The sequence below is a fragment of the Hippocampus zosterae genome, chromosome 2 (genome assembly GCF_025434085.1).
Source record: "Hippocampus zosterae strain Florida chromosome 2, ASM2543408v3, whole genome shotgun sequence".
NCBI lineage: Eukaryota > Metazoa > Chordata > Actinopteri > Syngnathiformes > Syngnathidae > Hippocampus > Hippocampus zosterae.
The window spans coordinates 18,069,974-18,213,622 of record NC_067452.1 but is presented as its reverse complement, the minus strand read 5'-3'; the positions used below and the strand labels follow the sequence as shown (position 1 = coordinate 18,213,622).

The 143,649-nt window shown below is 43.5% G+C and overlaps 5 protein-coding genes and 3 long non-coding RNA genes across 21 annotated transcripts; 3 read left to right on the top strand and 5 right to left on the bottom strand.

Annotated features, from left to right (window-relative positions):
• Nucleotides 1-20,557: 20,557 nt before the first annotated feature.
• On the bottom strand, nt 20,558-22,543 carry LOC127595857 (uncharacterized). The gene is made up of 3 exons (XR_007961339.1): nt 22,497-22,543; nt 22,350-22,427; nt 20,558-20,667 (listed from the first exon to the last, which is right to left on the bottom strand). It is a non-coding gene; the product is annotated as an uncharacterized LOC127595857 (long non-coding RNA).
• Nucleotides 22,539-25,440, bottom strand: LOC127595854 (uncharacterized). The gene is made up of 6 exons (XR_007961336.1): nt 25,169-25,440; nt 24,911-25,000; nt 23,858-23,950; nt 23,658-23,759; nt 23,478-23,552; nt 22,539-22,612 (listed from the first exon to the last, which is right to left on the bottom strand). It is a non-coding gene; the product is annotated as an uncharacterized LOC127595854 (long non-coding RNA).
• Nucleotides 25,441-44,416: 18,976 nt separating this feature from the next.
• LOC127595839 (cyclic AMP-responsive element-binding protein 1-like) lies at nt 44,417-49,227 on the top strand. 2 transcript variants are annotated; one of them, XM_052057752.1, is made up of 8 exons: nt 44,417-44,584; nt 45,978-46,065; nt 46,157-46,303; nt 46,387-46,487; nt 48,270-48,409; nt 48,497-48,679; nt 48,749-48,884; nt 48,963-49,227. In XM_052057752.1, exons 2-8 carry the CDS (start codon nt 45,985-45,987, stop codon nt 49,105-49,107), a joined length of 933 nt encoding a protein of 310 aa, XP_051913712.1. In that variant the 5' UTR covers nt 44,417-44,584; nt 45,978-45,984; the 3' UTR covers nt 49,108-49,227. The 2 variants fall into 2 exon arrangements, with proteins under 2 accessions (XP_051913712.1, XP_051913711.1); XM_052057751.1 differs by having other exon boundaries at nt 48,497-48,884.
• A 765-nt stretch (nt 49,228-49,992) lies between these two features.
• Nucleotides 49,993-52,056, bottom strand: mettl21a (methyltransferase 21A, HSPA lysine). The gene is made up of 3 exons (XM_052057767.1): nt 51,790-52,056; nt 51,604-51,715; nt 49,993-51,520 (listed from the first exon to the last, which is right to left on the bottom strand). Exons 1-3 carry the CDS (start codon nt 51,934-51,936, stop codon nt 51,123-51,125), a joined length of 657 nt encoding a protein of 218 aa, XP_051913727.1. The 5' UTR covers nt 51,937-52,056; the 3' UTR covers nt 49,993-51,122.
• A 368-nt stretch (nt 52,057-52,424) lies between these two features.
• LOC127595838 (cyclin-Y-like protein 1) lies at nt 52,425-57,524 on the top strand. Of its 4 annotated transcripts, none has more exons than XM_052057747.1 (10): nt 52,425-53,191; nt 53,273-53,347; nt 53,429-53,463; nt 54,300-54,400; nt 54,644-54,679; nt 54,936-54,987; nt 55,063-55,182; nt 56,093-56,259; nt 56,938-57,100; nt 57,173-57,524. In XM_052057747.1, the coding sequence occupies exons 1-10, from the start codon at nt 53,038-53,040 to the stop codon at nt 57,287-57,289; spliced, it is 1,020 nt and encodes a 339-aa protein (XP_051913707.1). In that variant the 5' UTR covers nt 52,425-53,037; the 3' UTR covers nt 57,290-57,524. The 4 variants fall into 4 exon arrangements, with proteins under 4 accessions (XP_051913707.1, XP_051913706.1, XP_051913709.1 ...); XM_052057746.1 differs by having other exon boundaries at nt 54,276-54,400; XM_052057749.1 differs by lacking the exon at nt 52,425-53,191 and adding an exon at nt 54,491-54,548.
• Nucleotides 57,525-74,245: 16,721 nt separating this feature from the next.
• On the top strand, nt 74,246-132,021 carry tns1a (tensin 1a). 9 transcript variants are annotated; one of them, XM_052057664.1, is made up of 37 exons: nt 74,246-74,856; nt 75,291-75,449; nt 93,716-93,830; nt 95,897-95,934; nt 103,882-103,920; nt 105,223-105,264; nt 106,436-106,495; nt 107,779-107,828; nt 108,047-108,218; nt 108,298-108,348; nt 108,416-108,538; nt 108,619-108,683; nt 108,993-109,076; nt 110,309-110,421; nt 110,514-110,574; nt 110,657-110,732; nt 110,826-110,955; nt 112,098-112,163; nt 112,252-112,377; nt 120,022-121,686; nt 122,329-122,409; nt 122,579-122,742; nt 122,864-122,948; nt 125,341-125,403; nt 125,580-125,606; nt 125,743-125,824; nt 126,577-127,112; nt 127,205-127,291; nt 127,399-127,527; nt 128,117-128,212; nt 128,280-128,357; nt 128,432-128,503; nt 128,598-128,624; nt 128,753-128,921; nt 129,258-129,326; nt 129,636-129,665; nt 129,743-132,021. In XM_052057664.1, exons 2-37 carry the CDS (start codon nt 75,354-75,356, stop codon nt 129,870-129,872), a joined length of 5,097 nt encoding a protein of 1,698 aa, XP_051913624.1. In that variant the 5' UTR covers nt 74,246-74,856; nt 75,291-75,353; the 3' UTR covers nt 129,873-132,021. The 9 variants fall into 9 exon arrangements, with proteins under 9 accessions (XP_051913624.1, XP_051913627.1, XP_051913623.1 ...); XM_052057667.1 differs by lacking the exon at nt 106,436-106,495 and having other exon boundaries at nt 74,247-74,856; XM_052057663.1 differs by lacking the exons at nt 74,246-74,856; nt 75,291-75,449 and adding an exon at nt 82,535-83,340.
• Nucleotides 97,318-98,754, bottom strand: LOC127595855 (uncharacterized). Its single transcript, XR_007961337.1, has 2 exons — nt 98,347-98,754; nt 97,318-97,597 (listed from the first exon to the last, which is right to left on the bottom strand). It is a non-coding gene; the product is annotated as an uncharacterized LOC127595855 (long non-coding RNA).
• Nucleotides 132,022-135,629: 3,608 nt separating the features above from the next.
• LOC127595829 (homeodomain-interacting protein kinase 2-like) lies at nt 135,630-140,070 on the bottom strand. Of its 2 annotated transcripts, XM_052057721.1 has the most exons (11): nt 139,713-140,070; nt 139,355-139,619; nt 139,091-139,276; nt 137,767-137,948; nt 137,286-137,409; nt 137,111-137,218; nt 136,965-137,033; nt 136,697-136,890; nt 136,388-136,618; nt 136,202-136,311; nt 135,630-136,119 (listed from the first exon to the last, which is right to left on the bottom strand). In XM_052057721.1, exons 2-11 carry the CDS (start codon nt 139,544-139,546, stop codon nt 136,010-136,012), a joined length of 1,506 nt encoding a protein of 501 aa, XP_051913681.1. In that variant the 5' UTR covers nt 139,547-139,619; nt 139,713-140,070; the 3' UTR covers nt 135,630-136,009. The 2 variants fall into 2 exon arrangements, with proteins under 2 accessions (XP_051913681.1, XP_051913682.1); XM_052057722.1 differs by lacking the exon at nt 139,713-140,070 and having other exon boundaries at nt 139,355-139,626.
• Nucleotides 140,071-143,649: the final 3,579 nt, after the last annotated feature.

Below are 143,649 nucleotides of genomic sequence, written 5' to 3'. Positions count from 1 at the left end.
CAGGATTTTGTTCCTCATTTGAAGTAAACACAAAGTGGATGAAGACGTTTTTCGGTGCTCACTCAACTCAAAAACTTTATACCTACACAGCCTCACTTTCGTGATTCACGAGCCCCTTGACTGGCACATTAATCAAATGTGCACTCCACTGTTATGGTCAAGTGCCTCTTTGTGTCAAAAGCATCGATTTTATAGTTTCGTAGGTTGGTTGGGCAAACAAGAAGTCAGCCGGTGTGACGGCCCACATGCAGTACTGCTGCTTCGAATAGGTCGAGAAATTAGAAACACAAGAGAAATAAATCGACAAGAATGTCTTCCCATGTAAATATATTCTCATGGTTGCCATGGTGTTTGACTCAAATACGTTACATTATTCAAACTGCACCACATGAAGCATTATTATTCTTGACTGTTTTATTGTGCTCTGCACAAGAACAAAAAAGCTTGGCTCCCACCTCGAAGAGGAAAACTCGTTGCGCTGTTCCTTCATGATCTGAACATAGGAAGGGCCTCTTTTTGCCCCTCAGATCGGTCAGTCTATAATGCCACACTTGAACACATTCTCTCACACAGGATTGAAAACGTTCTTTCTTTGGCGCTTATTACTGAAACCCTGGCCTCTCTCCGGCATACATGCTGAGCGTGTGCGCTGGATATACATGAGGGAAGAACCACTTTTTGTGTTCATTGCATCCCTAAATCCTTTCCGTTTGTCTCGAGAGACTGCATTTGCCTTTTTAATGCTTGTGAAGTGATGGAGAAGGTGTCGGCTGGTTGGGGGTTTGTATCACCTTTCATCTGGCAGGTGAAAGGAATGAAAGGAAGAAAAGATGTGTGCTCAAAAGTTGTCAAAGCAGGAAAATGTGAACATGATCAACAGGTGCACTTTCACTCAAATCTTCGACTGAGTGTTGCATGTTTGAACACCGAGCGAGTAAAAACACCACCATCATGAAAGCCAGGTCTACAGCTTTATCTTGTAGCTGAACAGGGAAAAAGAAAAGGGCGACAAGCATATTGTCTGGGAGGAGAGGAGAGTAGCCGAAAGTTGCATCTTGAGCAAGAACCACAGCGGATGAATTACTGGAGAGATGCAGAGATTCCCTTGAGTAAGGGAATGTCACTCCAACAATTAAGAGACACAAGACTGTTGGTTTATGGGAATTGGTTTCCACCACCCCCGCTGCATTTTAGGGAGACTTCACTTCTGGCGTTCACGTTCTCTTGTCCGTTGCAGTTTTTGATTTCTTTATACCTGATAATTAAAACCAAGCAAGCCAATCTGTGTCACCAAACTACAGTATAACAACCCCACCCCACCCCCCCAAAAACGAATGTCCTTCGAGGGCATCTTGAACAAGTTATCCATCTTCACCTGAAGAAAAGAACTCTAATCAGAAAACCTGTTAACTGCATCCATCTTTCGAAAAAAGTGTTTAAGATTAAGATTAAGAAAACCTTTATTAGTCTCGCAATGGAGAAATTCCAGATTCACAGCAGCAAAGTTATTAAAGGAAGAAGTAGAACAACAAAAAAATAGGAGCTGCTGGAAAGGCAGCCACTCTCGCGGCGCCATTTTGAAGTCAAAAATAACAAAAATAACACAAGACAACACATAGGACAGAGACAGTCGTGCAATCTTCACCACTTTTCTGCATACACTTTGTTGTCTGAAGCAGTTATAGATGAAAGAGGAGAGGATCAAAGTGTCCTTTCACCAGTGGATCAGAGACATCATGCTGAAAATGTGCACACGTCTGCTACAAGCAAAGTTTTGAAAGCAAACACAAAGCTGTAGCGTCCATTGACGAAAAGAGATTAGTTCACTTCTCCTGTCCCACATAATCCGCTTCAAACTCCAAGCCGCGACTCCCAGCTCCAAATCCGCATCGGCACTCCGCGCCAACGCTCCTTTCTTCTCATCGTCGGCTCCTCAAGACCTCCATCCATCCAGCCGCAGACCGTTCAACAGCACCGATCTCTCCGCTGAACAAAGCGGGGCTGTGAAAAATGCTGCCCATTACAGGCGCAAGACACAAGCGCCCCGGGACTGTCCAGCAACGACAGTCAAATGGCGCCGACATTCCTCCAGTCAAAAACAGTGCTGGTATACCCATGCTGCCGAGAAGGCGCAACCACCAAGCACAGAGTCTCCTCCTTGATGAATGTCATGGCCAAAAAATGCTGAAAAAGGTCCACATCAAGTCCACACGACGTAACAACAAACACAAAGTGACAAAAGAAACACAAGAACAACAAAAAAAAGCAAGGCTCATGAGAGCACTTGCTGACGGCTGCCTACTCGGGCGCCATCTTGACTTCAAAGATTTTCAAAGGTTTTGTATGTGTGTTAGGTGGAGGGTGACTTGTTTGACAAAACCTCACTAATAATTCGAATTTTCACAATCTACAGCATACGCTTTACAAAAAAAAACGTGTAATTTTACCTTGAAATGCATGCTGCTCTGTGAACTGTAATCTGGTGAAAATTGAGATACTGATGAAGGGTTAAGGAGACATTAAGAATGGCCTATTTTCAATTAAAAACAGGTCACCATGGCTGACATTTTTGTCACCATTTATTGTTCTTGTCAAGGTCTAAATAGTGAGAGACAAATAATTTTATTTTAGAGAGGACTTACAAATGTGCATGTACAACGATCACAACCATGTGGCATAACACGTGGCTACTATTTGTCGTGTACGTGCATGAGTGTGTTTGTGTGTGTGTCGTGCAACATGGCAAGCTATTTAATGCTTTTCCTGCAGAGAGCACATATGCTATCAGACACATTACTCACATAGACGGTGAGTAGAATATGAAGAATTCAGTTTTGGATATAACCGAGAGGACAAGCATTTGGTGCACGTGTAAAATATAGGAACAGTGGGCCAGTGTGAATAGGGACAGTTCCCACATCCTCATATGTTGGTAAAACACCAAGAAACAGCAGCTCTTCTTTTACAACACTCACAGGGCTCTGCACTCAACCTTGCTCAAGCTTTATGAAAACAGCACCGCACAGTATTCTTAGTTTTCTGATCTGTGGCTTATGTCTACTGTTTATTGCATCAACGCGGTTATCCATTTGACACGAAGGATCTCGTAATTAACTCACACATCCATTTCTCAAATGAATGGACATGATTAATAATAAGCATTTTGCAAATGAACCACATATGCAAAACTGCTCTTTAAAGCATGGTGACCTCTGCACTTATGGAGCATGCATGTGCATGCATGCTCAACAGGGGGCTCAGTAATGGAGCAGCGTGTCGCACCAGGCTTGCGCAGTGGGGGTGAGCACAAAGTAGTCATGTTGAAAGTGGCCTCACATGTAGATCTGCGCCACTGTGGCATGCTGTATAGCAGTGAATTCCCCCGCATGTGCATGCAAATGTGAAGCCCACTTAGACTCCCTGTTTGGCCATCAAGATTCAAGGTTCCTATACAACTTGTGCAATTCTGAACCATCACTTCTTTTTGGCAGTGAAAAGAACTCCCCCCTCAGAGGTGCTCTAAGCTTGTCATCGGGCACGCATCGGGGCGAGCAGTCAGCAAGTTATTTGTCATAGCTGAGCACACTTGCCGAGCGCCATCACATCATTGGAGGCAGCAGACGCTCACATTGATTTCTTAAATAATGCATATTATGTAACTTTGATCACAAACCGTTCCCAGTTCCCAATTGCTTGGTTAATTTCACACTTGGATGGTGTGCAGGCGCCCCAGAGACCCAACTATCTGTATACAAACCATTAAAAGTGGATCTTTCATCGTACTGTATGTTCCCTTGAAAGCGCAGATTTTCCTTGAGTCACTTTTGGTGATAAATTTGTCCTCCAATATGCAGTATCGTTATGCATGTAAGGAACTTATTAGAAATGGTGAACTCAGATAGTATAACTCATATCGTAAATTGAAGCATGGTGGCCTTGGAGCACTCGAAAGCAGCCGTCGCTCATCATTGCTTACAAAGTTGTCACACACTTCAACACTTTCTCCCACATTGCTTCCCGACATTGGTGGAGATACAACTGCATGCAGACTGAATATTAGGGGGTAATAAAACACTCAAATGTACCCAAACGTCCTTGCCGCAGCATCTTACAAGACACCCCTTGGCTCTAAATATTGGACTGCTGGGAATTTCTGAATCACCAAAGACATTTGGAAACAAGATGGCGTTGCGCTAACTTGTTCACGTGTGCCAAAATTGTCCCTTTACAGCTTTGTCTGCATACGATAGTGCCGATGATCATCGCAAGGTATGTGCTCTGACATGAAATTTATGTTCCTCTATTAAGTGGAATACAGGAAGAGAAACAATAAAAAATTAGTTATAACAGCAATATCATGCCCCTTTTTTTAATCTGCGCTCACGACATACGAGCACGGCTGCTCCGTCCTCGCTCGTATAGCCCGCCTGTGCATGCCGTCTTTCGTGTGCTTTTATGTTTACAAGGACATATACAGCAATTGTGACTTACTGCCACCTTTTGACTCATGCCACATTGTTTATGCTGTTGTTCACCAAAAGTGTTTCGTTGCAGTGGGTGTCCAATGATATGGATGGATTCAAGGTAGCCTGCAAGGACACCTTCCATATCCTGCTAAACTTACAAAGTTTCGGGGACCACACCCAAAGCAGTGCAGCTTTGCCCCACCCGTCGTCCACACCCGATCTGACAGCATCAAGAGGAAAAGTGCTTAAGGTGTCTATCAGCGTTATACATGATATTGTCTTCTATTCAAGACTCTTGTGCGCCTCTGTCGACATGATGGATCATGTTTTAGGGATTATTCTCCTGGGAGTGATCTGCTGTCTGCATCGTCAACTGCAGAGAGGCAAGAACGAGACATGCGGACAGACGTGGAGCAGACGCGTTTCTCATTACAGCGCAATCCGGCAGGGGGTCGACTGGAGTGAGAACAATTTGGAGTTAGTGGCTGAAAGATTAATCTCGGACTACTATTCGAGGAAAAATCACATTCATGCAGCCACATTCAGTCAACGCTTCTCTAGCCTCCGGGAACTCATTATCTCCCCAGACACGCTCGCTTTCTGAACACCGAGTCACTTTGGTGACATTGGGTGCAGAAATGTGTCCCGCAGACATACTCTCGTATGAGAGCAGGCTTGGAGTTACTGTTACATATCATCACTGAAATGTTCAGCTAGTCAGGAAAAAACGAGCAAGAAACTCTTAAGGACAACAGGTGCGGGTTTTCTAGGCATCAAGCAAGGTTTCCCGCTGCATACACGGTCATATGGAAGTAATATGAAAGGAGCAGTTGTGAAAAAATAATAATAATAAAGTGTTCTTAATCCTGTGACACTCAGTAGAGGTCATAGGGTCATCTGCTCACCGCTGCATGACAAACTAGGAACCAGAGAAAAGGTCGAGAACATAAACTAAATCCAATAGAAATATTGCTTTTCATTGATTTTTTTCCTGGCTGGGAATAATGCACACAATTCAGGGGCTGGGGTGTGTGTGTGTGTGTGTGTGTGTGTGTGTGTGTGTGTGTGTGTGTGTGTGTGTGTGTGCATGCGCACGCACATGTGTGTGTAAATGCATAAGCACATTCTGGTGGTGAAAGAAACAATGAATGGTTGTTCCAGTGTATCTTGACTATAATGCCTTCCTCATGAGGCCAAATAGGAACGTAACTCTTTCAAGATGTGTAGAAGAGATGGAACAGTACAAGACAATAACTTGGAAGGAGTGGAGTGTGTTGTTGTCTATGTGCACAGCTACATACATTCACACACACACACACACACACACACACACACACACACACACACACACACACACACACACACACACACACACACACACACACACACACACAAGAAAACACACACTGTACTAATTCAGCAGTCACCACAAAGAGGCCAAGGCCAGTTATTTATTAAATGCCATCACATCTCCGGTGTGCCTAATTGGATTTCCGTTCTCACAAAAACCTGTCTATTGTTAAAGAGAATGACCTCTTCGTCAGTCACCAGCACGGCCCTCACACACATAGAGACACTTTTATACAGCCACAAATACACTCGGTCTCAAACGCCATCAATTGAATTCAAGGCACGTGTCCTTTTAGTTGTATATGAAAACAAATGACATCATAATGATAATAATGCTCTGGTGCAGCCGACACAACCGTGGGCTGAACACGCTCAAGACTGTAGAGATGATCGTGGACTTCAGGAAACATCCTTCTCCACAGTTGCCCCTCTCACTATCCAACTGCCCTGTGTCAACCGTCGAGACCTTCAAGTTCCTGGGAATCACAGTCTCCCAGGACATGAAGTGGGAAATCAACACCATCTCCATCCTGAAAAGGGCCCAGCAGAGGATGTACTTCCTGAGGCTGCTGAGGGAGCATGGCCTGCCACAGGAGGTGCTACGTCAGTTCTACACGGCAGTCATCGAATCAATCCTGTGTTCTTCCATCACATTTGGTTTGGGGCCGCCACAAAAAAGGACAAAATCTGACTTCATTAGACAGTTAGGACGGCGGAAAAAATCATTTGCACGGCACTACCCAGTCTTGAGGACTTGCACACTGGAAGAATGAAGACAAGGGCACGGAAAATCTTCCTGGATCCCCCGCACCCTGCCACCACCTTTTGCAGCTACTCCCCTCAGGCAGGCACTGCAGATCCATGCGCACCAAATCCAGCAGACACTTAAACAGCTTCTTCCCTCTAGCCATTAACTCCCTAAACAGTCACTGACATAGTCACTCTTCTTATACAACAAATACTGCTACTGGTCACTCTAAAATGGTTCAATTATTTTCTGCACCAACTGTACAAACTGTCATAGTATTGTATTCTACCACTGATCACTTTAGCTCTGCTTGATACTTTGCACATTGTCTCACAGTTGTCACTAGGTGGTACCACCGCACTATGGTTCACTTACATTACGAAATGTCCTTCCATACCTATTGTCATATCCTTGTTTACGATGATACTAATGCAGCGTGTTATAAGGGAGACAAATTCCTTGTGTGTTTTACATACTTGGCCAAAAAAGATGATTCTGATTCTTATTCTGATAATTACATGAAAAGTCTGTCCCTATTGGAAGGCTCCTCTCATTGCAGTCAACAAATGAGGTTATAAGAGACTCATCCTAGCCCACCTTCGACCGCTGGTGAGCCCGTCACTGGACCCGCTGCAGTTTGCCTATCAGCCTGGCATCGGCGTGGAAGACGCCATTATCTACCTCCTCCACTCAGTGCTGTCACACTTGGAGAATGCTGGGAGCACTGTGAGAATCATGTTCTTTGATTTCTCCAGTGCCTTCAACACCATCCAGCCCAATTTGCTGGGAGGCAAACTGCAGAATGCAGGAGTGGACCACCATCTCACAGCATGGATCATAGACTACCTCACAAATCGGCCGCAGTACGTGAGATTGCAGAGCTGTGAGTCGGACCGGCTTCTCTGCAGCACTGGAGCGCCGCAGGGGACTGTTCTGGTTCCATTCCTGTTCATCCTCTACACCTCGGACTTCAGACACGACACTCCAAACTGCCACCTTCAGAAGTTCTCCGATGACTCTGCGATTGTTGGCCTCATTACGGAAGGGGACGATCGGGAGTACAGGGGACTGACAAAGGACTTTGTGGACTGGTGCCAGCAGAATCTCCTCCAGATCAACCCTAGAAAAACTAAGGAGTTGGTTGTGGATTTCTGCAGGAAAAAGTCCTCACCAGCACCGATGAACATCCAGGGTATGGACATAGAGAGGGTGACCTCCTACAAGTACCTTGGTGTTCTTCTCAACGACAAACTGGACTGGTCTACAAACACGGACACCCTGATTAGGAAAGGACAGAGCCGACTCTTCCTACTCAGGAAACTGAGGTCTTTTGGGGTTCAGGGGTCACTCCTTAAGACGTTCTATAACTCGGTGGTGGCCTCGGCCATCCATTATGGCATTGTCTGCTGGTCAGGCAGCATCTCAGCCCGGGACAGAAAGAGACTCGAGCGACTGGTCAGGAAGGCCAGTTCTGTCCTGGGTTGCTCCCTTGACACTCTGGAGGAGGTGGGCAACAGAAGGATGCTAACTAAGCTAAAAGCTATGATGGCCAGTCCCTCCCATCCCCTCCAGCCCGCCCTTGACAGCACTTGGTAGCTCCTTCAGCCAGAGACTGTTACACCCGCGCTGCAAGAAGGAGAGATACCGACGCTCGTTCCTACCGACTGCTGTCAGGCTGATGAATAAAAAATAACAATCATAATAATAATAATAATTAAATTATGTGAAGTAAAATTGCAAATAGTACTGCGATTTATCCATTGTGTTCATATTGTATTTAATTGAAAGATGTTTGTTGGGTTTTTTTCTCTTTCTCCTTTCTTCTTTCTACATACATTCTTGCTGCTGGAGGCTGTAAATTTCCCCAGTGTGGGACGAATAAAGGATATCTTATCTTAAGTTAACTGAATTAATGCCTCGATACTGTCTGAACTGTACGGGCATTCGTAAAAGTCTGCTAAGGCTGCGATGCCCAATGTTTAATTCCAATTACATTTTGATCTAATACACACTTTACCAAAAACATAATGTTTTCAGATGAGCCACATACTTTAAGAGATTGTCAAGATGACAGTTGATCACTGGCCCATCTCTCAAGAAGGAAAAGTGACTTGTTGTTCCTTGCTAACTGGTGCAAGACAAGTCATTAAGGCAGGCCTATCACTGATCCTCTGCTTACCAGACATGTGGGAGCATTTTGTATTCTCCTGCAGACCACTGTACTTGTGAATGTTCTTCGCACTCACTGATTATAAAGGGAACACTATTTTTACGGTAAGATCGGTCACAACAAAAGACATGTATCAGTTTTATTCAGTAATTGTCATAAATACAAAGAAAACATTTTCATTGTCTGTAATAATTGTTAATTACAGTTCAAATGTGTGTGTAAAAATGCAGCTTTCATTTTAAAATATATAAGTGGACAGGCAGTTACGCCACCATTTAAAATGTTGATGAGTTAATTTGATCAACGGAAGAGGAATTTGGTTTCCAGTTGAATAGTCTGGGTGGTTGAAAACAACTTTTAACGAACATGGTCAGATGAAGGTGGTTAGGCCTACATGCATTGGAAATGTTTTTGATTTCAATCTATATAAGCGCAGTAGTTCCGGTTTATTTTGTGCATGTAAACCAATTGAATGTCACATTTTTGATATTCACAGGCCGCTTCCTGTCAATCCCCCAGAGTTTTCTGGCACCAGATGACGAGCAGGCTGTCGGGGCGCAGCGAGCAACCTGGTCACTCTCGCCAGTCTGTCCTCTGCGGAAGCAACCTTGTCATCGTTGCACTCTGATCTCACCGCTATTGACGAATATTGCCCAGACCCCTTTTCCCATTCACCTCCCACGAAAGGAAGCCTCCCCGATTCACACAACAGTTTTATGAGGCCCTTCATGAGCGGGTTGTGCATCCAAATCATCCTTGAAGCTAAGTTGTCTGGGGCTTTTTGCCCATGGCAGGGTCACCCATGACAAAAAGTTCTTCGGTGAGGGACCAGACAAAGCACAGCTCAAGAACCTCCGATGATGAGAAAAAAAATGTTGGACTTTTCCCTCACCTGTCACCAGAGCCACCCTCTGGAGTCAGACATGGGAGTGAGCTGGTGCTCATTGGCGAGTACCTGGCAGTCAGGCCTGCACCCACGTGTTCAGGCCGGGAATTGGAGGTCCAATACTTGGATACAGAAGCTGGTTAAAGTGAGATGGAATGTTCCCTCTCTGGCAGGGAAGGAGTCCAAGTTGATGTGCGAGGTTGAGAAGTTCTGACGAGGTAAATAAAGTCGGGGCTTACCTTCACACATGACTTGGATTTCAGGAACAGTCATCTTGGCAGGGGTTGGACTCTGTTCCACTCTGGAGTTGACCACGATAAGAAGCGCTGAGCAGGTGTTGGCATACTTTCCCATACTTCTACGTCAGCATTACACCAGTGGGCGAGAGGGTAGCATACCTCTGCCTTCTCTTCCTGTCTGTTTTTTGCGGCGATGCAACAAACAGCTACTCCGAGTAACCACCCTTCTTGGAGTCCTCGGAGAGGATGCAGGAGAGCGCTCCCTCTGGGAACTCCCTTGTTCTGTTGGGGGACTTCACTGCTCAAGTGGACAATGACAGTGAGACTTCGAAGGCCGTGGATGGGTGAAAGCCACCCGGATCAGAACATGAGCAGTGATCTGGTATTGGACTACCATGCTCGTTATGGATTGTCCATAATGAACACCATGTTCAGACATAATGGTGTCCACATTGGCACTTGGCATCAGGAGCCACTGATACTCTTCATCGAGAGAAGCCTGGTGAGGTGGCTCAGGTATCTTGTTAGGATGTCTCTCTGGTGAGGTGTTCTTCTGGGCACCTCTCATTGTGAGTTGTACGAAATGGTTGTGTAGGGGGATGTCTGGACATCCCTACTTAAGCTGCTGCACCCACGACCCGACCTTGGATAAGTGGAAGACAATGGATGGATGTTTTTTTAATGCCTTAGAGATTTGTCAGCCAGAATCCTCAGGGAGATAAGTCATCCTTGAAATCTATTCTTGCGAGAGGCTATATGTGCATGCTGTTTTTGTTTGTCGTTGTCATTATATGATGTAGTCATGTGTGCATCCATGCTTCTCACCCCCTCACCATTTTGTGTCCATTGTCATTCAAACATGACCCCGCCTTTATTGTTTCCCCACTCCTTAACTCACCATCAACGTGCGAGTGCTTGAAAAGCAGCCTCTTGTGAGCTGCTCTTATCTTCCACTGCTTCCTGCTTTTTGCCTCGCCCACCCTTAGTACACACCCATTACCGACAGACAGCCCACATGCTGCTCCCCTGTCCCTCTCTGCTCTGACGACTGCCAACAATAGGGACTCGAGAATCATAATGGCAGCCCAAGTCTGCCTTGGCCCCAGGGGGGGCCTGACATATCGTCCCAGCCAATCTTAATGCACGTTTTCCGCAACAAATTGGCCAGTTTACTTAAGAGGCGGCTGTGCTCCATGAATATTTTATGGGCTGAAGGCGGCCGGGTGCGGCGATACAATGACAGGGGCTTATCTTATTAAGGCAGACAGAGGGGGTCGGTACCTGGCCTGGTCCAGAACACTCCACTAGTCTTCTGAGATTTGGGATCCAGTCTTAAAAGAAAAAAAAAACACATCCACTTGTCCACACATTTCAAATAGAATCAGAATCTGTCCTCTCACTTGGTAAACACAAAGATCTTTATGTACCCAGTCATACTTGAAATGACAAAGCAGAAATCGCAATATTGAATTGCAATGCCAAGAGCTGTGAGCTGCTTAAGTTACTGTGACGTCCATCACAAATGTCATGTTATTTCTTTGTGTACCAAAGTCTAGCGCATAATACAATGATGACAGAGGAGGAAACAACACAGGGACAGTTTTCCCAACTATCCCTCCCTTCTGCTCTCTTTGTGTGCCTCCTTTCTGTCCCTCTGGGCTTGTGTGATTTACAAAAAAAAAAAAAAAGGCTTCTCATATTGCCTTGGCGGTGATGGCGAGTAATACAGCAGCCTCCAAATCAATGGAGCCTGTCCTAGATTTCGCCGCGGTCTCAACTCTCTCTATAAAGGGATCTGGAGGGCACTCTATATTTTTATTAGCTGCGGAGAAATGGAGAGGCAGGGACCTGGATCTCATTACACACACACACACACACACACACACACACACACACACACACACACACACACACACACACACACACAATAAGTGGACATATGAACACAGAAGTTGCCAACACAAAAAGACATGCAGAAGCATGCATGTGGAATCCACACACCTCACCTGAGACCTGCTGGGGGCTACTCTTCATCAGAGACTGAAAACACACGCACACACACACACACACACACACACACACACACACACACACACACACACACACATACACGCACACACACACGCGCACACACACAAACAAGAATGATGCAAATGTCACAGTGGGTTACACTGCATTGCTGACACTGCACTCGGGAGGCTGTAGCAAGAAAGAATGCATGCAGCATGCAAAGGGATAGCAGACAGAAAGCAGAAATACAGTACGACATGTTCCACTCGCGTCCAGACATTTTCACTTCCTCAGCAGAGATAAAGTCTAACATTTGAGAACAATGAATCTATTTATCCATCTTTCTATTTTCTCCAGCCCTTTTTTTTTTGTTCAGGATCACAGGGAGATTTGATAGCAGGCTACACCATGGATAGATCACAAGTTAATACCAGGACTGACACAATGGTGAGTCTTCATTGAAACTAACAGATGTTTTGGAGTGTGCCATGAAGTCTAAGTACTATATACCTACAGCAAAGCTACACACGCACAGTGTGGAGATACAAACGTTGGGGATCAATTGAATTTTTCCTCAAAAAGGCTGAATTTGTTTGTAACACACACCAAATGTTCAAGTCAACTTCCTCGTGTGCTGACAGAGGTGTGCTGTCATTGAATGCTCCAGCCCGCTGTTACTTTAACATCTACCATTTTTATTGTTTTCTTACAACACACTAAAATAATTTCAGTTTATTCAAGGTTAAAATAAGATTCGGCCTGCTGCAACATGAGGTGTTTGGTTTTAACAGGCATGCTATTGTGATATCATGTGACTTTGATTTGCAAACCAACAGGAGCAGTTTAAAGAAAGCATACCAAAACTATACATTTCTTCCAAGGGGTTGAGACAACCATCAGACTGCAAGTGAGAGCGAGGTTGACAGTCATTGATCGTCATAGTCACGTTAGGAGTGTAATTCCTATTCTGTGGAACAGTCCAACATTTGTCCTGCTGTCTGTCACGTGAAACGTGTTTGAGAGGGAAACATTTTGTTCATAAAATCTTTCCAGCCACTATTTTGAAAGATAAAAGGATTGGACAAACTCACGGAGGGCCCTCTCTTGTTTCTGTCGGCTGGACTGATGTCAGACTTAATTCGTCGCAATGAAGCAGAGCTTGCAAATTGCTTTCTCAGTCGTCCGCCACCCCGTTGACACGGGCGGGTCAGAGGCGACGCAGCCCTGCGAGCATCTTGCGCACCGTCCATCCGCCCGACTGCCAGACAGCCAGGCTTCGTCAGCAGCTAATTAAATCTGCTGCTATTCATTTGCCCTTAATGTGCTTTTAATTGGATTACAGGCCCTGCGCCAGAGTAAGGGGGTTTCCACTATCCAAGAAGGGGCGACGGGTAAGCCAAAGGTGAGGCGACAGGGGAGGATATCAGTCTGAGTGGTGACCTTCTATTCTGACCAAACACCAGGAGGAAGATCAAGAAGAAAGCTTTCACACTGAAGCATTTCTCTCTCTTTTTTTAACACAGTCAGGAGATTTGGGGAACTTGAAGAGAAATGCCATGACCATAATGTATCTTTTTGCCGGAGTGCTGTGAGAGAAAAGTGACTGACTATTCTAACAAATCTAACAAATCCTACTAACAAATCCTTGACGTCACCCCTGTCTGTGCATGGGGCTTGCAAGAAAGAAATACAGTGTGTGGAATTTATTCACCTGTATGTCATCAAATGACTACACAAAATAAAATTATCTGGATCCAATATATTTATTAAGTAACTTGTGTAGTCTATTTAAAACAAATGTACCTGGATCTGGATGGTTTTATTTCATGCAATCAATTGCTGAAATAAAATTGAGTACATTAAACAAACCAAAAAAATCAGTGCAGTAAAATAGCATGCTTAAAATATTAAGATATGTTTTTGTCATTTAAAAATTAAAAAAAAATGGCAAGATCAAAAAAGCGAGAGTCATTGCAGTGAGAAGTGTTAGAGCTGTTTATTGTTCAACATCCTCTTCAAAGGTTTCTGTATTTAATTCAAATTCATGAATGTTTGATATTCAAGTCATTGCCTGATGCAAGATTAGAAGAAGGGGTGTGTTGGAGGTCAATGTTTTAATTTTTAGACGAATTGATAAAACAGTTACAGACAGATCGATGGACTTTTAATGTCTATCTCTTGAAAGGCGGCTCAGTCTGACTCCTATCACACTGCCTGATTATGATTGCAAGTTGTTTTCCCAGCATGCCTAACCTGCCCCGCCGTAGCAGGACTGCCTGCACCGTGTCTCAAGAAGGACCTTAATTACTTTAAAATGGGTAAAATTATCGATATTTCATATCTTTTAATTGAACATAGTGGGCACACTACTCAATTTTAAATGGCATATCTTATTGATTGGCTGGCAACCGATTCAGGGTGTCCCCCGCCTACTGCCCGAAGACGGCTGGGATAGGCTCCAGCACCCCCCGCGACCCTAATGAGGATCAAGCGGCTCGGAAGATGAATGAATGAATGAATGAATGAATGAATGAATGAATATCTTATTGGAGAGGGCAATACATTTATAGTAGATTATTCAAACTGGCAATAGCCAGTGACCCTCCGGCTCAGGATGCAAATGCAATGAAACCTGCGCAAAGTAAATCAATGCTGCAATGATGTATAGATATTTAATATTCCGTACAAGTGTATTTCTTTTTTTTACTTAGCAGTACAGGTCTAAGCCACACTAAATACGTTGGTGTCTTGTTCTATGCTGTTTGGAGTCATAATGGCAACTGATTCATGACTCCTCCACTTCTCTGTATTCATACATAGTTGCATTGAGCCAATGATACAAAATTTAAGGATGTGCATTGATTTCTTCACTTCCAGTTATGGCTGAATGGAGTCACTTCCATCACAAATGAAATGACATTCCTGAGTGGCACAGCCCCGTTTGGCCAAATCAAAAGGGTCATCATCCATCAAGTGTTGAATTGAAGTACGGCACCACGACGCATGCACTGAGCTGGGAGCAGCCCTGTCTCTTGCAACTCTAACACGTCATTTAATGTGAATGTGTAATTGTCTTCTGTCACTCATGGGGAGTTTTATTGAGGTCTGTTTTCACAGTGTGTTGCACGGAGGGGCCATGCACTGCCGTGCACTGTTAAAAAGTGTTGACAGCATGTTCTGCGGATTACCCCCAGTTGCAGAGACGTTCTTGTTGGCATTAGATAACAAAGCAGAAGGTTCCAGCTCATAGCTCTGAGCAGCCAGGAATGAATTTGGTTTAACTCTGGTGTGTCAGCAAGGAAATGTTGGTCAATTGTTTTGGCAAAATGAAAATATCCACAAGTCACAGAAGGCAGACGGCTGATTGTTTCTGCCATTTGATCCAAGAGAGCTCATGTTAGCTACAAAGTCATGTTGATGGGAAAAGGACAACAACAGAGAAAGGTACGTGATGTTCGAAACTGCCTGTGTTGGGCTTCCCAAAAGCTGTCATTTTTAAAGCGACATAGGGAAGGCGTACATGGTGACTTTTTTGGACCTGATTTAATTGAGGAGTTATTTATTTTAAATAACATTTACAAACAAAAGTCTGAGTCAAAGTTTCCGGAATGCTCTACGGGAAGATCACAGCAAGCTTAAAAATGTCCCTGGATTCAGATGATTTTATTTTATGAAACCACTCGACCACGCGATGAAATAAAATTGAGCAAATTCGACCAACATTTTTCAGTGTAGTGTTTTAAAACACTGACTTAAAGTGACTAGATGTTAGCATCCCTGCCTCACTCTTCTGGGTTAACATTCCAGGTGCTCTGGCTACTGCCCGCATTCCTACAATATCAACACTAAAACATTATTAGATGACAGTTACAATACAGAATAGATGAAATATACAGTGTATGAATCAACATTTAATTTCCTCTGAATAAGTGCATTTGCTATTGGAGCAATCCAAAATTAGAAAGTACAAAGACTATAATATGATGGTACTTGGACTACATTGCTGACATTTTTAACAGGTAAATTGTCTTGGGATATTGAGTAAGTAACCTTCCAAAGCCAAGTTGCCCTTTTTTTCAATGGATGGCAATAAGTTAGTTAAGTAAACATGGCGACATTATGGCAGGATGAAACTAAAGGTGTCAATTATCAAGTGAATTGCGAATAATTAATTACAGGGGTGCCCAAACATTTTGGATCGAAGAGATCTACTTTTCGATCAAATACCCTTCCGGGATCTACCTTTACCAGCACGCGCGTGCACACACACACAAACACACACACACACACAAACACACACACACAAACACACACACGAACTCGCACACGCACACCATGATGAGAAACAGCCTTAAACTGAGGCATGCGATGCACTTTTGCAGCCTGTTAACTATCGTAGCTCACACGTACCTTTTTAAAGTGCTTCCCTGGGCCCTCCTAGATTCCTATTCTTTGCCCGTGCCCTCGGTGAATTGTACACAAAGCAAACTCCGAATGAGAATAATGACGATCAAAGATAGAGTGCAACAGTTCTGATCACAAGCTGCAATTGCAGGCTGCTGAGAGCTAACAACTTCCAGTGACGTAATCACGCGCCACCGTAAATTCAAGATTTACCTGCTTTATTTTATTTTTATATTTTTTGGGTGAAAATGAGACTGATAAGATGATTAGGGTGCAGTGTACATTAACACAAAAAATATATTACTAACATGTACAAAGACACACAAATGGTTGTTTGTTTTTTTTCTCCTCGACACTCCTTGGATCTACTTGGGACCTGCCTTAGATCTAGCGGTAGATCAGGATCGACCTAATGGACACCCCTGATTAATTACATGTCAAAATTAGCGTGTTGTTTTTTAATCACGTTAATCTAAATTTTAATCTCTAACTTTATTGTTTCAGTAGCTGGGTTGTCTTTTTATAATACTGTATCCCTTTCCAGGTGTTGGCTTCCTGTGTTTGAGTAGTTGAGGGTGGGGAAACCACTGTCAGTCACAGCCTGAAGCAGACATTGATTGACTGTCATTATGTTTGGGCTTGTTTAGCATAAACTGATTGGCTCCCATTGGACTTGGGCGGGCTAAGCAAGCAGTGGTGAGGAGAGGAGAGGTGAAAATGGAGGAGCATGTGAAAGTTCTCAGGACAATGAATGGAAAATGTACTTTAAAAAAACGCCCTGGTGGCACTATTGATAAAAGTAGAGTGTTGTGCCTAATTTGTAAGGAGTTTGCTGACCACGAAGCAGCTCAAGTTTAACCTCCCACATTAATGCAAAGCACCCGGTCACAAGTGCATCCACAGCTAATGTTAGCGCCGAAAGCATTAGCAATATCGCGAGCTAAGGCAAGGCTCTTCGCCAAACTAAACTCAAAAGAGAACACATACAAGGCATGAGGTCAGCATAGTTGCTGTGTCCTCAGTAGCCTGCCAGAAGTGGTTGATGTTTATTTCAGCACTTTATTTTCTAATGATGAACAGTGTTATTTCTGAAGTGCTAACTTACAGCAGTGTGATTTAAGGGTCTCTGTTTGTATTTATTTTTTTTAATTATCCGAAGCAAGTTCAGTGTTGAGTACTTGTACTGTTCACAAAAATGTTCTTACTGTTTTTGATATGTTAACCTAAGCACTTTTTATGGCCCTGGTGTTCTATTTTCATTTTTATTTTTCAATTATTTGGAGATTTACAAAAACTCACAAAACTGTGATATTCACCCTGGTGGTCGAAACTAAAGGTTGCAAGTAGCACTTGGGACTAGTCTCAACTACGGCAGCAGCATCTGTTCAAGTCTGTTTACAAACAATGAAAGACTATATAATGCCAGTTCTTTTTGTCTTTTGATCTACCTCAATAATGTAATGAATTAAAAATGGAAATAGGGGTTTTCTCAGCACTTTTTAGATGAGATTAAAATATAAATTAATTAGATCAATCAATTACAGATCATAATTAATTATCTCACTTTTTTAATTGCTTGACAGCACTAGATGTAACAACATGTTCTTCTTGGCCAGTGCTGTTTGTTACAAGTAAAAGACAACCTTTTGTATTCTATTCCCATTAACATGTGGCAGAAAAAAAATTACTCGGAATATGCAATAAATTAAAAGAGTGCAGAGTGACTTGTCGTAAATGTCATCTGGTGGAAAACGGTGCCGTGCAGTGAGTCTCTTGACTTCAAACTGCCTTTAATTTTAACCATGTTCTCTCTTTTGAGTGGGTCCTTTGCATGGATTGGGATGGAAAATCCTGACATTGGATTACTTCCTTCACCTCATTGGCCTTTCAGGTCTGCTTCCACAAACAAAGTGACACTTTGGTGGCTCTGTTTTAAGAGCCAGCCGCTAAAGCACATCCCAACCGAATGATGTCAAAATCAATATGGCAATGTCACCAGGTCCGCTGCGGGAGTAATGACGGGGCCCGAGCGTGCTCCCAAGTCACGCACAGGCACGCACTTAAACACACCCACTTCATCATATCATCAACCCCATCAGCGGGCTTAATGGGCGAGTGCTTGATACATCGCAGGGGTCGAGGTGAGCGAGGCCCGTGACGCTCCTGCTAATGGCTGCTGTGTGCCGACGCCGCTTCACCTGTCGCCATCTTTGGGGTGGCCACAGGAAGACCATTGTGCTTATCACAGTATCCCTTGTCTAAACCACCACCGGGGGATGATAACAGGCCGGAGGTCAATCCCTCCTGATGTTATGAAGTCATTAAGTGAGGAACTTCTGTGATCCAGATGAGATCTTTTCGTTGGATTATGTTCAGCCATCCCCCTCACCCTCGCTGAAGTCTGTTTATCATGCCAGGAAGAGAGTGGCAAAAACAAATTAGTCCACAGGAGAGGAAAATAGCCAGGGATATTGATTTCGCCTTTTCATGCCAGAGTGGAGCACAGAAAATATTGGGCTATAAAAAGGAAACAAGGATATAAAGCCATTACAGTGCACACCTAATTGATCCCTCTTCCCATAACAAATTAATTGAGCGGAAAATGGCAGATGGCTTTGATGAATGTCATAAAAAGGCTTGTCAGCAAGGCTAGTGTGTACGACCCCCTTGCCCATATGCATAAGAATGGGGGCTTCTCGGAGTGCAAGTGTATATTTGCTCATGTGTTTAAATCGCAGCGATGCTGATGTTAATCATGTTGACTTTTTGACATAATTGCTAATTGTCTGCTGTTTCATTTTGCTCTTTGACCAGTGCTTCAATGGCTGCTCAACACGCAAACCCTTGGCTGCATGCTACATGTATGTTCGTTTCAGGTTATGCTTACTGACAGGTTGCTGCCCTCGGAGCAGAACAAATGCTAATTTAATCAATTGGCTATAAATCCTACTGGCCGCTGACTCATGCGTCTTCTGCCCAGGGGACGCTGACAAAAATAAATAAATAAATAAAACTACCAGTGCAGTTTGTTCAGCACACTCTTGCCCAAATACACGTACGTACTCGCAAGCACACACACACACACACACACACACACACACACACACACACACACACACACACACACCATTCATCATACTCCTTTTCCATCATGCAACATCAATATTGCCACAATTATATTGGAGAAACCAGAGTGAGAGCATATGTTGACATAGTGGGATATTTTTTTCCATATCTTCTAAATTCCTGCAACTGTGCAGACAGCTTGGAAGCTGTGGTGGGTAAACATAGGCATCCATCTCTCGTTGCGCTCCTGCAACCCTCTTAACCACAGAATTATTTATTGAGAGCACATGGTTACACACACACACACACACACACGCACACGCACACACACACGCACACGCACACACACACGCACACACACACATTCCTGCACTTGCTGCACAGTGAGGACCGAGTAAAAAGGCCTACAAAGCGAGGACCACCCTTTCTGCTTGAAAAAGAAATGAAAAAGACACATTTCTAGACACAGGAGGGCGCCCTTAGGCAATACATTCCTTTAGATTAAATAAAACACCAAAGGTTAAGAAAAAGTTTTTAACTAGATAAGTGAGGACCGGGCACTGGCCATGCGTTCTTAATGATTTTGAAGTAGATTAGGTGCCGTTCACCTTACTAAACATTTAATGATGTAAATTTATAATCAGATATATTATTTTTAAACAGTTTATCACCATTAATTTATGGGTACTGTCATTTATTTAGTTTTATTTAGTTCTGATATTTGTGTGTTCAATACGCCACATGTTTGCACTGTGGCTGAGAGAGGAAAGTATTTTAATCTGTGCTGTACATTACACAGAGAGCATATTTGACAATAAAAGCTGACTTGACTTTATGATTTATTTTTGACAAACAAAAGTACTCTTATTCAAAACTTACAAGAACACCTGAAAAACTTCAACCTTCAAAACGCACACTAAAAAAACTTGCTGCGCCACAACCTGACACATGAACCCACATATACCCTACCAAATAACTGTGCTTTCAAACTCTATTCCTTTTCTCCCCTCTCTCTCATCCCATTCCCTCTCTCCCTTCATCTATCTCCCCCCTATGTCTCTCCCTCTCTCTATCTTTCATCTTCAAGCTTTTTTCCCAATTACATATCTTTTAATAATTTCATTGTGGAATATCTCTCCATGTGCGGTCTTCAAGGTCTGGCGATGCTTGACTACGACACTTAACGCAGTCATCTTTCCTTGGAACTTTCTTTAACGCAGTCATCTTTCCTTGGAACTTTCTTTAATGCTACAAATTTTGAAAGGTGTCGATCAATTGCTGCTCTTTCCTTTGGAGTCCGGGTCTCTTCCTTTTTTTAGTTTCCAATTCTGGAGGGGAAAAAAAGAGGGTTATTAGTGGTTTAGTTGAATATAAACAGATCTGAACACTGCCTTGACTGATAACAGGACCAGAATAAAAACTAGCAAAAATGCATTGATTCAAAACATGTTTTAGGCATCTAGTTTAAAGCAACTTTGTTGACTTAAAAACACCTCAGCAGCAATTTCCCTCAAGGCATGATTCATGAGTGTTATGCTCTTTACATTATTTAATATTTTTCAATATCCTTAAAATTAATGTGGGGTTTTTTGCCTAGTCTCCGCCTTTAATGTCTTGTTTATCTATGTGGGCCCCCCAATTGGGTGGCAACCACTAAAGGGTGTACTCTGACTACAGCCCAATGACGGCTAGGATAGGCTCCAGCATGCCCCAAACTTTTGTTTTCTATTTCTGAAGCCTTCTATTGTGAAGAACATACAGAAAAAAACAGTCTTTGCAAGTACAGTGATCCACTAAGTAGCAAAACCCCCCCACCCTCCATATAGGTATATGAACATGTGTATGAGTATAAATATTTATAAGGCCAAATGTACTGGTATACATGCATGTTTGTAGTAATTAACAGTACTTAATGCTATATACTAATATATTTAAACATGTATAAGTTAGGTTAGGTTAGTGTATAAATAACGAAATACAGTAAACGCAGTCCTGTATATGTTGCTCTATGTGACTCGCTGTTGTTTTGATTATTTTTACTGCCTCTTGAGGACCTTTTGCAGCATTTTCACTTTTTTTTAATGAATATGTTTGAAAAAATCCATGACACACAGAGGCCGCGATAAATGGTAATCCAGCGGCACTGTTGACATTCATGTTTCGAAGCTACAATCAAAGCCTGAACCACTGTGCCGATTTCAGAGCAACATATGTGGTGAATATTATCTAATACGGTATGCATTACCAGTTTTCCTTGTTTGCAGTGAAATGCATTATTTTACAATCCATTCAAATGTCAGATACCAAATATGTAACTTCTGGTTGCTGATGGTGTATTGCAGGAGTGACCAACTCATTTTTGGCACGGGCCACATTGTAGTTATGGTTTCCCTTGGAGGGCCATTATGAATTTTGGGAGACCATATACATATTTAATCACCTCCACATTACATACACAACTCATAACATATTGATGGATAACTACTTTTAAAATCAGAAGTAAAACGATTGTTCTTGTGGACTTCATATGACATTTTGAGATTTTGGTTCAGACTTTAGCAAGCCTCATGGAATTCGACATGCTTTATTTGCTTTTGCAGGCCACATAAAATGATGTGGCAGGCCAAATCCGGCCCCTGGGCCTTGACTTTGACACCTGTGGTGTAGTGGTATACTCGCATGACTTGTGTGGGATCAGTTCCTGCTCAGTGATGGTGTGAATGTGAATATTTCTGGCTGCAAACATGATTTCGTTGTTGAGAGGTTCGACTGTATCTCTCTTTGGTCAGATTTTTTTTTAATTGGATTCAATTACAATCAGTGTGTTACTGTAACCAAATTATATCATAACCCTGTAAGAGAAATTGCTATACAATAGAAATTGAAGACAATTTTACAACTGAGTAGACCACTTCAACGACTCGTCTTTACATCTGCAAGTCACAGTGACTTGTGCTGTTTGAGTTTCTTAAATTGTTATACGGATCTATCCAACAGAAATTCATCTTACCAACTTCACTATGTTCTTTTCGAACTGCTGTCTTCTTCTTCCCAAGAGATCTGTGTCCAGTCTTTTTGTCCTCTTCATCTAAGAAAGTTGGCATGTTAGTATAATGGTAATGAAACTTTGAGTTGTGTTGACGATGCACTGACTCACCGCTGTCTTCAACATCATCGTCGTCATGTGTAAGTGTTGCAATCCTCCAAAAAGTTTGGTGGCGCTCCCTGATGTTGATGGTTGTTCTTGGCCATGTGTGAAAGATGCGTCATAGACTGTAAATAATAATAATAATATACTTTGGGTGAATATGCTTTGATGATACACATTTGTAATTCCTGATATATTGGAATGTACAAAAAACAATCAGGACTTGGAGCGGGGGTGTCAAACATACGGCCGGCGGGCCGTTACCATCCGACAAGCAGGTTTGATCAGGCCCGCAGGATCATTTAAAAGTGAAAAAAATGCAGAAAAGACATGGAACGAAAATTTTGAATAACATGCAATTCATGGAGTATCCGCTAGGGGACACACCGTTTTGATCAGAGTAGAAAGACACATTGTTTTGAGAAGAAGACAACAGCAGTCTAAGTCTGTCACTGAGACGGACGGACCCAAAACAGCAGATGCTATCAAGGACATTTTAATTCATTATTCTTTACACATTTAATGGCACTCTTTAGTTTGTAAGGTATAGGCAGGGATTAAATTTATAATTTATATGCACAAGGCTTAAAAATTCATTTCTTCACAAATCTCCTTTAATCTAAAAGCGCATCACTGTATTTTTCAACACCAATTACTTGTTTAGTGCCCTTGTACAATCAGTTGCGATGCATATATGTGAATGATAAAAGTCAATCGTACATTTGTCTAAGGAAATCTAAGGTGCTTCATGAAATGTTTTGTAAAAAGATATGTTCATTAAATTTCTACATTTCCGAATGTTCTTGTGCTTCTTTATAGCAGAGTACGGTATAATTTTAATGGCTCGGCCCACTTAACATCTACCGAGGCCAATGTGGCCTGAGTTTGACAGAGTGAAATGAGTTTGACACCCCTGACTTAGAGTAAGAAAAAAAATCGTACTAATGCCAGGTCTGTAACATGTCACTTGTGCCAATGTTAGAGACTCACCCAATCCATGTCTTCCCAACATTGTCTTTTTTTTCTTGACAGTCTTCTTAACTGTCTTATGGCACACCCCTCCATCTATAAAATAATGTTTTGATAGAATCAAAGTTCTTTCCACATGCATCTCAGAAATATGCCAATAATACAGCAAAAGAGGATTCAAGTCGGACAAAAAAACATTACCGCCATATTCACTGCCAGAAACATCACTCATGTCGTCATCAGCGTCATCAGCATAATTTCTTTCTTTAATTGACTGCATCTTCGGTGGCCTTTTGTAGGTGCCTTGGAGCAAGATGATGTACTCAAATGAAATTCCTTACATCTCAGAAACATAGCAATGGTGCAGTGACAGATGGTCCAAGTCAAACTGAAAGCATTACCTGTGTTTTCAGTGTCCAAGTTGGTACTGTTACCGCCTCCATCATCTTCATCATCAGATCTCGTTGCTACAGCTGAATGTGGCACTTCTCATTCTGTGAAAGATGACATTTACACCATGTAAATATGGATGGAAGACATTCACTCTTGCTCCGAGAATGAAAGGGTTTTCTCATTTATGCACATGGTCTGGACACAGAGAAAATGAGAGCTGTCAAGGTGAAGGAATTACTAAACATCCATCCATTTTCCAATCCGCTTTATCTTCACAAGAGTCGCAGGGCATGCTGGAGCCTATCCCAGCTGTCTTTGGGAGGTCAGCGGGGGACACCCTGAACAAGTTGCCAGCCAATTGCAGGGCACACAGAGACAACCATCTCAAACTCACACCTGGGGACAATTTAGAGTGTTCAATCAGCCATGCATGTTATGGGAATGTGGGAGGAAACCGAAGTACTTGGAGTAAGCCCACGCAGGTATGTGGTGGGAAAAATAAGCAAACGCCACATAGGAAGACTAGGACCGGAATTGAACCCTGCACCTTTGCACTGTGAGGTCGACAGGCTAACCAGCTTTAATCAGTAGTAGTTTAACGGTATTAGAACGGTATCGATCGCATGTTATCACTAACTCCCTGTTTGATTAAAAGATCTGTTTTTGATCATTGTTCGTTACTTTTAATCCACAGGACAGATGTGTGTCAGAACAGCACACGTGTGAGGATAGTGAGAGGCAGCTGCCTGTCAAGTTGCTGCAACATCCCCCCAAATAACTCGACATACATATGTGCGTGCTTTTGTTTGCTTATTGTTATCATTGAAAAAAAGGTTCTGGTTAAAGGTGCCAGAGGCAGAGGCAACTGGGATCAATTGGTGTCTAACTAAAAATTGTTGTAACTTAGAAGTAGGTCATTTGGTCAACATTAGGGCTAACGTTTGAATGTGATTAATTTGAAATGATTCAAGGTTTCTATATTAATTCCAAGCATGAACTCTAGAGCATATATTGGCATCCCTCTTCCTGCTATGACTACTAATGTTATTTTTATTACATACCATCTTGAGCTTCCTGTCGTCTCCCTGGATCTGGTCTTCTCTTTTTGCCACTTTTCAGACCTTTGGTTGAGGTGGCTGCATGTGCTCTTCCTTTTGAAATATTCACAGTCAGAAATCAGAAAACATAATTTTACACTAAAATATGACGGTAAAAGAAAATATGCCGATAAAGACATGCACACTGTCGTGGAAACAAAGACAGAGGGAGAAAAGAATAAATGGAAGGGGATGACTTTAAAAATATATTAATTTACATACCAGTGATAACAGAGTCCAGGGTTTGCAGACTCTTTCCCTTCAGCGACTCTGTCCCACGTTCCATCGCAAACAGTAGTTTGGCAATCTTGGCCACTTGGAAAGTTTTATCGGTCTGCCGATAAAACTCACAATGGACTCTAATGTCGTGTCCCATAAAACGAGCAACTTGCTCGAGTTCCTGATTGTTCAGGTCGAGAAGCTGACATAAGGTAGCAACATGCTTCCTTAATTTTGTTGACCTCAACAGTTCTGGGTTTTTGGCCTTGCTCTCTTGTGCGTAATTTCTGAGGCACGTGTCACATCCACGAAGATTGGTGGTAGTTCCTTTTTTGGCCATCATTTAACTTCTCTGTTCCTTTCGATTTCATACCTTTTTGTTTTGATTTACATTTTGCCTTGAGGGCCTTAGCTTCATGCAAATCAATGTGGTCCTTTTCTGATCCACTGCTGTTGGACGACCGGGACCCCCTCCCTTCACTGAATGCTGGTTTGTGGTCATCTCCACTTTGGGCGGATGACACAGACTCCTCTGATGATGATGATGGTGTTGACCTTGTGGAGAAGGCTCCGGAATGAGTCTCAGCACCAGGCCTCTCTTTGAGAAGAGGTGTATGTTGCCCTGATGGTTGGGCTTTACGCATTTGAGCCTACACATCAGGGCAGAAGAGGGAAAAACAGGGAAAATTGTTAATTTTGTAGACAACTGAGATGGTGAAAAAGAGTTTTATGCTAGATCTCGGCAATTCTGTACAAAGTTTATCTGTCTTTGCCAATGTTTTCAACACTTGTCTTCCAACTTGCATTCATGAAAATACGACAATGTTTTGTCGTCACACATTTTCACAGGATGGAAAGTAGACCAGATGGAACTAAAACCTCCATTAATAAAACAAAGTATGAGTTAATCAGCATGCATTTTCTAGTCTCATGGAAAAGAGACAAATAATATAATTTATTAAATTAAAAACTGGGCAAAAATCGATGGACATTTTAGTTGACAGGCAGAAAAAAAGAGTAAAATGAATATGATTATGTAAATTAACTCAAAATACGATAGTAATAAATAAAATGGTACAGAGTAGTATTTGAACCTGTGATGATAAAACTCATGTTGGATACACGCTTCGGATGCTCTGTGAAATTAAGCAACTGGCATTTAAAAACACAGTAAAGCAGCTCGCGTTGGCCTGCAATCCGCCTCATTCATTCGGTATTTAATTTAAAAAATAAATTTTTCTCGAGAAAAAATGGTTTCTGGCTAGACTAAACATGTCTAGTTTAATATAATACAGCGAGCCAGAGCACTGGTTCATTTGTCTACTTATTTCAATTCGGTATGAGTACAGAAACTAACAATTTCTGTCTCATTTTTGCCGAAATATAAACCACATAAATTCAACGCGACGCGGCCTTGCCGTAACCGCCTGAGCGCAAGCCATGTGCGTTGTTCCTAAATTGCTGTGTTCGTAGTTTGCCATTGTTTCTTCGTGTAGAAAAAAAACTACATAAAGCAGCTTTAAATTAAAACCAATTGACGGCCTAGAGTTTACAGTACGCCGCGAGTAACAAGTCCTTCGGTGCTCAGTACGCAGATTGTTACGACGACACTCGTATTCGCGGGTACCCGTCTCTCGACAAAGAAAGGATGATTACTTACCTGAGCATTCTCATTCTGACGGTGGTGCTCCCGGTTAGGGGCGAGTCTTCTCCGTGTTTTCTCCATGTCGTTAAAAAGCCAAATGGTGATGGTTGTCCCGGTATAGAAATATAAATGGCTGGAGTGCGCCGAAAAGTATCGCGCAAAGACGACGCTCCTCCAGCCTTTGAAGCCAACCGCTTCTTAATTGATGCGAGGGGGAGAGTGGGGGGATGGGCAGAGTGGGGGGATGGGCAGAGCAGCAACTTCGGAGCGTAAACTCTACTTAAACATGATTAACCCTTTCATGGTCTTCTCACTTTAACGTTTCATATAACATAATCAGAAATTCACACAAATTCTTAAACTACATAAAGTATTGTAACAACAGTCTTCTCCGTGTTTTCTCCATGTTGTCAAAAAGCCAAATGGTGTTGGTTGTCCCGGTATAGAAATATAAATGGCTTGAGTGCGCCGAAAAGTATCGTGTGAAGACAACGCTCCTCCAGCCTTTGAAGCCAACCGCTCTTAATTGATGCGAGGGGGGAGAGCGGGGGGATGGGCAGAGCAGCAACTTCGGAGCGAAAACTCTACTTAAACATGGTTAACCCTTTCATGGTCTTCTCACTTTAACGTTTCATATAACATAATCAGAAATTCACACAAATCCCTAAACTACATAAAGTATTGTAACAACATTTCAAAACACTTTAGTTATTAATTTATCAATCAAAGAAATTAAAACAAATAAAACACCTACACTGTGTATGCAATGCTCTGCTTCGGTTATTACAGTTTGGGATATTGTCAAAGCTGTTCCATATTTATGTTTGTCCATTTTTCCTACTTCCAAGACTACAACTTAACTTCAACAAGGTGACCGGCTCCCTCCCGCATCCAGCATTTAACAGTGCTGCCATTGAAACCAATATACCACGAAACTGTCAGAAGGGCTCAAGTTGTAGTTTATCAATGTAGTCATCCAATAATACTGAAATAACAACCTATATTTCCAACCTGCCTTTCCAAAAAGATGTGAAATGTTTCTTAATTTAATACAGGCGTCTCACACTCACGGGCTACAAGACGCTAATTTCAGGCCCCTCACCTTGATGTGAAACTTTGCGTCAACGAAGCGAGTCTCCACTTTGTCCCCCCCCCCCCCCCCCCCCCCAGAAACCAAATATGTGTCACACCCTAATTACTGTCCATTGCATTATTAAGTACTCATCAACGAGTGGGTACTTAGCCACTGACAAAGACGCAGTTGTCCTGCACAATCTCTAATGTAGACATCTTTTTTTTTCAAACCAAAAGTTCATTTTTACAGTGTAGCCATGTGAAAAGCTGTTCTAAAAGGACATGCATGGATGAACAACCATCCATACTGACACTCACACCTAGGGACAATTTAGAGTGTTCTATTATTCTTTCATGCATGTTTTTGGAATGTGGGAGGAAACCAGAGTACCTGGAGAAAACCCACACAGGCCCGGGGAGAACATGCAAACTCCATACAGGGAGGCTGGAGCCAAGATTGAAGGTTATCAGAACCTAGCAAGGGGCCGGTTGCGATTTGCTGTTGTAGGAACTGATTGACTAAAGGGCCGTTCACACGGCACACATTTGCTCCGGCGCTGCAACGATATATTTTGTTGCGATATATTTTGCACCGCAGCAAATTGTGTGGAGCGTTCACACGTACAAAGCCGCTTCACACGGCAGTTTCTGCAGCGGAGCAAAACGACAGAAAACAAACGAGCTGTCGTGTTGGTTCTTTTTAAAACGTACTGTATATACACAACTCAAGCGACTACTAGACCGGCACGTCCTTCTCCTTCCCGGTTTCCATGCCTTCTGCTCGAGAGTGACCACCCAAGAAAACGTAAATGAACGATGACTTCAATGACACTCAGAAAAGCAAACACTAATGCACCAAACTGAAAATCAAGAGAGGAAATCACAAAATAAATTCTATGGGGGTGGGGGGTTGTGAACAAACAACAAAGGAACAAACAACTCCGAGACAGGGGGTTCGGTACTCCATACCCACGAAGCACACCCCACAGAACTCCCCGGTCTGCCAATCCAGAGGCACTCTCCCTGTTAACCACGCGATGTTGCAGAGGCGTGTCAACCAGGACAGCCCCACAACATCCAGAGCCTTGAGGAACTCCGGGCGGATCTCATCCACCCCTGGGGCCTTGCCACCGAGGAGCTTTTTAACCACATCGGTGACTTCAACCACAGAGATAGGAGAGCCCACCTCAGAGTCTCCAGGCTCTGCTTCCTCCAAGGAAGGCGTGTTGGTGGAGTTGAGGAGGTCTTCGAAGTATTCTGCCCACTGGTTCACAACGTCCCGAGTTGAAGTCAGCAGCGCCCCATCCCCACTGTACACAGTGTTAGTGGTGCACTGCTTCCCCCTCCTGAGACGTCGGATGGTGGACCAGAATTTCCTCGAAGCCGTCCGGAAGTCGGCTTCCATGGCCTCACCGAACTCTTCCCATGCTCTGGTTTTTGCCTCTGCGACCACCAAAGCTGCGTTCCGCTTGGCCAGTCGATACCCGTCAGCTGCCTCTGGGGTCCCACAGGCCATAAAGGCTCGATAGGACTCCTTCTTCAGCTTGACGGCATCCCTTACTGCTGGTGTCCACCAGCGAGTACGAGGGTTGCCGCCACGACAGGCACCAACCACCTTACGGCCACAACTCAGATTGGCCGCCTCAACAATAGAGGCACGGAACATGGTCCACTCGGACTCAATGTCCCCCGTCTCCCCCGGAACATGGGAAAAGCTCTGTCGGAGGTGGGGGTTGAAACTCCTTCTGACAGGGGATTCTGCCAGACGCTCCCAACAGACCCTCACAATACGTTTGGGTCTGCCAGGACGGACCGGCATCTTCCCCCACCATCGGAGCCTCCTCACCACCAGGTGGTGATCAGTTGACAGCTCCGCCCCTCTCTTCACCCGAGTGTCCAGAACATGCGGCCGCAAATCCGATGACACGACCACAAGGTCGATCATGGAACTACGGCCTAGGGTGTCCTGGTGCCAAGTGCACATGTGGACACCCTTATGTTTGAACAAGGTGTTCGTTATGGACAGTCCGTGACGAGCACAGAAGTCCAATAACAAAACACCACTCGAGTTCTGATCGGGGGGGGCCGTTCCTCCCAATCACGCCCCTCCAGGTCTCACTGTCATTGCCCACGTGAGCATTGAAGTCCCCCAGCAGAACAAGGGAGTCCCCAGCAGGAGTACTCTCCAGCACACCCTCCAAAGACTCCAAAAAGGGTGGGTATGCTGAGCTGCTGTTTGGTGCATATGCACAAACAACAGTCAGGACCCGTCCCCCCACCCGCAGGCGAAGGGATGCAACCCTCTCGTCCACCGGTGTGAACCCCAATTTACAGGCACTGAGCCGGGGGGCAACGAGCATGCCCACACCTGCTCTGCGCCTCTCACCGTGAGCAACTCCAGAGTGAAAGAGAGTCCACCCCCTCTCAAGAGAACTGGTACCAGAACCCAGGCTGTGTGTGGAGGCAAGTCCGACTATATCCAGTCGGAAATTCTCTGCCTCACACACCAGCTCGGGCTCCTTCCCTGCCAGAGAGGTGACATTCCATGTCCCAAGAGCTAGCTTCTGCAGCCGAGGATCGGACCGCCAGGGTCCCCGCCTTTGGCTGCCGCCCAGCTCACATTGCACCCGACCCCTTTGGCCCCTCTCATGGGTGGTGAGCCCATGGGAAGGGGGACCCACATTGCCTCTTCGGGCTGTGCCCGGCCGGGCCCCATGGGTGTAGGCCCGGCCACCAGGCGCCTGCCAACGAGCCCCACCTCCAGGCTTGGCTCCAGAGGGGGGCCCCGGTGACCCGCGTCCGGGCAAGGGAAACCTAGATCCATTTATTGTATTCATCATTGGGGTCTTTGAGCCGTGCTTTGTCTGGCCCCTCACCTAGAACCTGTTTGCCATGGGTGACCCTGCCAGGGGCATAAAGCCCCAGACAACTTAGCTTCTAGGATCATTGGGACACACAAACCCCTCACCACGGTAAGGTGACGACTCACGGAGGGCCCCAGAAAATCCAATTCATTTTATTCTGCTTTGGACATTGAAACTGGAAAATATGACTTGCATTCAATAAGTAAAGAATTCCAATTCCAAGAAACCAAGAAACGATTAAATTCGATTAATTGTTTCATCTAAATTCCATATTAGAGTTTGGAATTATGTTGCTTTAAAAACAATAAATCACAAATTTTTAAGTCAGTTTAAATATACTGTGTGTGCGGTTGTGTTTGTGAACATATATATAATTTTATTTGCTGTAATTATTTTAGGAGTATGTGACATTGGTGATCCTCGTTACTCAAATACTGTATGTAGATGTTGCTCAAAATTTATCATGCTCGCCTTCACAGCAGACCTCAAAGTTCAAAAAGGCTGTGGCAATTTTGATAATTGACATAGTCATTGGCCATGAAGAGGAGCCTGCTCCAAAACGAAGTTTTTGCAGCACCCCTCCCCCCAGACATGAGTTTGTTTACATTTCAATTAGCAGAGCTGCGCAGAAGCCAGCCACAACGCTTTGCAAGAAAAAAATGAGTTAGGTACTGTATTGCAGAAGTGTCCCCAGCATATCCAATTTATTTCATTCAGCTTTGGACATTGAAACTGGAAAATATGACTTGCATTCAATAAGTAAATAATTGTTTCATCTAAATTCCATATTAGAGTTTGGAATTATGTTGCTTTAAAAACAATTGTAAAATTGTAAGTCAGTTTAAATATACTGTGTGTGCGCGGAGTATGTGACATTGGTGATCCTCGTTACTCAAATACTGTATGTAGATGTTGCTCAAAATTTATCATGCTCGCCTTCACAGCAGACCTCAAAGTTCAAAAAGGCTGTGGCAATTTTGATAATTGACTTAGTCATTGGCCATGAAGAAGAGCGGCTGTTACCTGCTCCAAAACGAAGTTTTTGCAGCACCCCTCCCCCCAGACATGAGTTTGTTTACATTTCAATTAGCAGAGCTTCAGAAGCCAGCCACAACGCTTTGCAAGAAAAAATGAGTTAGGTACTGTATTGCAGAAGTGTCCCCAGCATATCCAATTTGTTTCATTCTGATTTGGACATTTCAACTGGATCATTACGATTTGCATCCAGTAAGTAACAACAGTAAGTATTCTTTAGTAGAAATCATGGTTGTGTTGCTCAATCAGTCTTGATAACAGAATTTTCTTATGTGGGACATGACTATGGTACACGTCCTTTATGAACATGCAAGTATGTTAACAAAATACATGTGTAAGAACACATGCAGTCAAATGCAAAAATATATGCCCCAACAACACAAATAACACAAAAACGGCAGTATACAGTACAGGTATATGAACAAAACACATTATAACAAGAGTAGTCACAAAATGAGGGCTCTTTGCGACCTTTGAGACCTATAACAGCTGGTGGCTTTTCTTTCCAATCACTCACTATCTCGAACTTGACCTCCCCTCGATCACCACCCAAGACAGCGTTGCTCAGCTGTCCAGAACCTAGGCTGTGTGTGGAGGCAAGTCCGACTATATCCAGTCGGAACTTCTCTGCCTCACACACCAGTTCGGGCTCCTTCCCTGCCAGAGAGGTGACATTCCATGTCCCAAGAGCTAGCTTCTGCAGGCAAGGATCGGACCGCCAGGGTCCCCGCCTTTGGCTGCCGCCCAGCTCGCATTGCACCCGACCCCTTTGACCCCTCCCACGGGTGGTGAGACCATGAGAAGAGCTTTAAGCTAGCATTTTCAAATTCTGATTAGAGTCGGCATACTTGAAACATGCAATATTCCACAGTATTTAAGTTTGAGTCATTCGTGTGGACATGCAGCAAGGTCATGAGCAATATTTCTTCTAATTTTCCATTTGTAATAGCATTCACACAAACTGCCTGAGTATTACTTGGACCACGGTGAGCAAAATCAAACAAGCGTTACACCTGTCTAAAACCTGAGATCACAAGTTACATGAAGCAGATATGTTACAAAACAAGCAAAAATCAAACCACTGAATAGAGAGTTGTAACATATATACCAGCCCTCATTCGTTACTTTTATTTTAGCACGGGTCTTTTCAAGAATAATCAAGTCTCAATACAACCTGTAGCAATATGGTCCCACACTGCCTACTCATTAATCATGGAAAGCATGTCATTTAGTTAAACACAAACATTTCTAGTCTCCTGTCCACCGAAAAGTGTGAAAGAGGTTTAAACAAACGAAGAGGCTCATTTAAGGGGCTCGTAAACTATGTCCACATATGGTTTTCGTGAATTAAGCGGTCTCAAGGGGTGTTCACACGGCAAAATTTGGTCCGGTGCTACACCGGGGCTGCCCCAGTAGAGCGTTCACGCGTGCAAATTAGCTCCGGCGTAGCCCCGGAAAACAGCTTACACCGGACCAAATTTGATCCACCACAGGGAGGTGGTTTAAAAATTTGCTCCGGAGCAAAAGCTTGTTTGCGCAGCAGCACCGATGTAAATTTGCACGTGTGAACGCAACTGGGTTAAATTTGCTCCAGAGCAAATGCTTGTGAAGAGTTTACGTGCGGCGAGAATGCGTTGCTTTCACGCTCTGTCGGACTGCATGTGTTTGTTTAATAACGACACAAGACTTAGCTGGTAACATCTTTCCTTTTGTAGGAGACTGGACTGTCTCGGAGTTGTTTGTGTAGTTTGTTCCTTTGTTGTGTGCTCACAACCCCCCACCCCCATATAATTTATTTTGTGATTTCCTCTCTGATTTTCTGTTTGGCGCATTACGTGTTTGCTTTTCTGAGTGTCATTGAAGTCATCGTTGATTTGCGTTTTTCGGGGGCGGTCACTCTCGAGCAGAAGGCACGGAGACCGAGAAGGAGAAGGACGTGCCTGTCCAGTAGTCCTTGAGTTGTGTATACGTTTAAAAAAAACAACAACACGACAGCTCATTTGTTTTCTGTCGTTTTGCTCCGCTGCAGAAACTGCCGTGTGAACGCAAGTGGGGCTGCACGACGCTGTGCCGGTGCTGACATGCTCTGCGGCTTTGTTCGTGTGAACGCTCCACACATTTTGCTGCGGTGCACAATATATCGCAACAAAATACATCGGTGCAGGCCCTTAGCAAATGTGTGCCGTGTGAACACCCCTTCAATGTTGCCTGCAGCTGCGCGTTGTGCGCGCCAGCATCACCGTGTGCGGCTGGGAGCACGAGAGCTACGCAAAATTGCTCACGAGCACAATTTAGAGGGAACATTGGTCATGCGGACATTTGGCGACTGATTCACAGCCTCTTCTAAGGAAAACCATGCCTGCAAGCTGAATTCTCGCAGTATTTGTGAATTCACACCAACTCCAGAATCCATCCAATAAAATAAAAATATGTGCCATCCTATTGTCAATCCCCATGATAAGTTATTTTTTTGATTAATTCGGCTTGATGCACTCAGCAGGAGTTGGTCACCATGTGCAAACACGATGCCGTCTCTCAACGGCTTTCAATTCTCACACACATTTTATTCATAAACTCCTGTATGTAAGTGTTCTGCCCACAGTAAAGGTTTCGGGCCATTTCATTAATAGAAATCGTGTTTAGAATATTCATTTAGTTATCGCGGTGCATTGTGGGTAGCAGACGCCGTGTTGGTAGCAGACTAATCGTTCCAGAAAGCCCGATTGTGGTCGTTGCAACTGGTCCTCCTGAGTTATATTCCTTTTGTTTCACCTTCGAAAGCAATGGCTGTAAGTCTGCTTGTGCTTAGAATTATTTAGAAATGTGTTTCGGAGATCGTTTTTCTTCAATTGTTGTCATTGAAACTCGCTAGCTCAGAGTACTGCTAACGACATAGCGATGATGCTAAATGAATGCTAACAACAAAGCGACAATGCTAGGTCGGTGCTAGCGAGCTAATTAGCATGCGAAAGAATCGCGAAAACGCCTTGTTTATCGTTGTTTGTCACACTTCGAGCTGCATTTATGTCTTTGTTTAGTACCAGATGATTCGTGTTGTATTTATGTACACGAGGTTAGTGTTTAAATCTGTTCATTTCAGTTTCACTCTACATTTCATTGAGCTGATGTCACAGTTGTTCACTGTATGTGTACACATTGAAGAGATACAAATGTCAGATCGTTTTAAAGTGCTATTTTCTTTGTCCAATTGTAATGGTCAGACAGTTTAAAATTATGCTAAATGCAACGTTTATTTGTGCCTCAACAAAAACAACTGATGAAAAGTGGCTTTAACGAGCCTCGAACCTCTCTTTTGTAATGTAATACATTTTTCTACTTGTTTAAGTACAGTACTTTTGGATCTAGACAATGTAAAATGTAATGTAGACAAGAAAAAAATGCTATGTCCCTTCATTGCGCTCTATTGAATACAATTAAAGTTTTGCAAAAATGATGGTGGATTTTGGGTAGGACTGAGGCTTTACTTAATTTGGGTACTGTTATTATTAATTGCATTTCCAATTTTAATCGGATACATTTAACCAAATCACATGGAAATAATAGGAGTCCAACACAAACTCAGAACAAACACATTCAATAAAATACATTCCTCACAAAAAAATTGAATTCACATAACTTGTAAAGGTCTTTGAAAAACAAACAAAAAAAGCTATGATGGCCAGTCCCTCCCACCCCCTCCAGCCCGCCCTGACAGCACTTGGTAGCTCCTTCAGCCAGAGACTGTTACACCCGCGCTGCAAGAAGGAGAGATACCGACGCTCGTTCCTACCGACTGCTGTCAGGCTGATGAATAAAAAATAACAATCATAATAATAATAATAATTAAATTATGTGAAGGAAAATTGTAAATAGTGCTGCGATTTATCCATTTTGTGTTCATATTGCATTTAATTGAAAGATGTTTGTTGTTTTTTTCTCTTTCTTCTTTCTACATACATTCTTGCTGCTGGAGGCTATAAATTTCCCCAGTGTGGGACGAATAAAGGATATCTTATCTTAAATAACTATTTCTCAAGGTGGCTCTTCAAAGAGCAGCAAGGGGATTTGTCATTTATAATTTTGGTCCAGTACCAAATTTCGACACTAGTTGAAGTAGAGAGCAAAAAGTGTGAAATTGTTGCAGTACCAAATTTTGACACGAGCTGCAGTAGAGAGCAAAAAGTGTGAAGTTGGTGCAGTACTGAATTTCGACAGAAGCTGCAGTAGAGAGCAAAAAGGGTGTGAATTCCCGGCGAAAAATTCTCAACATGGACCCATTCTGGGGACCTTTGGGGAAAAGCACAGGGTACCCGTTTTGGACACTTTGGAGTTGATTTAGAGGGTGTCAAAGTGAGGACCGGCCAAAATGTCCTCACTTCGTCAAAATGTCCTCACTCCGTTGGTTAAAAACTCACGCCGGTCCTCACAATGTAATGAGTACAAGAACACACACACACACACAAACACACACACACACACACACACAGCTTTGTGACATCCAAATATCCAAATTGGCCAATGCTGCTGACAGTGACTTAAGGGGGCTTAGAAGCTGTTTTGGGGGAGGTGATGGAGTGACACAGAGGCAACAAAATGGGATGCAGAAAGTGTCATGCAACAGAGGAAGAGAAGTGCAAGCTTGAGCAACAACGTGATCAAGAAAAGTTGAAAAAAGGTGACAATGGAGGGCTGGAGGAGAGGCAGTCTGCTGGCTACAGTCGGGCTCTGTTCAGAATTCTGTGGGGCCTATGCAGCCCCAGTTTTCCCCATCAATCTCAGGCTCCTATGGCAGCCTCCAACACCTGCATCTTAATCTGCTGGGGCCGGACGTGAGGACGGACAGGTCGCCTGAGCCGAGCAGTAAATAACCCATCTTCTCCTAAGTGTCGCAAATGCAGACATGCAAACACATGTCTCCTGCCTGAATGTGTACATGCTGCGAAGAAAAAAAATGTTGTTACATCTACAGCATGCATTCAAAAAAAATTCTTCTGAAGCTTTGGTTTCTGTTTCAATCCCACCTCCTGCTCAGTAAGAGTGCATCACTATTGCCCTGTTTTTTCCCTCACTCTTAATGAAATCATTAGGTGGTATGGCGTAACATTACTGTGTATGTATGTTACCCGTGGTAGCAAAAATTACCCTCTGCACCTACTATAGCAAATAGCATCTGGCAAGTGTTGCTCACCTAACCCCATGGATTAGTGACACAAAGTCTTCAAATATACGCCCTTTAAAGAAAAGCAACGTACTGCAGCAGATGGAGGGCGCCAGCACTGCAGGTGAAGAGGGCGTGGGAGGCAGTTTGTTTTTCAATTATTTTCTATCATCTCGAGAAGAGACAAGAAGGAGGACTGCGCTTTAAGTGAATGACTGTCTTTTTAAATATGTAGCTATAGAAAAAAAATATTGCTTGTATTTGTGGAAAAATACCCGTAATGATTTTGAAGTGATCCCATTAATATCAATAAATTGTTTACTTAAAAGCAATCAGTGCTACAAAAATAAACTACTGAATATCAAATTGTGATTTTGGTGAAAGACACTGTCAAAGTACTGCAATGGCACTTTAGAAATCAGAGCAGTTAACATCTGAGACAGTCTTTCTTGTATGTACATGAAGTATGCACCTTTATTTCAGTCCAATGGGTTCTGGAGAAAGTGGTGGTGACAGACGCAAAAAGCGGACACAATAGATGCTTTATCTGAGAAACATGCAAGAACCAAGGATTAGAATGTGGCAACCTCTCTCAACAGGCCCCATTATGGATATTAGAAGGTCACCTGGCTGCATTTACAATGCAAGGTAGTTCTGTTGCTTTAACCCCGCTCCCCTGCATGCGGAAGACCTTGGCGAGTCAAAGGTCAGCATATTCTCCCTGCCTGACAAGCCTGCTCACTCCTGTAGCCTCAGGGTAGAAGAGGTTTGTGTTGGGATGCTGGTAACCATGGCAACCTTTGAACCACAAGAGGAGGTGTGGGATGAGTGAGGATGGATGGTAAAGTCACATCAAAATGGTTGTGGTCATACACCAAGACAACACGTACAAAAAACGTGACTGCAGCATCACTGTGAAATGCGCACACACATGCACACACACACACACACACACACACACACGCACACACACACACGCACACACACACACGCACACACACACACACGCATGCACACACGCACGCACGCACGCACACACACACGCACACACACACGCACACACACGCACACACGCACACACACGCACACACGCACACACACGCACACACACACGCGCACACACGCACAGTGGTCCGTTAGCCTGCCATGCATATTTTTGGAATGTGGGTGAAAACCCACGGAGGCACGGGGAGAACATGCAAAGTCCACACAATCGAACCCTGCACCTTTGCACTGTAACGCCGCATGCTAACCAGTTGACCGCCGTCCCGCCATTTTGAAGTAATTTGATCAGAAATACTGAAAAAGGCAGAAGTGGGAGGACATCACACCTTGACGGATTGATTGAAATAGTCAAATAAACCACGGTGCCTCTAGCATAGATTAACAAGAGGTTCAGGTCAGCACAGTCTCGTCCTGTTGGGTGGTCTTTGCTGCATGGTGGCAGCAGCTCAAGTCTCACGCCTTTGAGACATTACAACAAACTGTCTTGAGATTTGAGAACCTTCTTCATACATATATACTGTGCGTATGTCTGGAGGTGCGTGTGTGTATGTGTGTGAGAGAACCTGTGTCTATGGGGCCTTGTAGCCATGGCAACCCCAACCAGGTGTTCGTATGTGAAACTGATAATCCAATATGTGATTAAAAAGCATGCGTATAAAGTCAGTGTTATTAAAACGAGTCAAATCTCCACCTTAGCCACACTCTAGAGCAGGGGTGCCCGTTACGTCGATCCTGATCTACCGGTAGAGCTAATACAGGTCCCAAGTAGATCTGAAGAGTGTCGAGGAGAAAAAAATAAAACAATAATTTGTGTGTCTTTGTACATGTAATATATAGTTTTTGTTTTAATGTACACTTCACCATAATCATCCTATCAGTCTCATTTTCGCACAAAAAATATTTTAAAAATAAAATAAAGCAGGTAAATCTTGAATTTACGGTGGTGCGTGATTACGTCACCGGAATTTGTTAGCGCTCAGCAGACTGCAATTGCAGCTTGTGATCAGAGCTGTTGCGCGCTTTTATCTTTTTTCTTTATCTTTTATCGTCATTATTCTCATTCAGAGTTTGGTTCGTGTACAGTTCACCGAGGGCACGGGCAAAGAATAGGAATCTAGGAGGGCCCAGGGAAGCACTTTAAAATGGTACGTGTGAGCTATGATAGTTAACAGGCTGAAAGTCTGCGCGCCGGTAGGGGTAGATCCCGGGAGGTTAGTTGATCGAAAAGTAGATCTTCGGTCCAAAACGTTTGGGCACCCCTGCTCTAGAGTCTAAACCCATCTCAATACCACAATTGAGGGGCAGGCAGTGCCGTCGTTAGCCCTATTTTAGTGAGGCTGAAGCATTGCCCAAAATGTTCTTAAGCCTGCCCACTAAGTAATTTTATTTAAGCATTTGGTTTTTTTGCGTTTTTTGCGTTTGTTTTTTTTAATCAAAAATATTCAGTGTAAAGTGGCCAGAAAACCATAAATGATTGTAAATAACTATATACCTAATTCTGTTTTTTTCTGTGATTGACTGGCACCCAGTTCAGAGTATCCGCTGCCTACTGTCCGAAGACAGCTGAGATAGGCTCCGGCAAGTCGGCGACCCTCCTGAGGATAAGCGGCCTTTTTTAGGACATGCCCACACATGTGGTCCTTGAAGGATACCTGGTGCCCGTGGGCATCACCTTGGTGAACCCTGGTCTAAATGATTACACAGAAAAAAGTAATTTGTGATGCAGACAGTCTAGGTCACATGTAACTCAATATGGATATAAAATATGAAACATTCCAGCTAAGATGCATCACATAAGACTTGTATTATGTGAAACTTTATTTTGGAAAGTAATTATTAGGAAGTGGAGAGAGCCAAGAGATAAAACCGCATTAGCCTGTAGCAGATATTTTCAAGACTCCCACTTTAACATGACTATTTTCATTGAATTTAAACTTCAGTCAGTAAGATTGGTCTTCAACCATTTCGCCACATTTCAGCCGAAATGCAATCTCTATGACTTCACAAGCAGTTATTGTGATATGAGCCAAAGTTAGCCTAGATTAACCTCTATGCACGCAGTCACGACGACGTCCTCAGACGATTTGTCAACCTTAAAAACCAATGGCATTCTCTTCCACCCAGTAGCTGCAGTATGCAGCTGTTAATATTATTTTGATGACGTGTTCTCTCTTAGAAGGTAAATGTTTCTCTACATTTTTAATGACGGGCTTGACTTTGTGACAACAGTGGCACTTTTCTTTTTGCAGTTTTGCAGACACTGTAACAATGTATATTTTCTTTTTTGGAGGCGGCATTAAAGCTACTAACATATTTATTGTGTTTGTATATTGTATTAAAAACAGACTGAAATAACACTGCAGCTCTAATCTGTTGACTTGATACCTTTCACAGTATTATCAGTCTTCATTAGCTGCTTGTGAAATGTGCTCACAGGATAAATTTGTTCACATCCTGCCATCTCTTGGCGGATAAGCCCCCACTATCTATAAAACCTAGCGATGCCCCTGGGAAGCCGGTATATTTTCCACGGTACAAGATTTAAGAATGTTTTAAATGTTGACATTATGTATTATCCGACATGTTCTTAATACACTCAATAGAGTTGAGAGAAGGCATTGGCAACGGCCCGCTAAGTGAATGGGAGTCATTATTGCAATAGGAACATGTTATTAAAAACACAAGGAGAAAATGGGTGAAACCGCAAGTGGGTCTAAGGCAGGGGTGGGCAATTATGTTGGCCAAAAGTTAGAAATAGAAATAGAAAATAAAGAAGATAGCACAATGTCTTGTATGCCAGTAACAATGTAACATTCTCCTCCACCATCACACTCAGCACCGGTTCTCAAGGATGTGTACTGAGCCCCCTGTTGTTCACGCTCTACATATTTGACTGCTCTCCAACTCTTATTAGCGGTCCAGTTTGCGGAAAGTTTTTAACATGATAATAATCAAACCATTCTAGGGAATGTTCATTTACTCGAGCTACAAGCAATTCACTCTGAGCATGGAAATTGCCAGATTCGGACGAAGAATCGCTTCCTTGTTTATCAACGTCTTGTATATTTGATTCTTTCCTTGAAGTAACCGTGCCACCTGGTGTTGAAATACCTGTCATTACAAGTCCAAACGAAATGAATGCAATCAAACCTTAATTGTGCACCAATCTTCAGCGGGACGGATTAAAAAGACCAATGGGCCGGATCCGGGCCGCGGGCCGTAGTTTGCCCACCCCTGGTCTAAGGGATACAACGTGTCAGAGGGGCATGCTGTCGATAGGGTTTCAGGAGCTTGTTTTAAACCAAGAGATTTGACAGCTGAATTTAAAGGGGAAGGGGGCTATGGATTGGAGTCAGGTCGCTACATGTGTAAGATTATACTCCCATCCTCCTCCTACACCATTTTTGGGGGCGTCTTTGACATCATTTCCTAGGCTGTTTGGGCCGTTATTTACAGCCTGCTGCAGCACTCTGGTAGCCTTGAAAATCAGATTTTCTCTTGCCGCATCAGCAAGAGGAATCTAATTTAATCACAAGGCATAGTGACCACGGTGATAGAGAAAATGTCATGAAGAGATTAATAATTAATGGACATTGTGATTTTGTCAAATATTGAGTCTCAAGGACAGACAGGAATAAAAACATGAATTTGTGCCAGACTTTCAGAAAAGAAACTTGTGCAACTCTGATTGGGTGGCGACCAGTTAAGGGTTCATCCTGCCTCTTGCCCAAAGACAGCTTAGGTAGGTTCCACCTGCAACCCTGCGTGGTGGGAATAAGCGATGCAGAAAAGGGATTGACGGATGGAAAATACTCTGGTCCACAGGTTTCTTGTGAATTGCTTACTAATGTGCCACCACTGTTTCCTCTTTGGTTTCTTCCAAGATGAGAAAAATCTTGAAATCAGGATCCACACTCCATGCCGGTTCTTTGTTTGCCAACCGCCAAAAACCAATATAGGAAGAATGAGAAAAAGAACATGAAGCGCAAGAGTGCCGGTACTATATATTGACCAAATTGCAGCGGCAATTTAAGGAAGGAATGCAGACTAACCTGGGATGCCGCAGCTAACAGAGCTGGTGGTCTTGATTAAGGGAAATCAATGTCTAATCAAGTCAGCCACATACGGCAACAGATGTAAAGGCAGCTGTGTGACAAATATTTATGACACGTACTTTGTGTCTCACTTTGAATGGAAAAGTAGAAAACTCGAAATCCTTGTCAATGCCGTATCCTGCTATGCAGGTTTTATTGCAAAGGACGGTGTTTAGGTCAGAAGTGTTTGCACCGCTGGGATATTCAATCACTCGCTAGGTATGTTTCACATCTGTAGGTGTGGCTTGAAGAGCTGCTGTGTTGACCTCGCACATAGAGATGATGGTCATAAATTGCTTTGAAGTCTCATTTTCCCCGCAGGATTTTGACCAGCTGCCATAGCTTAGAACCCACTTTGCTGCGGCATCCCCCACATGCCGAATGACAGAGATAATGAGAACATTTTATGGCCTGGGTTGATGACCAGGGAGAGGCAAGTGTATTGCAAATGCAAGAGCTGTAAATAGTACATAATAAGCACCACATGGCTGAAATCCACTGGACCGTCCATTAGAAAGCAAAGAATATAGTCACTCGTCTCACCTGTTTCAACCAGTCCAGCTCAGGCGAGAGAAATGTGATAGTTGCAAAAACAGAAGGCAGGTGACTGCTGACCAGGACGGAGAAAGAAATGGAAAGAATTCTGATACCATCATGTGGATGACAAGACACATTGCTGCAAACGAGTGCTCACGGGGGCTTGACAACTATGGGAAATGGGGAAATTTGCAAGAACGAGAACAACATGTTTGCTGTTCATTTGGAATTCCTTGTCAGCCAGCGTGCTGGATGCAACCCCCATGTCAACATTGTTAACAACACTTATTCCAGCTTTTAATTATCCAAAGAGAAAAGTCATCCAATTAATAGTCTCCTTTATACTCTTAGGATAGAAATTCCTTCTGTGTACATATTGCTGCCACCCAAATAACTGACATTTATGGCTTTAATTTCAATACAGCATTTTCAAATTATTTTTGTCATTCAAAAGTTTTGCAATCATGTAAAAACCTGAAGAATGTTTGTTGTTATGAACTATTTGGTTGAAACAGAACTTCGTAAATGACATGGCAACGATGTGTGCAGTTGTCATGATAGTACTTTGCCTTGGAAAAAGTTAACATTTCAGTGCATTGTAACATTAAAAAAAAAGTGTATACAGCACAATCCTTCCAAGATACAACATTCCCCTTGGCAGTTTGCAGCGACATTTCTTAAATAGCTTTTATTTTATTATTACATGCCTATCGTTTTTCTGTAGCACTCATCCCGGAACCTTCAATTGCAGATTGCTGTCGCTAAATACGACTTCACTGTTTCCATGCCCAACAGAACATAAAATTACATGATATAATTGTGTACATTTGTCATTATTTCCTTTTTTTTCCTCTGGCCAAATATGGACAAAAAGGAATGTGCTGGAGTAAATAAATTTGACCTGTTTCTGTTAAACCTGAATGGACATTTTTTTAAATGTGGTCAGTAACTACATTAAATGGCAATAAAATAACATCCCATTAGCAGAAGCAAGTGGTGTCCTTTGACATCTGAATGGAATCGAATATGTATTCTAAATATATGGCTGGCTCAACTTACATGAGCCAACATATCCGGCGCTGCCATACAGACTGCTACATGTAGGAATGTCCCCTTCTATGGCTGCTTACGAAGGAGTAAAAGTCAGTAACAGACAAAATTGTTATTTAACAAGAACACAACTGGAAACTCTGTCGAGTGGTAATTGTAGTACTTATAGTCTGGTACCACACGTGGTACACGGGCTCCCTCTAGTGGTTTCCAAAAGAATAAAACTATATAAGGTTCAAGTTTAAAATGTTGTTCTTCAGTCCCTATGTATTTGCATAGAAACTGTTTTCAAACGTCGCTGCCATTTTTACTTAACCTTTATGAGCAATACATTTTGTTTGAACCATTTGGTCCAGTTAAAAAAATAATCCTTTAAGTAGTCTTACGACTTCAACGATGTTGGTTTACAAATTCATTTACTGTAATATACTTTTTAAGGAGGGAAAGAGATGTGATGTGGCCCCGGACATTTGTCACAGGGGCACGGGGTTCATCTACAGCACGGAATACTGTTTGTGGAAAGGGCAACCGGCTGGGATTTCGGGCCATCGCTTTAGGGAAGCTCACACAGGCTGCCCCTATACATTTTGTCATAGTTGGCTTTTTAACATGGGTTAGGGTTTCAAGATAGGATTAAAAAAAGTGTTTACAAGACGCGTGTCGGAACCACGGGTGACGCTGCCGCAAACAAATGCTAGAATGCCAACATCTTTAATAGAAGAGGAAGAAAATTTCGGCCATACTCGCGGGTTCTCGGCTACTCGGCATTCTTCGGCCCTTTCCGGACATCCGCTTGTTCCTTGCCGATTCTCACTGTCGTCGTAGCCCTCGTCCTCCTCTCGGTGTTGTTGTTCTCGGTGACGCGACGGAGGTGTAGCCTGACGCGTTCTCTTACGTGTCGGTCTGAATAAAAGTGGAGCTCCGTAGACCCGGGAGTGACGAAGCGAGTCTGTGTTGGTAAGAGGATACGCATCCGATCTTTGCTAGACAGTTAGATGGCTGCCCGCAACGTTTATTTGCGGGTTGTAGCCGCACAACGCCAACAAAGAAATCATGGCGGCGGCGTTGCAGAGGCTCACTAAAATGAGTCAGTGGCTGCAATGTTCGGAAAAAAATCAGATTTAGATGGACACTGGGTTACATTAAAAAAAAGAAGAGACAAAATTCCTAACGCCGCTGGACTAAGTCACAGAAGCAGTTTGATACATTTTAGCAAATACATTGTTTGAAATAAACACGAAGCAAATAAACTGTGGTACAGTTATAAAATTTTCCCTCGCAAATCCTTATTGGCTGCAACTTGCAGTCGAAATGACATTAAAGCACATTTGATGAATCAACCGAGACGCAGTTTAATCAGAGCACGACCGACTCATAGGAGGAATGCGGAGGAAACTAAACTCTCTTCTTTAAGGCGGAATTAAAGTGTAAACATTCCTATTAGCTTGTTAGCATGCTAACCAAGCAATGTTGGTCACGGTGGCCAGCGACAAGCTACTTGCAGCTTTTCTGCGTAGAACTAAACCAGGCAAGAAATTAGATCAATCAAAACAACGATTGAAGTGCTTGTCCGGCTCACGACGACTGTTTAATTTTTGCGCTTTTTACTTTGATCAAACGTGTTAAGAAAGCCACACCCTCCCTTTCAAAAGGGGTCACCAACCTGTTTCAAACTAAGAGCTCCTTTTTTTTTAGAACTAATTCACGCTAAGAGCTATCAGTTTGATAAAACGCTTCTGTAATACCAAATGTGCTCAAATACCTTTTCATGGCGTTATTGTTACAAATTAATGATTTAACATTTAAGTGAAAACACTGATCATTTTAATGATTTCTCACAGTCATTATAGGGGAAGTCAACAAAAAAAATCGTCTTTGCAATTTGTTCCGTGTGCCCCTCCCCAGTCTTAACATCACATTCTGATTAATATTGCGTTCGTGGAGATAAATACAGGTGCATGTTGCTGCTTAATTCATATTACACGAAAACAGTATTAATCAGAAAATGCCATGTTTCGAATAGTGGGGGCGGATAGGACATGTTTGACTTGACTTGCCCTTTAAGAAACAGATAAATATCCCTGTGCACCACTTTTTTTTCTTTTATAAATCTCTGCTTACACTTTAAAATGATCACATTTACAATATTCCAAAAATCACAATGCCTCCTCAATGGTAAACTATATTAGAACAGGTCCGCGGGCTACTCATGAGATCATCACTACATTAGCGACCCTTTTCTTAGAAGTTGCTGAGGTAAAGCATCTCAGCTGAATGTCAGCTATGCACATTAACACTTTGATTTAATGCTAATGCACAAATATTCAAAGATTTTTCTTTCACTGTGCAGATTTTAAATGACAATGGAAGCCTGTGCCGATACACAGCAAAGTGGTGAAACGGGTGTGAAACAAGAGTCCGAGATTGGCCTGTCCCAGGTAATGTCATCATATCACAACCTATACTTGAAAATGTCTAATCTGCTATTGAGCATAAAGTGTCTCACTGGGTGGTTTGTCCTGGTCGTAGGCCTCCATAGCGTCGAGCCAGGTGTCATCCAGCAGTCCCACAGTGGCCTTGGTGCAGCTGCCCAACGGCCAAACCGTCCAAGTGCACGGGGTGATCCAAGCGGCCCAGCCCTCTGTTATCCAGCCCCCTCAGGTCCAAGCAGTTCAGGTCTGCACGCAATACGGTGCTTATCTCACCGAAACACAATAAACAGTTGAAATGTAAGGAGAATTTGTTGTGTTCCTGCAAAGATTTCAACAGTTGCCGAGAGTGAGGACTCTCAGGAGTCTGTTGACAGTGTCACAGATTCTCAGAAGAGGAGAGAGATCCTGTCCAGAAGACCTTCGTACAGGTGTGATGTTTCTTGTTATTTTTCCAAGAACCTTGCTAACCCTTCTATTTTGTTAACATTTTCGTTAAAAAAATAATTAAAAGTAAAATGCATTTAAACAAAAACTAACTTAAACTACATTTTACGTTTACAAATCGTACTATGTACGACATAATGTACTACGCACATACTATGATTACAGCGAAAATGTCCTTCATTTTCATCTTTGGCAATTCATTTAATACATGATCCTTTGGGGTTGATTTTAAACGTATTTATTTCGCTATTAGCTGGAAAGAGAACGTTCAAGCAGTCATATGGGAGTCATAGTCCTGTAGTCGCAGTAGCCAGGAAAGAAAAAAATCGTCTTCAGGTAATGTCACTCCCCGCTGATGTGTTTTATGTTTGACTTGGCTTCAAGACGGGCTCCACTGATTTTTGCCATACTCATATGCACTGCAAGGTAAGAAGTGCTTTCCTGTTTTTGGTTCACATCTGACAAAAATATCTGCCGTATATAAAAAATAGTGCACTACGCTGTACAACCAGGTTTAGTATTTCTCAACAGGAATTCAAATATACTTCAGAAGCTGATAATTGAGCAAAAAAGACTAACTTTTGAAGTTGTATTCCACACTGCACTTTGAAATTCAGTATCTTTAGACTGTTATATGGGACCTGTATTTGATTTGTGGATCGATGGATATTTTGGGGTTTTTTATTTATAATACACAATACTTAACCATGGTGTTTTTTTGAACGTGCACAATTAATCCATTATTTTTTCCTATTCTTGGTGGCACTAAAACAACAATTAAAAAAACAAACAAAAAAAACAAATTAAAACTACTGTAACTCCATTTTTAAAAAAAAACACAGCTCAAGACACCATCAAAGTGACCTGTATCTGTAATAAAAATTCCAAAACCTTAATACCCTGGTAGGTAGGCATTATTTTAAATAGATATATGTATATTTTCATTATCTATTTATATCTTGTCTAAATATGATCACTGGTGAAGAAGTGAAGTCCACAAAATATCTATTTTTTTCATGAAGGTTGAAGAGACAGATAAAGTCGCAGTTTTGTTTGGATTATTGTTGTAATCTAATTTAATGAATTCTGTTTTCAGCATACGGTACTTGTTTGCTAGAATTTTGTGAAGGTGGTGTAGATAAAGACTCCAAGTCAATTGTTTAGAAAATTGACTAATTGAAGTAGATAAATGAACTCTTTCATATTACTAGGTGGTTCCTTTACCTCCCGGTGGTCGAGTGGTTAGCGCGTCGGCTTCACAGTGCAGAGGTGCAGGGTTCGATTGCAGCTACGGCCTTCCTGTGTGGACTTTGCTTGTTCTTTCCGTGCCTGCACGGGTTTTCTCCGGGGTACTTTGGTTTCCTCCTACGTTCCAAAAACATGCATGTCAGAAGAATTGAACTCTCTAAATTGTCCCAATGGTTTGTTTGTCTCTGTGTGCCCTGCGATTGGCTGGCAACCAGCTCAGGGTGTCCCCCGCCTATTGCCCGAAGAAACCTGGGATAGGCTCCAGCACACCCCGCGACCCTTGTGAGGATGGACGGATCAGAAAAAAAAAGATTCCTTTACCTTTATTTTATCATAAACCTAATTTATAAACCCAAAACACACTAAGTTGATTGTAATACAGAATAAATTATTCCTTGTTTGTTTAAAAATAATTGAGAAGAGCACCTTGAACAAATACTTACCGGTACATATTAAATCTCAATATTGGGGGTCAGGGGAGGAATGTGGCAGTAACATATGTCTGTTTTTCTTTTCAGGAAAATCCTAAACGACTTATCTTCAGACGCTCCAGCAGTTCCTTGCATTGAGGAAGAAAAGTCAGAAGACGACTCTGCCCCGGCCATCACCACCGTCACCATGCCCACACCCATTTACCAAACAAGCAGCGGCCAATACAGTATGTTCATTGTCCACTGCCAGCCTGCAGATGTGGGTTTTGAAGAAATGTTAAGGGCGACGTGTCACAATTATCTCCCCTCTGCAGTCGCCATCACACAGGGAGGGGCCATCCAGTTGGCCAATAATGGGACAGATGGCATTCAGGGCCTGCAAGCACTCACTATGGCCAATGCCGCCACAGGCCAACCAGGTGCCACCATCCTGCAATACGCCCAGACCAGTGATGGTCAGCAGATCCTGTTGCCCAGCAACCAGGTGGTTGTACAAGGTGAGAATAGATGGCAAACAAGGTTCCTCTGGCACTTCTCTTTGTTACCATTTACCTCCAACCCTTCAGCCGCATCGGGAGATGTTCAAGCCTATCAGATCCGCACAACCCCATCCAGTGTCATGGCGACCTCGCCCGCATTAGGTACAGGGACGGGAACAGAGGAAGTCACGCGCAAAAGAGAGGTGCGCCTTATGAAAAACAGGTATGTTGCTGAGAATCCTGCACGACAACAATCTCACAATCTGAGACAGTTTTCAAGACCGTTGGTCCTCTCATTCAGGGAGGCTGCCCGTGAGTGTCGCAGGAAGAAAAAGGAGTATGTTAAGTGTTTGGAGAATCGGGTCGCCGTGCTGGAGAACCAGAACAAAACCCTCATTGAGGAACTTAAAGCCCTCAAAGACTTGTACTGCCATAAATCTGAGTAGGCTCATCATTATTCGGCCGGCGTGGGCCCGCCCATGTACAGAGACTCAGCAAAGAGCCATGCATATGGATGCCACTCTACCTTTTCTAATTGTTTTGCTTTCTTTAAAAAAAAAAACACACACACACACACACACAAAATAGCAAGAAAATTATGTGGCCCAGTAGGCAAAGTTAACTGGCAGTACTAAGTTAGCAGTCTGTTTCCTTGATATCGTCATGGTGGATTTGTCCTGGGAGGGGCGCCCATAAATGAAGTGACCAAAGGAATAGATTCTGTCACTGAGTCTTGAACGGGAGATGGAGCTGCAAGATGGCATTGGCACGAATGATGGAACAGTAACCCCCCAAGCTTCCCGGCGGTGCCTCACTTGGATACCTCACATCATTAACAAACTGTGTGGTTTCATAGTGGTTCGAAGGTGTACCTGAATTTGCATTGTGGATTTCATTTTAGCTGTTCTTCTGATCTCCTTCTGGGGGATCGCCCTCTTTGTTGGCACACTTTGCTTTGCTACGTGAACAAAAATGCTCAGCGTTTGGATTTTAGTGTTTTATGCAGCACAAAACACTAGCGATCTCGAATTTTCCATTTTTTATTTTTTATTGGCATTTTGTCTCTAACCTTATTAATGCAGGGTCATTTTTTTTGTTTTTGGGTTGTTGTAATCTATGGATCTGCACTTTTTTTAAAGACAAACAGGAGTTCCACATGTGTGTTTGCAATAAACATGGTCTTTTTTTAGACCTTGAATAGGAAGAGATGGGGTGGGGGGGAATGTAGAGAATGAATAATTGACACAAGGTGTGTGTGTGTGATCCAAGTAGTATCAAATGATTTTTGTATTGTGGCTTTTATTCAAATTATTTCTGACATTATTTTCTTAAAATAAAAAAACAAAAATAATGAGCCCTGCTTACAGCTTATGCAATAGATACATCATCACAGACAGCCTGTGATGATGTGTTTTAACTTCTCTGTGTTATAAAGAAATTTGAGAACTTCAAATTAGTAAGATGAGGTTGTGTACAATATGCACTTTTCCTTGCTGAAACAATCCAGATCTTCAAGATCTGTCTAAAAAGTCTTAGCCCTGGTGTTCCAAATGTTGTTTCAAATCCAAATGACAAGTTTCCTCCGTTGAAGCCATTCAGTCAAGTACACACTTTCCTGGCCTTCTCTGCACTGCCTTCATGCATGCCTGGAAGGATTTTTCCAGGACCCTCTGCAGCTTTGTTATCACAGCCATCTTGAGTGTCACGCGTCTTGTAAAAAACAGACCTCCTTTGTGAACCTTTGCGCTTGGGAGAGAGGAATAAAATCAGAATGTGTTAAGTTGGGTGCATAGGGAAATTATATCCAACGAAGCAATGTTCTTCTTGGCCAGGAAATTTCCTTTGCTCAGTGCATTATGTGAATGCCGACTGTCAAGAAGAAGAAGCAGCAGCCACCATGAGCTGTTCTTCCACAATTATTACCTCTTCTCACACACAGAATTAAGCACACATTACATGTTCTTTTTGAAAATGTGCTGGTTAATCATCTGGCCTACTTAGAGGGGGAAAACTGGTAATAAATGGTTTGGATTTGAAGCATATATTTTTTGAGACCTTGTATTCAACATTTCAAGCATGATGCCCTGCATCAATGTAAACAGTAATTGTCCACAAAATGTTTGGGATGTCATTTTTGCTTCTTAAAGATCATGTCATCAATTTGATCAAGTGTGTTGCACATCGCATTTGACTGTTGGTCAAATATTCTGGAAAGGGATTGTAAAGTGCACCCAACCCAAAGAAATCTTGATCATGATGGGCTATCTTATTTTCTTTTTAGGTATGGTGTATAATAAGACTTTGTTATATTTCACGTGGCTTTTCGTTTATTTTCTTAATGTCCGCACCAACTTGTAAAATACATTGTTAGAGCTGTTACATTTTGGTAGTAAAAGTGTTTCTGAGAAGCTTGGATTTCCAAACAATACATTTATTTAAATGGGGTGTCTTTAGAAAGAAATCACAAATCCCTCCTGGGCAGTTGTTTCCCAGCTTTGTAAATATGGATGTCCCTATTTTTGTCATAGTAAATCTCCTCGACAGTAAACTGCTCCCTCAACATTGTCAAAAAATTGGTATCTCGTTCATAGCGTATCCTGCATGCCAGTAGCACCACGGTGGCATCCGCACACAAGTGCTGAAGTGTCTGTATCAGTGGCACAAATGTGTCCTCCAGGTAAACGATGTCTGCTCCCAAGACTAGATCAAAGCCTCCAGCTGGGAAGTGGTCAAGTCCCTCGCCCCATGACAGCTCAGAAACCGCCACAGATTCCCAGAGGTCAGAGGGCAGGTTGTATTTCACATTGTTAGAAAGGAAGTCCAGAGCACACCTCCTATCAGTGATGGTCACTTTGGCACCTTAGAAGTCAACAAAGTCACATTCGATTTTTAAGTGTTAAAACTGCAAAGGCATCACCAGTAACACCATCAGTTAAAGTTACCCAGTAGGGCTGCAACGATGCCCACCAATCCAGTGCCCGCCCCCAGCTCAATGGACACCTTCCCCTTGAGATCGACATGGCCCAGCTCCAAGTACATACACAAGACAACAGCCTGCAAACACGTGTCATCGTCAATTCATGCACATTGTTGAAGGGCAATTCTGCTCAATGCTTAAGTTTACCGACCGCGTCCCACACAACCGCTGCCACACCAAGCGTCCTCCAATCCTGAGCTATGACGATTTCATGGCTGGCAAAATGAAAACGCGCCGATGAATTCTGAAGTTTGGAAAGGGCAGGTACCACATTTTCTACATACGGAACCAGAGCCATAACGCAATCGAACCATTTAACGCTCCACTATAAACAACAAACAATTTTCTCTCTTCGCTTCCACATTTTCCACTTCCGCTGAAGGTAAATCATCGCTCCTCTTGCAATGCTACTGCCCTCATCTGGTGACACTAGATTACGGGATACGTTTCTGTATTCACTCACACATTTGTAAAACTAAACTATATGATCACATTTATTCATAAAAATCACGCCCATTGTCGCCTCTCATCAATTTAGAAATCAATACTTGTTTGAATCATACTCACTGCCTTAATTAGCACAAAATTACATTGTGATATTTTCCATTGTCGATCGTTATTGTCTTTGGAAACCAAATTCTTGTCCGATGATAAAACCGAGGAAATGTAGATGAAAATACCTAATACATTAACAGATATTGTACCAATTTACATTGTATATAATACAGCACAATTCAATTCAATTATTTTCACTAAAATCATGAATGCTCTTTATTTTGAAAAAGAATCACCGGGATATGACGTTCGGAAGTGCTCTTGGACAACAGCGGTCTGGTCTCGCAGTATGTACAGAACGTCGGATATTGTTTGAAAAAATATATACTGCACTTATTTGTTGGATTTCACCTAAGTGTAAGTTCTTTTCGATGCATCTACACTACACCGACTCTTAATTAAGGCCGAGTCATCGTAGTATGTAGTGAAGTCGTGGATTGGAATGGGATGCGGAAGCCTTCCGATGAGAAAGCCCTGATTTTGGATTTCGAATCTCTGTTTCGTAAAATGACCGGATACGAATATGTTTTACACGATTAAAGATTTCCCACCCATGTTTGAAGGGATCCAAGAATGCAACCGTGCTTACATTGGTACGCACACGCCCTGAACATGTCAGCTTTTCACGACATGTCTGGTTTGTTTGCATATTTGTCAAACACTCTGAGTCAACATCCTTGTTCTCAGAAACTAAGACACATTTCGTTCAGGAGGATTGCACGCCGGCTTTACATACTTAAACCTACCCTAACTTAAAAGGATAATAGCTGAGGCCTCTTGAATGAAGAAATTGACTTAGATGATGCAGCCCATATTTCTAGTCAGTTGCATGGAAAATTAAGCAATGGGCGGGTCGGTGTCCTGCTGCATCTCTCCAAGAGAGAGTCCCAAGCGTCTCAGGAGAGAGCTGGACCTTGAGGACTGTCCTATCACCGCAGATGTGAGTGAGGAAACTGGGACCTGCCTGCAACACATCAGTGACAGAGAGCTCCCAGATGGTGAGAGGAGAGCACATTCCTTTGCACAGTACAGCAACATTTAGGTAGACATATATTTGGGTAACCCTTCCTCTCTTTTAGAGCTGGCCCAAGAGGGCAACCCATCGGATCACCCTAGAACCACAACCCTGTTCCTTAACAAATCTCAGACAGATGGTGAGCCTTTCTCTGTCACCATCTGTCGTCATTACCCACCTGAAAGTCACCTAAATGTTTTTCTCTCGCCTTTTAATTTAGTGCGAGAAAAAAGGAAAAGCAACAACATAAACAATGTGAGTCTTTCATACAATGGTAATTTTCTCATTCATTCATAGCTCAAATATTGATGTGCATTATAAAATATAGGTAAAAATACAGCGCTGTGCATATTAGTCAACTTGTACAGGTAAATATATCAGATTGTAGCCACAGCTCAACTCTAATTTTTAGTCTCTTTGGCAGTTTAGGGTTGAAAAGCATCCAGTAGTTATAAAATAAACATCATGAACATAGAGACAGAATGCTATTGTCGTCATTTGTGTTCTCCAGTATAGTTCTAGGATAATGCGTGTGTACTCATGTGTAAAGAAATCTTTTTATGACCGTTGTTTCCACTGGTAAATGTGTGTTGCTTTGAAACAACAGCAAAACACCAAAACTTAAAATCCTTCAAGTAAATGCAAGCCATATAAAAATATGTGAAACGGAGATATAGATGTGCCAAATTCACAAGCCTCATTACAATTATCTGCTGAAATCCCTGTGCTCATTTTCCATCAATAGGGTTACAAATGAGGGATTGGACAAATCCCTTAATATTCTGCACTCAATTAATTTTACTAATCTGTTGTGAAACCGATATCTATTATGCAGCAATGTGGAACAGTGGCTGACCTATCATAATGCTCACATCACGGCTACAGGTTCTGGTCAGCATTGGCTCGGGTCTAGAGTATGTTTGTTGACTTTGAATAATCATTTGGGGTGCGTTTGCGTCCTCCCTTTTCTAAAGACATGTATTCCAGATTAATTGAAGATTTAGAAATGGAGGTATCACTGTAAAGCTAAGATCAGCTGGTAACCACATCAGTTTTCTTACTCTTAGGCTAAACATTCACATTTCCACCAGATGTCCCCTGGCCTTCTGATGAGGAAGTACAGCTCCTGCTCTACAATCTTCCTAGATGACAGCACGGTCAGCCACCCCAACCTCAAGGACACCATCAAATGGTACACCAGCTTTGCTTTGCACTCTGGCAAGTATGGGAAATGTACTTTAGCTCCAAGAATCTAGAGTTGAGCGGCAAACTTCTGCATCAGGATTCCCAAAACTGTTGGAACTGTGCTGCATCTCGATTAACTGTCAGGCATACAGCAGGTAGACTTGGTTACAAAAGATATACAGAGATAAATGAATCCGTTCCAAACAGTGACGCACATTTCAAAACTGATATCCTTCATTTTCTGTTTCAGTGTGGCCTTGGCTATTTACTATCACATAAAAAACAGGTAATGGTGCTTAGCTTGTTTATTAGGTGTGGGTCTTAATGGCAGCATCTTTCAGATAGCAGCTTCAATGAATTTACACTTCTCAAAAAAAGTTTGTGACATTGAGCTGTCAGGTGAAATTTCAGAATGGACTTAATATCCAAGATAATCTTTCTGGGTCAACTTAATTTGACATTGTGAAAACCTGTAAATGCACAAAAAATATATATCTCACACAAAGTGTACATTTAATTTCACATTCTCTCCTCCACTGCAGAGATTCCAGTCGCTCGCTGGACATATTTGATGAGCAGAAGCACCCACTGTCGGTGAGATCAAAGCATTTCGATTTTTACTGGCCTGTTTTGGCTCATGACTGACGGATGCCGTTGCTGCCTCCCTAGCGTGAGAAAGTTGCCGATGACTACTCTGCAGTGAACCCCGAGAACAGGCTCATTTACCGCTTCATACGCACGCTGTTCAGCTCTGCACAGCTTACCGCCGAGTGCGCCATTGTGACACTGGTGAGTTCACAACATTGCATGAACCCCTTGACTAAGATAAGTCATGTAAATTTCATTGACATAGTATAGCATCAATTCACGACAGCTGTTTTTTTAAAGCTCTTTAATTATGGTGCAAGACATTTATGACTCTCATCTAGGGCTGCAGCTAATAATTATAATATTTCAATAATCGATTAATCTGTCGATTATTTTCTCGATGAATCATTGAATCAGATAATAAAAACGTTTTAATTTCAGTTTTTAGTCTGTCGCATCAAAAAATTGTCAGAAAAGTTGACAGTCGTTCAAAAGGTTGAAGCAAATGTTTTATTTTGATTCAACACGCAGTTAGTTAATCGGTCTGCTATCCTTGAGGATAACACAGAAATGTGGGAATACTTACTTTTGAGTGCTTGTGTTTTTTCTTTGGCCTTTGGTAAACAACTTACAAACTATTTTATTACCATAACCAGCATTTTTTCAGCCAAAAAATTATATCCATCATTTTATTATCACATTTGACAATAAAGTTGAATCCAATACAATCTCAATCTAATCCAATTGTTCTCTGCCTCCTCTGCAGATTTACTATGACAACAATGCCAATATTCCAACAATGCCAATATTCTAACAATGCCAATATTCCAATAATATCATACAATGTAACATTGCTAATGCTGCACACAAACTGATTGAAGTACATACTAAACAGAACAGGACTAAGTACATTGCCTTGTGGAACACCAGTCCATTCATTTAAGAAACCAGACTTAATTGATCATTATTACTTGAGAGAAGACTTGATGAGATTGATCCATTCTGCGGAAGAATTGCTGTTGGGTGAATAAGATGCTTTCTTTCAGCATGGATGTGTCCCTCCTAAGGATATCTTTAGCTCTGAATGAGGTAAAGGTTGGTTCTCTCACAGGTGTACTTGGAGAGGCTTCTAACTTATGCAGAGATGGACATCTGTCCTTCCAACTGGAAGCGCATTGTTTTAGGTGCCATCCTGCTGGCCTCTAAAGTCTGGGACGACCAGGCAGTATGGAATGTGGACTACTGCCAGATCCTGAAAGACATCACTGTGGAGGACATGTGAGTCTTGCTTGTAACTGATAAGTACTGTTAAGGTGCCATTGAACATTCTGGCATTTTAGATTTGCATTATTGTTTTCATGAAACTCTTCAAACTTAGCTCGACTCTTTGGTCTCTAGTTTTGTATACAATGTGCGTTGGGTGGCAAGTGCCCTCTTCACAGCGTGTGATAGCCCAGGCAAACTTTATATCATCCCCTGTGGAAGTCTGCATGCAGTTCCTTATAAACGTACTTTGTGAGCTTCTGCATGGTCTCCAGCGAGTCAGTTTCTGCTTTCGTCATGCCAAAGACCGTGCACCTCTTGCGCATTGAATTTGAAGGGATTGAGAGGAGCCGCTTCCATTGATCGGAAAGCTCGTTGGCTGTGTTTACTCCCACAACGGGGTAACGCGTTTGTTGGTATTTGCGCCTGGCTGTGGAAAATACCAAAAGAAAGGCACTTCCACCAATGTGTACAGTTAGACCGTGCTTTGCGCTAGTCCTTTGCTGGGCACGAAAATAGAGCCCTAAACCTTTATGAAATTACGTTACGTCAAACATAATATCAGTTTGTTTTATTGTTCTTACATATTCAAACTGTGAATAATTATTGTTTAATGGAACAACCCATGTTTTTAAAGGAAATTTGACCCAAATAATCTGGCACAATCTCTGATAATCCTTTCTGACCTTTCAGGAATGAGATGGAGCGTCACTTCCTTGAGTTGCTCCAGTTCAACATTAACGTCCCGTCCAGCGTCTACGCCAAATACTACTTTGACTTGCGCTCACTCGCTGATGACAATAAGGTTGGCTCCCTTCTGGAGCCGCTCAGCAACAAGCGAGCCCAAAAGTTGGAGGTGAGTAGTCAGAAGCACTTCGCCACATTTCCCTGTTGTGCATTACTGACAAGCTTGCAATGTTTTCTTCAGGCCATCTCCAGGCTGTGTGAGGACCAGTACAAGAACGTGAGCAAATGCTGTTTGCGGAGGTCCGTCAGTGCAGACAACTTTGTTCTTGTCAAGAACACAAAAGCAATATTGTCCTAATTTGAAACCTGCAAGGAAGTGAAGTAATGATGGGCTCCAAACCCATACATTTGAATTGGAGCCTAAATACTTCACAGACTGACATTTCAAAGTGTCTTCACAAATATTTGGATGCTACCCTGTGGTGGTGTTCCTTTCACGGAGACAAAAGTAAATTTTGCTTTGCTTACTATGTAGGCTATTTTGACTGAAATGTAACAGACTTTATTCAACTAAAATAAAATCAAGTGCAGCAGTTGGCTTTATTCATTTATTTATTTTTTGGGGTGTGGTGTCTCCCTCACATCCAAAAAATAATGAAAAGAAAAGCAATACAGGAAGTTGTGAAAAGAGCCCAGTATTGTAAAAGTAACGGCTTTATTTGTGGCCTGTGCCCGAAGTTGGCCAGGAGATATAAGAAAGTCAATTTACTGTACAGTAGAACTACACTGCAAGATACTGTACAAGGAACTGTTTCGAATATTTTTGTAATTTTGCTTTCTATATAAGTTAACCAGAAAAATTTAAGCAGCTGAGCTCACCATTATACGGTATTATCATTACCCATTCTTGGAAAATTGCAATCAACCTTGGTGTATGTTAGTTGCAGTGAGTTTTGAATGTTACTGAATGTATGTGATGCAGGTTCGTACCATACAAAAGTCTTACCACAACTCTGTGTAAACAACCCTTCCATTGCAATCATTTCAACTCATTGAACAAATACAGTTCATTGGATCTGGCAAAAATTTCAAAACCAGTTTATTAGAAAACAGACTTGTGGCCCATGGAGGACCTGAAAGAATGGTGGTGAGCTCATGGGAAAAAAATGGACATTGAGGACTTAATTTACATCAGTGAATTCTGGAATCCCTCCAGAATCTTTTGGCAATTCCACGGTGCAATACAAATTTTATGTCACTCTTATTTTAACTGTTTGTTCTTGGTCAGGGTGTATTTTCTTCTATCCATAGCAGTGGTTCTTAACCTGGATTCAATCGGACCCTAGGGGTTCGGTGAATCGGTCTCAGGGGTTCGACAGAGCCTCTGGTTAAGGTTAAAGTTAAGACACACCCGACTGAACATGTCAATTAGTTATGACACGCCCACTTGGCCATCACTGGTTCATTTTGTGCACAATTAAAATAAACATATATTTATATCTTGAGATTGTATTTACGTTTTTAATAAATGTTTTTTCTTATGTCTTGAATTTGTAATGTATCCACTAATGAAGGTGTCTGTGAATGTGCATACGAACTGGTTGGGTTCTGTACCTTGAACAAGGTTTGAGAACCACTGACCTATTGTATACCATCTTCATATCAAATGGTGAAGTAATACTATGTATTGTAAGGTCCTTTGCTACAATTTAGACCAAGCAAACAGCCATTGCAATGGTAAAGCGACGCGTTTTAGACGTTATTCTCACGACTGTAACATTAGGTGGTAAATATTTGCTGCTGTTGTTGTTGATTATGATTATATATTTTCATTGTAATATTTGTTTTAGCACTCAAGGGAGTATTCCATTTTCACACCGCTATACCTGTATATTTTGCTGCACTGACCAAACGCATTTGACCAGAAGAGTATCTCGCTGTGCTGAACATCTTCAACAAACTTTGTTAGTAGAGCAGCGTGGAGAGAGCAATGCCCGTCCGCCACCCCAACATCTTAAAATGAACATTCATTCATTCATTCATCTTCCGTACCGCTTGATCCTCACTTGGGTCGCGGGGGGCGCTGGAGCCCATCCCAGCCGTCTCCGGGCAGTAGGCGGGGGACACCCTGAATCGGTTGCCAGCCAATCGCAGGGCACACATAGACAAACAACCATCCACGCTCACACTCACGCCTAGGGACAATTTGGAGTGTTCAATCAGCCTGCCATGCATATTTTTGGAATGTGGGAGGAAACCGGAGCACCCGGAGAAAACCCACGCAGGCCCGGGGAGAACATGCAAACTCCACACAGGGAGGCCGGAGCTGGAATCGAACCCTGGTACCTCTGCACTGTGAAGCCGACGCGCTAACCACTGGACTACCGGGCCGCCCCTTAAAATGAACAAAAAAGTTGAAAATTACGGTCCGACTCTGGCTTCTGAGAAGTACGTTAAAGATCAGACTTGACAGTCGTGTAGGCTATCTGGAATCGTTCACTGCAAAATGTTAGCTTCAAAATCGCCAGTTTCGCCACCTGCTGCATCCAACGGATCTTCATTTCATCCGGTACAGCTTTCTTTTTTGCCACACTCGTTCCAGAATTGTATGACGTGTTTACGTCCACGGGGAGGCAGCACCACAACGCCTACAGTAAGTGAGCTCATATCGTCACTCAATGTCCTCCTCTCTGGGCCTGATTGCAGCTTGTTTGTGGGGCTACACCCAGCCAGAAAAAAACTCCGTCAGAATCGGTGTTGCCTCGGTTACACATTTAAGGCTACAAATCCTCTGCTGTAAGCTCTTAAATGTAAATGTGTCTGATTTATTAATCCTCCTTGTAAGCAAACTAATCGGGGCTATGCAAAATTTACAAACTTATGCCTTCTGCAAACAAGGTCAAAGCACTTTCTTCCGTTTCGGGTGACTGACAGAGGTCGATGACCGGAGACTGGAACAAAACACCTGCAGAAATATCCGGCATCTACAATGCCTTCTGTATTATACAAAATATCTTCACAAGCTACCATGTACTGCATGTACCCCTGGCATTTTCATGATGCGGAGTCATACGATAACGTACGCTATGGAATGTGAAATCTGTGTGTGTGTGTGTGTGTTTTGTTATCCCTATAGAACTCACAGTGCCAGTGTGGCTTCATTAATCTCTCAGCATCAAGGGACTTGACTGAACTCATGAAGCTGCCCCAACACCACCTGGGAGAGTCTAAGCATTTACCCTCTGCTCAGGTCACGCTTCACAAAGAAGGTGAGAGTTGTACTGTATACTTGTCAGGCTTCACCGCAGGTGCTATGTTTCGCCCTATCAGTCACACTGAATGGACCGTACATTCATTCAGTGCCAGTGCCACAAAAGTTTAAAAAAATATTAGAAAAATAAATCTAACCAAACAGGTTACCTAACAAACAAGTAACTCGCCAGGTCAGATTCAGCATATCTATGAATTTAGACTGTCATAAATTCAAAACCGCACATTTGAGCAATATGAAACAATGTGTCCCATCCACATTATAAACAGTTTTTTAGGAAATGACTCACAACATGCAAGTACTCAAGTAAATATTCTTCCTTCTCTGTCACTGTGAGTAAAGGTAAATCTGCTAAGTTCCCGCACGTTTTTCAAATATGGCTCTCGAGATTCACTCCAGAAACCTGAGTGGTTTCCCATGCGGAAGATGAACAAGCATAAAATGTCACTGTTGGTTAAATCAGCTCCACAAGTTAGAAACACATTCTGGAAGTTGCAGTGTTCTGATCCATCACCGGGAACCAGCACAGTTCTCGTGGTAGCGTCTTCTTTTAGGCTTGTAAATGAAAGAACACTTTGAAAGATGTTATTTTGTCTCTGACTGTAACCACAGATTTTCTGCCAAATGCCTGCATATACCATTGATATAATGGACCTTTTCATAATGTATATGGAGAGGGGTTGGGTGGCAGAACTGGAGTGACGATCGCTGAACTGAATTGAAAATGTTCACAAGAACTTGTGTTTGCACTGCCAGATGCTCCCCAAAAGGTGGATTTGTTCCAGTGGATGACATAATTCATAACTTACCTGTTGAAATGTCACTTACAGACACCATTGCACCTTCCTTGAAAGCAAGTCACCTCAGTCCGCACATTGAAACTATGATAATAATAATAATAATAATAATAATACATTTTATTTGTGGGCGCCTTTCTAGAAACTCAAGGACACCTTACAACAAGCAGTTAAAATCACGAGTACAATGTTAAAAAACTACATCAAATAAGATAAGAAAAAATACAACAAAATAAATAAATAAAACAATGGCTTTATGGTCTGAGTGAATAGGCTTGTCGAAACAGATGTGTTTTGAGGCGGGATTTGAAATGTGTTAATGAGGCTGTATTACGAAGGTCAGCGGGGAGTGAGTTCCATAGCTGGGGAGCAGAGCGACTGAAGGCTCTATTTCCCATGGTGACGAGGCGAGCAGGGGGGACAGAGAGGAGGACAGAGGAGGAGGAACGAAGAGAGCGGACAGGCGTAGGAATATGGATGAGGTCAGATAGGTATGGAGGGGCTAGGTCATGAATGGATTTGAATGTGAGTAGCAGGATTTTATATTGAATGCGGTGTAAAATGGGAAGCCAGTGGAGATGTTGGAGGACAGGTGTAATATGGTTTATGTATGGCGTGAGTGTGATAATGCGGGCGGCTGAATTTTGGACCAGCTGAAGCTTATGGAGGGTTTTTTGAGGGAGACCAAACAGAAGGGAATTACAGTAATCAAGTCGCGAGGTGACGAGGGTGTGTACAAGTATAGCAGTGGACTGAGGAGTGAGAGAAGAGCGGAGCCGGTGGATGTTTCGAAGATGATAATATGCAGAACGAGTGATGTGGTTGATATGTGAGGTGAAGGAGAGGGTGCTATCAAGGATGACACCCAGACTCTTGACCTGAGGGGAGGGGGAGATGGAAGAGCTTTCGAAGGGAATGGAGAAGTTGTTTATTTTGTTTAGATTGGATTTAGTGCCTATAAGGAGGAATTCAGTTTTATTGCTATTCAGTTTGAGGAAATTTGAGGTGAACCAAGATTTTAATTCCTGCAGGCAGTTGGTTAGGGAGGATGGTGGAAGTACGGTATTAGGTTTGGTAGAGATGTAGAGCTGGGTGTCATCCGCGTAGCAATGAAAATGAATGTGATGTTTCCTGAAGATATTACCCACGGGAAGAAGATAGATTAGAAATAGCAATGGGCCAAGGACAGAACCCTGAGGAACACCTGAAGTGAGGGGAAAGGGGTGAGATCTAAAACGTTTGAGCTGGATAAACTGGGTGCGGTCAGAAAGATAGGAGCGGAACCAGGAGAGGGGGATGCTGGTGATGCCAATGGAGGAGAGTCTGTCGAGGAGGATGGAGTGAGAGATGGTGTCAAAGGCTGCACTGAGGTCAAGCAGGAGGAGGATGGCGAGTGAACCGGAGTCAGCAGAGAGAAGAAGGTCATTGCATATTTTGAGGAGGGCAGTTTCAGTACTATGGAGGGGACGGAAGCCAGATTGAAATTGTTCGTATAGCTTATTGGAGGAAAGATGGGTGCAGAGAGTAAGGTTATAAATCATCATTCATGCCATTTACCGGTACTCAGTTTTCTCAATCATTCCGCCCTTGTGACCTGCCATGCAAAGTTGTGGTTTGTTCACATATGACAATGCTTGAGGTCTTACCACCTGGAAGTATGCATGTCATCATGGTGAAAAGTGCTATAATGAACTTCACAAACAGATTCCTTACATTACAAAAAAAAAAAAGAAAGTATGTCCCTCCCGATGAATTGAATTGTTTTTGTATTATGCTGCAGAGCATACAAAAGTATGACGCATCCGCCTCAGTGTCATCTGCAGGAGTGAAGTGAGGATGTTAACGGTGCGCGTCGGATGCAAGCTTTCACATTATAGCATCTATATTGGCTTCGCTGCACCGCCGCTCTTCCTGCTGAGCTGGCACAAAAATGGCTGCTGACTGCCGCTGGTTCTGTTTGTCTTCTAATGAACGCTGATTTAAATTTTGCCAGGCAGCCCTGGCAGTGGAGCAAAGTATTTCAAGGGAACCAGATGTTCAGCAGACACCAACAGTAAGCTTAAAGAGCGCCTGTGTACCCTTTGACCTTAGCAGGGAGGCTGCTGTGGCATTAAATCAGCGTGTATGCAAGTTGGGTTGGTAGTCTTCACTACACCTATTTGCATATTTTTTTTGTACTGTATGTAAATGAGGCTGTTTACATACAGTACAAAGTAGATAGGCTGCAACTGGAATCATCCCGGTCCCATTAACCCAGTGGTGGGCAAACGTTTTGGCTCAGGGGCCACATTGACTTTTAAAATTTGATAGATGGGCCGGGTCAGCACAAGATAGATTTATTAACATATAAGAACTTATTAAACATAAACAGAACAAAAGCATTAAAGTATCAACATACTTTTTAATGGCGAGCAGTCTGGTTGGAATCGTGTTGTCGCAATTCTCAGAACAGATCTGAGGTGTTCATCACGCATCTGAGATCTGTGGGGTGCTTTGTTACTGTTCATCACACTAAAAGTCTGTTCACACACATATGTCGAGCCAAACAACACCAGCATTCTCCGTGCCATAGTCTAGATCAGGCATGTCCAAAGTCCGGCCCGGGGGCCAAATCCGGCCCGCGGTCGAATTTCATCCGGCCCTCGGCCCCTGTCATAAAATCAGTGCCGTCTGGCCCGCAGGTTGGGCGCAGTGGAACACGTGTTGCATTGACTGAGGTCTCGTAGACTGGTGAGTGATGTTTTATAGAGTACTGCTTCCCTCTAGTGGCTAAATGAGTAATAGCATTCACTAAATGAGTAATAGCATTTAGACACTAGAAGGCAGTAGCACTCTACGAGACATCACTCATGAGTTAACAAGACATCACTCCGTGTTTATATTGACTGATATGTCATATTTCAAATGATCCTTGCAGTTGTGGATATGTGTATTGCTTGTTCATTTCCCTGTTGTTCGAGTCAAAGGTTTTGTGACTATTGAAAAGTCATGGTGATACATTTTATGTTTCAAATCAATCAATTTGCACTCAGGAGACTTCTGTTTAAGAAAAAGTCAAGTGAATAAGCAGTTGCATGTGATATACCTGTTTCAAATGAACCAAAAGAAATTCTTAAGATTGTTGAAATTAAAATAAAAATGGAAATGTGAAACAGACTGGCTTACTAAAATTTGTTGAACAATATTGTTGTTCAATGTAAAGAACGTCAGCCAAGGTCGGCCCCCCGACATTTTACCACATAAAATCTGGCCCCCTTGGCAAAAAGTTTGGACACCCCTGGTCTAGATGTTTGGAAATTTGGCTGCACTTAACGTAGCATACAACTCATTCAGTTATCAGGAAGGGGAACTTGTCCTTTAACATCATGTCACATTGGAGATCTATCAGTTTCAACTGCAACTCCTGTGGCACTGTCCGGGTCTTGTGAGAAGGGACATGACACCAGCTGAAGTGCCCTGTCAATTTTTCCAAAATCACAAAAGCGACGGCAGAATTCCTCATGCAGGTCATTCAGTGATTTTCTGTGTTTTTTCACATGTTGTGGGGTCTCCTTTAACGTAGCCAGTGTGGGGAAATGAGCAAATGACTTGGCTGACATTTGCTTTGAAAATAAAATCAGCTTGCTTTTGAAGGCTTTGACGTTTGCTTGCATTTCATGTACAAACTGTTTTTTCCCTTGGAGCTTCATATTCAGTTCGTTCATATGTGTCAGTATGTCCACAGTAAAAGCAAAATCACAAAGCCAATTCAGCTCAGGAAACTTGTCACTGTTCTCAAATTGCTCTAAAAATGAAATAATCTCCCGTTTGAGCTTGCACACACGTTGACATACTTTCCACAACTTAACCAGCGGATATTAGAATGGTACAATAAGTCCGTGCGATCAGCGTCGGCTTCTTCAAGGAATTGAATAAATTGACGATGGTGAAGTCCCCTCGCTCGAATAAAATTGACAAGTTTCACAACTGGCTTCACTATGTTGTCAAACTGCAGCACGGATTTACACAGTGCTTCGTGGTGAATTATGCAGTGTAGGAAAATTACCTCCTGCTCAGGGTTGTCCTCTTTCACCCTGTCCTTAACTCTCTTCAGCATCCCGATATTTTTTCCTGTCAGATTCGGTGATTCATCTGTGGTAACGTTGGTGAGCGTTCTCCAAGGTAATCAGTTCTTATCGTTCATATTAAAAGTGTTCATTTGTTTAACACAGAAAAATCCTGTCTGAAAAAAAAAGAAGACATTTCCACATTTTCTCACTGACACCTTATTTTTATAATACTGGTAAGAGTACAATCTTTTTTACTGGAAGCAGATGGAGCTTCCAATTCTTATTATTCCCCATATACCACACGGGGGTTGACTGGTTAGCACATCCACCTCACATTGCAGATGTACAGGGGTCAATTCTGCCTTCCTGTGTGGAGTTTGCATGTTCTCCCTGTGTCTGTGTAGGTTTTCTCCTGGTCCTCTGGTTTCCTCCCACATTCAAAAACATGCATGGCAGGCTGATTGAGCACTCGAAATTGTCCATAGTTGTCACTGTGAGTGTGAATGTTTGTCTATGTGTGCCCCTGCGATTGGCTGACCAGCAGTTCAGGGTGTCCCCCAACTACTGCCCGAAGACAGCTGGGATAGGCAACAGCAGGACCACAACTCTCATGAGAATAAGCAGAACAGCAAATGGATGGATGGGGCATTCTCCATAGTCAGCTGAGGCTCGATCACGGCCTCTTGGAATCCAAATGACATCATTCATTTGGTACATTGGAGTACCAATGATATAATCTGGTTCAAAATGCAGTATAAAACAATTACATTTTGAGAATGAAAGAGAGGGGGTGAAGGGTACATAAAAGAGCAAAGTAAGATAAGATAAGAAACCCTTTATCAGTCCCGCAATAGAGAAATTCCCAATTCACAGCAGCAAAGTTATGAAAGGAAGAAGTAGGAGAACAAAATATAGCAGCTGATGGAAAAGGCAGCCACTCTCGGACTGTAGTTTTCATGTGTCTCGATCTACCAAAAGTTTCTTTATAGAGCCAGAATCAGTGTAGTGATGTATATAAAGAATTTAAATAAGAAATAACACTGTCAGACAACACACACACACACACACACACACTCTTTTGTGGAGTTTCATTACATATGCATTAACACAGTTACATTGGTTTTAGAAAGTGTCGTAAGATGAACATAAATGGCCAGCCTCGAGCCCAGAGGATTGCACTTGTTTTCGTGATCTACTGAACTGTATTTCTTACATTGATGCCAGATGGTTAACAGCGCTAATATGTCATTAAGGGCCATGAAATGCTTACCTCTTCCTCTGGTGCCTGTTAACATTGAAGCAATGCGACACTAGAGGTAAACCTGATGATGATGCTCCCTTTGCGACCACTATGTTAATGTTCCTGTGTGCGCTGCGATTAGCAGTTGCAGCGCAGTGATGATGAGTTGAACAAAAATGTGTTCTTGTGCGTTACAACTATGGTTGTTTTGTTTATGTTGGCAGAGACTAAAATGTCTGTGTGGGATCTCATGTTGACCTTCACATCAAACCTTGCACAATAACGGCCGTCAGCCAAGAGAATGTAATAAAGCTAATGGAGCACGACGCAGTGGAGAGAATAGGGGGACGACACTGCATGGCTGTTCATGCATGTCTCTGCCTTGAGTGTTCAAAAATCTGTCTCGCTTCTCGCTGTTTATCAGCTTCGAAGTAGCCAGCGTCATACTTTCTGCTTGTGCAGAAGCAGCATTCAGACTTTGTGCTTTGATGTTTATGTGCGGAGGCTAGCTTAGCATGCTGCAAATTAAATCAACATGAAATACGGTTCTGCATTCATTGTGGGCGGTTCCACAGCCAGCCAATAAGTTTCCACTTTGCCTCTCTTGTTCTCCTTTCCCCCAATGAGAGCTTAAAATCACTTTATCGCACAGCCCAAGACAATTTCGCCCTCTGTTAAATCACCAAGAAGGGACTTTTTTTTTTTAAAGCGCGGTAATGCACCCCTGCTCTTCGGCACCCGCAGTGACAGTTAACAGGATTAGGCATGGCTTACATAAGTGTCTCCCATGGCAACAGAGCGATGGCAGCAAAGAAAAGGCGGGGAGTCCATTCGCACCTGCAAAAGATCACCGTCGGTTTACAGCATGTCCACATGCACACAATAAGTTTTACTTTTGATGATTTTTCTTTGTCACCGTCACAAATGAATGTGGCACATAGGTGGGAACGCGAGCGTGCACTGTATTCTCTCAGCCACGTTCAGCTGTAAATCTGTGTGTACCGTTGTTTGTCTCACCATATGTGTATCTAGCTCCCTGCGACAGTTGTGCATGCATGCCTCAAATTGTGTCCTGTTTGAAACACAATGTCTTTAGAATGGTTCGTTTCCAATATTCCCCCAGGAGAGGCACATGCATGCTTTCTGCCTCTTGTGGCTCCAGCCATTTTTACCATACATTAGCAATCCACTGTCATAAGAGTTGAATCGCTACCTCTCATCCAAAATTGCAACTCAAAAGCGCAAGTTAAGCATTACATTTGAGATTTGGTATCACTGTCGTGAAATGTGTGTGTGTGTGTGTGTGTGTGTGTGTGTGTGTGTGTGTGTGTGTGTGGTTTCTAAATTTGGCCCACAACATGTCCTATCAATCTGCTGAATGACTGCCTGATAAAAACATTTTATCATGATTTCTCAGCAAAGCTACGTGGCTGTGGCCCTCTGCCACCTTGTTTTGCTGTAGCACTGACCATATATGATTTGTTAGGCTCATCTCAAAAGGCGTATAACCTTGAACTACAGTGTCGTATTATTCTGTATTCCATTATGTTAGGGGTGTCAAACTCAATTTTGTCGCGGGCCACATTGTAGTTACCGTTCCCTTGGAGGGCCGTTATGACTGTGAAACCCTATCAATAAGTCAAGAATAAAGCTTTATCCAACTTTAAGTAACGCCAGTGAAGGGTTTGCTAACAAGAAAATGCTTACAATATCTCTCTTTTTTATTACATATGAGAATTTGAAATTTTGGAACACAAAGTTGTCATCTTTGCTTTGCTTTCGTGGGCCACATAAACTGATGTGGCGGGCCAGATCTGGCCCCCGGGCCTTGGGTTTGAGACTTGTACATTATGTGATGCTTGCTGTCTGCTGCACTGTTTCCTTCCTCTCTCATCTTGATCTTGCTGGCAGCGGACGGGCCCCGTCCCAGATAACAGTCCTGACGGAGATTTTTGGAATCAACCGGATGGAGGCTCATCGTCACTTTGGCCTTATAGTGCAGCATCATTTTGCATCCAAGTCCAAGGCTGTGATTGGTGATGAATGCATATAATTAGAAGGGGTAGGTCATTCAATTGATTCCTTGGCCCATTTAGGGAATGACGGCTCTGCAGATTTCTGAGCACAGCAGCCAGAATGAAGTGATTAATTCACCCATAGATATATAACTCACCATTCTCTCAGAGCAAATCAAACTTATAATGCATCGCTGTGTTGGTTCGCTCTGAGTTGTTAACGGCAACTTTTACTGCAGGAATGGATTTAACCTTGAGACGTCTCCCCCGGCGCTGGTGTGTTTGTCGACCACAAGGGGGTCTTTAACCTACATGGGTAGCAACATTAGCGGAGCTAAACGCATGACACAAACTCCACTGGAGAACAGCCAAGTCAGCAGCGGGATGTAAGCTAGCAGTCATGTCAGACGCGCAGGAGGAAAGCGTAACTTTCGGCACCGGTTCTTTCCAGCCTCACACATATTTTCCTGCTGCTGCCTCCAAGGACTTATTTTTATTTCACACATCCTGAACTATAAACTGACATTGACAATGACCTTGTCAGACTTTTCGGTCATTCCATGTTTATGTTCACTTCACACGTATTAATTGCTAGTTAGCCAACACTGTGCCATGGCCTCCTATTGGCAGCAAAATCTGCGGCAAGCGGAAGATTTAAGGGTGTGGATTTAAGTTGGGGGTCGATTTTAATTTGGCCCAGCGCTGCAGCTGATTGTGGCGATAACTGTTGAGGCGTATCGCGTTGCTGTTGTCTGGCTGATGCCGGTTGGAGCTTATCATGGGCACGTACATTGCTGATTATCTGCAGCTTTCTGCGGCTGCACCAAGATCAGCCATCTTTGTCTGGCTCAATGAAGCAAGACAGTAAAGGTGACAAAAGGACATTTGGCGAATTATGATCATGGGGCCTTTGGGGGCATGAAAATCAGGTCACAATTCAAATTCATCATTTGGGTGAAAATATGATCACTGATTGGGTTGCGGTTCAGTTGGCTGACGTCAGTGCAGCCCGAAAGGCTCAGTACCCACTCAGTGACGGAATTGGACTGACTATAGTTTTCTTATTTGTACCTTTTCTTTGTACTGTATGTATCCATTCAAGCTAGGCACCAAGTCCTTGTGCATTCAAACAAGATGAATAGCATCGAAAATACAGGAATGGATAAAAGAAAAATATTTGTTCAAAATAAAGAATGGACTCTCACCCTTTGCCCAGGAACAGAACAATTTGCTAACATGCATGCTTGTAATTGACTTCACATTCCTCGTCATAAGGTTCTATTTGTATTTTCTCCCATCCAATCAGCATAGAAATATAGTGATAGGTATACACCAACATAAATAGAAAGTACAACAAATGCAAAGATCAGAATAAATTTTTGATTATAATAGTAAAACAAAATAATCAAACTAGAGGTTCCTATTTTCATAGACCGCGCACATGCGCTTGGCATAAAAACTGGCACATCTTCATTTTCTTGTCTCTAAGTCTTGTTTAGCATGTTTGGGAATGTGGCAGACCACCCTGCACCATGCTGGGCCTTCCATGCGCACCAACAGCATTTTCCTTTACATGTCCCCCGACCAACCTGACATTCTGGCGACTGAAAGCAGACTCGACTTCAGACCAATTGCAGCCAGGTCGAAGCTGTGGCACCATTTTTGGTGAATTTGTGTGGTGGATGGTGGTCTTTTTTTCATTCATAAATATGACATTAGCATGCATCGATCCCACGGAATCACTGTAGAAATTAATTAATTGAATGCTTCAAGCTGTGGTGGAATGAAATAAAATCATCTGGATCCAAGTATATTTTTAAGAAGTCTATTCATCTACTTAAAAATCCAGACAATTTTAGTGTGTGCAGCCACTTGACAAAGTAAAATGGACTACATTCAACACACCATATTTTTCAATGCAGCTATGCAGGGAGCAGCAGGGGGTTCAAACACAGAGGTGAAGAATTGCAGTGGAAGGCAATTTCCAAGTACTCAAGTCCCAGCGGTGATCTCTGCTTTAAATGATCCTCAAGTGGAGATCTGCTTGCATTTCCTCATAAACGTACTTTGCACACTTCTGTCTTTGACACGTTCTCCAGCAAGTATTTTTCTGCTTCCGCAATGTCACAGACTGTGTGCGCCTCTCCTGCGCTTAATTTAAGGGGAATGAGAGGAGCCGTTTCCATTGGCAGGGAAGCAATCGGATATGTTCACTGCCACATTGGCGCAAACACCCCTTTCTAACTGCACCTGTCGACCAAAATACCAAAAGAAAGAAAACTACACTCATGCGCACAGTTGGACTGCGATTTGCACTGGGCATGGAAATAGGCCCCACTGACATGTACTCCATATACTGCATATGCTTTCTGTTTGCTTTTGGCAATGTTTCAATGAGTGCCACAAAAGGGATTTAGGACAGCATTTTTTGTAACGGGAGCTACCTTAAGTTACATACACAAAAGTGGACACATTTACATACCTTTGAGAGATGCATACCATCCTGTTAAGAAAACATGAATGATCAGGTCAAATACATTTGATGTTATCTGTCCATCCATCCATCCATTTTCTGCTCTGCTTAATCCCCACACGGGCACACAAAGACGAACGACCATCCATGCTCACACCCACACCTACGGACAATTTAGTTCAATCAGCCTGCCACGCATGTAGACACGCTGGACCACCGGGTAGGCCACATTTGATTTTCCTGTGATTCAAATTAAACTGTAAGGCATTTCAGAATCGCATAATCATCAAACAAAACATGAACAATATTAAATATAACGAGATGGTCCGGTAGTCTTATTTTACCCCAAATTTTTACAAATGTTATGAAAACCTATGAGCACAACTGAATTTAACATCATTGCTAGATTATCAATTTGGAAATGTTTGTTATTTTTCTGACAATGTTGTAACACAGTCCGACAGAGATTAAGTTAGATATAAAATTCCATCAACAGAAAAAAGGTTGAAGGGGATTACTTGTGGTACAGTATTTCCCAAAAGGTTCCATACACTCCTCCTCCCTTGGGTGTGCACAAAAAGATGTCGCTGGAGTAGAATAGGAGGGGATGGCCCGGATGGATAAGTGAGTTTACCTTGGCAGCTGGCCCTGGATGTGTCACCACTCATGGTCCTCTACTTTAAGTACATCTCCGTCCCCTCACATAATTTGGCCCCGCTAAAGACAAAGCTGTCACCTGGAGGTTTATCCAGTGATGAGCCGCGGGTCGCTCTGGGCAAGCCTTCATCCTGACCCAAACATTGCATATACTGAAAACAACATTGTCATCTTCAGGCTGAGACGCTTGTGGATTTCTCGCATCCAATGATCCAGTTTCATTAAGTGGGTGATCAAAGCACATTCGGTGACGAGACAAAACCATTGATCGCAGGCCTCTTGGGTCACCTCTCTCTGTGGTGCTTTCACTTGGATCAGACGGGTGCAAATGTGACGTAGGATGCTTTTGACACACACAAAAAAGTGTCACCATTGTCGGCAGTTGTTGCGGACGGATGGCTGCAGAATAGGTCGCAGCCAAGGGGGAGGTGCAGGGAGAGAGAGAGAAAGGCATCAAGAGAAGAGAAAAGATTGGGATCCAATTTAAAAAGAAGGGAACGAGAGGACGAGTGGGAGAGAAGTGGAAGATGGATGAGTCAGCACATTAGTGAATGATGAGGTGTGTGATGGGACCTAATCTGGTGTCTGCTCCATACAGTATACACTGTGTGCCCTGAATGTGAATGGGATGCTGGTGCAGGAATGGAGGGCTGTGTGGGCGGGTAGCAAATGGTCTGGCTGTCATTCAGAGCGCAGGCCAATCCATTGTGAGAGAACTGGAGGTCACTGGGATTGTTGTTGTTGTTGTTGTTTCCACAGTTGTTTATTTATTAAACACATTTTTTTTATCTTCTCGTTTTATTTGCTGACAAATGCTTGAATAATTAGACTTATTTTGATTGGCCAAGTATGTAGAACACACAAGGAATTGGTCTCTGGTAGTAAAGGCTACACTAGTATAAATGAAGTCAGGATCAAAAGACTTTCCGTAATTAAGGGCACCATTGTGCAGTAGTACCACCAAATGACAGCTATGCGACAATGTGCAGAGTCATTGAGCAGAGATAAACTGATCGGTGGTGCAGTACAATACTATGATGGTTGTGCAGTTGGTGCAGATAATCGCATTCTTTAAGTGACCAGTAGCAATAATTGAGGTACAACTTTCAGTGTGCAATTATACACAAAGTCCTTGAGTGCTTTCAAGTGTCTGGTGTCGTGCAATATTGATCAATGACAAGTTCAAGAATGTAGTGAACTGGAGCTACAATGATCACCTGGTTCCACCTGGTTGTGCAAAAATGCAAAAAGCCATTATGGATTTGAGTTACTGTTTAGGAATTAATGGGGAGAGGGAAGAAGCTGTTTGAAGGTCTCATTGTTTTGGTCCACATGGTTTGATAGCACTTACCTAAATGGAGTAGCTGGAAGGGGTGGTGGGCACGATGAGGGGGATCCAATAGGATTTTTCGTACCCTTGTCTGTTTTCTTGCGGTGTGCAAGTCCTCAAGAATGGGTAGAGGGGTGCCACCGTTTGAGTTTGATGGCTGTGTGTGTTGAAGTGCAGTCGTTCGTGTAGAGGGAGAAGAGCAGCAGAGAGAGGACTCTCTTTGAGGGGCCCCAACAGATTTTGGATAGGCTTTGTCTTTTGAGCTACAGTAAGTAGAGGTTTTTTTTTGGGGGGGGGGGGGTTGCTCAATTCTCCAAGAATAATAGCATAATTGAAACGATGTAGCAACACAGGTGATTATAGAGCCAGCACTTTGGTAGAAACATCCGGTCCAGTGGAGTATGCGCTAGCATGGCAGACATGCTGCTGTTTTGTTGTTTGTTTTTGTAGTATTGGCAGCCCTCATTTTCCCGCAGGCTTTCCACTCTCATGGATGGGCAGTGTGACAAGCCGGTCAATCGAAGTCAGGAGTACTTATGCAAGTTGCTTAGGCTTAATGAGGATGATCGGCGCATTGCCAAGTGAGCAGATAATACCTTGGTGATTTTCTGTCTGTGAATGTCCAGCAGTGGGGCCAATTTCATTTTGTTATTCATAAATCAAAGGGCAGGACAGTTATAACATTGGGTATTGCCTTTATCACCCATTGATTTGATGATCGTTGCAGCGCACCATGTGATCAAAAGTATTGGAGCATCTTACAGAGTGAAAATGGGCAGAAGGAAGGTTTCAAGGTTTCGCAAGTTCTTCTCCAGCAAATGTGTCCAATCTTATTTTAAGGAAGCTTGCGTCATGCTTACCCTGCCACAAGCTTGGTAAGATGATAAAATAAGTAGCGAGTGATTGATTAATGAATTAAGGGGGGTTCTCAAAACTCACTTATGTATCGTGTTTGCAGTGTGACGGGCACGATATACATGAGCTTGAACTGTTTTCTGGTTTCCAGTCCAAAGGCATATTTTTATTGCCACATTGTTTCCATATGGGCTACCATTTTGCCCCAGTACCTAATCCTCCTACGCATTTCCCATCTCCCCGCAGGCTCGATGTGGTCCTCCATCCACTTGTGTATCTGCCTTGCTCACTGCTTTGATGTGTTGTGATTGCGTTGGTGTGGTGGTGGCGCCGGCGGTGATGCACTGGGTCGGACTGGGAAAGGGGGGAGAGAAAAGCGTTCTGCAGTGAAAATGTGCTACTACTGAAGCGTAGAGAGACTGCAGCACCAGTGAACGAGCCCGTGCACCACCTGCAGTCCTCTGTGCTCGCGCGCACTTGTGTGCGTCTGCTCTTCAAAGTACGTCCGTGTGTGTGTGTGTGTGTGTGCGTGCGTGAGAGAGAACGAGACAGAGGAGGAAGACAATCTTGGAGGACGCAATGATTCAATGTCTCTCTTCTCGCTCCTTCTTTCCATTTAGCCCAATTCTGCTCACATGCCAAAATCATCTCGCTACACACAGTCTGCTTTTTGTGTGCACATTGCGCATACTGGCGTGCGTATGCGTGTGTTTTGATCGGTGCTCTCTGCTCTCCAAGCACTTTCTCCCTCCTGCATCTTTGTTTTGTCCCCATGCATGTCTCCCATCCACGCATCTTGACTCATCCATTCTCTCTTTCTTTTCATTGTGTCACTCAATATTTGGCGTGCACCTCCCGCTCGTCATTTCCTCAGCTGCCCTCTTAAACACAAGCGATGCACGCTGTATGCTTGTTTGGTGATCCTTGTCTTCTCATTTCCCATCATTCTGTTTTCCCTTTTCTTTTAAACCTTCCATTCCCAATACACACACTTTTTTGCTCCCATCCACCCCCTCCCCTTGCTGGCTGAGTAAGTGCTGCAGCATCACTGCAAGTCTGTGTGTTAGAGAAAGAGAGAGAGCGAGAGCAGCAACGGTGTGTAACTGTGAGAGCGCAAAGCACCGGGAATCCTGAGCCTAGAGGGGAGCCGTGCGATGAGAGGGGGGCTCGTCACCCTGTGGATGTATGCGCCAGGACAACGTTTTTTCTCTCTATGTTATTCTTTTCTTCTGCCAAAGGCGAGTGCTGTGTGTGTGAGAGACAAGCCAATGAGTGTGGGACATGCCTCTGTAGTATGTGTGTAACATTGCCGTCGATGAGTGGCGGACTATTCGCATTATGCAACCGCCGATGCTCATGACTCTTAAATTGATCTAGATTGGCTTGGGAAGCAGAGAGGGGACCGGTGACTTATGGACAGACGAGAAGACAGTTGCCTGGCTTTGGTGTGTGCTAAACCATCCGACCAAGGGGGCTTGTCCAATTTGGGGGAATTCGTAGCTTTACATAGACGCTTGTTATTCACCCTACAGATTGGCATTGGCAAAGACACAACCAGGCAGGTTGTTCAAATTTGTCACAATGGAAAACCAGACAATGTTGTTCGACTAGGAGTGTATTGTTTGTGAGGGTTCTTTTTTTTTTTTGACATTGTTTTTGGTGGGGGTTACAGGATCATACCTTGGGGCCGAGCCGGAAATAAGGGGCTCGCAGACAAGAGGAAGCAAACGCAGGCATGGCTCGCCTCAACTGGTGCCTAGCTGCCGTCATCAGCTGGGGCAAGTTCCTCTTCGCATGCTTGTTTCCTCTGCGGGGGTTCAAGCGAGACAAGGTAAGATTCCTCCAAGGCTGAGGAGGGATGTGAGTGACTGGATGGTTCGGGAGACTCTCTCTTCTGCAAATCTGCCAGTTAGCTTCTGTGCATCATGTCATTTGATGATGGATGTGAACCATTCACACACACCCCTCACCACCACCACCACCACCACCAAATAGCCAAAGGAGTGTTTTTGCAGAAAAGAAACATCGGTCAAGAGCATTATCCAAATGAAAGTAACCATAACATACATGCATACCACCAGCTTGAACAAAGCATACGAATGGTGTGGATGCGTTTCTGGGGGTGCCTGTCATGCTGGCACCTCAGTGCATGATGGCCCCTCAAAGTGCTGATTCAAGGTCAGGGTTACAAGTGAAAATAGTCCCCATGCAGCTGTTGCCCAAATAGAAGGGCTCAGATTTTGGATTCACCACTCGGGCTCGGTACTCATTGCCATCAACTGGTCAATGGATGTTCTGGACGAACAGGGTCACCTTCCGATCGCAAATTGTAGTCTACTATTATCCGCATTGCACGTCCTGCTGTTGGCTGGGGGAAGACTTTCGTCCCTTCGCCAGGATTTGTCATGGCACACATGCTTGAGCGATAAAGGCCGTCCAGGATTGAAGGAATGGTATCGGTTCTGTATGCTAATCTCCAAGCGATCCAACCTTTTTGACTTTTTGCGTGACAGGTAATCGTAATAATGTGTCTTCATAGAAAGGCCAAATGACATTTTGCCATACTCAAAGTTGGAGACTCACACGAGGACAGCCATGCCTGTGCTAATCCTCTCATGGAAAGCATCTCCTAGTCATTTTATTTGAATGGCAAACACAAAGACAAACGTTTTTATGGCAACTAAGAATAATCTCTCCCACTGTTGAGAATACATCATCTTCTGTCTCCCCACTATAATTCAGTCCTTTGGCTAATTTGAATCTAAAAGCTTTCAAACTTCAAATCCGTGCAAAATGCTCAATACGAATGTAGCGTGCATTGCTGCATCTGCTCATCACATCAAGCCCCAACACCCTCCTACCAGCACCAAAATCCAACCTTCCCCAATCCCCTCGTCCCCCCCCCACCCCCCACACTCAATTGCCGCAGCTCCTTATCTCTACACCCGTGCTCAAACCCGGCGTGTGTGTGTGTGTGTGTGTGTGTGTGTAAATGTTTTGCATGAATACTTGGCTGGCTTGCTGAGCAGCTTGTCTGCAGGCTTGCTCGTTAATATTGTCATGGAGGTGTGTGATTTCATCAAACCTAAGCACTCATTGTGCTGCACTTTTCAGATAAATCATGCGTTTTGGGGTTGCAAAAAAAAAAATAATAATAATAAAATAAAAAAGGGTGCAATGATGTAACACTCTTAGCCCCCTCCCTTTAGTCTTGTTTGATGGCTCCAGCTGCAGTGCCAGAGCTCATCATGTGACTGACTGGGAGGTGAAAGTGGAGAGGTAAGTCTCCGAGTCTTCCCCTCCGAGGACCGCCGTGAGCTGTTCAGTTTCCATGGCAACCAAGATCACACGGTCCCAGGCCTGGGTTATGGCAGGAGATGGCGTAACAGGCAGATGGGGGAATAGGTGGAGGGCTGATGATGTACAGAGGTTTTTCCGTTGCTATGGTGACACCATGGCAGCGCATACATATGGATCCTTTTCTCTTCATTTTCCTCTTCTCGACTTGTGTTCTTCCCCTTCTATGGCCTCGTTATTCACTTTCTTTCTTTTCATTTGAAATCAAAGCCTTTTCTTTTAATGTCCTGTTTCTTGTTATCATTTACAGATCGGTCGAGAACTATTTGGACCAGACCCGTCACAAGACCCTTAAGGGGGGCACATGACATGCATGGCAGGCCCATTTAGAATGAATACCCCACAGACAGAACTTACTTTGTTCCAAATATGTGACGCTACTGTACACTATTCACGCAGCACTGCCGCTCTCTATTGTCTTGAATGGCGCCCTTTGCGACAACTGCTGCCAACTATTACCATAGACAACATTTACAGGACATTCACAAATACGGCATCCTGAGTACGTTTTATTGTGTGATGTCCATCCATCCATCCATCCATCCATCCATCATCTACCGCTTATCCGGGGCCGGGTCGCGGGGGCAACAGCTTTAGCAGGGAAGCCCAGACTTCCCTCTCCCTAGCTACTTCTTCCAGCTCTCCCCGGGGGATTCCGAGGCGTTCCCAAGCCAGCTGGGTGACGTAGTCTCTCCAGCGTGTCCTGGGTCTTCCTCGGGGTCTCCTCCCGGTGGGACATGCCCGGAACACCTCACCAGGGAGGCGCTCAGGAGGCATCCGAATCAGATGCCCAAGCCACCTCATCTGGCTCCTCTCGATGTGGAGGAGAAGCGGCTCGACTCTGAGCCCCTCCCGGATGACCGAGCTCCTCACCTTATCTCTAAGGGAGAGCCCGGACACCCTGCGGAGAAAACTCATTTCGGCCGCTTGTATCCGGGATCTCGTTCTTTCGGTCACGACCCATAGCTCGTGGCCATAGATGAGGGTTGGGACGTAGATCGACCGGTAAATTGAGAGCTTCGCCCTTTGGCTCAGCTCCTTCTTTACCACGACAGACCGATACAACGTCCGCATCACAGCAGACGCTGCACCGATCCGCCTGTCGATCTCTCGCTCCCTCCTGCCCTCACTCGTGAACAAGACCCCAAGATACTTAAACTCTTCCACTTGGGGTAATATCTCCTCCCCGACCCGGAGGGGGCAATCCACCCTTTTCCGACTGAGGACCATGGTTTCAGATTTGGAGGTGCTGATTTTCATCCCAACCGCTTCACACTCGGCTGCGAAACGCTCCAGTGAGAGTTGTAGAGCCCTGTTTGAAGGAGCCAACAGCACCACATCATCTGCAAAAAGCAGGGATGTAATACTGAGGCCCCCAAAACAGACTCCCTCAACGCTTCGGCTGCGCCTAGAAATTCTGTCCATAAAGGTTATGAACAGAATCGGCGACAAAGAGCAGCCTTGGCGGAGTCCTACCCCCACTGGAAACGGTTCCGACTTACTGCCGGCAATGCGAACCAAACTCTGACATCGGTGGTATAGTGACCGAACAGCCCGTATCAGGGGGTTCGGTACGCCATACCCACGAAGCACCCCCCACAGAACTCCCCGAGGGACACGGTCAAACGCCTTCTCCAAGTCCACAAAACACATGTAGACTGGTTGGGCGAATTCCCACATACCCTCAAGGACCCTGCTAAGGGTGTAGAGCTGGTCCACTGTTCCACGGCCGGGACGAAAACCACATTGCTCCTCCTCAATCTGAGGCTCGACTTCCTGACGGACCCTCCTCTCCAGCACCCCTGAATAGACCTTACCAGGGAGGCTGAGGAGTGTGATCCCTCTGTAGTTGGAACACACCCTCCGGTCCCCCTTTTTAAAAAGAGGGACTACCACCCCGGTCTGCCAATCCAGAGGCACTCTCCCTGTTGACCACGCGATGTTGTAGAGGCGTGTCAACCAGGACAGCCCCACAACATCCAGAGCCTTGAGGAACTCCGGGCGGATCTCATCCACCCCCGGGGCCTTGCCACCGAGGAGCTTTTTAACCACATCGGTGACTTCAACCACAGAGATAGGAGAGCCCACCTCAGAGTCCCCAGGCTCTGCTTCCTCAAAGGAAGGCGTGTTGGTGGAGTTGAGGAGGTCTTCGAAGTACTCTGCCCACCGGTTCACAACGTCCCGAGTCGAAGTCAGCAGCGCCCCATCCCCACTGTACACAGTGTTAGTGGTGCACTGCTTCCCCCTCCTGAGACGTCGGATGGTGGACCAGAATTTCCTCGAAGCCGTCCGGAAGTCGGCTTCCATGGCCTCACCGAACTCTTCCCACGCTCGGGTTTTTGCCTCGGCGACCACCGAAGCCGCGGTCCGCTTGGCCAGTCGATACCCGTCAGCTGCCTCTGGGGTCCCACAGGCCATAAAGGCTCGATAGGACTCCTTCTTCAGCTTGACGGCATCCCTTACTGCTGGTGTCCACCAGCGAGTACGAGGATTGCCGCCACGACAGGCACCAACCACCTTACGGCCACAACTCAGATTGGCCGCCTCAACAATAGAGGCACGGAACATGGTCCACTCGGACTCAATGTCCCCCGTCTCCCCCGGAACATGGGAAAAGCTCTGTCGGAGGTGGGAGTTGAAACTCCTTCTGACAGGGGATTCCGCCAGACGCTCCCAACAAACCCTCACTATACGTTTGGGTCTGCCAGGACGGACCGGCATCTTCCCCCACCATCGGAGCCTACTCACCACCAGGTGGTGATCAGTTGACAGCTCCGCCCCTCTCTTCACCCGAGTGTCCAGAACATGCGGCCGCAAATCCGATGATACAACTACAAAGTCGATCATCGAACTGCGGCCTAGGGTGTCCTGGTGCCAAGTGCACATATGGACACCCTTATGTTTGAACAAGGTGTTCGTTATGCACAATCCGTGGCGAGCACAGAAGTCCAATAACAAAACACCACTCGGGTTTTGATCGGGGGGGCCGTTCTTCCCAATCACGCCCCTCCAGGTATCACTGTCATTGCCCACGTGAGCATTGAAGTCCCCCAGCAGAACAATGGAGTCCCCAGCAGGAGTACTCTCCAGCACACCCTCCAAGGACTCCAAAAAGGGTGGGTATGCTGAGCTGCTGTTTGGTGCATATGCACAAACAACAGTCAGGACCCGTCCACCCACCCGAAGGCGGAGGGAGGCAACCCTCTCGTCTACCGGTGTGAACCCCAATGTACAGGCACTGAGCCGGGGGGCAATGAGTATGCCCACACCTGCTCTGCGCCTCTCACCGTGAGCAACTCCAGAGTGGAAGAGAGTCCAACCCCTCTCGAGAGTACTGGTACCAGAACCCAGGCTGTGTGTGGAGGCAAGTCCGACTATATCCAGTCGGAAATTCTCTGCCTCACACACCAGCTCGGGCTCCTTCCCTGCCAGAGAGGTGACATTCCATGTCCCAAGAGCTAGCTTCTGCAGCCGAGGATCGGACCGCCAGGGTCCCCGCCTTTGGCTGCCGCCCAGCTCACATTGCACCCGACCCCTTTGGCCCCTCTCATGGGTGGTGAGCCCATGGGAAGGGGGACCCACGTTGCCTCTTCGGGCTGTGCCCGGCCGGGCCCCATGGGTGTAAGCCCGGCCACCAGGCGCCTGCCAACGAGCCCCACCTCCAGGCCTGGCTCCAGAGGGGGGCCCCGGTGACCCGCGTCCGGGCAAGGGAAACTGAGATCCATTTATTTTTGTCGTCATTGGGGTCTTTTGAGCTGTGCTTTGTCTGGCCCCTCACCTAGAACCTGTTTGCCATGGGTGACCCTGCCAGGGGCATAAAGCCCCAGACAACTTAGCTTCTAGGATCATTGGGACACACAAACCCCTCCACCACGGTAAGGTGACGACTCACGGAGGGGTTGTGTGTGATGTCATTGCAAGTCAATTTTACAAGTATTTGTCGCTTTAATGGCTAATACAAAGGCCACATCCAATATGCCGGATGCTGAAAAAAAAACAGTAATAGTCAAATGAAATTAAAAAAAAAAAACAGCAAAAGAAAATTGGCTGTAACAGGTGGCAAAAGAACCTGAGGAAGTTGAGGAAAGCTCATCAAACACCTGTTTGGAACATCCCCCTGGTGAAAAGTCTAACTGGGAACAGGTGGTTGCCATTGTTGGGCATAAAAGGAGCTTGCCTGAATGGCTCAATCATTCACAAGCAAAGATGGGTTGAGGTTCATCTCTTTGTGAACAACTGTGTGAGAAAATAGTCGAACAGTTTAGCGACAATATTCCTCAACACGCAATTGCAAGGAATTTAGAGATTTCTTCATCATCATCTCACATCTGCATTATATCATCAAAAGGTTCAGAGAATTTGGAGAAATCGCCGCTTGAGAGCGGCAATGCCTAAAACTGGTCCAAATACTTCTGATCCAACTGTACATTGCTCCTCATTTTCTTCCTTTGTTTCCACCTGTAGTCTTCCGCTCTTGTTATTTCTCTGTTCCATTCCTTCTCCATAATCTCCTATTCATCATTTCCATATGCCTTTGTTTGGTTCCCTGTTTCGTCCTCTGGTCTCTTCCTTTCTTTGGTGTTGCCTTTTCCGTATTCATTTGACCAATGTCCTGCTGAAGCCGTAGAGTCGCATCATAATACTGTACCTTCCCCGTGTTCATAATTGTGCGACGCAGTACAACGAGTAATGCCAGCCACTCGTGGGTGAACGGCATGCAGTTGCGCAGGCAATTGGACATTTGGTCCCTGAATGGCTTGCAGTATTCTAGGGTGACACTCAGTGTGATGGATGCTTTGTTATTCTTCTATTAAATCACTCTCATGATGGATTCCTCAGCAAGCGAGAAGGAAGGGCAAATTTTCCGCCTCTCGTTTCATTGTTTCAAATAAAACCCAAATGTTTGCCAATGGGGATTTTGGATGTGGTATGCGGTCTGACCTCACCATGCAACTTTCGCACTGAGAAAACACCACCACTCACTCCCATAGGAGTGATCCACTGGATCTCTTGGCTGTATAAAATCACCAACAAACCAGAGGCAAACTGCTATGTTGAATGTATTGCGGTGAACATGCAGGCAAGCTGAAACAATCTGCAACCAACCTCTGAAAGTTTGTAGGAGGCCACTAGAGGCTGCTGGCTAGCCAAAATAGAATGTTTAGCTGCAGGAAAAAGTCTCTTATGGATCACATGCACGCTCCAAATCATTTCAGAACATAGTCATTAGCTCTGCCAAAGTTTCTGTTGATTGCCATCACGTTTACAGTGTACATGCACATGCACATGCACATGCACATGCACACACACACACACACACACACACACACACACACACACACACACACACACACACACACACACACACACACACACACACATGCATACAAAGAATATGTGTCAGGTTAGCCTCTGGACTAAAATAACTGTTAGAGAGCAATCAATAGAGGGTATTTCCTCAAAATGAATCGTCTCTTGGGCTTTTATGGGTCTAATTGTGGTCTGATGTAATGTGCCCTCTGATACAATGCTGATTTGTTACTCTGCTTTTTATTGACATTCAGAAGGAAGATGCTCAAACTCACTCATAAAAGTTTGATTACACATGCTGCAAGTGTGAGTTCACGCCTCGTACCTCGTCTCTCAAATCTTATTCTGCAAATGTTTAGCCTCCGAAGGGCATACGCTCGAGATACTGTATTTGCAGACTTTGCCAAGTGCGTCTGGAGAAAATTTGGTCTGCGAGCATTTGTGTCAAATTTGACTGCATAAAAGCTAGCACCTCCATCACCTATCTGTCTTTTGCAGCTGCCGACAGCGTCAGCGCGGGGGCTGGGATTGATGTGATCTTGTAAATGAAACATCTGTCTGCGCCCGTAATTTGTGCCATTTTGGATTTCGGAGGGAACAAGTTGAAGTGATTCGGGGAGTTAAGGAGGAGCGAATGGACAGAGAGAGACAGTCTGACAAGATCTGGGAGGGAGAAACAGAACATCTCCTGGCCCACCTCCTCCTCATTCTCCCTTCGCAGAATAAAGTGGCACTAGTTGACAGGAGCAGCCAGCAGAAGTGGCCGAGGCGCCGAGAGCGAGGGAGCGAAGCGTGAGAAGGACGGAGCCCCGACGGGGTTACACTGACTGATCTTTCCTTTCGACAGCATTTGTGCACCTTACATCTCTAATGGCTCACAGTCGCCATTGGAGCCTGAATGGCAGCGCCGGGAATACATGGAAATATTGCGGTTTTATCATATGAGCTGGAAAACCCTCTTTTCTTGGGTCGGGATGCCCACTGCCTCTCTTTCTCTGCCCTCTGCTCTAGCCGGAAGGGCGAGGACGTGGGTCTGTCTCTCCTGCATGTTTTGGGTAAGACATTTTGTTCAGTCTGAGGCTCTTTTACTGCTTGATGGACTAATAATCTTCTTGTCAGCTTGTCAAAGTCAGGGAGTTACAGGATTGGCATTTGGTTTACGAGGCAACCTGGACACTAAATTGTTTCTCGAGTCATCTTTTATTCCCCGCCTTTACTGCATATTCCAAAACTCAATTTTCTGTCCGGGGCTAATCTAGTTGCTGCTTTGTGGTGACTCTCACCGGTGTGTCCAAGCGGCCGCTACACCGGAGCTATTTCTGTTCTCTCCTGTATAATTTAATCTGCTTCGCCTTTCCTCCTATCTGGGACTGACTGAGTATGTCGGGATGCGGGACACGCACCACAGTGATTGTCTATGTCGGATAAGAACATGCAGAACATGAAGACCCGTCCACATTACTATGCACATGTATTGGTTTTTCTTGGTGACGGTACCTCACTAGTATCGGTAGCTCCTCATTTATCAGACTTTGCCGATCTTTATGAACATCTTAAATATATACAGTATTTCAAACACATCCAGAATGGATCTGGATGTTTTCCTTGGGTTTTGCCATTTGTGTGAAGATGTGTCCAACGAGGCTTCTGCCCTACTTTTAAGTCTTGCAGTAGATGAGAGCGCCGTTTAGATGCAGAAGTGGAGAATCTCCCATGCAGTGAATGCCAAGCGAGACTTAGCAAAGGCACGATCCAACATGAGTGACCAGTGGATGCAGAAGAATCTAAACCGAACATGGGGAAGGAAAGACCTCAAGGGCTGTGAAGAGTAACACGCAAGAGTGACGTGCGAGAGGCTGGTTCCAAGAGAGCTCCCCAAATACACGGCATTAATGATTTATCAGGCCCATGCACAGGGAGTGAATATTCGATGTGACGCGCTGACACAAGCTGCACTCAAACAGTAGCATGTGTGTGCTCATTGCTAACAAGCAACTGATTTTTTTCCCCTCTTTTTACACATATCTCCTGCTGTAACACGCAGTCATGGAAACGTTGGAGGCTCACGTGAATGCCGGATCAATCATGTCTTTAGTTGTCTAACAGAGTCCCATATCGACTCAACCAAATCCTTGGAGAGCTGTGAAAATCAATCAGGCTATGATTGGACTTTTACAGCCGTGCCACACCTCTGAGTGTTAGTGCTGGGGCTTTCTGTGTGTGTATGTGGCTGATGTGCATGGCTGTGGCCCATCACACTCTAGATTCGAACAACTAATGTGTTGCTCACCATTCCCTTCAAGAGTTGCGCGTCCTGACGATGACAACAAGAGCTTTATGATTTGATTGTGGAACCGTAATACTTGTCCACTTGTAATTTGTTTAGTTTTTGAAACAATATTTCCAGTAGCGAAGTTTAAAACTAGAAATATGTTTCAGGATGAAAAATTTTCCAGACCAAAAATCTGTATTCTCTATCTATCTAGTCCCATTCACAGTGTTACATTGTAAGATAACCACTGTTAACATAATGTAAAATTATTATGAGGCTTATTCTTAACTTGACAAGTGGAAATTTAAAATGAGGGAATGTTAAATAGTAATATATATATATATATATATATATATATATATATATATATATATATATATATATATATATATATATATATATATACACACACACACCAAAGTTCATCATACACCTCACTAGTAGTGCACCTCACTGAACTGGCGAGGTACACTCAGTGTGTGGGTTCAAAATATATTGTGACTCGGTGGTTGGAACTTTGTCGTTTGAACTTAAGAGTCATATTTTCTCAAAATACATGGTTGAATTCTGAACAGTACGAGGTCAGGAGTTTACTTCAGATGCTCCACTGTATATGGATATTGAGGTAACAAATATAACTGCCTTCTAAATTATTTATGCGTTGAAGATTAATGTTAAAAAAAAAACATTTCTGTGTAAGTTGAATCTACTCTCTTTGATCCATCTCAAGCAGGTTTGATCAGTTGTTTTCGAGCAGAGCCTTATTTAGCAGAAGTGACGGAAATGGTTGTTCCATATTATTGAGGGAATCACCAGTCATAATAGGGATCAAAGAAGCATTTTTTGTGCGAATGGAGAGTGTTCAGTAGTCCAGCGGCATGCAAAAGGGAATGAAAACATTTCAACAAAATCATAGATGTTTGTTGTTTTTTTTTTTTTTCTTTCTCCTTTCTTCTTTCTACATACATTCTTGCTGCTGGAGGCTGTAAATTTCCCCAGTGTGGGACGAATAAAGGATATCTTATCTTATCTTATACTGGGAATTAATTTGTCTGTGACTCATGGAGCAAACGGGTATGTTCCGATATGGCACGTATGAAGTTGCTGCTCAGCAAATACCCCATACCTTGTATTGAGAGCGCAACTAGCAGGTATTTGAAGTTACTTGTGTCTTCAGAGTCACTCTAGACTCATCCCAAAGGCTTGCAGTCACACAAGTTCTATTTCAGCCGTAATGCCGAATCCATCTCATAGGAAACAATTGAAGTGGTCCCAAAAATCTATGAAGATACTGTAACTTTCAAAGAGTTTATTTCCACTGATGCTGTGCTGCTTTGGATGGTGCAGATGGCTAGAGTTGTGAAGCTTTGTTGCTTGGCGCCTCCTCCCAACAAGGCGGCAACGTCAGCAGGACGGTGCCAGAGTGAAGGTTTGCACTGAACATAATGGGGAGGGACTTGGTAGCCCCTTTAACAGCGGCTGAAAATAACGGAACAAAGTCGATACGGTCGGGTCTATAAATATCGGGGACATTGACACCGTTCCCATCGTTTTGTCTGCAAAGACCCCTCAATGAATTAGAAAGTACATGTGTAAGACCCACAGACGTTTAGCTTTAATTTGATGGTATTCTCATCAAAATCAGGTGAGTGGTACAGGGATTAGTTTGTATAAACGCCTCCCACTTTTTTTAGGACCAAAGGTAATTGGACAAATGAACAATCATAAAACAATCTTTCACTTTTTATGTAGTTGCAAATCCTATGCAGTCAATTACAGCCTAAAGTCCAGAACGTTTAAACATCACCAGATGCTGTCACTTACAGTATATCGCGCTTTTCTTCCTCGGGAACTCGAAGCGCTTTACACTGTTACCTCATTCAACAACTGTGAAAAGAAAGATTTGTCTTCATCATACCTGTCAACTCATACGGTTTAGTCATAGTTCATATGGATTTTGTGGTGAATCTTACGTATATATGGCCGTATCGCACAAATCATACGGATTCTGAAAATTTCCGTATTTTTTTTTCTCACCAACTCCAAATGATTTGGAGTTGGTGAAAAAAGTAACACAGGAATACAACTCTGAACGCAGTAATGCCACTAAGTAGACTGATGATTAGACATTAATAAGACATTGTATTATGGAGATCTACAATAAATATCATTGAAAATTCCGTGGGTTTTTTTTCTGCCATTATTTTGACATATAAAATGGTTTGGTATTTTATAAAGATTTTTTGCTCTTCATAAGGATTTTTTTGGTAGTTTATACAGGTTGGCGCTCCGAAAAATTAACAGGTATGCTTCATGATCGTATTATTCAGTATAATGCTGTTTTTTATAGAAGGGGCGCGTTATTTTGGTGATTAAAAACATGTCTGTTGAAATCATATTGACAACGTGAATGAACAAAAATAAAATCCAACTTTTTTCGGAACTACTTATCCCCACTATAGCATTGTGGGTGATCTGAATGCCCCTGACATTAGGCGAGGGGCAGGGTACCCGTTAGGCTACAATGGACAAAGAAATCATTCATACTGAGGTTCACACCAATGGACGATTTTGATTATTCAATTAACCTAACATGAATTTTTGCACCTGGGGGAGGCGTGCAGGAGGAAGGGGGAGACCATGCAGAATCCACACATGATGAGTCCGGAATCTTGGAATTGTGAAGTGAACGTGTGAAACATTTGCCCACCGTGCCACCAAACACAGCGAATGTGCCGGTAGTTAGGAACACATAGCACATTTGGATGTGCGCATGAAAACAAAAGGTTGGCCTTTGACACCGTCAAAGTCAGAGGTTGTGACCTGCTGCAGGAAATGCTGTCAACTATCATGTTGTTCAAATGACATGAAGATCTGTGCTTATTTGAAGTAAGACCTAATAATGGGCTTACTTCATGTCTGCCCCCAGTTCACATAACCTAAAACTGCAGATCACCACAGTCTGCTGGGCTGCCTCCGCTTTTCGAGCCAGTGCGTACTGCGTGTATCTTCACCACTCCTCTGAGGGTGTCACTCTGGCCAAACATATCTATCGCGTGCGTCGCGGCTCTTTGCACCTCTTCTCATCGCCTGTGTTGCTCGCGGTGGTCAGAGGAAGCCCGCTTGGAGGCTGCACGTTCGGCTGTATTTGCTCCACACTTCTATAAGTCAGGTATTGCTACGATCCTGTCATAGATTGTGCAGACGCATCACACAAAGTTGTGTTTGACATCATGCCGCAGAGATGTTCTGTGCAATCTGCATTTCAAAGCACTGCTCTGTCTTCTTCTTCAGTGTGTGTGTGTGTGTGAAGGTGTGTGTGTGTGTGTGTGTGTCTGCGTGTGTGTATGTGTGTGAATGAGAGAGCATGTGTGTTTTCGATGCATTAGCAATCACCGCAAACGTGATTGGGCCCCCCCCAACATTAGCGGATGCCCCAACAATCATACTGCAAGTGGCCGTGACTTCATGATCGCGGCTCATCGATCAATTTGTCTGCCGCACCTGGTATTGATCATGTGGCACCCTCATTCCACTTTGTATAGGTTGATGCTATCATGCTAACACAAGCTTTGCAAAGCTGTCACCTCACGGCATTTCTCTGCGCGATCACCTACAATCTGGCTACAGGCCCAGAGAGTCAGTCTACTGGGATTGACTGTATTCGCTGTCATTAATAAAACATCCTGAAGTCATCTCTATGATCTTGTACACCGATCTATACCCCCATGATGCATCTTTGCACAAAGGGGAAAGAACTTGTTGGCAAAGCCTTACAAATGAAAACTTGTGTGCCAACTTGCTAAAATCTGTACTGAAATGTCAAATTGTCATGTATAATAAATAACGTTGCGATTTTACACTCACTTGAACAATAATTGAACAAATTATTATAACTGACTTGACTGATTTCAAAACCAGTACAAGTAATCGATTCATTTGTTGTGTGCAAGTAATACATTTTGTGGTTTCACTGTCATAATAGCAACTCCAAATTGGCCCGCCATTAAAACGAGTTTGTCACCCCTGGTATAAGTTAACATACGTTTACCACTATGGCCAGTTAACAATAAGAAAAAAGGCTACAATTATTACAGCGATATCAATATTTGGTATTTGTGTGTTTAAAGTGATGATGCTTGATTTTATTTAATTAGTCCATAACTTTCCACATACATTACTGATGCATCCGCACATTTTGTCTGGGACAAATGAAACAGTGTACAGTCACACAGTAAATCAAAAATACCCCCCCCCCCCCCCCTGCAAAAATTGCCTTTTTGAAATCGAGAGTTACTTCTTTGGTATTGATTAAGGGTTACCAGTTTGCTACACACTTCTGAAATAACAGATTTGCTTTAATTGCCTTTATATGTTATGATCAGTAATGGATAATATCCATTTACTTGTATGTGAAAACACCGATCTTGTTAATAATTTCTCACAATCATTAGGAAACCAATACCTGTACATGTCATGTGCAAAATTTTATATCCATTCATCCACATTCACATCCATTTTCTTATCGGCTTATGTTCACCAGAGTGGCGTTTGTGCTGGAGCTTATCCCAGCTGTCTACGGGCAGTAGGTGGGGACACCATGAACTGGTTGCCAGCCAATCGCAGGGCACACATAGACAAACAAACATTCACACTCACAATCACACCCAGGGACAATTTATAGTGTTCCATGAGCCTACCATGCATGTTTTGGGAATGTGGGAGTACCCGGAGAAAATCCGCGCAGGCATGGGGAGAACATGCAAACTCTACACAGGAAGACCGGAGCCGGAATTGAACCTTGCACCTCTGCACTGTGAGGCTGACATGCTAACCAGTCGTCCACTGTGCCGCCCCAAGCGAATTTATTGCATATAACCAATGACAGAGTAGTGCGACCATGTTAAAAAGTGTCCATGCTTTCCTTTCCTCTCCTTTCCTTTCCTTCATATGGCTTTGAATGTTGTTTTGAGCATCCCGGCGGTGACAAATATTTCTTCGTTGGGGCATCGTCTGGATTCATCAAAGCTGACAGCACCAATGTATGATTGGTCAAGAATGAAGCACTCGATTGAAGCTCAGCTCAGCTCGGCAAAAGAGTCACATCTGAAAGTGCAGTTTCGTGAGAGCCCGCGGTCCTTCAGCCGTTTGGTTAACCATTTACATGTGGAGATGGCTCATGAATTGGTTTTCATGGAGCATCTTGATTTAAACTGAGCCCATGGAGTGGGGTTAGTTGAAATTGGAGGGAATTATACATGCACCACAGTATGCAAGAGTGAATGCACAGCATATGGGAGCTTTTGCCCTTCTCGTTGGCCCACTCTGTCTCACAAAGGCACTCTTTGTTCCAGGCAGGATTTCACTCTGGGGGAAATTGAAAGCAGGTGTGGCTGCTTTCTTTCTTAATCTTGAGAGGCGTGCAGGATTCCTCCTGCTGCAGGCCATGTTTGTTTCTGTGTAGCCTGGACCTCCTCATGCTCACCTGGCTCAATGCAGTCATGCCATGTTTCACACTCGTTCCAATTTTATCCTCTACCGAGGCAACCTAGTTCATCAGCATTCCTGTGCGACTTCACATCTGATTTAATTACTTGTTCGACCAATCTGTAGCGCATGTTGATGATGTAAATTTTCAGGACCACAGATACCTTCACCATTATTTCTGGCGCAACTGTTTGGTCGCCTGTTTTTTAAGGAATGATTTAACACAGGGGTTCCCAAGTTCGGCCAAATGATCAGGTGTATTGGAGGAGGGAATCTAAAAAATTTTTTTGTATCATACACTGATGAGGTATTTCATAATAGCTGCAATGTATCCACGCAGTGAAAAAAAAGCAATATGATAACACAGTGGCAAAAATACAAAAATGAAAATTTCGCTGAAATCAATGTCCCCAAACCTTTGAGTTGTGTGTTTCTTTCAAGTCCAAATTCTTCCAGTTTCGTGGCATTAACGTGCTGCATGTATAGTGGCTCCTATTTAAAAAAACAAAACAAAAAAAACCCACAACAGATTTTTGTTGTAACTGTCCAAAGGATATTTAGACGTTAAACTTTATTGAATTTGTTATTTAAGTGTTAATGGACTGCAGGAAAATCACGTCAGACCCTTTATTGCAACACAAGCAAAAGTGAGGCTTTAATGTACTTGGTAACATTTTGCACATTTCACACACTTTGAGGATGAATATTGATACATCACCGTAAGTCATTCTTACAAGATTCAGTTGAATAGGAAAAGCTTTCCCAGTCTTTTTTTTCCCAATCAATGCCCATAAATCCATATTCGTCGCTGAGTAAGTTTGACTTTTGTTCTCCAACAAAACTTTCTCAAAGTCAAAAATGCTTGTTTATTAATGATAAAATTCAGGTGTGCGGGTGGTGGGTGATTTTGAAAAATGTATCATTTGGTGCCGATCCAAATTGTTCGGCCATCAGAGGCCGGTGCTCTGCTGGGTGCTATTGCTGTTTGATTGAATTCATCCATGCTTTGGTACCATTCAGAGAGGCATGCCCATACTAATTTGCATTCTTGTGGTGCAAAAGGACATGCTGGGGTCTTTGGGTCTGTCGCCCCGCCTAGCTGCCTCTGCCTCGCCTTTCAAGTGGTCTTACATCTGTGCTCAAAGTGAAGTCGAGGTACAGTTGTGTCGCCCTGATTTTCATTAGCTAAGTGCACCTAGCGGAGAGGAGCGCCAGTGCTTGATTTACTGTGCGAGATGTCTCGAAGATATGGAGAAACACACCTCCTCTCCTTGTTGTCTGTCCTCGGCTCTTGGGCCATCTTATGTCTTTTCATGCCCTCTTTTTACTTCCATTACATCCGTTTTCTGCTTCTCATGCGAATGCTTAATTCTCTCTCTTGGGCGTCTTCAGGGAAGCCGACACTGTACATGGATTGGGGATTTTTTTAATTCTTTTTTTTTTTAATCCTGTCATTTTGAGAACTGCACTGTTATTTATAAGGTTGGTAAATGCTCACTTTGTCTACTAACCCCATCAACTGACTGGCCGACAAATGTTGCCGCGGAAGCCAGTTAGGTAAGGTGGTGTAAAAAAGTTGTTTTCAAGCAAGAGTTGCAGTTCGGCAGAGCCCGCCCTACCGATCTTATTCAGACTGCACAATGACACAAAGGAAATGACATTGCTGCAATGGCTCATGAGGAGGTGGCCTCAGGGAGAGGAGATGATGGGAACATGACAGCTCAGGAGAGGAAAAACATTACGTCCAGGAGAATTTTTGCTTGGCATCTCTCTAATGGGAAAGACATGCGGGCCGCGCACGCACGACTGCAGTAAAACACTTGAAATATTGTCTTTTTTAAAAATGGATTTGTACCGAACTCATTGCTGAATGTAAACGTAGAAACATCTTTAATGTATGGGTAATTTCTGTCAAACCTATTTTTTTGATTTACGAACGTATGTTTTTCTTGTTCATGATCATGGTCTTTTTGTTTAGTTTCAGATTTTAACGTGTTAAAATAATGACACCCTTAACTAGAGATGCATTAATGCACTACATTTAGTCTGCAACATTTCTTCAAGTAACTTATAAATTGTACTTGCGAGTCGTTTTAATGCAACGTACTTTCTACTTTTACTTGATTGTATGAAGAAGAAACAGTAATTTAGCTCCATTGCACGGAGCTGCATTCCATTCTCTACTTTTATTTTTATGTTGATGATTTTATTAATTTATTGCTTGCACAGTCAGAACGTCACATTCGCAGTAGGTAGAGAGCTCAATTCATGGAACAACCCCTGGTAAGAAGGATGGAATCACCAGTCTTGGAGGATGTTCATTTAATTGTTTAATTTTGTAGCATGGAAGCAGATCACAAATGTGACAAAAAAACAAAACAAAACAAAAGTCCCTTCATATGGAAAGTCTCAGGCTTTAAGAAACACTAAAAGAAATCGAGAAAATAAAATGTGGTGTCACAGTTACTTACTACTGTAGCAGAAGGAAAAAAGGGTGAAATCACTCAATTCTGAGGGAGAAAAAAAATCTCAAATCAGGAAAACAACAAAAGAACACTTCATCACACCATGAGTACTTTGTTGTTCCATAATTTGTGCCAGGGGTTGTGCGCTTCATGTCTGGTTTGGTTTGGTTTGTTTGTTTATTGAACATAAAACATATACAGTAATTATTTGACAGAAAATAAGGTAAATAAAATAGTAAAAAAGAAAGGAATCAGTCTTCATTCAACACAGTTATTATGTACAAGGGAGTAGGAAGAAGTAAAAAACGTATCTAGTCCTACCCCGTTATGTGATTATATCTAATAAATCATTTTTCATATCAATCAGAAAAGAAAAGAAAGTAAGAAGAAAGAAGTCTCCTTTAAGGCTCATACTTTATCCTTAACCGTGATATTTTTTACATATTTTTGGTTTGTATCGGGATTATATACATCCCCACCCTGGCACTCTTGTGTCAATTTTCTCTTGTATTCATAATGGATATTTCAATACCTTTATCTATTTATCAACTTAGTTCTGTATTATCATTAGATTTAATGTTTAGAATTTATCATTTTAACTCTGATTGATGTAGGCTGCACTATTTTTTTTAAATTTGTTTTTGAACTCAGCAAGCGATTTACTCATTTTCAGGGGTCTGAAAAAACAGCTGTATAGGCCATATTAAAATATTTTTTCAAATCATTCTTTTGGACCTAAAAATAAAGCAGTGTCTGTTATGAATTCATTAAAAGTTTCAGTATACTTTTAATTTGTATCACTTTTGTCACAGATTTGGGCAAATGCATGTGGGGTTTTCTTACTTGACCAAATTGGCACCAATGATTTTCTTTGCGTGTGTGTCAAAATGATGCTGTATTTTCCCTGTGTGAGATTTTTTCTTTACTTTTATCATTGATTAGTCATTCAATTGGACATGTTCAAAGTGAAAACATTCTGTGCTGGTAGTTGTGCTTGTGTGTGTGTGTGTGTGTGTGTGTGTGTGTGTGTGTGCGTGTGTGTGTGTGTGTGTGTGTGTGTGTGTGTGTTTTAATGGCATTGGGAGTTGGATGCATTGAAAGCAACACACAGTGAGCCAAGCATCCTCATGTTAAGATGACATTGGACAAATGTTGAGGTGACCACGTGTGTGTGATGATAATTTCTTCTTTTCTACTTCCACTCAGCCCGACGAGCTGGAGGGGGTCCACACACACTACTTTAAGCTGAAGCCATTCAAGAAGGCCAAGAGCTGTGATATATGCAAGCAGGCCATCACAAAGGAGGGTCTCGTCTGCAAAGGTGAGTGCCATTCACAACAGCTGGACTTATCCCACGCTGATGGGGTATTTGCTTAAATCCTGCTTGTATTTTATGACTTCGGATAGAGCTGTTCTCACATCCTTCCAGACAACCAATCAAAGGTGTATCTTCTGGCAACCTTTCCCTTGCCTTTTTCACTGCACTGGGAATGGCTGCGGCTGCCGACGACCTACTACCTTGTCCATTTAGTTCAGCAAATTGCCATCACGCCTGCCAGAAACATTACCACGCCTCACTAAATGCAGGCTGATGATGTTCAGGAAATCCTTGCAAGTCCATCCCGGTGTTTGTCAAGTTATGATAAAGCACATGAAGCATGGGGTGGTTTCTACTTTTTTCTTTTGTGGGAGGGTGCAACCATATGGCTATTCTTTTGTGGTTGCAGGGCAAATTTCTGTACTAACTGCAGCCGAAGTCAAGATGAAAAACGCAAAGGACTAGCAGTAGGAGATCAGGCCGGTTTGGGGCTTTGGCTAAGGATTTGCTGTTAAAATTAGCACGGCTACTGCAGCTGCTGCTGAATTAACCTAGATAAGAGGGAAAGTGGGGTGGTAGAGAGGGGCAGAACGGGCAGAGAAAATGGGGAAATGTGAGGGAGAGTGCATGTGAATTGCCGTCATCCCTCTTTTGTTTTTTTTGGGCAGCAAATGGTCCTTGTGTGAATATGGCACACGCCTCCAATTGACATTGGTTGCTGCACTGAAAAAAATGGCGCATTGAATTTACTCAATTTTAATTATTCGAGATTAAAATTCGAGAAGGAGCGGAGCGAAAATGCGAAGCTCTCAATTTACTGGTCGATCTACGTCCCAACCCTCATCTATGGTCACGAGTGATAGGTCGTGACCGAAAGAACGAGATTCCAGATACAAGCGGACGAAATGAGTTTTTCCTTAGAGATAAGGTGAGAAGCTCGGTCATCCGGGAGGAGCTCAGAGTAGAGCCGCTTCTCCTCCACATCGAGAGGAGCCAGATGAGGTGGCTCGGGCATCTGATTCGGATGCCTCCTGGACGCCTCCCTGGTGAGTTGTTCCGGGCATGTCCCACTGGCAGGAGACCCCCCGGATGACCCAGGACACGCTGGAGAGACTATGTCACCCAGTTGGCCTGGGAACGCCTCGGGATCCGCCAGGATGAGCTCGAAGAAGTGGCTGGGGAGAGGGAAGTCTGGGCTTCCCTCCTAAAGCTGCTGCCCTCGCGACCCGACCCCAGATAAGCGGTGGAAAATGGATGGGTGGATAATTATTCGAGTGGTTACACAAAATAAAATAATCTCTCTCTCTCTCTCCCAAAGAAAGGCAGTGATTGCTTATGTACATGTATTTTTTTTATTCTGATGTTACTGTGCCATTTCAAAGCATTCAAAATACATGACTTTATTTTTATGTTTTTGCTTGACTCTTCTGAAGCGAGTGAAAAAGACGGCGTACTTTCCCCTACTGGAGTCATGTGATGATAGCATGATATGATATGATATAATGGAGAGGTCAAGGCAGTGAAAAACTATGTGGCTCCATCCTCATTGTTTTGATCTATTGAACTGAGGATCAATTTACACTTAATTATCCAATACACCAAAAATGTTGGCAAATTAGTTGACGTTTTTTGTACTTCATTTGAACTGAAGTAAACTTGGCCACACAAACATCCCAAAGAATATTTTACTTTGTGCTACATTACTGAGCTGTTTTACAGAGAAATATATTTGTTCTCTGTATCCAATAAATTGTGTTTATCTTATGACATATATTAAAGGTGAAGAATTTGAAAATCACTCGCAGCCCTCAATTTTTTCTGTATTTTGCCCTTTGGAAGAAAAAGTTTGGACACCCCTAAAATAAATGAATTCCGTTGTCATGTGCTATTGTAGCCACTTGGGGGCAGTAACACACTTAAACATGTACCGTACAAGGAAGGAGACTGACCTTGATGCAGTTTCCTTTCGAACTCACTGCTCAGTCAGCTGGACAGAAAGCATGACAGTGTGTGCATGTATTTTCCTGTACTGTATATGAAACAAACAGTCGTTGCTTTTCTTGTTGCAGCTTGTCAGCTGTCCTGCCATAAAAAATGTGAAGTGAAGGTAAGACATTCCCCACTGACTGATGGTGTGTTGTGTGAAACTTTACTCTGTTTTACGTTTGGGATCAGCTGTACAGTGCACACTTAACTACTTAACTATACTTGTTTTTGAAATGCCCACACACATTAGTTAAATGCCCGCAAACTCATGACTTTTTTGGGGGGAGTGGGGTTGTCACATATATGCAGTTGAGATTTCTGCAAATGCATGAGTGCATTTCCCCCCAAAAATTGTACATTTCGTATGTTATGCTATCATATTATATAATAATAATAATAATACATTTTATTTATAAGTGCTTTTCAACACACCCAAGGACACTTTACAATCATATAATCTGTCAAGGCAATTCAACTTGTGTGTTTCAGTCATGTATGAGAGCATTTCAGTGGTGCGTGAGAGTACATCTTGAATTATATCCCCGACGGCCCTTCGACCTGACAAGTACACTCACGCTGCAGGCACAGTACAATGCCCTGTAATGGGTCAAAAATGACATTTGTCTTTATGTTATTGATGCTCTAAAGGAGCAAGTATGGCACCACAAATAAAAAGAGATAGCCTGTAGGTATTCTAACTTGTAAAATTCATAACCTAAGAATGATTTTCACTTTATACTCTGCTGTATGCGTGCAAGACGAATACAGCGATGTGTTCATTGCCCTTCATATCTGGCAAATAGAAGCTGTTTCCTCCAGCAGGCCTGCTCGGCTCCGTCTGTCTGTCTGTTTCCTCACTTCGGCCCTTTAATGTCATCACACGGTCACAGTGCGCAATGGAAAACAAAAAACAAATGAAAAGGGGATGATAGAATGATGGCTCAGCGGACAGAGCCGAACAAGGCTGTTCTTAGTGTTTTTTTTGTTGGTTGGAAGTGATGTTGAAAATTATCGTCACCCTGATCTCTCCTCAGCATGCCCTAGTTCTCACCCTTTTCCTTTGGCTCAAATGTGTCTGCGGTAGCGTTAAATACACACACACACACACACACACACACACACACACACACACACAAAACCTCAAACCAGGAAAACTCATTTTGGTGACTGGCGTTGAACTTGAAGGAGAACATCATTTAATTCCTCAAACGTGTGGAAACTGCTTTTATCTCCAGCCTTGTAAGAGTAAATGTGTCAGCAGTCGCATTGATTTTATTTTTTTATGTTTAGTTGATGCTTTAGCATCCCATTGTTGGTGTTCGTACATTTTATGCTGTTTATGGCGCTTTAATGGGGCCTATAATGATTTGGATGAGAGTGTCAAGAAGGTTTGATGTTGCCAGCATGTGGCACGCATAATATTAAATATATCCACAGCAACAAGCAAATTCAGTCTTGTGGCAATTTTGTATCACTCTTGATGCAAAAAGTCGAGATCACTCCCTGTTGTTGTTGTTGTTGGGGGGGGGGGGGTTGTCCATCTTGTACGTGTGTACTGGATCGTTGCTGCATTGGTTTTCCACACTTTGGAAGATTCAAAGGAGAGATTTACCCATGTGGATTTGAAGGAGGGATGTCTCCATATACCTTAAAAGTAGGGTCAGAGAGCCTAACTGTACCGCCAAGGTTTTGTGACTTAAAATACTACTTACCGGTACATGTTGTTTGTTTATTTATTTATTTATTGTGAAGGCATGTCACACTGTGCTGCTGCTGGAATTGTACTTCACCCACAAGTTTGTTCACAGAGCCTTAAATACACAAAACAGATGGAAGCAAGCACGGGTTTGCGAAATCAGGTACTGATTTATACTGTATGTGAATAAAAATGGGAACGACTGAAGCTCATGCAGTTCTTGATATTAAATGAGGTAGTGTGTCATTTTAATGCATACTGATACAGTTTTAATGACTTTTAGTAGGAGTTTTTTAATATATTTTGCATGACGTTCAGTTGAATTAAATTATCATTATGATGTCATGTTGTTTTACATTGCATGCATTGAGTGAGGTAATGCCGATGTTGCCTCATTTTATAGCCAGGAAAAAAAGAAAACAACAAAAAAAACATTGGAATTTCCATCAGCTCTTTTGTGCCACTGACATTATTGGCAGGTAACTCCTGTTTTATGTGCAATGGGCTAAAAATGACGTGCGCATCAACACGAGCACCTTGAGGTTTGAATTCATATAAGCACGTGTCTGAAAGTCCACTGCATGCCAGGACCTGGATCATCGCTGCATTGTGCACAACTCTCCATCAGGCCTTGTTAACATGTTGACGTTTGCTCGGTTGTGGCATACATATACTGTACACAGTATATATATGTGTGTGTGTGTGTGTGTGTGTGTGTGTGTGTGTGTGTGTGTGTATCAAACAGTAACAGAGAGATAATTATAGCAACACGTTTTTGTCACAGAAACATGTTGCGGCCACTTGTATGCTGATTCCATACATCCCTCCATCCTCCACTTTTTATACTCTCATGAGAAGCATATTTTCGGGGTGAGGGGGGAAGTCAAGATCCATTGCATACAGGAAGGCCGCATCCCGGATTCAAACCTCCAGCCTTGCCAATTGCTCACCGTGCCACGATAGCTTGATTCTGTTTTTCCCCACACAGTTTTACAACGTTGCTAATGCAATGCTAATTACAGTATTCTCTTTGAAAGAAAGCCCGGACAGAGGGAGTGCTGATAGGGGAATTCGACAGACAGGGCTCAGAGAGGGAGGGATACAGTTATTGTCTTGCTTTGGGCAGCAAGCAGCCCCAAACTGCTTTCTTGGCCTTATATAGTGTGTTTGGATTCTACTTGGCAGCTGATAGAGGAGTCTGGGCCAGCAGCACAAAAAGTGCTTCCTGGTTCAGTCCAGTGGCTGAACACAGTCGACTTCAGTAGCTCTCTGGCACGCGTTCGGGATTATGGCTGGTGTTTGGAGTGAGGTGGGCGGGGGAGGCTCGTGACTGAGGAGGTGGTCAAAAGTGTCTGTATTTGGCGCTCCTTCTTTTGCCTCTGTCCTCTCAGGAAGGGGTGAGGCTCGTAGGTGTTGTGCAGCCAGTGGAAATGCAAAGTTAGAAAGCAGGCAGAACAGGAGAGAGGAATGAGCTCCAGCGTACAGGTAAGAGTTGTTTTAGGGTATGTTCACCAACTGCATGCTCACTTGAAACTTGAAGACATGATATGCGTGTTTTGGTTTTTTGATATATATACTGTATAGTGTATATATATTTTTTATGTTGATGTTGAAGTTCCGTCATGGCTTAGAAGGAATTCGATTCTTGGCAACCTCCTTAAAAGTGTAGTTGAAGTGTATGTATAACAATTGTAAAACTGCACGAGATAAAATGAAGCGTTTTATAGTTCATGCAGTTTTTCACACTCTGACCTCCTTCACGCCTGAGAAAACCGATGTTGCCAATCACTCTTCTCAGACCTTCAACAGCAGCTAACCTTGAGTGGCTGGGAGGTCAGGGGGGCTTGCATGTCCTCTTTTCTTCCTAACAAAACGTGGGAATTCAGTTTCATTGTACCGCCGTTGGGTAAGGCACAGCTTGCCAATATTCTTAATTTGCTTGTGAATCTCAAGAGGAAAACATTTCACCTTTTTCTCACCTTGCCCATAACAAGAGCGCTAGTCATGCGTCCCTTGAGCGTCGTAAGGCGAAGACCGATGTTAATAGAGCAGCTGTTTGTCTCTTCTTATAGAACTGGATTCCCCTCAGGGAAGGTTACATGTTTACCCATTCAAGAACAACCCCAAGGGAAATGTGGGAGACACAGTACGAATCATGAATCCACACGGTCCCTCCGACAATGCGAAACCAGCTTGACCCATGAAAGAGTGTTGAATAAAGTGTTTTCACTGTAAAAGCACACATGAGGCAGCTGCATACTGAGGCAGCTCCACTCTGCAAGAAATGTCTTTATAGAGCCTTATGGGCTTGCATTCCATCACAATGCATATCTTTATTCTGACTTCAGTGCGCCCTTCGTAGGCCATTACAAGCCTACAAGTGTTTACTGTCCAACAGCAACATCGTGATTATTTATGAACATCAGCAAATTGCACATACAGATTTCCCCCATAAGTGAAAGAATAAACAATGTTTACAACAAGCAATCACGGTGTTAAATCCCACTGCGGCGTTTCCGACCAGGTTTTCTGTGTCCAAAGTGTGCTGCAATTGCACATATGTTCATCATCAGTTCCTGATTTAAAGGTGTATTTTGTAGCAACAGTCATAATTGGCCCAACTTGCTGCTCACTGTAGCCTGATTGTGATCCAACAGCTACTTTCTCTCTCAACCCGGGTTCTCAGCATCTTGTCCGTCATTTTATGAAGTTCCTTGTTGACCACAAAGCCGTCACGCAACTGCGCGATTGGGGGGATAGCTCATCCTAAATATATGAATATGCTGTGCTCTAGGCAGCCGATGTGTTATATCTTGCTCAAATCACAGTAGATGTCAGTAATTAAAACAGAACACTTCACATCAGCTTTCCTGAAGAGAGACGGAAATAATGTGATGGCATTTATGCATCCATCAGATTATGTGCCAGGAAGTTGTTTCCACATAGCTCCCAACTCAAACCTATTGCCTGTGTTTTAGGGGAATTGTCCTATAGCATGTGCAGCATCATTGCACCCTCATTTCAAAATGTCAAATCAGAGATGAACAGGCACTCTCTCCACTGTTATGGCACTTTGGGGGTTTCTTCCCTTTCCAAAGGAAAACAGAGAGGCAGCATGTTTAAATCCATCCGAGTTTTTTTTTTTTTTTTTGAGCTTCGGTCCTTATTTGGCCATTGCTTGGTGAGCGTGGGATTCAATTTCACAGGCAAGCAGCCATCAACGTGGCGCTGGATCAGCAGGATAGCCGCTGGAATTGTGAGTGTGGTTGCCCCACTGGAGCCAATGCACTTCTACGTCAATTAGATGATATATACACGGTATAGAGTAGGGCCTGACTGATTTGTCCTATTTTTTAGGCTCATTCAGATAATAATAAATAAACAAATAAATAAATAAATAAATAAATAAATGCTTAATCAGCAGATTAATTTTTAAAAATATATAATGAATAAATGGACTATTTATTTTTTGGTCTCGTAAAACATTAAAAATCAAATCACAGGCAGAACATTTGACAGATTTACCTTACTTTGTCTTTTAGTATTTGTTTAACTTGGACTGATTGTTTTTTTCTTTTTGTTTTTTTTTATATGGGGGAAGAATGTGCAAATGTGTTGACTTATGTTGTAATGTGTTCTGTTAATGTTAAAAAAAACATCTAAACTAAAAATACACCAATAATGGGCAAAAAAAAAAAAAAATCTGACTTTTGCCGAAACAGCCAATATCCATCCATCCATTTTCTGATTCGCTTCTCCTCACGAGGGTCCCCGAGCGTACTGGAGCCTATCCCAGCTGTCTTCGGGCAGTAGGCGGGGGACACCCTCAACCGGTTGCCAGCCAATTGCAGGGCACACATAGACGCCACAACCATACATGCTCACACTCACACCTAAGGATAATTTAGAGTGTTCAATAAGCCTGCCATGCCGCGCACGTTTTTGGAATGTGGAAGGAAACCGGAGTACCCGGAGAAAATCCACACAGGCACGGGGGGAACATGCAAACTCCACACAGGAAGGTCAGAGCCGGAATCGAACCCTGCACATCTGCACTGTGAGGCCGACGCGCTAACCAGTTGTCCACTGGGCCGCCACAAGCAAATATCAGACAAGAGAAAATCGACATGTAAATGTGCTAGGGTGTTTATACTCCCTATACAAACCAAAAGTTGTAAAAAATAGATAAGTATACTGTAGCACATATAGGCATTTGTTTATTTGCAGACTTTTTCCTTTTCTGATGGATATAAAAAAATTATCTCTTTATACATTAATACATAACAAGGAGTAGGATTAGACATGTTTTTTTTTACTTCTTCCTACTCTTTTGAACATATAATTGTGCTATATGATGACTGTTCTCGTTTCCTTTTTTTACAATTTTACTGACTTTACTTTCTGTCAATTTATTACTTCATGTTCAATAAACAAACAAACAAACAAACAAACAAACAATGAATTGGTCCGGCCCTCATAAAGACGGTACCAATATTGCAGCATATGTGAGGTTATAGCTGTTGGCCTTGAGGGCTTGCTCATGCTTTCTGTTGTAGTTCATCCCAAAAGGTGTTTGATGGGATTACGGTCAGCATTCTGCGCAAGAGCTTCTACGTCAAATTCACCGAAATATGCTTGGGCTTCTTCCTTCCTCAAATAGGTGACATTCCACATGCCTCGAGCCAGCTTTTTGTAGCCGTGGAGCGGACCGCCAAGGTGCCCGCCACCTGGCGACATTTTCCTTGTTAACTATTGAGAAGAGAGAATAAAGAAAAGAGGGGCTGACCTGAGGAAAAGAATCATCTCTTATGAGTTGTGCTAGAGGTCACTGGCTTCCCAGAAGCCCCCTTGTGATGTGATGCAATTTTAAACTATGTGTTTCATCATGGCTGAACCCTTTTCAAGTTCATTTGTCTCCATTCTGGATTATTTGAATTGTTCTCTGCCCGTGGGTTTGCTCTGAAGGAGCAAAGAGAGGCTGGAAAAGAAGTTTACCATAGAAACTCGGATGCATGCTTCTTTTCGGTAAGGAAGCACCAAACTGGCTGAGGGTTTTTATATTCTGTTTATTCTAACAACCAGAATTTCTTGCCGCATGGTAGAACCTCCAAGACAGTCCCGTGCTCTTATGTGCTTCAGCAGGTGAGAACCACATGAAGACTGTATTAGCTTCCCACATCAGCCACCTTATAAGGATATAGTCAGGGTAGACGCAGTCGGAAATGTTCACAGTGAAGGTCTGTCGTCACACTTCTCTTGAGTCTCATTATCCACATCTCTGATGCTGCTTGACCTTCAAAACGACAAACATCCTGTATGCCGGCGATTCTCGGGTCACAGAACTGTTGGCAGTGGTTCGTGGGCAGCAATTTAGAAAGGTAACATGATATTTGACATAGAATGTTCTCATTTTGGGCTGTGATGATCAACACGGTATTTCAGGGATGTCTTTGTCCCTTAATAATGCTCTGTAATGCACAGCTGTTTGGACAGTTGAGATGTTTTCCAAAGGCATTTGTTGCAAAATAAATTCAATTGCTTGCGACCGGCTGGCAATCCGCTTAGGGTATACCCCGCCTGCTGCCCGAAGACAACTTGGATCGGCTCCTGCAAACCCGTGACCTCTCGTGAGGATAAGTGGTTTGGATAATGGATGCATGAATACATTCGCTTAATTTTATGTCTATAAAAGTGGCTTGCGACTTAATGATTGTGGGAAAATGTGAATCTTTGCGTAACCCGAGTTGATGACCCCTGCAATGTGTTATACATTACTGCTGCAAATGAAATGACATGCTCTAATGATACAGCTACTGCGCGCCAAGGCAGTTGTGTTGATGTCAAGCGAGGCCACGGGAAGTGAAAAAGAGTGCTCGTTGGCATGAAAGCAAAATGGTGACTTTGATCAGCGATGTTTGTCAGCTCTGCCATCACGTGACATATCAACAGTACCCTTCCAGCTCCAGTGTTTTGATATATTCCATGATAGCAAATGCCAACCAGGCTTTTGTTCTCACTGTGCAAACTAATTATGGTGGCTTCCTTCCCACTGGAGCCTGCTGGCCACTGATAGCCTGCATCCCGCTCACTGCGCGCAAACATGCAGCAGCTCATGTTTATGTGTAAAGTTGTCTCTCTTGTTGGATCCTAATCAGTGATGTGTGGCTGTGAGATGCTCATACAGAGTATTTGGAGCCGTTGTTCTAGTCGTGGATACTTGGAGGAAAACGGAAACGTCATGAAAACCCGCACGAGTTCTGAAGCACTGTGATGAACATAGGATCTCCTTGCTTGTTATTATCTGCAGAGTCAGACGGTTTCATGGAAGAAAACAGAATCACAGTCCTTCACACATTCTCTCTGCTCTCACAGGTGACCACGGCGTGTCAAACTAGCACCAACTATGAGCTTGTGAGTACAACGCGTCGCAATTGAATGTGCCACAGACACCTTGACCGACTGACCCCTTTCACCCGCTCAAATCCCCTTTTCCAATTTCATGATCCTTCCTGGAATTGTGGGCAAAGCCACCCACAAACACAGCGAGCTGCCGCAGGAGGCTTCAAATAGGCGAAAACATCCAGCAAGCAGCATCAAATTCTTGACGCGGTCCTCAGTGCGACACAAAACGAGTCTTGCAAAAGATACAGAGTGCAGGTGTCAAATTTATGGGCCAAAAGCCAGTTTCGGTCTGGCTCGAAAGCAGGGGTGTCAAACTCATATTTGTTGCAGGCCTCATTGTATATGGTCTCAATATAGTAATTGGACTTTTTATTTCTTTGCTTTGCTTTTTTAGATATTTTTACCTCTTTTGTTTGGAAATGTACTTTTATGTGAAGCTAAATAAAGCTTCCTTCCCTTTCTCTCCGCGTGACATTGTGACATCATCATTTTTGAACTCATACACAACAATTTGATGGATAGCAACATTTTAACCCTTTCAGGGACAACGGTTACGACAGCGGACAGTTTACCATGTTATTCGGATACAGGGTGCGTGAAAAGGTTCAATCAGAGGTCAAGGAAGATCATTTTTACTCAACTATTAAATGAATAATTTAAATGTGTTATGAAAAGAGGTTTGATGATGTGAACATGCTTCAAATTTCCCACTGGTATTTCAAGTAAAGCCAATTTAAAATTGAAAAGACGAATGAAGTTGGCGGACATGATTTGCTTCTGAGGGCCAAACGTATAAGAACATGTGGTGGAGCGAATCTGGCTTTTGGCCCATGAATTTGACACCTGCACTTTGTATCTTTTGCAAGACTCGTTTTGTGTCGCACTGAGGACCGCGTCAAGAATTTGCTGCTGCTTGCTGGATATTTTCACCTATTTGAAGAGCTGAACAAATTAGGAACATTCCTTGCAGTCACTTATTTACACTTATTTACTTTGGACATTGGCCCTTTAAAATGACCAATGCAGCTGATAAACAGTCCCCCGTTTTGTTTATAGAGCTGAACTAAACACATTGCTGAACTATTTTTCCTGGATACATTTGGGGAGAGATGGCGACCTGCTTATGTTTTGTCCGTACAGTAGCTGTCGTTCATCTCTTTGTCACCCAACCCACATGTGTTTTTACCCCCAACCCCCTTCCCCGCCACCGCCACATGTACTTCTACAAAAGTAATGCACTTCCAAATAACCGCCGTGGCAACATTTGGAACTTTGTGACTAATCAGTCGGCTGTCTGGTTTGTCTCCACAGCCTCCCACTCCTCAGCTGCCCTTAAAGCACGTAGATACTCCGGTAAGTAGCATGTCTCTATGGCTCCACAGATGCTTTCAAAGGTCACACTTACACAGTCCACATCTGCAGTGTTAAATATCAGCTGACTGTCGGTCACGCAACCTGGTGTGAAAAATAAAAACACGGGGTGACACGTAATAGGTTCTGGACCAATACAAGGAATGTTGACCTGACCTAAAGTTGTGTTCAGTGTAATAGTTGTGTGTTAAGAAAGGCTTTTAACTTTTCGTTGTGTACACCGCACAATCTGACATGAAATGAACTGAAAACATGTCTTAGTAGGCTCGTTTGTTGTTCGATCTTTCTGTTATCCGTGGAATGAATGTTTACATGCGGTATTTGTTGTCACACTAAACTGTAACCGGGAATATTTTTGGCAACAAATCAGGGGAGGGGGAAGTATGGCATCGTTAATTGACATACTTGCATGAACAATGTGATTTTCACAGTTGGCAAGGAGTTGAAAATGAGTCGATATTTAAAAATACAGTGCAATTCTTTTGGATGAAGAGATGAAGGCGTTATATATTTTTTGTTCCCCCTTTCCCATTGAAAACCTTCATGGAAAACATAACCGCGAAAACTGAACGTAATTGAGATCGTGCAGGTGTCTCTGGGTCAAGGAAGTGCTCTGTCGGGATTTTTAAAATCAATTTCTGTCTCCGGGGACAACCTAGTGTAACGTGCTGTAAATTGGTGGAATGAACAACGGGGCTCATGCACAAGACAATTTTAGTCTCATTTCAACCAAAGCCGCAGCGACACCAGGATAATGCAAGTCGGTTGCAACTATTTTGAGCTCAGGAACTTCATTGTGAAGGGTAATTACAGTTAGCATCTCATGTTTACAGTACGAAGGAAGTGCACAACAGCACTCGGCTTGGGAAGAAGGGAGAAACTGTTGTGGGGGAGTTGGGAATAAGCAGAGATAATAAGACAGAGGGAGGAGCCGCTGCAAAGCAGGCAAAGTATGTTGGAAAAACATCTCCGGTTGGCAAAAGCAGCATCATGCAGCATCTTTGTCCACCATGGGAACCAGTGTGGAGGGCAATACAGCCTCACGGGACATAGTCATATCCTACCAAAACTTAGTTTTCTCACCTATTTTGATATTCCAAACAAAAAGCATCCGGCAGCCTGATCGGCCATGCCTCTCGGCGGCTCTTTTCAGAGGCATTTTCCCTTCCTGCGTTTAACTTGGAGGTGGAGCACAGGTCACCTGGTCAACAAGGTAGGCACCGCCAACATCGGAGAGCAGATTTCACTCTCACTTTCATTTAGAATGACGTCAAACACACGTCCGTAACCTTCTGGCACCATACTTTTGAATACGTGACATGTCAGTATAAAGATGTTGCAAGAAGTAAATAGCTTCAGCCTTTTGGTTCCGAGTCAGTTCCTTTTGGAGTGGCTATTCAGCCTCTGAAAAGTCTTGTGATCTTGCGACTTGTACTTGATTTATTTTCCTTACCCGTAGGTTCTGCTGGATTTCTTTTGATTTTGATTTTTTTTCTCAAAGAAATTGAAAGATACCTCAACCTTTTATGGTATAGCTTACGGTGCATCGTTAAGTTCTTGTCATTGATTTCAGTTCCTTTTCTGCCACTGGCGCCTACCGTTTGCAAATATTATGAAAAGGGTTTAAAAAGCCCTTTGGAATTCCCAAGATTTTTATGAGCGCATCCGAGCTCTGAGCGCCACTGTGATGTACGTTATATAGACTCAAGTATTGGGACACATGATCATTGGAGGTTGACCCCTCCTGCAGTTCTAACAGCTTCCATACACGTTGCTACAAGACCACCGACTGTTGTGATGTTATGTGCCGAGCCCTCATTCAGCAGTGTCTGAGGCCTGCCCCACATCTGGTGCTTGTCAGAGCACCGAAGAGGAGGCTTCCCCTTTTGGCTCTCAAGGCTAGTTCCAGCTGTGGCCTGTGGGCACCACACACTCTGTGCTGCAAAATCATTTCATATTGTTGTCCTGCGCGCTGCCATCTTCGACACATCCCCATCTTACTCGCTTCCAAAAAGAGGAGTCGTGTTACTCCTGTCCACGGGTGATTCTGTCAAATATCTGAATTGGCAGTAAAGGAACATTCAAGAACATTCATCTTTCGAGCCGCCTGATCTTCACTAGGGTCGCGGGGGTGCTGGAGCCTATTCCAGCTGTCTTCGGGCAGTAGGCGGGGGACACCCTGAATCGGTTGCCAGCCAATCGCAGGGCACACAGAAACGAACAACCATTCGCACTCACACTCACACCTAGGGACAATTTAGAGTGTTCAATCAGCCTGTTACGCATGTTTTTGGAATTTGGGAGGAAACTGGAGCACCCGGAGAAAACCCACGCAGGCCCGGGCAGAACATGCAAACTCCACACAGGGAGGCCGGAGCTGGAATCGAACCCGGTACCTCTGCACTGTGAAGCCGACGTGCTAACCACTGGACTACCGGGCTGCCCCATTCAAGAACATGAATTTGCTTATGATTTATTCGCCCTTCCTCCCTTCAGGGGTCAGCCAGGTCCTGCAAGAGTGCCGAAATAAAGCGAAAGCAGTCACGGTAAGATGCACCGCGGTCATGCCGCATACACTCAAACGAACAAACTTGGACTGAACATGGACGACTTCTCCTTTGTTACCCATTGAATTTGCGGAAAATGAACCACTTTTCTCTGATATGTGCATAGATCACAATAATTACAATCTCTGCTCTGATAACACAATAAAGCAAGAGAAAACACTGTCACGCGTCACCTGCTTCGTGCTTGCCCACGCCAGGAGTCAGAGTATGGTCCAGGACATGGAGGAGAGCTATGAGGTGGACCTGGTCTACATCACAGAGAGGATCATCTCCTTCTCCTTTCCTGCCACTGCCGAGGAGCGCAGCTACATCGCCCACCTCAAGGAGGTGGCGGCCATGCTGCGCTCCAAACACGGTGACCACTACCTGGTGAGGAATGGCCCTGGAATTAATCAGACACTTTTTATGTGGGCTTTGATGCATTTCTATTTGGTATTCCGAATGTTAGGTGCTCAACCTGAGTGAGTTGAGGAACGACCTAGCCGCATTAAACCCCAAGGTAAAAACGGGTACGATGCAGGAAAACATGCCATGTGAGAAGGTTCTTACTCGCTTGGCTCGTGCAGGTGCTGGAGTTCGGCTGGCCAGACCATCATGCGCCTCCACTGGACAAAATCTGCAGCATGTGCAAGGCCATCGACACGTGGCTCAATGGCGACCCGCACAATGTCGTGGTGCTTCACAACAAAGTAAATCCGTACAGACAGCACAAATCAATGAACTCGTAGTACATTAGGTGCATCACACTATGGCCTCTCTGGTGTTACAGGGAAACCGAGGTCGGACGGGGGTGGTGGTGGCAGCCTACATGCACTACAGCAACATATCGGCAAGGTAGCGAACACATTCTCGGAATTCCCTACTTCAAGATTGCTGGTGTTGTTGAATTCCGCTTTTCTTCTTCAACTTTGATCCCCCGGTCTCGAAAGCCGTGAGGTGTGTGAGAGTCCGCTGTGTAATGAATGTGGCAAAACAAGCCATCCCAGCTGGTTTATTGTTCTGGTTCTGAGAACGAGCAGCTCGGGGAGAGTCATCATTCTTTAATGCAGCCAGATGTTGTTGGAACTTTGGAGATACTTTGAAACTCTGAAGGATAATTCTTCAAAAGATTCCTGTAATGCCACTGTTCATCTACATTTACAGCGCTGACCAGGCATTGGACAGGTTCGCCATGAGGCGTTTCTATGAGGACAAAGCGCTTCCTATGGGCCAGCCCTCGCAGAGAAGGTTTGTTGTTCCCTCGCTCCCTGTTTGGAAATGTATGCGTGTCACACAGTACAAAGTATACACTCCGTGTTTCCAAACCACCTAATTTTCCAAGATTGGTCCAAATGTGGTCCATTCCTGTACACAGGAAAAGCATTTTTCCCATCTGCAATTTAGTTTGAAATGGGATCATTGTGTGAAAATGTCATGGCATCTACTGTGCTTGTTTGAGGGATTCCACTCATGCCAGGAGAGGTCCCAAGAGAGTGTGGCGAATAGCGAAATCTGTTTTCCGCCACTGTGATGACTGGAGATGATGTCATCAAGCATGTTGTGGAATCGCAGAATTTAAGAGGGGGGAGATCGGAAGAAGGTGACAGAGAATGAAAATCTGATGGCTCATCCTCAACAGTGCAGCTATTTCCCGCGTCAGACATAATTATCTCTGCTCTCACCCGGCTGCTATTTTGAACACGACGTATTAAAACTGGGATGAGCTCAGTTGCTGCTGTGTGATTGTACAAGTTTACATTTAAAACAGATTATATAACATGTACGTACTGTATATTGTGTCATTAGGTTATTGTATATTACATTACAGAATCTGAAGGAAGTTAGAACTTTCAACATGCAAAATTAACTTTCACCAGAACTCCCAAATGGGGCAGATGAAAACTTGGCCCAAAAATGGGCACTTTAAAACATTTGGATCACAAGCAGGTGGCTCCTTCCTCCCTTCCTTGCTTGCTTCCTTCCTTCCATCTGTGAGATCCCGGCTAACTAAAAAATGGAAGCCGGATGGGCTTCCATTAGCAGATTAAGGCATTCGGCCTCCTCATGGGCAAGCTCATGTCCTGCAGCTCCCTCACAACGATGTTTAACAACTAATGTACCAGACCCCCAACCGTTGACAACAGTTCACCCTAGCACGTTCCAGGGTAGACCGGGGTGGAATAATCTCATGGATCAGGAGCAGCACATCCGACTGATTTTGCTTGATTTTTAAAAAAATGAAACTATTTTTTGGGGTTAGAGGGGAAGTAGGCACAGAAAGCCAAGTTAGAAGCTAACATGTCTGCGTCACAACTGAGAAACTCTGCCTTCCCAGTTGTGAAGGTTGTGTGGGATTTCCTTCCACATTACAAATACATGCACATTAAGTACGCTGATTCGCATGAACGGTCCACCTGGGAACAAATGAGAAAAGGAATCAATACAAGTCGGCTCTGCTCAACCCTTTCTTTGCTCTTTAGGTACGTGCGATACTTTAACGGTCTTTTGTCGGGAGACATAAAAATCAACAACAAGCCCCTGTTCCTGCACCACGTCATCATGCACGGAATTCCCAACTTTGAGTCCAAAGGAGGTGAGTGTGCACCCTACAATTATTATGGGGTAGTTTGGTGTAGTGAGAAATAAAATCAAGATCAATGTCCATTCTCTGTTTGTCCTTCCCAGGCTGCCGTCCATTCCTAAAGATTTACCAGGCGATGCAGCCAGTCTATACGTCGGGAATATAGTACGCAAACATTGGCAACTTGTCAGTTTGTTGCAGCTTTGAATGCATTTGTTTTTTATGAGATGCTGTTGTTGTTACACAGCAATGTGCAGGGAGATGGCAACACCAGTATTTGCATCACCATTGAACCCGGCCTCCTGCTAAAAGGCGACATCCTGGTGAGAGATTCCTCCTTGCTCATTCTGATCACGCCTGATCATTTTGTTGTCTTCACGGCACCCCGTACACATTTCTACACTCACCTGCCGCAGCTCAAGTGTTACCACAAGCGCTACAGAAACCCCACCAGGGATGTTGTCTTCAGGGTGCAGTTCCACACGTGCGCTATCCATGATTTGGGAGTGGTGTTTGGGAAAAGCGAATTGGACGAGACATTCAAAGGTAATACAGTAATACCCCCCACCCCACACCCCAATTCGTGGGAGTTATGCTCTGCTCCCCTCCACACACACACACGCACACACATACACACGCGCGCGCACACACACACACACACACACACACACACACACACACACATATGCGTGATAAGTGAAATCCATGATTTTATAGCATTTATGGCACTTTATTTTCTTTAAACACACAAACAATATTTAACAAACATTTAAATGCATGTACTATGTTGCAAGAGCAATGGATAACACTAAAATATTGCACAGCAAAACAGTGTACCGAACTCTCTGTGTTTACACAATTATAAACAGTTCCGTCTTTTTTCCAATTTTAACAAATTTACAAACTCGGAAAGTCATAATATACATAAAAAATCACATCCAAAGATGGACATTAGAAAAGTTTCTTAGTGCCAGTTGGTTTCAGTAGTGTTTGGTTTTCTTTCTTGTTCTTCATTTAGAGTAGTTGTATGTTCCCATCTAGTGGTCAAAAATAGAACCACACCCGGAATGGGCGAGTTTTTATTATTATTTAGAAGCATCCATCCTCCATTATTCACTGAATTCATCTATTCACTATTTTTGCACTGAGGCCAAAGCCATGTCTAATCTAAAACTAGTACCATCCGGTGGCATATTGGTGCTAAGCAACTAAGGGCATGAGGTTCATTGTCTGAAAAAAAAAAAAAAGTATATTGCTGCCATCCAGTGCTATCAAGGGTAATTACAAACCTTTTGTAGTATCGATTATATGTAGATATTCGGTATTCGCAGCAAAGCTCAGTCTCGATCTCTCACTACAAGCAGAAGTTCATTATATTTCTGAGTTCATGATGTATTCACAAATATATTTGTACTCGTTTACCACTCTTTTAAATTAAGATAAGATAAGATAAGATTTCTTTTATTTGTCCCACACTGGGGAAATTTACAGTCTACAGCAGCAACATTGTGGGTAGAAAGAAGAAAGAAGAAAAACAAAGTGTTTGCATTCACTCACAAAATAAATGTTAAAGTTTCAATGTACACCGTTCAATTAAGTGCAATATAAATATAGATATAGATAAGGTGGCTGTGCTATTTGCAATTGTTTTTCCTTTTTTTTAATTACTAATTGCTTTCTTTGTACAGATGACAGATTCCCCGAGTATGGGAAGGTGGAATTTGTTTTTTCTTATGGTCCTCAGAAAATCAAAGGTAGCATGCTTTTTTTTCTGACTGCTTATAGTTACTCATTGTTCCTAAATGTATGAGTCACGTCCCCGTCATGGCATGTGTTCCTCAGGCCTTGGCCATCTGGAGAATGGACCGAGCGTCTGTGTGGACTACAACACTCAGGATCCTTTGATCCGTTGGGACTCATACGAGAACTTCAGTCATCGCTGTGAGGGAGCTGCTGATTATCAGCACGGTATGCGCATACATGCACACCCATCAGTACTGGAGTCATCTCAGTGGCAGCCAGTGCGGTACCACCATTCACTTTACGATGTCACAAAGAGCCATTTTATTTTTATGGACTTCCTCTGAGGGATGTCGTGGTAATTGCAGCGTTTCAAGAAGGTCAGCGCCCGAATTGCAAATTCTTTCCTGTTTTAACAAGGACTCTGTAGGAAGACACTTGTCCTGTAATTTCTTCAATTTAAGTCTCTTGGCTGCCCAGTCAAGTGGAAGACTTTGTTTTTATACCATCTGAGTAGAATTCTCGATAAATAGTATCAATTGTTTTGGAGGATAGTGTCTGAGAAGAGTGTGCCCTGCGAGGCGATATTTGTATGACGGGATACGCTGACATTGTTGTTTAGGGCTGAAATACAGATCAGTCTCCACCATCACAGCTCGAAAATCTTTCTTGGCAGAGAAGAGGTTTCAACTCGTCGCAGCACAGCCGACACAATTACTCATTTGCAGAAGCCAGACTTGTTCATTTGTTCTGGGCTTCAGGCGTTGATGTTTGAATCAATGTCGCTTTCCTCCCCCGGGCGCCTTGCTTAACCCTGACCTTGGACATGGAGTTGAAAGAGCTCAGCAAAAGAATGGTGTCTTTCAAAGACTGCGCAGGATTAGAATGCTTGTTGCTTTCATTCGAACTCACAATCCCCCAGTGGTACAGTAAGTGCTCCTCATGAGCACTTGTCATGAGGAGACTCTCTGACACTCACCTGTGTCAGTGCACGTGTGATTTTATAAATATTTTGAGTTCCTTGCAGTTTTTACACTGGAATGCAAGCATATGTGTCAGCTTGACTTTGCTCCGCTAATAACTCTGATCCCCGGCAGCTGTTGACCTGCAAGTCAGAAGGCCCCGGTCCAGGCCCGTGTGTTCACCGAAGTGTCTAACGGTTACTTTAAAACTGTCAGGTACTTTTGTCAATGCGTGTCTAGTTTAAATACAAACAGCTGATTTTTCAAGACAAGGCCACTCATCATCAGACAAAGAAAGCAAACATGCAGAAATAAAATGTATTTACAAGAAGGGAATATAAATTACCATTGCTCCGGATTTGTTTCGAAGGACTGGAATTTGTGTGTGACATTCAGTAGGCTTACAACCCCTCCCCTATTTGGCCAGGCCGCGCTGCCACGAAACATGTCTCGAATAGCTGGACAGTGACAGCAACCGACACAGGCAGGCAGGCAGGCAGGCAGGCAGGCAGGCAGGGTGAGGCAGACGCCGCCAGTTATATGTGTGGAGCCACACAAGTCATTTTGTTAGCGTTTGCGAGGATTGATTGAAGGAAAACTTGTAAAGAGAAGCCGAAACGCGAACCTTTTTTTTGGCTGGTGAGTCCAACTGTCAGCTCTTCGTCAACGTGAATGCTTGCATTTCGAGACATCGATTACCTTCAAACCTGGTAGTCAGCCATGTCACTATTGATGATGGTTGTCGTGGATAACAGCAACGGTCAACATCAAAACTTTACGTGTCCCTAAATGTATATTTGATGATCATTTAATAAATATCTTAATTTTTTTTTCAAGGCCATCATTTAACCATGCGTTGTCATGTATCGTGATGACGTTTCAGAAACAAATTCCACCTTTTCCTGAATGTAACTGTTCTTGAATAATAATAATGATAATAACAATAATTAAGTCACTGATGGTGTAGTGTTAGACTCGCCTGCCTTGTGTGCAGGCAGCGTGGGATCGGTTCTCACTCAGTGACGGTGTGGATGTGGGTGGGATTGGTTGTTTGTCTCTATATGTGCCCTGCGGCTTACTGGTGACCAATTCAGCCTTCTGCCCGAAGTCAGTTGGGATAGACTCAAGCAACTTCCCGTGACCCTGTTTGGGATAAGCGGTGTTGAAAATGGATGGATGGTTTAATAATAAAAAATAATAATAATAATACTAATAGGGTGGTTAGCACGTTGACTTCACAGCGCAAAGGTACCAGGCTCGATTCCAGCTCCGGCCTCCCTGTGTGGAGTTTGCATGTTCTCCCCGGGCCTGCGTGGGTTTTCTCCGGGTGCTCCGGTTTCCTCCCACATTTCAAAAACATGCATGGTAGGCTGATTGAACAGTCCAAATTGTCCCTACGTGTGAGTGTTAGCGTAAATGGTTGTTTGTCTCTGTGTGCCCTGCGATAAAGCGGATCAGAGAATGGATGGATGGATATTTATTTCGCACGATGTGGCATCACCAGGAATGAAATGACTCAGGAAACCCCCCAAAAGTTTTTTTTTTTTTTTTTTTTCCTGACAAGGCTTCTAATTTAGACATGAACAATTAGTATCATGCATGGTCACTTCTTGTGAGAGACTGGACAGTTGTACTCTACCTGGGAGTTTTCAATGTAGTAATTTTACATCTTTTATTGTGCATTTGTCCTCATGTCTTATCACTCCGGAGTCTAACCTACAGGAGCCCATACCTGTACATAACTGACTAAAGAAACCAAATTTACTGCAGCTAAACTAAGTCTGCAGAAATGGAGAGTAGTGAAGTATTTTAAATGCGTGCTTGTGTGTGTGTGTCACACGAGAACAAAATGCTTTGAGCTGGACGTGTCACTGACAGCACGGTGAGCCGCAGCAGCAGGTTCAGGTCCCATCCGTCCTCGAAACCCTGCTGTGGCTGTCTTCTTTCCTTCATGCCTTCTTTCTCCTCTGAATAGCTATTTTGGAGTCAAGCCGCTACTGATCGCATATCCTCTGAGCATGGAGATAAATGTGAATTAGAAGTGTAACGGGATGTCTTTAACATGACATCACCCTGAAAATCCTTTTGGTAGGTGACACTAATACGGACACATCACGTTACCGCTAAGGAGTGACTGATGGATGGAGCAGGAGGCAGACTTTGGTCATATGAAACCAGTCACTCACCGATTCTCCCACTGTGACACATGCCGTGTGCTGTCATGTCATATCTCACTCTTAAAATGTTCCACTCTTTAACAGAGAACTGCGATGTGTTATTAGTCCCCTTGAAGATTTTGTAAGATGGGCGAATGTGACACAAACAAGTGTATGGGACAAGTCAGACAGCTGTCAGTCAAACCCAGTCACCTTCTGCCGGCATGTAGACTGGATGACGTCTCAGCGATATCAAAGCTAAATGTCACATCCAGTGGTGAGGCGATATCACTGTGTGTCCACACATTCCTGCACTGGCCTGTCAGTGTATATAATTGTGACTGACGTTGAAGATGTTGTCATACTGAAAGAAAACATCAACCTCCATCTTTCACACTTTGGTTGACTTCAACAAGGACAGTATCCACCTTTGTGGGTTTTTTTTAGTTTTACTGTCCTCTTGTATGCCCACTGAGATCTGAATTGATTTTGCTTGAAATTCCAGACTTTTGATCACACAACATTGTAAATTGCTTACACTTTTACGAAGAAGAAACAAAAATAATGCACTGCATCTAATCAAATTTAAACTGCAGGTCTATCTTCCAGAGGTAGATGTTGTTAACCAGACATGTAGTCCCAAACAGGTCAGACCTGTCAATGTCAGGTGTAGCACTAGCACGTAAACCTTTTTTGTTTCGCTATCATCAAGTAGGAAAGCACAGAATCAGCCTTGTTGACATCCAGTTAGGTCCAGACTTGGGCTACCAAGGAAGTTTTATTTTGCCTCTTTCCTACACCGCTACAATTGATTTGAATTACAATAAGCAATTAATTAGTATCCGAAGTGTAGACTCATCTTTTATCATTCAGGAATTACAGCCATTTTATGTAGATTATGTCGCATTGTATGGACAGAAAAGTATTTGGCTATTTTGTTAGATGCTTCATAGTTGGTCACAACTGCCTGAAATCTGGACTCCACGGACATCATCACATTCTTACATTTCTCCCTGGGTATGCCTTGACCGACTTTCATTTCCAGACACCTCCAATTGCCGCTTGTTTTGGGGTCTTACTATTTTGACTGAAATCTTCAGTAAGTGACCAGAATGCTCCAATGCAACGCAATGCAACTGACAGCTCGCAGTGCAGAATGGAATGGATGGGCCTGTCTGTTCTGTTTTATTCTATTCTATTCCATATTTTTCTTTGGTCTTACATCTGAAAGTTGACACGGCAATCACATTTTGTTTTCAGTGTAATCCATTGTGCTGCTGTGTAAAAGGCAAAATCACAAACACTGTCCAAATACTTCTGGAACAAACTGCATGTACACCCCGCTTTGTACTCAACTTGCCAGCTGGGCTTTTGACACCGCAGTGACACGCGGTGCTCAACTGCTTCTATTTATAACAAACCATTAGGCACTTTTGTGAAAATGGCTTTTTAATGGCTGCCAAGTCTGAGATGTGCCAATGAGGCACCCAAGCTATGGCTTGTGTTTGGGAGTGAGTGTGTGGACCTGCAACCAGTACAATGCATTTAAAAATAAACAGAAATACACTAGGTGAACAAGCATGTGCACCAGCATTTGGTGCGCATGGCACACTGCCCGGGTGACTCACCTGATCTAATTTAAGGTTGGCTGCCACTATTTAATGGCGCCCAGGGAAGGTTGTGCGATCTATTTGGGCTTAAAATCATGCTCGCCACAGTTAATACCCAGCTGGAGTGCTGCCACAATGATTTGAAGCGCTTTGGCATTAATGTGAGTGATAACTGCATATTAGGTGCCTTGCAGCGCCATCGGATCTTTTGGTGGTTATAGCATGATGCAAAGCATGTGTTCAGATTTCAAAAGGATTTCTCCGAGCCATCAACCTTGCTGCTGCTTTACTTTAAGCCGCATGACTGACATTGCACCGTCATCCATCGATTTTCTATACCGCTTATTTTGTACTGGATCTTCAGCGAAGCTGAGGTTGATCCCATCTGATTTTGGGCGAGAGGTGAGAGGTTTATCGCTCATATTTATCAGATTTATGACTGACATGTCGCTTGGTAGAATGCAGAGTAACCTCCATGCTCGATTTTCATCAAAAGGGATATTCAAAAATGTTGGAGCACCGTACAGTGGTCTCTGAACTTTCATTCATTCATTCATCTTCCGAACCGCTTGATCCTCACAAGGGTCGCGGGGGGTGCTGGAGCCTATCCCATCTGTCTCTGGGCAGTAGGCAGGGGACACCCTGAATCGGTTGCCAGCCAATCGCAGGGCACACAGAGACGAACAACCAACCACGCTCACACTCACACCTAGGGACAATTTAGAGTGTTCAATGAGCCTGCCACGCATGTTTTTTGGAATGTGGGAGGAAACCGGAGCTCTGAACTTTCAGATGACCTGAATTAGAATTTTTCAAGATGCGAGCCGTCGCTTGGCTGATTTGACTTGCAAGCAGAAATCAGAGATTAGAGTGCTCAGTGGTTCAAGCAAAGTCAAGTCAAGTCAACAGTATTTATAGAGCACTTACAAACAGCCATCGTTGCATACAAAGTGCTGTACATGGAGCAATTTAACATGCACAAAAAACAGTAAGACAAATCGGTAATAAAGGCGGTAGAAAGCACCAAACAGTAAAACCAAGAACAAATCTAAGTCATGCTGAGTCGAATGCCAAAGAATACAAGTTGTTGTTGAGGGTTGTAAAGATGGGAACCGAGGAGGCTTGCCGAATGTTCAGTTGGAGGTCATTCCAGAGAGAGGGACCAGCAACAGAAAAGGCCGGATCCCCTCTGAGCCTCAGTTTAGTTCTTGGTACTTCTAATAATGTCTGGTCCACAGACCTGAGGGGACCGTTTCATCGGTGGTGGTTTGTCATTGCAAATTAGACACACCGCAGAACCTGTTCTCTCCACAAAGGAGAATCCTTTGTTTAGTCTATATGTGCCCTGCGATTGGCTGGCAACCAGTTCAGGGTGTACACCATCTACTGCCCGAAGACAGCTGGGATAGGCTCTGCGACCTTTGTGAGAATAAGCGGATCAGAAAATGGATGGATGGATGCAAGTTATATCTGTGACTACTATAGATTGTTCTTCCACTCACAGGTGATTTATTTGTTTTTCGCGGGCCACATCTAATGATGTAGCGGGCCAGATCTAGCCCCCGGGCCTTGAGTTTGACACATGTGACCTAATGAGTCAGAGAACTCAGAGAACATTTTTCCAAGGCTCATAGAATATACACAGAAACTACCAAATCTTTCATCACACGCGCACACACACGCGCACACACACACACACACACACACACACACACACACACACACACACACATTTTGTTTCTACCTATTTCCATGTTTAGTAATCACCATTTTTTCTATAAAGTACGAACAGCAACAATGAAAATGTGCTTTTGATGGCATTTGAATGATTTTACAAATATCACCATTGTGAGAATTTTATGTTTGACAAACTTTCCTATTTAGTAGTGCATGTGTGTGCGTGCATGAATCATGCCATATGCATGTTCATGTAGGATGATAAACTGTTTCCAATTCCATTGGATTTTCATTTTCAGATTTTACATTGCACTCATAAGTGTATCTAACTCATGACTGTTTATAATGTTGAAATTATTGCTGAGTGGAAAATGTATTAAAAACATTTTTTTTTCAAGACTGCATGTGTTTTGGGACTGTGGGAGGGTGCCGTGGAAAGAGAACTTGATAATTCACTTTTCTCCTGCGACATCAGAAGGTTGACAGATGGGTTTTCTGTGTAGCCACTCCCCTGCTGCTGGGAAGAACAAGTGGTGGTGCGGCCCCGCCTCTTTCATGTCAAGCGCATTTCTGGTGATGGGAGGGCACAGAGAGGGGAGCAATAGGAGAAGGCTCACTCTTTATATATGTGGAAGTAAATTATTAGTTTGCGTAGTTTTTGGAGAGGGAGAGTGATGGAAAATCACATCGACAGCGGGTAAGGAGGACTTTTCCATGGCAACCATCAGAGATATATGGTACAAGCTAATGATCCATTCAGTCCCATGAGAAGCAAGCAAAGGGACAATTTGTGTTTATAGTTGGTGTTCTGACTTCCTGTTGACATGATGTTTGAAATAACTGTGTTTGAAGTGATCCACCATTTGTCTCTTGGGGTCGCACTACCACATACCAATCAGCTGTTGTTGCTGTGTACTTGTCGTGGCTTTCCATTGCTTTGCGTGGACTACTTTAGAACCTGGATGAGTTTTCTTCTTGCAAATGTTAGAGTTATCGCTTACAATTTGAGCTACATTAAAGTATCTTCAATAGGTTGCCACCACTTTGACTTTGCTAGGCTTCTTTGCCCATTACCGGATGTTCTACTGGTAAATTCATCTTCACAGCCTCGACAAAGGATAGTTGGTTTGTTTCTGTCCTTCAGTACAGATGAAATACAGTATTCTTCCAGTGTTGTGTTCGCTGGTCAGTGTCCACCCTGGTTTGCATCAGACTGAGTTGGTCGTCAGTGACGCAATGGTGGCACCGCCTTTAGCCCTGTAAACTTTCTATTATTAGTGCACGGGGACGGTGCTGCCCGTTGCTAGGCTAAAACTCGGGGTTTAAAAAAAGACTTCCAGAGCTTCCTTGTGCTGATGGGCAGGGTTATTTACTCCTTTGCAAGTTCGCTGTTGTTTATTTGTGTGCAGAGAACTACAGTGAAAGAAGTCCACTCAATTTATAATTTATTTAAAATCTGTCTTTCAGATGTTGTTCACAGTCAAGGTCCACTTGATGGAAGCCTTTATGCACAGGTCAGAAAGAAAGACTCCCTGGAGGGAGTGGTCACCGTCAATGGCCTCCCAGTCCTTGGAGACCCCCTGACTGCCCCAGAGAACCCTTTGCAACACCCCAACCAACACCTTCAACCATCAGAGCACACCCTTCCTGTAATAGGTCACGCCTCTCTCCCCACTGTCGACCACACTCTGTCTGTGAGCAGCGATTCGGGAAACTCCACCGCCTCCGTCAAGACAGACCGCACAGAGGAACACAGTCACTCTCTGCAGGGGGGCTCAAACCACAGTAACACAGGAGTAAGTCATCCGTCCCTTAGCCCCCAGGAGAAGAGAGAACTGGACCGGCTTCTAAGCGGTCTTGAGGAGCCTGTTCATCAACGACAAGTTTATTTGTCTAGTTCAACCAGTCCGGGAGGTGGTGTCCGGCACCTGGTCCCTGCACAGGTGCATGTCAACGGGGGTCACACCAGACTAATTGGTGCCCCTTCCACAGAAGAGCGTGAGACAGATATTCTTGATGACGAGCTTCCCAATAGCCAAGAGGGCAACAGTGTGGACAGTTTGGGCACACTCTCATCCTTAGAGGGCCAAGCCACACCAGGTGACCTCTACTATCACTCACAAGCCCTTGTCAAGAACGACGGCCACCATCTTGAATCAGGTGTTCTCAGCGATAAGTTTAGTGTGATGCCTGTGCACGGACTACAGACGCCCACTGCAATGCAGGAGCGCAGTGCCTCTGTGTCACCATCGGGGGGATGTAACAATTTCCAGAATGGAAGTGGAATGTATCGCTCACAGTCCTTTGGTAGCGCGCCTGGAAGAAGTCCTGAGTCCAACCCTAAACTCATGCCCAGGGCCCCCGAGAGAAGCACCAGTAGCCGGGAGGCTGTTCAAAGGGGACTCAGTACATGGCACCAGTACAGCCTCCCGGATGATCCTTTTGGCCCGCCCCTCCAGTCCACCAATAGCTTGCCACGTTTTCCCTCCTCAGCTTCACAAAGGGACATTGAGCAATCCATTGAAGCGCTCAACATGCTCATGCTCGACCTGAACCCGATCAACTCCCACATGTCCAAGTCACACAGTGCTCCCCCTGGAGAAAACACCTTCAGTTCATCACCCGTGCCCTTCTCCCAGACACTCACAAGGCCATCCTACCAAGCTGACGCGGCCATCCATGGCTACAGCTCCTCTGGGTCATCCAATAATACTTTCCATCAGCCACCACGCGTGACTGTGAGAACTTTTCCCAACCAGAGCCCTCTTTTGGAGTCTCCGGTACACTCCCCTCAAAGGCCCACCCCCATTTCGCAAAACCAAAACACCACACCATCACACACACCTGAGCCCTACATGCACACACGTCAAGCACTGCAGCAGTTCCCCTCAGATCCCTCCACAAATGTCCATCTACCGTTGAATCCTGTAAACTTGTACATGGTCGGCACAGTGTCCCACTCTCCGGACCTACAGGGGTCATCTCCCTATCCGGGCTGCAGTGAGTCCTCCACTCCACTTCCTGCTCTCACCCCTGAACCTAAGGACACCTCCTCCTCCTCTTTGCCCCAAGAACAGAATGCTGAGGAGGGGGCGTTGAACCTAGAGGGCCTGGTTGCTCACCGCATTGCCGGTAAGTCCGGGCTGTGCCAAACTGTAACGTAATTGCATAATTGATATGCCTGACAAGGGTCAGTGTATTAAATGCCTCACTGGCGTCAGAGTTTAATCTTTAAAGTTTCAACTCAAGATCCCCATCTGGGGCAACGAGGAGCATGTGGTTGAGCAGATTATAGCAGTTCCTGTAACACATTCACCAGAGAAATGAGAAGTGCACATATAATTAGCTCTGCAGCTAAAATGAAAATTAAGTCTAGCATGACAGCGCCAGGTGATCATAGCAGGAAGCTTCTGAGATCCCGGCTTTCATGAGTTCACGTTTAGGCAAACTCAGTGGAAGCTCGATGCTGCTCACAAGTGGATTTAAGCTGTGCATACAGTACATGTACCTTCTTTTTGTATACTTTCAACACGCCACTTCATTAGTTGCGTGAAATATTGTTTCACATGCAGCTCGTTTCAGTTGAACATTTGCTTTTCAGTCAGTTGCTTTCTTTTGTTTTGTTTATATTCTCTGTTTCTATGCTATCCCACACTGATCGGACCACCCCCTTCCCACCATTACTTCTTCCCCTGCACGTCTTCCTCACCTTCTACCTCATCTACCTTCCTCCTGTCCACTATTCACCACCCTGACTTCCTGCCCCGGCATCAGAGTACAACGCTCGTATCCGTGGCATCAGTGAAAGCGTAACACTGCAACAGTCTGACCGCCTTCGTTCCTATTCCTTCTCCGGTTTGTCCACCACCACTCACTTTTAGTTGCTTCCTTTTTTGTTGTTCTTTTCTTTCACATTATTTGTAGAACATTTTTGACGTTGCTTCCAATTCAATTGTATTTATTTATTTTACAATGAGCAGTTATCATTGCCCACATTCTTCAATGTTGTGTGCGGGGTTCGCAGGGGTACGCTCTAGGGCAATGACCCCAGAAGTAAGCCAGGAGACGGGCCGCCGTAGAACCACCAGTGAGGGTCAGTACCACAGTGTGCATGACAACAGGCCAGATGGCCATTCAACAGACTTCAGCATCAGTCTGCCCCACAACACAAGAGGAAGACCAGGAGAGGTACGTTTATCAGTTTCATCCTCCCTTTAGCCCTCCAGAGCTTGGCAGGAATAAAATCAATAAACATTCTCCAATACGTCATTTGTTTTCCCTCTGATTCTGTTTTCTTGACTCGTTCCAGGGTTCCGTGCACAGCTACCGGGATGCATTTGAGGACAGCGATATCGATAGATTTGTCAGGAACAGCCCTGCTTTGGGGGGCTGTGGTAAGAATTTCCCTCAAACATCAAACGTGAATCCTGTCGCCTAAGAATAAATTCATTCTTCACCATCATTGTGCGGAAAAGAGACAAGCAGCAAATATCGTGTTATTAGTATTGAAGAACCTTTATGAAAAGTTTACATGACACAATTCAAACATGGACAGACACATTGGCAGGAAATAACAATGAAACAAACGAAAAGTAAATAAAAAACCATTCTGCTTGGAGATACTCTCTCCAACAACAGAAAGTTGAAAAGAACTAATAAATGAACGAATAAGCTTTTGATTACTTAATCAGCAATTTCAATAGCAAACAAAATAAAGCCTCTGCTCACAGTCATGAACTTCCCACTCTGATTCTTGCCAAAAGTCAATTCTTCCCAAACTGACACCAAGTAGCGTGTCATTGGTTCCCAAAATATCACTGGTGTGGATATCATCACTTGGCATCCATCCCATCACTTTTAAGGTTCCACACTTGTGTCTTGCTGCTGGACACAAATGCCTCTCGGCACCAGTCCAGACCTCGTATGTCAACTGCTCCTTGTCCGTCCAGCGCCAGCCCCCTGGGAAGAAACGCAGACCCACCCAGACATGCTCAGTAAAGGGGCTCTTGTCCAGCTCTGCTTGGATCAACAGCATGTCTATCTGTGATGTCACACTGGCCAAGTCGCTGTGTCTCTCCCTGCAATGCTCCAAAGCTTCCTCCCAGCTCGCTCTCTCCCTCACGACAATGGCATCAAAGCAAAAAAAGGGATGCAGATGGAGTCGGTTTGCATTATAAATCCTGTAGTTCACCATCAGGCCGGCGTCTTCGTTTGTCTTATCATCTGGCTGCCCAATTCCCCAGAGAATTGCAGATGCCTCGCCACCCCCTGACCACATCCATTTGTTTTGGTCAGTGTCACCCTTCACCAGTCCGGTCCAGAAACTAAACACATAGTCGCTGATTTCACGGAATTTCCTGAGTTCCTCATCATTAACAGCCGGAGCCAGATTGGTGTAAAACTCACGGCAGTAGCTCTGAGCGTCGTTCCATGTCATTCTCTCGCTCACATAGACGTACTTTCCCAAAATGGTGGAGAATGTCTGTAGGAGCTGGAGGTAGCCACATACTTGCACTATCGCGGTCATCTTTTCAGTCCTACGTCGCACTCTTTGGATGGGCTTTAAAGATGCTGAGCTTTTTTTTTTGTGCCCTCACAGGATTTGCGTAGGCTCGTGATTATGTAAAAGGATGAACGCTTGACCTCACAACAAATAACATACAGCAGCTGTGTGCAAATATATGTAGAAAGTCCCTCAAAGGTATACTGGATTCCTTGGGAGAAAATAGATTTGATAAAACTCACCTGATTTTTGTAATGTTTCTGTTTCTATGACTGAAAGTATGGTAACAGTCAAAGAATTTGCTGAATGTGACAGGTTTGACTCTGAATTATTCATTCATTCATTCATTCATTCATCCATCATCCGAGCCGCCTGATCCTCACTAGGGTCGCGGGGGGTGCTGGAGCCTATCCCAGCTGTCTTCGGGCAGTAGGCGGGGGGACACCCTGACTCGGTTGCCAGCCAATCGCAGGGCACACAGAAACGAACAGCCATTCGCACTCACACTCACACCTAGGGACAATTTAGAGTGTTCAATCAGCCTGCCACGCCCGTTTTTGGAATGCGGGAAGAAACCGGAGCACCCGGAGAAAACCCACGCAGGCCCGGGTAGAACATGCAAACTCCACACAGGGAGGCCGGAGCTGGAATCGAACCCGGTACCTCTGCACTGTGAAGCCGACGTGCTAACCACTGGACTACCGGGCCACCCTGACTCTGAATTATGTTTTTATAAAATTTTTATTTAGTTTAAGAAGCTCACAATAACCCAAAGAATATTGATTTTACTGGAGTAATAAAAATGAATTTAACCTGATGGGGAGATTTAAAATGCCCAAATTCCTGACACTTTAGGTAGACGTAAGAAGCACTTGATCCTGAAGAAAGAATCTTTCACAACAGTGCATGACAGGAAAAAAAATCTCCTTCCGGACGTTCGTAATGTTATATTCGTTCACAGCTATGGTTGCTTTGGTCAGCATGTGTTGCCAGGACTGTTCTTTCACTGTTCAGGCAAAGACCAATGTCTTTGGATCTAATTTGGAGTCCCGGGTAACAAAGATGGGTAAGGGAAATGCATCGGTGTTAAAATCATTTTCATCAGGAAATACTGTATAATGCAATCAAAGTCATAATTGTCTGCAACATTTTACTCAAATGTTACTCAGTTGCAATTTTGAAGTATTTGTGCTGTGTTACATTACAAGGCTGGCAAATCAAGATCAGCGGGTAAAGGCTGTCATAAAATTGTAATGATCTTTGTTCTTTCTGTCTGTCTGCAGCTCGTTCCCCACCAGGCTGGTTGTCAGCAGCGGGAATGAAGGCTAATCAAAAATTTGAACCAGGTCAGTGAAGTCTAACTTCAAAAACATCTCAAGGTGTATTTTACAGTCAGTCTGCCTCTCTGCTGTCCTCTGTTGTTTGAAACAGTTACTGCTTCTCCCTAGCTTACAGGCTTTTGAAATATGCTTGCTTTCGTGCATCTTCAAAACGGTTTCTTCTGTTCTTTTCCCTTGATTAGACTCTGCTTCAAGTCATGGAGAACAAGGTAGCATACTGGATACGTTTTTGTTGCTGCTTGTTTTCTGTTCCAGCTTTTGTTCTCAAAATGTGCTTTTAATCTGTACAACACTTTTAACACATTGTATTTTCTCATGCTTTGATGTATTTTTCATCCAATGCAGATCATCGTAGTTTTGTGGAACTTAGAGCACAACAGTTCAGCAGTCCTCTCACCTCTAGCAGTCCTATACACAGCCCCGAAGGGTGCGTATCTGGTAGGGGTGTGATCAAACACAGTTTGAACCAGTATTTTTTTTTTTAATTTCAAAGATTCCAGTAAATAAAACTTCTCTTTGAAATATATCGAGACACATAGTGGATCGTTTTTCAGTGGCGAGATATGGATTATTTTAGAAAGCAATGGCACATTTACATGACTGACAACTTCATTCAAATGTACGTAAAATGACAACAATACATCAGAACCTCTCAAACTGAGTTGTACTGTATCAAATTGAATCATAATCCCACTGAATTCAACCGAATCGAATCGTTTCACTTTCAAATCGAATTGTCCTTCAATTGTTTCGCACCCCACACATTGAAAAACCATATGAAAATGTCATTTTGTGGAAAGATGTGCACTGCTAGTATCTGTGTACAACTGAAACTTCAAGCTCACATTGCTGAGATTGTAGCAGCTAAGGTCAGGGGTTTCCTAACATACTTCAGGTAATATTTGAAAACAGACCATGAAAGAAACTCAGAAAGTCTCATCAGACCCAATGAATGTACTGAACTGTAAGTACAATCTGGCCAAAGATGCACCAGTTACCACGATGCAAAGAGATTCAAAAACTCATATCTCAGTCAATTAATCTTATCGATATAAATACAGTAAGCAATGGGATGAGGTATGGATGGATGGGGATGACCTGGACTAAGAAACTTTAAACCTTGAACCTTTAATCCAAATGGAAGAATAATCTTCTCGTTGTTGTTTTCTTTATCAAAAGGAGACGTGGCTCTTCTGACCACAGCTCAACACCATTTTGTCCTCACACACACGCCTCCCCTGATGGCTCCCAGGTAAATATCATGGGTGTCCACACTGTCCCTGGTAGCCCCAACACCCTCCACCGCACAGTGGCCACCAATACTCCCCCAAGCCCTGCTCTCCAAAGGCGCCTGGGCCAAGGCAGTCCTTCACCGGTCAGACGCACCCCTGCAGCAGGTGCCAGCAGGGACGGCATCCCCTCCAGCCCCTTAATTGGCCGAAACCCCAAAACGAGTGCAAGTGTGCCACCCGCCAGCCCCCTGATGGGGCGGCGAGCTGCAGCGGGAGGCCACAGTACCCCAGATGAGTTAGGGGCCACGTCTCGTCAGGCTCAGCCACCTTCCACGCCCGCCTTCCCCGTCTCCCCCGAGCTGCCAGTGAAGAGGCACGCAAGCAGCGGAGATGCAGAGAGGATGGACAGCAAGAACCTCGCAGCCGAGGTTGGAGGGTCAAACTTGACTGGAACTTACCCAGACACCGCCAAGCCCATCTATGGTGAGACACAAAGACGATGAGCTGTGAGTGTTTGAGGTGATCTTTTTCTTTGTCCCCCCTCCACATTCATAATTTCATTCTGTCATCAACAGATGGTTATCCGGACATCAAAATGAATGTTAAGTTTGTCCAAGACACGTCCAAGTTCTGGTACAAGCCCGACATTTCCCGAGAACAAGGTGACGCCAGCAGCACTGCGCAGACTCCCATCATTGTCATGTCATGTCATGTCATGTCATGTCATGTCATGTCATGTCACCACCTGGACTTTCACTTTTCCTTTCAGCCATTAACGTGCTGAAGGACAGGGAGCCCGGCGCCTTTGTCATCAGGGACAGCCACTCCTTCCGTGGGGCTTACGGTCTTGCCTTGAAGGTGGCCTGCCCACCACCAACAGTAAAACAAAGCAAAAAAGGTACGCTTTGGTGCTGGAGCCTGCGAACAAGCTTCGGATATGCCATTACATGCAATTGCAAATGAGTTTGACGTACAGCCAAAAGCACATTGCTAGCAATGACGTCCACTAGCCAAAGGCTGAGCTGCACTTTATTGGTTTACAGAGTAGCTCAGTGACTCGAGCACAGGTGAATAACATTTCCTGACACCTATACCAATATTGTATGAGCCAAGAGGAAACTTATCAACCTCAGTACTGTGGCAAAAAAAGCGTAATACAACTACCGGTACATGAATTTTTTTTCCCTAGCTATTTGCAACCCAACCAAAATGGCTCCACGGCACGGTTTTGGCTTCCGACACACCATTTGAGAATCACTGCGGTGTTCTAACACACAATTTACCGTAACTCACAAATAAAAAGTCAAGACACGCACATATAATAATATACTTAACAGGAAAGGAACAAAGACACTCAACCAAATCTGATAACCGAAAAAAGAAAAGAAAAAAAGGACAATTTCCTGATGGTCTCGCATAGCACACTGCAGAGAGCTGTTTAGGGGTATATAGCAGTAATTTCACATGCTGTCTTACAATGCATCTAGTTGCTGATCTGACCAATGAGCTGGTGAGACATTTCCTGATCGAAACAAGCCCCAAAGGTGTTCGCCTGAAGGGTTGTGCCAATGAGCCCTACTTTGGTGAGTACGTGTGAAGCTATTTTGATATCTGCCATGGATTCGACTCACACACTCTATTTCACCCCAGGTTGTCTCTCTGCGCTTGTTTATCAACACTCCATGACGCCTTTGGCGCTGCCCTGCAAGCTCATGATCCCCACCAGAGGTAAAATGGCAGGCAGCCACTCATAACATGATCCAAGTTGCGTGTGATGCTTGAAATGTGCTTGCCTTGTACAGACCCAAATGAGGAAGCGTTGGAGCTGGCTATACCCACCGACCCAGTTGTGGAGCTTTTGAAACAAGGAACAGGTAACCACCTCCTTTCTGGTATATGCAGAATTAGGGAAGATGGTGCTCTATATGGTCATCCACTTTGGCTGACAGTGTCACCTCTACTTTACAGTTCAGAAGGTTCCGGAGGAGTCTTACGGTAAATATCGCACCACTGCTAATTCTCACGTAATCCACTGCTTCCATTTTTGGTTGTACTGTAGTACAGGCGCCATTGTCCTGCATCAGAAAAAAAACTGATGGTGAGTTCTGCTTTTTGGCTTCTAGCGTCTAACGTGCTTTACATTAACTCTGTGGATATGGAGTCCTTGACTGGCCCTCAAGCCATTGCCAAGGCCATCAGTCAGACACTTACGACCAATCCCCAGCCTGCCGCCACCGTCGTCCACTGTAAAGTGTCCCCACAGGGCATCATGCTCACAGACAGTCACAGAAAGTAAGTGCATAGTCATTACTTCACAAAATAAGAGCTAACGTGTTCCTAATATGTATAAACATTCGGAGGCAGGGTACTTCCTGGTGGCCAAATGCAACTAATTGCCGCTAATTTGAACCAAAAATGACAACATTTGTTCCATTTGGGTATTTACCATAGTAGTAAGTAGTGTAGTAGGAAGAACCCCATTCTAATGTACTGTCATGATTTCTATGGCGTCTTCAGTTTAAATTCATCTCTCCTTTTATTATTTATTATTTTATCTGTGGTTTCCTTGAGTGTTTTGAAAGGCGCTTACAAATGAAATGTATTATTATTATTATTTTATTATTTCAGGCTCTTCTTCAGGCGGCATTATCCACTAAGCAGTATAACCTACTGTGACGCCGACCCCCAGGGCAGAAGGTATGACTCAATATCCACAGGAATAAACTTTGCGTGCCATCAAAATAGTAATATACTCACAGTTTCCTGATGCGATTATTGCTGAAATAAATAATAAATAAATAAAAATTTGAGAATTTTGAGTATTCGCCGGTACAGTGGGACCCATAATCAACTGTAATCAAGTACTGCGAATTTGCTGACTCAGCATTTCACGATTAAATACAGGGGTCATAAAACTTACTTCATATTTTTGTTTGAGCAGATGCAAAATGTTCCAAAGAAATTTGAGTAGGTGTCGATCAGTAACAAAATCTTTTACTTGCACAGGTGGGGCCAAGAGGGTGGTCGTTCACTTAGGTAGGTACTTTAATCAATGCTTGTCCATTGTGTACACGTGTACAACAAAGTGCATACACACATGTGTTTTCTTTCAGGCTTTTTGGCTTCGTAGCGAGAAAACAGGGAAGCACAACAGACAATGTCAGCCACCTGTTTGCCGAGCTGGATCCTGACCAGCCGGCCTCGACCATAGTCAGCTTTGTCTCCAAAATGATGAGGCGGTGAAACGCATGTCGGGATGGCGCCTATTTTTAAATCCATCATTTTGGTGTCTTTTTATCTCTGGGATCCGACGATCTCCTCTTATTATTTTTAAAAATTAGATTCATGTATATATATATATTTTTGTTTTTGTTTTTCTGCCTTTCTAGTTTGGCGTATTGCAAGTATCTTTTTGTGCAAGAGGCATTGTGAACTTGTGAGAGGATGTGCCAATGTGGGCCTGCAAATGTGACGAACATGGAGGCCGCTGGACTGAAATGCGGAGAGGAGAGCGGATGAAACTGGCAAGTTCGGTGTGAGGACATGTGAGGCTCGAATGTTTCAGGGTGTTTTCCCATTTTTCTTGATTGATTTACCAAAGGTGAATGGCGTAGCGATTAAGCCATTCTTATTGTTTCCTTCTGTAAAAGATGTACAGTACCTACGACACGCAGAAAAGAAAAAAATTACTTTCTTCTTCTTGTTGTCTTCAGGAAGGAAAAAAAAACCATTGTCTGAAGACCTAATGCATGTTAACTTGACCTTTAAGCTCAGTTCTCCTCCTACCGTCCACTCACCCTTGTGGAGCACTTAGTGTGAGCTTTTCTGGTTCTGCTGTGTTAGAAAGGGCTCCGCAGTGAAACGGCGACTGATCGAAACTGCACATTGCAGACCAGCCCCACTCCCCAAAAAAGAAAAACCGCACACACACTAACACTACCCCACGCCCACCCACCTCCTTTTCTTGCAAGATGCTTTACACTGCAAGCAACTGGTGACTTTGACAGGTTGTCCACAGGGTACAGCCCCCCCCCAGTCAGCTTGCACCAGGACGCTTGTCACGGAATGACACTGAAAAGCACCTCCAGGAAGCTGAACCTGGACCTATGCACTGTTCTTTCTGCATGCTGTTTTTCCTTCGCAGCGGCATTCACTGAAAACATTCTGCGCTGTGTGCCCTCGTAGACACTGAGGCCATTTGACTTGTCAAAGACCGCATGAAGTAGACTTTTTTAAATATTCTCAGAGTCCTCAACAAGATGTAGACAACCCATTTTTGAAGTAGTCAAATGATGGTGGTGCGCTATATTTTTATTTTAAGTGTTGGTCTGATGGGTTTAGTGTACCGGGGGTGGGTCTGTCTCCATTTTGTTTCCACTGTGTGTCACAAATTACATAGAGATGTTTTTAGCAGATAAAAACAATACGTGAGTACTCACACTGTGCACATTTCCACACACGCAAGCATCTACAAGAGGATAGATATATATGTACATAGGTGAACTACTTTGAAAGGTGACTTAGCGAAATGTATTTATTTTTGTTGCTTTGGTCCCTCATGAGTACTCATTATGCATATATTGTACAGTCTAGATAGAGAAATGGGTTCAGAAAAAAATCTACTTATTTTGGCTAATGATTTCAAAGTCTGAGGATTTTGAAATGTTTGAATATATGGTGTACATTATTTTGTACATGTATCTGTTTTGGCTCATCTTGTTTGTCATCTTGGCAAAAGCAGTGTAGCGGACTTGCATGGACAAAAGTGTGCGTGAACAAGAGTTTGGTGGTGGGAAACATTTAGAACAGATTGTAGTTGATAGAACATTGCAAATTAAAAAAATGTAAGGAAAAAGAGGCCAAGCTCAAATGCAATACAAAAAACAGTATGCGCCCATGACAGTTTTGATTTTTGCCAAAGAGTCACACAAGCTGCTTTTTGTCTTTGCCTCCAATTGACATGCAAAACTATGTTACACAGGGAGGTTTACACTTATGCACTGAGACATTGACGACTCTTCTTCTAACTCTATGCCCAGAGAAAAAAAAATAGATTGCTGAGTACATGAATCACTTGACAGAGCAGCAGAGAATCGACAGGAATTCCACATGCGACAAGCTCTTCCAAGGCTTAATCATCAGACCTCCTGGACGCCAATGGTTTATTTATCTTTTTTTATTTTTTTCTCCATGACAGACATCTTGTTCCACTGTGTTATATGGAAGTAGAGCTGTGGAGCTTGCTTCTGTCCAGGAAAGCATTTTTATAAAAGACCTAGCAAGTGTCGCTAAAGTTGTTTCAATTGTATTAATGCAAAAAAAAAAAAAGACACCCTGATTGTGTTTGTGCTTACCAACTTCATTTGTCATGACAGCTTATCTATGGAGAAGGGGGGAAAAAAACATTAAAGCAATACAACTCTGTTACACCCAAGTGTCTGTCTGCATAAGTATGTGTGGTATTACAGTATGTGTTTTTGTCTCCAAATGGCATGCATGCATGTAACAGGTGTACAGCATCGGTCCTTTAGCTTGCAGGAGGATGCCTGCCGCAAATTAATTACTGTACAGTACTGGAAAGGGTTGCCACTGATCTGCATGGTGCTACTTACCGTACGCACAAAACTCAAGTTCACACTGTCGGTCTTACGTAACATGAACAAATTTATTTTTCAAAGTGATAAAAATAGCCAAAGTACAGTGCCGCTTTCATGTCGTCTATTTAATTCGTTCCATGACCACACTCGAAATGCAAAAGTCTCAAATCATATTGAACTTAACTGAAATGCCATTCATCTGTTCCAGCCTGCGCCCAAAAATTGTTGGAATGTGTATTTTAATAAGGAAAAAAAATAGCACTCCATAATAATATATTTGATAAAAATATACAGCAGTAACAATTCAATATTAAAAACAAATGTATATTCATATTACACATTATTATTTGAATAAAGGATGGATGGAACAATTAAATGTCGATCCTTCTGGTGTGCCCTCCTTTGCCACCCGGGGACAGTACAAGACAGCTGTTGATTGTTGATTAAGACATTATGAGTCCCACTTGAGTTCTCAACAGGGCACGCCCAGCTGCAATTGGAGTAACTGCTGGACTATTACAGCTGGGTGTGTACTGTCGAGAACTGAAGTGGGATTGATAATACCTCAACTCCTCTCTCAGCTCACCAGTACGGCACTAATATTACCTGATACGCACACAGAATAAAGGATACATGGATGTAAGTACTGTTACATTGTCAATGTATATGTTTGTTTTCAAAGCAATTGCCTTAAGGGTTAAAGCATTGTGACAGATGTTAGCTAGCATCAGGATCAAGTTAGCGGCTTTATAGGCTAAACTATGGTTGTTCAAAATAAACAATGTTAAATTCTCTGTGTTATGTTTATTTTAACAGTAAACTTCAACTGAGAGTGGCATGAAACCGCTTGAAGCCTATAGTTTTTTTGAAGGGGCAAGGGCTGAATAATTAAATATCTTCTGCTGACAGTAAGGCGCATTGAGTTTTGGGGGGAGGACACAAGCTTCAAGTGTGAAGGAGAGAGGCAGTGATCTGGCCCGTTACTGCTGAGCCGCAACTTGGAGAGTGTTGAGATGAAGAGTTCAAACACCCAGAGATGGTTGGGGACCACCTGACGGTGTCTTTTCCTGACCAAGGATTCATCCATTCAACATGGTTGTATGTTAGGATCACAGATTATGTTGCCCAACTTTCATTGAAATATGTCTATATATATGTATAAATGAATTCAAAATACACATACGGTACATGAAAATACTTAATTCAATTTTATACATTCTTATACAGGTGCAACAAACTTTGCATACACGCTGCTGTTTCAGTTCAAATTTGACCAAGTGGGTTAAACCAAGGACAATTGTGGGAATATTGAAATTGGGGGGAAAGTGACAACAGTATTCAAGAGGATCTTTAAAAAAAAACATTCCCAAGGACTGTCCACCTCTGCACAGGTTCCAGCAGAAACATGCCCCTGTTTTTTTTGGGGGGAAGGTCACGAGGAGGGTCACAAGGGAATCTCCAAACAGGTGGAAGAGTAAAACAGCATCATAAGAATGATCATACAAAAATAGAATGTTGCATTGTTAGGTTATGCGTATTTTGGAGCCGCTTAGACACCCTGATTAGGAAAGGACAGAGCCGACTCTTCCTACTCAGGAAACTGAGGTCTTTTGGGGTTCAGGGGTCACGCCTTAAGACGTTCTATAACTCGGCGGTGGCCTCGGCCATCCATTATGGCATTGTCTGCTGGTCAGGCAGCATCTCAGCCCGGGACAGAAAGAGACTGGAGCGACTGGTCAGGAAGGCCAGTTCTGTCCTGGGCTGCTCCCTTGACACTCTGGAGGAGGTGGGCAACAGAAGGATGCTAACTAAGCTAAAAGCTATGATGGCCAGTCCCTCCCACCCCCTCCAGCCCGCCCTTGACAGCACTTGGTAGCTCCTTCAGCCAGAGACTGTTACACCCGCGCTGCAAGAAGGAGAGATACCGACGCTCGTTCCTACCGACTGCTGTCAGGCTGATGAATAAAAAATAACAATCATAATAATAATAATAATTGTAAATAGTACTGCGATTTATCCATTTGTGTTCATATTGTATTTAATTGAGAGATGTTTGTTGTTTTTTTTTCTCTTTGTCCTTTCTTCTGTCTACATACATTCTTGCTGCTGGAGGCTGTAAATTTCCCCAGTGTGGGACGAATAAAGTATATCTTATCTTATCTTATCTTATCTTATCTTATCTTATCTTATCTTATCTTATCTTATCTTATCTTAGAATTGAATCTGATTTAAAATTGAAGAAGTGAACCAATTTCTTTCATCTTTACCTGCTTCAAACAATCAGACTTCTGCTGGAATCTGGCTGTAATTGTCAAGTCAAGTCAAGTCAACAGTATTTATAGAGCACTTTCAAACAGCCATCGCTGCATACAAAGTGCTGTACATGGAGCGATTTAACATATACAATAAACAGTAAGACGAATCAGTAATAAGTAATAAGTAATAAGGCGGTAGAAAGCACCAAGCAGTAAAACCAATAGCAAATCTAAGTCATGCTGAGTCAAACGCCAAAGAATACAAGTGAGTTTTGAGGAGGGATTTAAAGATGGGCAGCGAGGAGGCTTGCCGAATGTTCAGTGGGAGGTCATTCCAGAGAGATGGACCAGCAACAGAAAAGGCTCGATCCCCTCTGAGCCTCAGTTTAGTTCTTGGTACGTCTAGCAAAGACTGGTCCACAGACCTGAGGCGCCGGGCAGGGGTGTAGGGGCGTATGAGCTCAGAGAGGTAAGGTGGCGCGAGATTGCACAACTGTCCACGCCTGGTAATGTGTTGTGTTCTATTAGTGTATTTTGTTATTTTACTGTTCTGTAAAGCGCTTTGTTACAACTGCAGCTCTGGTGAAAGCACTATATAAATAAAGATGAATTCTATTGAAACAAGACAACGTCAATAGCAAGGAACTTTTTACCCCTCCCATCCGTGAGCCGTGCCTCTCACAACACAATGAATGGGGTTAATGATTGCAGTCTGCGCCGAGCTAAATTCATTTTGAAAAGTGCCGTGTGAAACCGACTCATGAGAGCCGTGGGTTGAGCAGGCCTGTATTGAACAGTAGCGATGCATGTATAGGTTATTTTTTAATTGAGTAAACGATTCACATTCAAGCATGATCTAATTCATTGATGTTAAACGCAAGGCCCGGGGCCAGATCCGGCCCGCTACATCATTTTATGTGGCCCACCAAAGCAAAACATTTATTAGATTTCACTATCGTAACGGCTCTGTGAGGGAAGATGTGAATCCAAAGCGGCTCGCGAGTTTGACAGCCCTGTTCTAGATGGACTGCCATGCGTTCCGAGACTCAGGTATCCATAGATCTACCTTTTGAGGTGAGGACATGGATGACTTGCCATCGTTGCTGTTCTTTTGTTTGCCTTCACATTGACAAGGTTCCAGGGCAGCATGCCTTCTTCAAAAGCTTTATTTAAAAATACACTGGTTACTCTATTTTAGCAGCTATACTTTTTCCAGAGTTCCAAACAAGTCAGAATTGTAGCTCTATACAAAAATAGAAACATTTGAAATTCCTGTACAAGATCAAATGAACACTGTAGAACTGACCAGATAAAAATAAACAAACTATTAAACATGAACCTTAATCGAACCGCAAATTTTACAGAATTTTTCACAAACATTTGAAACAGACAACCCGAATGAGGTCAAGAGTTAGAGAAAATGCATTTAACCATTGTAAGTACAATAGTGGTGGCTGAACCTCACAGCAAACTTGACGGGGGGCGGGGAGATTACATAAATACAATATCATGATTAAAAAAATTTGAGCTACAGTTCACAGATCTGCCCCTCGGGTTCTTTTGCATCGTGTGCCACTGTCGCTGCTTTGTTCGTCTTCCATTGGATTGTGGCATCGCCACATTCCAAGTGGAGGAGTCCTGAGTAAGACAAAATGTTTGATTGCCATCTGATAAGGTACCTGTATGAACTCCGCCGTGTGTAACGCCGAAACAAGCTTACGTTTGTGTGCCTGGTGTTTCATTTCACCGCCGCCCTTCCTGGAGCTGTCAATTGAAGACATGTAGATGACTTCTGCATCTCTGTTGCTTCTTTTACTTGCAGCTGAAGCACTATGTGGACCCAAATTCCCATATTGATATCTCAAGTATGAAGGATGAGACTTTTTGCCAAGATGTGACCTCCTACCAGCAGACGATTTCATCATCATCCTCCTCACGTTTCCTTTTCCTCACTCTGTTGTTACTTTGAGGCAAGGAATTGGCGCTGCTGAATGTGATGACCGACTGGTCCAACATCCTGGGCCCAATCGCATGATCGCCACATGTGAAGCTTGACGTGCTCCAAATGGGCCTCGCGGAGGTTTCCTTGTTCTGACACGTTCGACCCACCTCCATGCAGTCGCGCCAGAGTTTGACGCTGGAAGAGAAGCAAGCAGGGAGTCGGAAAATGTCCTGCATAGGCGGCAGCACAGGAATGGCGCACGGACACACTTACTAAGCACTGTTTGGAAATTTGCCATCTAAGTGGCTCATGGTAACAAATGGGTGCTCCAGAATTTGGCACGGCCTCGACCTTTTACTCGGGTCCATGTGGAGCATTGTAGCAACTGCGTTCACAAAGCTCTCCAGGTCACACTGCATAGCATGCCAGTCCTCATCACTGCAGTTGATGGGTCGCACAAAATGAACCTAGGTCAAGGCATAAGGAATCCTATTATTCTCACATGGAAGCCATACTAGTTACACAAGTCGGGTAAACAAACCTCCAGCAGATCTGACAGCTTGTTTAAAGGTTGAGTTCCATCGTACGTTGTGACCATTTCGGCTCTGTTCTGAAGCGAGGAACCACTCGTGTTAGAGGCAGGCTTCTAATGCACCAAAACTGAGCGGAAGAACAACATACGGTTACCTTCAACCTCCACTTCTTGGCTTTCTTGCGGAAGAAGCACGAAGTGAATATGCCGGCGTCGAGGAGGCTGGCTGGCAGCTTTCCAAGTGTGGTGCTGATCTGTGACAGCTGTGGACGTGACATTGATTTTAGAATTGATGTTGTGCAGCTCTTGATGATGACGTGTCACACTTACCATGCCGTACTCATCAGAGCCATCAAACAGAGCTCGACCCAGCAGAAGCTCAACGGCAACACAGCCCAAAGACCACACATCGATAGCCTCCGTACACTCGTGTCCCAGCAGCACTTCGGGGCACCTTATTGGAGGGAGGAGACATCACACTTCAGATCAGGCCTGTCCAATCATTTTCATCATGGGGGCAGCATAAAGACAAAATGGAAGGCCACCACTTTGACAATTTTGAACTTTACAATATAAACTCTGAAAAATACAATTATGACATGAATGGAACTCATACAAAGGAAAAAGATGAAATCATTCCTTTTATATAAACACTGGAAGAGTGTTGGAAAATCTTCACCCTTGCTGTTATATTCCAAAATGTTTGTGATCGAAACAATGTGTGGAGAAAATGCCAATAATGGCGGATGTATGTGTGGACACGGCCTCACTCTGGAGGCATGCACTCCCTGATGGATCCAAGTAGACTCACCGGTACCACATGCTCTGCACGGTCATTCCCCGTGACAGCTCCGAGGCATGCAGTGCCAAGCCAAAGTCGATAACTTTCACCTTCAGCGGCAGTTGCAGGTGGTCCACCACCATGATGTTGTCTGGCTTCAGATCACAATGCACGATCCCTACACTCTTCAGGAACTGCAGTGCGGTTGTCAGCTAAAATAAAATATCAGACATTATTTCAGAGCATATGTATGTAATTCAATACTCGAGGCATGTTTCAAATGGTAATGCTCAGTGCTGTTAATCTGCCACGTAGTGGGTGGGAGTGTAGGTCGTGATGGATCAAACGTCATGGAGGACACTGTGGACTGATCACCAGTCGATGGCACAACTGACTTCACGCTCATAATCACACATACAAGCAATATAGTCTTCAGTGAAGCTAACACTGTGCGAGGAAGCCAGAGTACTGTACCTGTCGACAACAGACACAAGCACAGGGAGAGCATAAGAGTAAGATTCAAGCCCAGAGCCTTCTTGCTGTGACCCTACACAGCCACGGAATTACTGCTGACCCAGGGAACCCAAGTTATGCTGCTTTCTTTGGAAAATGATGGGCAATGTGTTCAGACATGGGTTCAATGTTTGCGCTCTAGTGAGTATCATCGTAGCTTGCATCAATTTAAGGGGCTTTTTACGCTGCAGTAGTGACCTGGTTGAAGATTGTCATATGTGTCTGGTTGCTAAGCGACCAAACAGGAAGTAGCCCAGTGCCTTGTCCCACTTGTTTGCACATGAGATAGGCTGTTTGGCAATGTCTCTTGATTACGATGAAAAGCTCGGGATTTACTTTCACTGAGGAGGAGAGGATGAGGAGAGGCAACAAGAAAAAGGGAATGCCCTCATCTGATTATAAAGACATGGCAGGATCTCAGGGAATTCAAGCTCTTCGCCGCCTACGGCATCACCAAAATAGCATGCTCTTTGCACTCTGAAATCACTCTGTCACCAACTCTCCTATTCGATGCACCATCTGATGTCATGGTGGCGGCAAGGCAGGACTGAAAACAATTTAGATCCGGGCAACATGACTGTGGCAAAACCCTGCCCCGTGCGCTCATGCTGTTGTGTTGGTGCGTTGCGGCAAAATGTAGACAATGAATGATTTCTGACGACGGCGCACAGCTTTGATTTGCATGCTGTGAAAGGCCTTTATATTGCTTCCTCAAAACTTCTCGTCATGTCAAGCCTGTCACCTTTATTTTGTTCAAACCGAATTTGGATATCAGAACACTTGCAACATGAATTTTCATTTGCTGTTAGTTCGATATGAATGTTTGCTGTAACCGTCAAACCTGCTGCAGAACAGGCCGGATCTCCATCAGTGACAGAGGGAGGCGCCACTCGAGCAGCTGATGTAGACTCATGTCGAGCTTCTCAAACTCCAGGCAAAACTGCCCCTGGAAGGTGAAGGAATCGTTCCAGCAGACAATATTGAACCGGTCCGAGCCGTGTTCTTTCAGCTCAATCAGAACGCGCTCCTGTAATGCACAGCACGAAAATCATATGCAGTGTGTTTTTGTGCATCTAAAGTGCATCTGAACTTATGACGTATGCACCTCATCCTTGGCATCCTCCATCTTGCTACTGTCCTTGATCACCTTCAAAGCCACAGTCTCGCCCGATGACAACTTCCTACACTGGACCACTTCGCCAAATGACCCGGCCCCTAAAAGTTCCTCCATCATATAGCTGCAGGTGGGAGAGGAGATCTGGCACTCCACAGTCACTGCAAAGTTGGAACACTCCATTCTATGCGTCCTCACACTGAGAGGAGGTCAGAACTTGCCCGGTCCATGTCTTGCCAGGCAGGCACCATCTAATCTAGAGCACAGTTCTGCAGGTGTTAAGGTCAGTGAAAGTTCAAATAATAAAGTCTTTATTTTCAAGTACTTACAGGAAAAGAAAAACACCTACCTGTTAGTCACTTGGACATTTGAGAAAGTAAGATGCTTTATCGGTAGAATACACATATATTTAAAAAAAACATTTAGCAATTCAAACTTAAACAAGAAATTACAAAATACAAATAGTCATCTAAGACAAAAACCAGCAGTAAAGAACTGTCTTTGTGACATCACAGTTATGCGACCTGCGCCTTTGCGACACCCACAAAGAGTAAAGATGCATCAGTTAGCCAGCTGACAACTGTATCCGTGGTGACAAAATCCCAAACAGTATCGTCAGAGAAATCGACATACAGGCAGGCTTGCTTTTGGGCTCCTCTCCACAAATCTGTGTAGGACCTGCATCATCGATCACATGTATAAGCAACACGTTTTTTTTTGGGGGGGGGGGGGTGAAGCTGACTAAAGTGCCCTCGTTTGAAACTAACACTTGAGGGCTGCCTCACCAACATCTTCGATTCAATTAAAATAAAAAATAAAAAATTGACTGCAATACCATTTCCAGACCATATAAGTAGCAACTCTAGTATCAGCTACATGGTTTTTGCAGCTTATTAAAGATCTTATCTTACATGAGCGCACATCTAACTGGAACTGTTTCTGGCAGTTTTTGCTTTGCTTGATTTGAACCAGCCATGTAACATTTTTTACATTTTTTACAAAGACCCAACATTTTTAATGGCATTGCGAGCTACTGTCTGTTAATGGCAGCCCCATTTATTTGTCTGCTCAGCCCGCTCGTGTTCCACCTTGCATGAGAGCTGAAAACATGAGCTGGCAATAAATGAGCAAATATAAACAATTGTGCATGAGGTTTTTCCCTCAACGTCTTTTGTAGGACTCGTTAAGCTTCTTGTAAATCGCACAGATGCGACATGTGCAAAGTGGAAACCTGTGACCTTCCCATATGTTGGAAAAAGCTGACCCGCGCACTTGAAAATGCACCGGACTGTAAATACTCAAAGGGAAAGTTCTTATCAAATGGAAAAATCAACCTGTTTGTTTTGGTTTGCACACAACCTTCTCTGCCCATTTTTGTGAACTTAAATCACCTGGAGATACATTAAGTGAGACCAGAAGTACTTCCAAACATCAGTGACATGTTGACGCTGTCAAAACGTTGATGGCAAGGAGACAATGTAGCAAAATTGATTTTATAGTATTTATCCAAAGTGCTGGAAAAATTCCTTATCTGCCAATTTGAGCTCCTGAGGGTTTCCTTGTAATAGCAGTCGGGGCTAATTAGGAAGTGGAAACGCTAGACTTAGCTTTTCCTTACATCCACATGTTGATCCAGGAAGAGGCGGACGTCCACAAGCCTCTTAAACGCTGCAGCTGTTCTCCCAGCAAGCTCAGGCCAACAGCCTCCTCCCCGTTTTGTGCCCGCGTGAAGTCTCTCCAGGACAACAACATTCTCCAGTTAGATTAGTTACCGGTAAATCGTGTTGTGGATGAGACATCATCAAAAGTGCACACGTTGGAGAGAACATGGCCTTGAAATGAAGCTTTGACAATGTCTCCACCCTAAATAAAGTTTCAATTTTGTTCATGCTTTATTAACATACTGGACGTTCAGTTATCAGGTATTACATACTTTTAGCTCAAATTAATGTACCACCAGTGTGTTGGATTTTATGGGCATAAAGCTTTTTCCTCCTATTTATGTTTCACTATGGAGAAAAAGCTGAACTTTGCTAAATGTTCGAAAAATTGTTGTGCATATCTCTACCTATGCTCAAATAAATATCTGAAAATACAAAATACAATCACCTCAACACTTAAGTGTTTTCCTTATTAAGGGACATTAAGCTTGAGTGTGCACCAGTGATGTGTTCCTCGAGCTGCTCCTTGTCCTCGAGGACCTGCTCGAGGACCAAAGGTTGGTTATTATTGTGAAGTTGAAGGTATTAAATTAATTAATGTAGTATTAGTATTAGTGGTAGTGGTGATAACGATAGTACTCAGAGAATGTTTAGAGATCAGCCATCTCGGTACCTCTGCGTCCCGCGTCCTAGACGCATAATTTGTGCGTTTTTGGGACGCAAGGAAATTTCAAAACAATTTCAATCAAAACAAACAAACAAACAAAAAAAAACTACGGCAAGGCTGAGGATTTCACGGTAACAATCGTTACCGGTAGCGTGTCGTTTCTGTGGCGTCATTTTCACGGTACCGAAAAATAGTTAAACTATAAAAGTCACCGCACACGAGTTGGCTGTGTGATCAACGCGATTTCACTGTGCCTGTATGTGTGTTTGTGATGTGGTGTGGTGTGTGAGTGTGTTTCTTCTAATTTACTTTCGTTTTGTTTTGTGTTCAGTGTTAGGGGTGGGGTTGCAACATATGACGTTATGTGCGCATGCGGGTTGCTATTTTAGTCCGCAAACTGAGGAATCGCGTGGATGAAAGTTTGAGATGGCGGCGAAAAAAAAATCACCAAGGTCTACTAATTACGATATTTAAGAAATGGGAATGCTAGTCGGATTTTTTGTATGAATCGTCCAAAGGGCGTAGCACTAAACTCACATGTGACATATGCACAGAACGTGAGAGCGAGATACGATGCGAGGCGCGATTACGAGGCAAGTTGGTCATTAGATTTGTAGGCTAAGAAACTACTGCACTAAAACATTAATTCATAAATGTATATCATATGATGTTTTTTTTTGCAGTATAAATAACACATACCCTGACTGTTCTACTCTTGGAATAAAAACACTTCATTCAAGCGTTAGGTCGTGCAAAGGGTTATGATGGAGGGGTGTTGCAAATCATGAGGACCTTCCAAGTGGAATGATAACATATTTTCAGATCTTGAATTAGGCAGAAGTAGAGACATACTGTAAGTGTGAATTTACGATTGGTCGTAGTTTTCTGACATTAAGCCACACTAAGATCGTTTACATCGAGCGATTTATTAAGACTTGTACGGGTCTTTTGATGACGCAAATATGGGCTCTGTGTCACTACACTGTTTGCCACATACAAAGTTGTTCAAAGTTATTTGAACACCTGTCCCTTTTTTTGTCTGAGACGGATGAGGAATTTCAAACTTAATTCCCCATTTCATACCCGATTTTCTCTCCAGGCAATGGAAATGTTTTTTTGTTAGGTATGGTTCAAAATAACTGTAATTTGAGTTTAGCCCAGAAAACACGTTGTGATAAGTTCTTTATTAATTTATCAATCAGTTTTTGTTAATCACTTCATTTGAAAAAGTTAGCATTTCAAATATTTGAATCGTTTTTTTTCCTTGACCAATCTCTCAAAAATTTTGGAGAAGGAATATTTGTGTAAACAAAATATTCTTTTCAATCAAAAGACAATCAACATCTTTAGAAAAATTAAGAGTTCACTTAAATGACAAGAGTCCGAATCGACACATATGCACAAACGATTCATGGAAGCAGGACCATCAAATCAATTTCAGGCTGTTTGTTAGCAAGAGTCCTGAGTCACAAATTCCCTTCCAGCAAACAAATCTATCTTGGAGTACAGCTCAAGTGGTCCATTTTATATGGCCCTGACACATTTCCACAGGCCACACCATTATTCCACCCAAATAATACGGCTTGGCCGTCATCCTTCTTCCTGACAATGACTGCTCGCTTTGCTGATCTCCCAGTAGGTTTCCCAATGGACCCTTGGGTGCACCAGAATGGGATTTCACTGTTTTCTGCAGCTTCAATACAGCAAAATCCCTTTAGACAACATTTTATCATCACATCTAAGTTCTTCCCCCAACTCCATCTATCATTTGAATTGTCTGTCATGATATGCAGAGTCGGACCATCACCCCCCCCCCCCCCCCTCCGCACCTGACAGCAAACAATAGGTTTCTTTGTGTGCATGATCATCAATGAGGTGTATCGCTGTGACAGACGTCCATCATCTCTCCCGATCATGCAGCAAATACGTGCGAGTGAGTCAGAAAATCTATAAATCAA

What these genes read in the sequence shown, in the direction of transcription:
- LOC127595839 (XM_052057751.1), top strand. Translation starts at nt 45,985, where the DNA reads ATGACAATGGAAGCCTGTGCCGATACACAGCAAAGTGGTGAAACGGGT. An exon ending in AACAAGCAGCGGCCAATACA is followed by an intron (nt 48,410 to 48,496) that starts GTATGTTCATTG and finishes TCCCCTCTGCAG; the next exon opens with TCGCCATCACACAGGGAGGG. An exon ending in GTGCGCCTTATGAAAAACAG is followed by an intron (nt 48,885 to 48,962) that starts GTATGTTGCTGA and finishes CCTCTCATTCAG; the next exon opens with GGAGGCTGCCCGTGAGTGTC.
- mettl21a (XM_052057767.1), bottom strand. Translation starts at nt 51,936, where the DNA reads ATGGCTCTGGTTCCGTATGTAGAAAATGTGGTACCTGCCCTTTCCAAA. An exon ending in CAGCGGTTGTGTGGGACGCG is followed by an intron (nt 51,716 to 51,789) that starts GTCGGTAAACTT and finishes ACGTGTTTGCAG; the next exon opens with GCTGTTGTCTTGTGTATGTA. An exon ending in CATCGTTGCAGCCCTACTGG is followed by an intron (nt 51,521 to 51,603) that starts GTAACTTTAACT and finishes TTGACTTCTAAG; the next exon opens with GTGCCAAAGTGACCATCACT.
- tns1a (XM_052057663.1), top strand. Translation starts at nt 83,203, where the DNA reads ATGGAAATATTGCGGTTTTATCATATGAGCTGGAAAACCCTCTTTTCT. An exon ending in TGGTCCTCAGAAAATCAAAG is followed by an intron (nt 112,164 to 112,251) that starts GTAGCATGCTTT and finishes TGTGTTCCTCAG; the next exon opens with GCCTTGGCCATCTGGAGAAT. An exon ending in TCGTTCCTATTCCTTCTCCG is followed by an intron (nt 122,410 to 122,578) that starts GTTTGTCCACCA and finishes CGGGGTTCGCAG; the next exon opens with GGGTACGCTCTAGGGCAATG.
- LOC127595838 (XM_052057746.1), top strand. Translation starts at nt 53,038, where the DNA reads ATGGGCGGGTCGGTGTCCTGCTGCATCTCTCCAAGAGAGAGTCCCAAG. An exon ending in TAACAAATCTCAGACAGATG is followed by an intron (nt 53,348 to 53,428) that starts GTGAGCCTTTCT and finishes CTTTTAATTTAG; the next exon opens with TGCGAGAAAAAAGGAAAAGC. An exon ending in AGCAGAAGCACCCACTGTCG is followed by an intron (nt 54,988 to 55,062) that starts GTGAGATCAAAG and finishes CTGCCTCCCTAG; the next exon opens with CGTGAGAAAGTTGCCGATGA.
- LOC127595829 (XM_052057721.1), bottom strand. Translation starts at nt 139,546, where the DNA reads ATGGAGTGTTCCAACTTTGCAGTGACTGTGGAGTGCCAGATCTCCTCT. An exon ending in TGGAGGATGCCAAGGATGAG is followed by an intron (nt 139,277 to 139,354) that starts GTGCATACGTCA and finishes TGTGCATTACAG; the next exon opens with GAGCGCGTTCTGATTGAGCT. An exon ending in AGCTGTCAGATCTGCTGGAG is followed by an intron (nt 136,891 to 136,964) that starts GTTTGTTTACCC and finishes GCCTTGACCTAG; the next exon opens with GTTCATTTTGTGCGACCCAT.